The sequence below is a fragment of the Staurois parvus genome, unplaced genomic scaffold (assembly GCF_062004578.1).
Source record: "Staurois parvus isolate SC_StPar_1 unplaced genomic scaffold, SC_StPar_1.0 ptg000469l, whole genome shotgun sequence".
Lineage (NCBI taxonomy): Eukaryota > Metazoa > Chordata > Amphibia > Anura > Ranidae > Staurois > Staurois parvus.
In genome coordinates, this window is record NW_028318265.1 from 2735837 (window position 1) to 2857732 (window position 121896).

The window sequence follows — 121896 nt, forward strand, 5'->3', positions numbered from 1 at the left end:
CTAGTCCTGTGTATGTCTTCCGAATACTGCTGCCTCCACCGCCACCCTGCGCCATGTGCCACTTTCAGGTCTCCTTACACTGTTGGTGGGTTCCATTTTGTGATAGGGTGCTGTATGGCCTTCCATTGCTGCTGCCTCCACCGCCACCCTGCGCCATGTGCCTCTGTCGTCTGCTCACGCTGCTGACGGCTTCCGCTTTTTAACCGAGGCCTGTGTTTGGCTTCCGAATACTGCTGCATCCACCGCCACCCTGCGCCATGTGTCTCTGTCGTCTGCTCACGCTGCTGACGGCTTCCGCTTTTTAACCGAGGCCTGTGTTTGGCCTCCGAATACTGCTGCATCCACCGCCACCCTGCGCCATGTGTCTCTGTCGTCTGCTCACGCTGCTGACGGCTTCCGCTTTTTAACCTAGACCTGTGTATGGCTTCCGAATACTGCTGCCTCCACCGCCACCCTGCGCCATGTGCCTCTGTCGTCTGCTCACGCTGCTGACGGCTTCCGCTTTTTAAACTAGTCCTGTGTATGTCTTCCGAATACTGCTGCCTCCACCGCCACCCTGCGCCATGTGCCACTTTCAGGTCTCCTTACACTGTTGGTGGGTTCCATTTTGTGATAGGGTGCTGTATGGCCTTCCATTGCTGCTGCCTCCACCGCCACCCTGCGCCATGTGCCTCTGTCGTCTGCTCACGCTGCTGACGGCTTCCGCTTTTTAACCGAGGCCTGTGTTTGGCTTCCGAATACTGCTGCATCCACCGCCACCCTGCGCCATGTGTCTCTGTCGTCTGCTCACGCTGCTGACGGCTTTCGCTTTTTAACCTAGGCCTGTGTATGGCCTTCAATTGAAGCTGCTTCTGCTCCGCCACTCTGCCATTGGACTCTTGATAGTCGTCTCCCCACGCTGCTGCTGGGGGGACTTTTTAACATAGGCCTCTGTATGGCCTTCAATTTTAGCTGCTTACACTCCGCCACTCTGCCATGGGCCCCTGTACCGCCTCCTCATGCTGCTGCCAGGCCCGTAATCTGCCATGGGCCCCCGTACCGACTCCTCATGCTGCTGCCAGGCCCGTAATCTGTCATGGGCCCCTGTACCGCCTCCTCATGCTGCTGCCAGGTCCAGAGTGTGTCATGGGTCCCTGTACGGCCTCCCATTGCTGCTGTCTCCATCGCCACACTCTGCCATGTGCCACTTTCAGGTCTCCTCACACTGCTGGTGGGTTCCATTTTGTCATAGGGTGCTGTATGGCCTCCCATTGCTGCTGCCTCCACCGCCACACTGTGGCTCCACACTCTGGTTTTGGCCCCGTGACTGCCCAAATGAGTGAAGTGTGCGGTGATTCTAAGATCGACGGCACACTGACTGACAGTATTATTTCTCTTCCCCAGCAGACTCCAAGGGCATTTAAATTAAAGGTACAGTGTTCTGCACTAATATAAAGGCTCTCTGAAGCCTAGAAACACCCTTTTTATAAGTTAAATTCGCAGCGAATATATTCGGCACGAAGCGAATTTAATCGGCGAATTCGGCGAATCAGCCGAACCAAATTTTTGAATAATTCGCTCATCTCTAGTCAGTATGTCTAAATCAGAGATTCTCAATGTTTCCTTACCACAATTTCAAGTTCAATACCTCTGAGATAACTTTCCTTTTAAAATCTGTACCTCGGCCATCAAATCTTTGGGAATTCATATCCTGTGAGAGATTCTGTATATAGCCCTACAGAACAGACAGTGCACAGTCCAGATGTGTTTATCTACTGCTTCTCTGCAAACAGGAACTTATTCCGAAAAAAGACATAGTGTAGTCATAGATGTAATTACAAACGTAACTGGTTGAAGAATATATCTCTACTGAATACTGTTGGTGTAGTTGGCATACAAATATGTATGAACATTGAATTTCAACATATTTCCACTGACCTAACCAAACTGTATACATTAAATTATACCCCACTTTTGCAGCAGACCCTTACTGACCTTAAGTCATATGATCGTACTATTTATTCCTGGATGGAAGAATCAACATCTTAAAAATGGATGTCGGTCCATGTTTCTTCATTATTGCAGTCTCACGTCTATTATTTAACCACTTCCCGTCTGGCCCATGTATATAAACGGCCGGGCAGGAGCATTGCAGGTGGCCGCTTATAAACATCCTCCCCACTTCCCTGGGAGCGCACGGCACCGCGATCCTCCGGACACAGCGGAACACCGATCGCTGTACGGGACCTCTGTGTGAGGTTCCGATCATGTGATCACTGATTGGCCAATATCATATGAATAGCAGTAAGCAAGATGTCACTTCTGACATCATTGCTTACTACTTGTGAAATGTGTGAATGACCACAGAGGTCACATGGTACAAGGCTATTCACAACAGCCTTGTACCATTTGACAAGCTGTGACCAATCACAGCTCTCACAGTATTTCTCAATGGCTGCAAGAATGCAGTCAGAGAGAAGGAGAAATGATTGCATATGCCTTTCAGTGTAAAAAAAAAAAAAAAATCCTTATCACCCCCCACAAGTAGTACAGTGTCACTATGGTGACACTGTGCTGCTAGGGTGACAGCATGTTAAAAAAAAACACATAAATAATAATATAAAAAAAGTTTTTGAAAAGTTATAATTTTTCGTTATAAACTAATTTGGGTAATTTTTTTTTTTTTTACTAAAAAGATAGATGAATACATTTTGGCCAAGATTTATGAAGAAAGATTATTTATTTGCAACATTTTATAAGAAAAACACTTTTTTTTCAAAATGTTTGAACTTTTTCATTTATATAGCAAAAAAATAAAAATCCCAGCAGCAAATAAATACCACCAAAATAAAGTTTTATCTGTCTCAAAAAAATGCTAAAAAATTCATATGGGTACAGTGTTGCATGACCACGCAATTGTCATTCAAAGTGTGATAGTACTGAAAGATGAAAATTGGCCTGGACAGGAAGAGGGTAAAAGTGTCCGACTGGAAGTTGTTAAGTCTCTACAGATAGCATTTACCAACTTTATTTGGGGGCATTGGCAATTCTACCTCTTCCAAAATCTAAGCACTGGGAGTCCCAGACCTTTCTCCATGTGGCTGCAGTTTTTACTAGAGTGGTCAACTGGTTCCACAGTGGCTCTGCTACGCAGTGGATCTCCATAGAGCAGGCGATCACTCCATGTGATCTCCAAGCACTTCCTTAAAGGGCACTTCCAAGCCTGTCTTAAAGGGGGTTTCTTCCTCATTTTTCCTTCTTACACGCCAACTCCTCCACCTGTAGGATAGATACATGTACAGGTTCTCTTTATCATCTCTTTATCATCTTTTGTGGGACCTATTACCCCCTGCTTGGGACCCTAAAGTTTCCACCGGCTTTGTCCTGTACATCATTTTTGATGTGGCATAAGTTCAAGCCCTGCTAGTTGGTTCAGATATTATGGGATGGGGTGGTACCCCCTTTTTGCAGTCATAACTGTCTTTGTCTAGTGTTCATTTGTTTGAATATAGACAGCTGTTGTTATATTTTCACTCTTTGAGGCTGGTTGCCAGCTCGGGGAGCAGAATGATAGGTGGGGTGCTGAGAGAGGGTGCCAAATTGGAGGTAGGGAGTAAAAGGGGTTTGCGGGGAGTGAAGTGGGCTCAGATAAAGGGTGGGAAGGGGTAGAACTAGTTGGCACAGGTGGGAGCTCCCGCAGGGCCAAGGGTGCTGAGGGAAGATTGGGGGGGGGGTGCAGGGGAAGAAAGGATCCAGAAGGGGGGTTTGGGGAGAGGGGGGTGGAGCCAGTTGTCAGCCATGGAGGCAGAGGGGGGTGCATGGCAACATGGAGGAGCCTCATCAGCTATTACACAAAATTGCATATGACTCAGAGGGTTATCTCTGGGAACAAAAAGTTGAATGAATGTGCTATTTGTCAGTAAATGGGAGGGAGTATTCTACAGAGTATTAATACATAGCTGTTCAATGGCAGTCATGCATATCTGTAAAAAGGTAACTAGGATCAAGTGATATAGTCAATGTTACATGTATATACAGTGTATATACAGTACATGTATATACATGTATATACAGTACATTCTTCTTATATTTTCTTTTGCTCCAGTGTAGGAGACTGTTTTTTTCTTGTGTGCATTTTCCATATGCCATGTCCTAAATGTACTGTCCAGAACACGTATTTATCATGTGATGTTGAGAACCAAAATGGTGTACTGTTCCTTTAAAAATCAATAAATCAAATATGGACAGAGAATGCTAATCTCAAAAATAACATAACATTAATGCACAAATTGTGATAATCATACATCATGTGAAAAATATAAGTCCATTCTATGCAATATATTGTGATCTGTGATGCCACTTGCAAGTGTCCATACAATGTGATTGGTCCTCTAAACACAAAAAAACGTGCTTGTATAAGTGCTCCAAATCCCAGTGCTGCAAATATCCACCTCGAAGTGCAGTGCCTGCTCACCTTTATATTAGACCTAAAAGAAATAGGCCATACAGGGCTTACGTGAGTATCCTTCTGCGGATCAGTCTCCGGCTGTTTGCAGCCACTTCCATATGTGGTCCCTTTAAGAGACCTCACCTTGCTGGTTCTATTGTGAATCAAGCTCGAAAAAAGGGAATAGCAATCATAGCACACCCTGTGTGATGAATAAAAAAAGCTATTCCGCTACATATACGTATTCATAATGGTATAATAAAATACAGCATTGTATCCAACTGAAGCATGGAGCCTTCCCACCAAATGTCCGAATAGCACATTCAGGAAATCATATCACTGGCTCCACCCCAGTTGTTTAAATCAGTGTTTCTCAATCTTTTCTCAGTCAAAGTACCCTTTAAAATTATGGACAGTCTTGAGGCACCCCATTCTATAATGTGAAAAACTATTCTAATAGGTTTATATAATGCAGCAACATCCACACATGTAGGACACCCAACATTAGAGATGATTTATTCTTCTACAGCAAATACACTTTTGCACACTGGTACTGTCTAGTATTCCAATGTTTCTCTTCTCCCTCAGTTTTTCTCCATCGCTGAGCTAATATGACCCCAGCACTGATGGAGAGGGGCGGTGGAGGGTCAAACTATACTGCTGTGCAGGCAACTGACATCCTCCTTATTAACTGAGGACGTCATTGGTTGTCAGAAAGCCGGTGACTAGAAGGTCGTAATGGTTCACAATGAAAACCTATGGCTTTGTGTAACTAAAAGGCTGGCTTGTTCCACCCGCTGGCTTGTATACAAGTTTTGGGCAATTTTTAGACATTTTGCAAGGCACCCCTGAAGAAACCTTAAGGCACCCCAGGGTGCCTGGGCACCCTGGTTGAGAAAGGCTGGTTTAAATGAATGAGTACACTGATTTGATGGTAGCTGCACTTCCACATACATGTCACAGCAGACTATTGTATATTTTGTTTTGTTTTTTGTTGGATATCACTATTTTCAGTAGTTATGTTACTTTTCTAGGGGATTTTAGACACATAGTAGTGCATACATTTTTTCTTTTAACCCATATCTATCGACATCCATTAGCACTGTAGTTACATCGGTTACCCACACACTGACAGATTTGCGGCTCTGGGTATTCAACAGGGAAACCACTAATGCTGTCCAGAAAACATGAAGTCAGCAGCTATGGCCTCCTATTAAAAAATAAGTGCTGTGGCATTTAATTATAGGTTTATCTGCACTTAGATTTCTTTTAATCCCCCTGCAAAGTCCCACAAATACCTGTTGATCCTGCCAGTGAAGTCCACCTATTGCAGCCTCCTGTGATGGTGTGACAACGATGCTGCACTGCTCCTGAAAGCAGGGCAGAGTTGTCACTCCCATGTAGGCTGTGTCTGATTATACTACAATGAGATGGGAATCTGTTTTAGGGGGCATGGGTATCAGCATTTTCACTTCTGATTCACAATCACAGACCTGTATCTTGTCAACCGGCCTAGTCTTGCCCACTGCTTTCTGAAATGGCAGCACTACCTCTGCTGCTGAAACCCTCCCATTGCTACCTGTCGGGGAGAGGGGAGAAGGTGAGATACAAATGAAGGAGGAGTTGGGAAAAGTAAAGAAAGTCTTTTGTGTTTACCTTTGAGGCTTGTTCATCAATTAATACAGTTGCAAAAAAAGTATGTGAACCCCTTTGGATTACGTGGAATTTTGCATGAATTGGGCATAAAATGTGCTCTGAACGTCATCTAAGTCACAACAATAGAAGAACACAGTCTGCTGAACATAATACTACACAAACATTAGATGTTGCCATGGTTTAATTGCACATAACATGTAAACATTCACAGTGCAGGGAGGAAAAAGTATGTGAGGCCCTAGCTTAATGACTTCTTGCAACTGTAACTGGATTAAGAACTTGTTAGACTGCATTATAGGAGTCTTTGGGTGTACATCAACCCTCATCTGTACAATCTCTTGCAGCCAAATTCAGCAGGATTTTCACAGTCTTCCAGCAACTGAATCTTCTTGGCACATGACTGTATTGTTCCACATGTATGTTTCAGTATATTTGGTAGGACTGCAGAAAGCTGAAAAAGATGAGCAGTGCTGGAACCAGCGAACAGACCAGCTGCCCTTTTACAGATTGAAATATAGAGCCCCTTGAAATAAAACGGTCTGTAGCTGGGTAAACACCTGTAGAATTTTCAACTAAAATGTTCATTTTCAGAGATTCCGATGTATATGGATGTCCGAATTGACATAGTAACGGAGGTAAACAAACGGAAAAAAAAAGATTATAACGAAATTAACAAATGCATTAATTTATTCAGATAACATCACATGATGCAATAGTAGTTCGGGCTCATGGACAAATAAATTCAATTTTCAAATGTGTTCAATAATTTATATTCAGATAACGAATGGATCTGAATTTCTTTCCATTTGTTAATTCTGATGCACATGTCACCAATCGATATTGTCCAATAGGCTCATGCCATTTCTCCTGGTGGTTTAGACTAACGTCCAAAAATATCAAATCCTTCTGATCCGATTCCATCTGATTTATAATATATCAAATATATAGCAATTTTCTGGAAAAACTGCAACATTTTTTGAATCCACCTGGACCAAGGAATATGCAAAACAAATCAGTTCAACAACAAATATGAAGAAACAAAATTCTTCAATGAAATAATGCATCTGAAAACTAAACGAAAATTTCCAGCAGGCACATGTCTAACTGATAGAAATTTGTACAATTGGGAAACATTTTCCATCTTGCTATTTTGAATTTTATCATCACTGTGGACAAAAGACATGTCGATTTGACCCCAGTAATGATTAGAAAAAAGAACGAACATTCTCATAATGAAAAATGTCGAACAAAGTTCTACTAGTGTTTTCCCAGCTTTAGAGGGGATATTCCTCTCTTAAAACTAGTTCATTTATCTTTATGACAATTACTTTTGTATCCTATTCCTCGTTATATCATCCTTGTGTTATAACTGTCTTCAGAGTCATTGGCACCAGTCCCACCATGATACAGGGAAGCACGGAACAGCGGTTTATAGATGTTACGGCTTGCCGATGCCAAATTTCTGTCTGCGAATCCTAAATCAAACATTTATAGCAGTCTGCCAAGGGTGGCCCGGAATGTACGTCATTTCCATATTGTGCAATGCAGTGACTAATGAGGATACGTACAAGCCATGTGACCATGCCGCACTCATCTCCATGTCAACAGCTAGTGCTACATAATATACACAGTGTAAGTATATATACAGTTAGGTCCATATATATTTGGACACAGGCACAATTTTAGTTTGTTTGAGGTATTTACCAAAACATATTCAATCTATAGTTATATAATGGATATGGGCTGAAAGTGCACACTCTCAGGTTAATTTGAGGGTATGTACATCCAAATTGGAGGAAGGGTTTAGGAATTACAGCTCTTAAGAGTAGCCATCATGGGACCAAAAGTAATTGCACAATTGAATATAATCATAAATGTTCATTTGTAATATTTTGTTGAGAATAAATTACTGGCAATGACTGCCTGAAGTCTGGAACCCACGTACATTACCAAAGACTGGGTTTCCTCCTTTCTGATGCTTTGCCAGGCTCTAACTACAGCTGTCTTCGGTTGTTCTTTGTTTGTGGGTCTTTCTGCCTTTAGTTTTGCCTTCAGCAAGGGAAATGCATGCTCAATTGGGTTGAGATCAGGTGATTGACAGAATATTCCACTTCTTTTCCTTCAAAAGCTCCTGGGTTGCTTTTGCAGTGTGTTTTGGATCATTGTCCATCTGTACTGTGAAGCACTCGACTTTGCTGCATTTGGCTGAATCTGGGCTGACAGTATATCTCTAAACACTGCAGAATTCATTTTGTAAAATATACAAAATATAAAAAAATAGATATCTTTAAATTAACCTTTACCCAATTTGCTCTTGCAATTCTTTTTCAGTTCTTTTTTTTCTTCCTCCCAGCAGTGGCGGTCTGGTACATACATATCCAGTCCAGTATCTCCATGGATTGATTGCTGTGGAGTTGTGTGTCACTTTTTATATGAATACTTAGCTGTATGTCTGGAAACAGATGGAAGATGTTTAAAAGGTAAGCCATCCAAAACCTCCCCTAATAGGGTCACTGAAGAACAAGTGTGGAGATCGCCTGGAAGGACCACTGACACAATCCGGAATTGATATCTGGGAGTTATCAGGGACTGATTAGAGAGTCATTGGTGATATTAGATTTTAGACCCATCAGGACAATCTAAGTCTTTTATGCCATGACATCATACTGAGAACAGGAAGAGGGGGAAGAGACGAAATAGTCTGCAGAATCCTGTGCAGGGACAGTACAGGGCAGGAAATGAAGTCAATATTACACATTCTTCTGTATTTAACATTTCATTTGTCCCTTCACAGAACAGTTGGTGACTAATCCTGGGAGTTTTCTAACCTTTTCCAGATGGAGATGCTGCCCAACCATTCCAGCCCTAAATCTCCAAATCTTCCTGTTAGCAACTCTAAAATTCTTTTTGCTGTTTCAATAGAACAAACTTGTATGAAGATGTTTAGATAAATTTTAATATGGGACATTAACCATACACACTGATCAGCCAAAACTGCAGCTGTTCAGTGACTATGCTGGCTGCACTGACTGATATACAACTAGGAGGAGCCCCCCCTTCAAACAAGCACCAATCAGCCATAACATTACACAGGTTAAAATGGCATCTGAAAGTCAGTGGGATATATTAGGCAGAGAGTGAACATGTTCTCCCTGAAGTAGATGTGTTTACAACAAAAAAATGGGCATCAAAGTTTGTTGCGTATGGGGTTGTGTACCCCCAGACTGGTCACAGTGCCCATGCTGACCTGTGTCTATAGCCAAAATTATCATGAGGTTGTTTGTGTGAGTGTACATCACTTCCCTGGGGAAGAGATGGTACCACCCACGTGGAAGAAAAATATATTTTAAATATATTTTTAAAATATTCTTCCCAAATATGTTGACATTTATTTAAAATACTACAATTTTGGCTGTATTTAATGCATATATATATATATATATATATATACTGTATGTTGAAATTTTTTTTTATATATTAACAAATAAATGAAAAATATTTGTCTTTGAAAGTACATTTAATCTGCATTTTTGGACTGCATTTACAAATATATGTAAAAATATATGTGAAAATTACTTTTTTATATGTTAAAAGAAATCTGAAGAATATATTTAAAAAAATATATATTTTTACATATATACCTTTAGAAAATATATTTAAATTCGAATTTTTTAGAATATATGTTAAAATATATTAGCGTAGGCCAATATATTGTAAATATATGTCACATATATAATTTTTTTTCTAAATATATTGGAAATATATTTATTTTCCATTTGGGCAGGATGTAGTATAGGAAGAAGGCAAGCTGGCAGAGGCAATATGATGCTTTGGGCAATGGTCTGCAGGGAAACCTTGGTTCCTGCTATTCATGTGGATGTTACTTGACACGTACCGCCTACCTAAACATTGTTGCTGACCAAGTACACCCCTTGATGGAAATGGTATTTTCTGATGGCAGGGGCCTCTTTCAGCAGGATAATGCATCCTGCCAGACTCCAAAAATAGTTCAAGAATACTTTAAGGAACACAATGAGTTTGAGGAGTTGACTTGGTCTCCAAATTCTCCAGATCTCAGTCTAATAGAGCAATTGTGGGATATGCTGGAAAACTAGTCTGATCCATGGGGGCCCCACCTTGCAACCCACAGGACTTAAATGCCTGATGCGCACTGGATATTATAAAAATGCCAGCTGCGTTAGCTGTAGAATGCCGCATTAAAAATGCAAGTTTTGCCGTGTTTTTTATTGTTTTTGTTTTAGCGTTTTTCAGCGTTTGTGTTTTTGACTGTTTTTTTTAGCTAAACTATACTCCCACAAAAGCTTGAAGCTCAAACACGCCGGATAGCCGCATTCTGCATTGTTCAAATGCATTAGTTCTGGGGTTTTTCTCCAGCCGGAAAACACCCCTGCCAAAAAACACTGATAAAAGCCTTTTGTGTGCATGACATAACATGCTGGGGAGTTTGCTGGCTGTAGAAAAAAATGCCTGACACCCAAAACAGCAGCTGTAAAAACGCCAGTGTGCATGCGGCCAAAAGATCGGCTTGGTGCCAGACACCACAGCATACCTTCAGAGGTCTAGCGGCATCCAAGCCTCAACAGGTCAGGGCTGTTTTGGGGGGCATAAAGGGGACCTACTCAAAATTAGGTGGGTGGTCATAATGTTATGGCTGATCGGTGTATATAATATACTAACATCTTTAATGAAATTCCTATACGGAAGGCTTCCTATAGTAGGCTATAAGGCCATGCTATTTAAAAACCTTTATAAAGAAAGAAAAAGCAGAAATTTTTATGTACAGTAGCCCTTTGTGTCCATCCTCTGCAAAGCACCTAAAATAGTTCAAAATTCTCTTTTATGCTTGGATCACAAAACGTCCAAATGTGTATTGTATTGTAGTTCTGTCCCCAAAGGCCAGAAAAACCATCGTGTAGGGAGGTGTCAATTCCATAATATGAATGGAAGGAATGAACAGTGCAACAATTAAAAAAGAACTATAGAACTTTACCTTAGTTCCAGGGCTAGATATATTAGGCATATATCTTGTATCATATATCATAAGTCAGTCTCCAAATATTAGCCATGTGCTTTAATTACAAGATATTATGATAATAGTCACATTATTATTATTATATAGTGTTTATATAGCCAATAGGTTTGCTCAGCGCTGTACAATAAAGTGGGGGGACAGTACATGAGACAATACAGTAACAATACAATACACAAGGGGTTCGAGGGCCCTGCTCTTTCAAGCTTACAATCTAGGAGATCACATGTTGGAAGCCGAGTATATGATCAAACCCAGTGGAGTATTTAGGGTTTGTGCTGCCCTAGGCAACACAGAGATCGTCTGCCCCCACAGACATGAACAAACACCCCACCCCCTCCCATGGAGAGAGTCTGACATTGACCAACAACACCCCTGCCCCCCACCTGAGAGAGCCTTCCACTACTTCCCCCCCCCCAGCGATAGAGAGAAAGACACTCATCTTCACATCCCCGGGAACGAGAGTCAGGCTCTACATACACCATCAAGCAGCCCGCAGCCTCTTTCAGATCCCAACTGGTTCCCATGGCACGTGTGTCCCTTCTTCCATCCCTACTTCTGGGGGGAGGTGCTGTTTCCCTGAAAAATGCCGCCCTAGGCAAGTGCCTTGTTTGTCTTGTAAATACGCCCCTGATCAAACCACTCATTGAAGTATGAATTCAAAATTTTTTGCAGTGCATCAATAAAGCGCTACAAACCTTAAAACAGAACTCCAGGCAAATCCTGTATTATAATAATAATAACACCTAACTAAACTTAAAAATGCTCCCTCGCCCCTCCTCACACCTATGCTTAATAACCCGTGTAAGAAGGATGTATATATTTACTTATTTTCAGCCAGTTACACGATCGCCCCTGTGACAGCCTGTGGCAGCTGCAGTGGAGATGAACAACAGCTGACATCACCCATAAGCTCCTATGGCCCTTCCGTTGTCAGCGCTTCCTCCTCTCCCCTGCAGCTGCAGCTGGATGACACTGGGAAGATCATGTAAGTGGACTGGAGCAGTTTGAGAATAGGTATGTACATCTTTCCTACAGAGGTTAGTCAGCATAGATGTACTGTGGGCAGTCGGCAAGTGGTTAAAAAAGAGTTGGTGTCACTTTGGGCCCCATTCACACTAGTGTGATTTCTCCTAAATTTGGCTTCATGCTGCAATGCACAACAACGGAAAGCTACATTATTCTCTATGGTTCCTGTTCACATCAATGCAACATGATGCTGTGTGGGTTTTAAAAAAGTGCAGCTGCTTCTTCTGGTACAATATAGTGTGTTTTTGGCCTCATAGACTTAAATGGGAGTGCATGAAAAACACAAGTACATGCATTTGTTGTGATTTTGTGGCAGGGTTTTGTGTTTAACAACCAGTCCCATCCTCCTACAAAAACACATGAAAATGCATAAAAAAATTGTTAAAACATGCTACAAAAATGCAATGAAAAATGCATGATTATACTGCAGCACCAGTGTAAACCTAGGCTTAAAGTGTTCACCTTTTTTGAAAAACACCACACACCCTCCCTATCCCCACAGCCCTCACTGTACTTACCCCCTGTACCACTGTGAATGCTAAGCTCTCAGTGCCCAAGCAGCCCGTGTAGAGGTCTGAGGATTTGAAATCCCTGCTTCTTCTCTGTGTAGCATTTTTAAGATGGATCAGAGCGGTGTTTACCAATCAGAATCAATCTGAATCTGTTCCAGAAGCACTGACAAAGAAAAGCTGGGATTTCAATTCCCTAGACTGTTTCACCAGCTGGGTGGGCACTGAGAGCTCAGCATCCATTGAGCCCAGAGGTCTCCAAACTTTTTAAACAAAGGGCCAGTTTACTGTCCTTCAGGATTTAGGGGGGCTGGACTGTGGCCAGTGTGAGTAGAAAATGTCTCGGCATCTTTTAAGAGTAAATACTGCCCCATCATTGGGATTAACAGGAGGAATAATGCCCCATTGTTGGTTTTAGCAGGAGGAATAGTGCCCCATGGTTGATATCAATGGGAGGAATAGTGCCTCATCGACGATGTCAGTGAGAAGAGTAGTGCCCCATCATTGGTCTTAGCAGGAGGAATAGTGGACCATTGATGGCGTTAGTGGGAGGAATAGTGTCCCATTAATGGTGTCAGTAGGAGGAATGGTGCCTCATCACTGGTGTCAGTTGGAGGAAGAGTGTCCTAAGGGCTGGATAGACCACTGATCTAGCCCATTGAAATGTTATTACTTGCAGTACATTAAAATGGGCATTAGATGGCGGTGGTCTGCCATGCAGGGTTACTCACATGGACAGAACAGCTCTCCGGAACTTGTATGCTGACAGTAGGACTCAGTTAGTGAGCAGGGCATTTCCCAAGAGAGGTAGCATGTGGGTGGGGGGCATATAAATATCAAAGCCCCGGGAGATTGGGAGAGTAGGTGTGCTGACGGCTAAAGTGCTGAACAAGTTTACGTTGGACAGAGAGGAAGAGTTAAAAGAGCCTACTGACTACTTGGTCTGCCATGCTGTCCAGCAGGCCAATCTGACAGCAGAAGACCAGACAGGACACTCTGAGCCCGAGAGTCTGACCCCATTTGCAGAAAGAGACAGACTGCTACAATCTGCCAGGCTACTCAATTGGGTGAGAGAAACCCATGCATCCACTAACCAAGTGAAAACTGACAGTTGCCACCTCAGCTATCTACCTACACATAGTTGTGAACATACAGTTGCTTCAGTTTGTGGCCTAGTTCTCACAGCCGCCATCGTTGAGATACACCTATATATCAGTTTCCTGTGAAAGCTGATGGCACGACATACAGGCCAGGATACAGCAGTACCAACTGAAACAACAAGTTTCCCTTGCTCAACGAAGCAGGATTCCCATTACTGTTAACGTTTGCCTTTGATATACAAAGGGAGCTATATTTGCCTATAGACATTTATGCCAATTGTTGCTATTTACTACTTCAAGGCCAATCTGCCCATGTTTAGTGATTTAAAGGGGACCCTGCCTTAATTCACTACCATCAAGAGGAAAAGTGTTAATTCTCCCCTTGTTCCTTCACTATTTTTGTGTCACCATCCCAAGGAACACACCTCAACTCAACTTCATACCAACTGGGCCCCAACGAGCACACAGAAGACACTGTAGTGTAATTAAAAGGAGAGTGCTCAATTTCCATTGAGAATTCTCTTTTCTTAACATCTAATCCTTGTCATCTAGTTTTGAGGAGCCACAGTGAGCTTGTTTCTTGATAGCTGTTTTCTGCTCACTTGGGATTCAGCAGTTCCGTCATATTGGAGGCAGTGGATTATTTCTGAAGGCAGACCTGCTAACAGTTGTTGCTGTTTTATGGTGAATGTCGTTACTGTGTGACACCCTGGAGAGGTCCTGGAGGCAGCCATGGGAGGAGACCAGGGAACTAGAGAGAAGGAGGTCTTGTGTGGAGCGGAGTGTGCGTGCTGGGCGGTACTTGGATATTAGGTCAGTGATGTAGTATGGGGCAGTATGGTGGACAGCTTTGTACGTCATTGTTAGGATTTTGAATTTGCATGAAACTTTGTCTTTACACAGGCGTTGTCCAGAAAAAGTAACTGTTAGTGTACTGAACCAAACCACTGAACACTCGCAGGGGTGCTTGCAATGATCAACATTTATTCTTTTATGTAAAAGAGAATCCTATAACTGCTTATGAAGTGTTAGCTGGAGTTTAGCTTTAACTCAGGTCCATCTAAATCTGCTAGTCTAACACTACCCTCCTCCCAGAATGACAATGCTGCTGTCCAAAGGTATCTGCCTTACTACTTATCCAGAATAAAGACACCTTAAAGTTGGAAGTGTGTTACAGGGGAGATCATAGGTGATAAAAAGGAAAGAAAAAGAAAATGAATGCAGACACCACATCTAAGAATTAGCAGTAGCTTTTGTAGAAGAGTGCGGTCTGAATTTCTGCTCATAGGGTGTCTTAGACTTAGTGCCAGTTTACACGTGAATCAGCCAGGATCACGGTCCTACTGGGAGAGGGAGTTCAGTTGCTTGTAAGGTGAGCAGGATGAGCAGAGCTGCTGAGAAACTACTGGTAAGGCCAAGGAACACACCAGACAGGTCAGGGATAAAATTGTGGAGATGTTTAAAGCAGGGTAAGGTTATAAAAAAATATCCCAAGCTTTGAACATCTCACAGAGCACTGTTCAATCCATCATCTGAAAATGGAAAGAGTATGGCACAACTGCAAACCTACCAAGACATGGCCGTCCACCTAAACTGACAGGCTGGGCAAGGAGAGCATTCATCAGAGAAGCAGCCAAGAGGCCCATGGTAACTCTGGAGGAGCTACAGAGATCCACAGCTCAGCCCTATTAGTATGCTTATACCAAGATATTATAGGTATACAGACCAAAAATATACTCAAGTGCAAAAATGCTAAAGTGCAAAAAATACTAAGGTGCAAAACAAACAAAGTGCTGTATGCAAACGAATCCTATAAGAGTGTTATATATGTCAAAACAATATCAACATATTCTAATAAATATAACAAATCACCCCCCCCCCCCATCTTAAAACATATAACATTGATGTGCCAATTTGTGCAAAAGCATATATATATATATATATATATATGTATATATATATATATATATATATATATATATATAAATTACAATATTGTGCAAAAATATATGTGCAAAAACATATATTTATCTTAATAGTCCATAAGAAATCATGATAAAAGGAAAAGAAGTCCTTCAATTCATATATTTTGGTATTTTTTGTTTTTCCTAAAGAATCACCACCACGCCATGCTTATCCACCACCAAACAAATTGAATAAACTCACCAGAGCTCCAGGCTGCTCAAATTATAAACCAGCTACAGCGCATTGGCTCTGAGAGCCATGATCTGCTGAGATGTCAATGACTCCTATAACCTTTTAGCTGGACATTCCTGATTCATATACATGGAACCATATGGAAGGAAAGAAAGAGGGAACTCCATAGCGTAAAACTATTTAAAACCCTTTATTCCATTTTAAAAACTCCACATCACACTCACATTTTTCAGTGTCATCACCGACACTAGTGTAATCGACATATATCAAAAAACAGGTAGACTCTGTTCACTTAAATCACCAAAATCTCACCCGTAACACATGGTGACATCATCTCCGAAAGCCCCACCATACTCGTTTTGTCATCCGAAGTCCTCCAGCCAATGCGCTGTAGCTGGTTTATAATTTGGAGCAGCCTGGAGCTCTGGTGAGTTTATGCAATTTGTTTGGTGGTGAATAAGCACGGTGTGGTGGTGATTCTTTAGGAAAAACAAGAATAAAAAATACAAAAATATATGAATTGAAGGACTTCTTTTCCTTTTATGACAATTTGTTATGGACTATTAAGATAAAAATATATTGTTTTTGCACATATATTTTTGCACAATATTGTTATTTATATATATATATATATATACTTTTGCACAAATTGGCACATTAGTGTTATATGTTTTATGATGGGGGTGTTTTATGATTTGTTATATTTATTAGAATATGTTGATATTGTATTGACATATATAACACTCTTATAGGGGTCGTTTGCAGACAGCACTGTTTTGCATCTTAGTATTTTTTGCACTTTTCACCTATTTATTTGTAAACAATTTTGAAAACCATTTATAATTTTCCTTCCACTTCACAAATATGCGCCACTTTGTGTTGGTCTATCACAGGGGTCTCCGTACTTTCTAAGCAAAGGGCCAGTTTACTGTCCTTCAGACATTAGGGGGTCCAGACTGTAGCCGGTGGGAGTAGAAAAGGCCTGGCATCAGTGCCCTATCATCAGTTTTAATAGGAGGAATAGTGCCCCATTGTTGATATCAATGAGAAGTATAATGTCCCATTGATGGTGTCAGTAGAAGGAATGGTGCTCCATCACTGGTGACAGTTGGTAGAATAGTGCCCCAAAGGCCAGATAAAGGCAAGCAAAGGGCCACATCCGGCCCCCGAGCTGCAGTTTGGAGACCACTGGTCTATCACATAAAATCCCAATAAAATACATTTAGGTTTTCGGTTGTAAGATGACAAAATGTGGAAAATGTCAAGGAGTATGAATACTTTTTCAAGGCACTGTACATAGGTGGGCACTCTGTGGTAACTACAGATTGCCCTACAGGCCCGACTGCTGTCTGTGTGCAGAATTCTTGAGGCCGGTAGGCTTGTCATTGAGGAATATCACACAGTACAGAAGTTCTGCCATGGCTTACGTTCTCCGCACTCAGACTGCGAGCAAGTGAGGCACCGAGCAGCATCTTTGTCCTCCGTCGTATTGTACATCAGCAGCTGTGTGTGTGGGAGGCCTGCCTGTTAGATACATCTACTACCAAGCTGTTTTCATGGGCTCTAATAGGGCACCGATAATGGCATCCTGAGTTGGCGGGTGCTGCGTCTCGTCTCAGACTGCCTGAGGGACTATGCACGGCATGCACATTAATGTCAGTAACGTCACCCATTTTAAATACAGTGGTGTCATGAAAGGTTTGTGTCTCTGCTCTCTGGCAGGAAACGTCCGCGTGTGCCGGACAGGCAGGTGGGTGGAAGATTGCCGACACGCCATTGCCAGTTCTCAGGACGAGAATTGATGTCAGTGTATCTTTACGGTGGCAGTGTGCTCACGGACCATCTGTGCTCCCTCCTCTAATTAGATCTTTGCTGGGCAGAGAATTTCAACCTATTCTACATAAAAAAGGGGCCGCCATAGAGACAGTTATATGGCTGCAGTAAATAATCGCAGAGATGGCGGATAAATTATAGGTGAGTTTGGGAGCCGCATACAGTCCGCACTGCCCTCCCCGCTTTGTGCCACCGTCAGAGCTATAACTATTCTCTTGGAGAGGCTGTTATGCGAATGTGTTTTCATTTTGCCTGATTTTTTCCAGTACATTGTATACTGTTACATTGCCAATTGCTGCATTGTTGTGTAATTAGAGTGGATCTGTCATTGGATATAATGTTCATATTAACCGCATATAATGCGTCAGTGTAAGACTTCCAATTATTTATTACCTCCCACAGAGATCACACCTCCTGACAATGTCTTCATCTGCTTTTCTCCCCAGAAGGATGGCGTCATTGCTGTTCATCCATCATCCAGGGTCACCATCTGCTTCCTGTATTGAGATGCCAGCTCAGAGATGATACAGTCATGAAAGTCCTGGTGCCTGTGCAGTTCTTGGCTGTGTTCACAAATGTCTGACACAGATCAGCTTTTGCTGCAGCCTCTCACCTTGTGACTTGCCATAAAATTACAATATAAAGTTTGATCACTGAAGGAGAGGAGATTGAGGAAATGCTTCCTCCTGTCTGCAGCACACTGATGACATCTCAGCCTAGGCACAGTCACTGACTGGATGACTTGTAATTATAAAAGGTGGCGCTTTCTGAAAAATTATCCTGTTGCTATATACAGTAAGTCTTCAACTTTGTTCCGTTTCGGGAGAACATTCATAAGTCAGATTCGTTCGTAAGTCTGATAAAGTGAGTCTTATATACCTTTGAGACAAATATACAATGTAAAGCATAAAAACACCAAACACACACAAAGATACTGTAAATAAACAATTTTTACTTTTACAGTTAGCTAAAATGGTGGTACAGTACAGTACAACAACTGGCATACAGGGGATTGCATGGACTGAACTGACAAGAAGAGAGTTACTAACTGAAGGAGGGAGGGTAGATGGGAGATGGTGGAGCTGAAGGATCATCAGCAATAGGAGATGGAGGGCAAGATGTTGATGACACAGGTTTTCTTAAGGATCCAATTCTGTCTACCCTCTTGAAAAAATGATCCAGTGATGTCTGAGTAGTAGCTCTTTTTTTCTCATTATAGATGACTCTGGATGGCATTCTGCATGGCTGCTGCAACCTCTGTGTATCGTTCTATGTTGGGGTCCTGTGCCTCAAACACTAACAGTGACTCTTCAAGTAAAGAAAATCCCCTTGCCATTTCCTGTGTTGTGAATCTCTTTGGTTCTTCAGTTACATCTTCCTCTTGGCTCTCTTTTTTTTTTTGGGCCTCTAATTCCTCATTTGTAAGCTCCTCATGTTGCACAGCAAGGAGTTCAATGAAGTTGTCCTCTTACAGATCCAGCTCCAGCTTCTTGCTAAGGGCCACTAAGTTGTTGAAGACCTCTTTGGACTCCTTACCAATCTTCTCAAGTCCATGAACTTCATGAACAAACTGCGGGCAAAGGTTCTCCCAAACCCCATTCATGGTGACAGCCGAAACCTCACGGCACGCAAAGTTAATATTTTTTATGTCCTTGTAGATGTTATAGTCCTTCCAAAATTGTCTCAATGTTGTTCCTGTTTCATTAATTGCCTTCATTGCCTGACTAAAAGTGTGACGAAAATAATATTTCTTGAAAGTCGCAATAACTCCTTGGTCCATAGGTTGGATGAGCACCGTATTCGGTGGCAGATGCACTACTTTGACGTTGGGATGAAAGTAATCCATGAATGGGGGGTGACCTGGCGCATTGTCAAGCAGCAAAAGAATGTTGAATGCGATATCTTTCTCTATCTCTGCGATAAAGTGGTGGAAAAAACAGTCCTGGAAAATGACCTGTGTCACCCAGGCTTTGGAGTTACTCTTCCACACAACAGGTAGAGAGCCCTAGGCTATGTTTTTGAGGGCTCTTGGGTTCTCTGAATGGCAAACTAAGACAGGCTTTAGTTTCATATCGCCGGAAGCATTGCCACCAAACAGAGTAAGTCTGTCCTTTGCTGCTTTGAAGCCTAGCATCACTTTTTCCTCTTCACTGATGTAACTTCGTTCTAGCATCCTCTTCCAATACAATCCTGTTTCATCAACGTTAAAAACCTGTTTGGGTAAATTAGCACCTTCATTAATAATTTCTCTAAGTGTTGCTGGAAATTCTTGGAGAGCTATGGTATCTGCACTCGCAGCCTCACCACTTAATTTTACGTTGTGAAGGTTGGCTCTAGCTTTGAATCTGGTGAACCATCCATAGCTGGCAGTAAAAGATGCACACTGTTTACCCCGTTTTTTCTTCAAGTCTTCAAACAGGCTTTTAGCTTTTTCTTGAAACATTAAGCTGAGTGGGACTCGACGCTGATGCTGATCCTGCATCCACACACTGAGAAGTTTCTCCATCTCCTCTATCACTTTACCAAGCTTTTTGGATATTTTTGTTGACTTAATGGGCACAGCAGACTTCACATATTCCATCATCTTGTCCTTGTTCTTTAGAATTGTGCCAATGGTTGAATGATTCATGTTATAAGGAGGAGCGTTGTCTACCATCTTTTCGCCTCAATCCAATCTCTTAATTATTTTCACTATTGTTTCCATGGATATTGCTTTGCGCTTCCTAGCAGTCCACTAGACATCACCACTTCTTTTCCTCTTGCTTCCGGACATCCTGGGCTCTGAGCACTGTACTACTGTACACTATCACACTGTATAGTAAGCACAGAGCAGCACAACTGTGACAGTGTCTGGCAGACATGTGAGCTACGTCCGCGATTTGTTTGCATCTACGAATTTTTGTAATGCGAGGTCCGTTCATATCTGTGAAAGTTCGCAACTCGAATATTCGTAAGTCAGGGACTTACTGTTCTGTGACATGCCCTCTATCATTATAGGAGGAGACCCAAGTGGAGAGCAAAGACCTGCAAACCATAAAAGAATGATTAGCAAATCTCTGCCCACTGAACCATAATGAGAAACAAGCCCATTGTTATATTGGATATGTAGCACTACCCCTGTAGGGGCCGCTGGTTATTCCTAGTTAGTACAGATGTTGCCCGTCCCCCCACAAACCCAAGTCCATGCACACTGACTCCAGTAACTTAGTCTAGGGGATCTCTTTTTAAGATTTATTGCTTAAAGAACTTTAAACAGGAGAGGGGTAATGGCATGGGATACTCAGGAACACTTGCACAATAACAGGAGGACACATTTCTCTAAGCTCCCATAAGCAGATTCTGCTGAGGACATGGGAATGGCCAGTACTCTGAGACCCCTAGGATAGCCATCCCAAGCCATAGCTACCACTGGTGCTTACATCCCAACAGCACATAGTTACCTGGGATGACTGTTCAGGGTCAGTATTCACAAGTCTTAGGACAGCTGCACACCGTCCAGCTTCCAGTGAGGAAGACAATTCTTCTCCAGACCAAATCCCACAGGGTGAAGTCCCACAGCCAGGTCTTTACTCACAATGCCCCAGGAGCTTCCTGCCACCCAGCATCCAGAGGTAGATGCTCAGTTAGAGAGATAAAAGATCCTTTCTCCAGACCAGGACTTCAGCAGAGTGCCCTCAGCCAGCCCCAGACTGTAATCCTTAACTCCCTTCAGCTGTCCCTAGGGGCAGCAGCCCCCTGAGACTTAGAACCCTCCTGGGTAGAAATTAACTATCTTCTCAGGCCACCTGCACATTTATAACCCCCTCATCCACCTTTTGGACACACCTAGCTAGAGACTGGCTGGTGCCTGATAAATATTCAACTCTAAGGCATAACTAGAACCTGCAGGGCCCTGGTGCAAGAAACCATGTAAGAGCCCCTGTCTGATCCTTTATTCTCATTGTGGGACCCTTTATTACGATCCCACATTGGGAAACTTTCACATGTTCTGTAGCAACCCCCTCCTGACATCTTGGGGCATCCTATCAGTAGCAGAATGCCAGGGCCCCATTGCAAGTGTGACCTTTGTGACCCTGGTAGTTCCACCACTGGTGTCAATGGGACTGTGAGTGATGTCAGTTACTAGATGGTGTCAGTATGGCAGTAGACTTTGTCAGTAATTCAGTGGACGTGGTCAGTAGGGCAGTAGACGGTGTCAGTAATGCAATGAACAGGGCCAGTAGGGCATTGGGTCAGTAGAACAATAGACAGGGTCAGTAGGTTTTTTTTTCGTTATTTTATTTTTTTTATTATTTTTTAAAAATTTTTAGGGGCCCAATTGAGGGGCTTTGGTGAGATATCAGGGGTCTAAACAGATCTGTGATGTTCCACCTTTGGGACAAAAAAAGTAGATTGAGGATGGACAGGAATAGCTCTGTACAGAGCTTCCTGTTCATTTACAAACTGAAGCAGTAAACACAGTTTACTAAAATTCAGTTATGAATGAACAGAGTGATCTGTACCAATCACTGACTCAGTTAATTCAGACAAGGAAGGAGCCGGTAAATGACACATTTACAGGCCCCTTCCCTGCTCTTCATCCTGACACATCCCCTGCAGCAGCCAGTGGGAGAGGGGAGAACCCAGCACTGCTGTGGGAGAAGGGGCGTGAAGAGAATCACACAGGGCCCGGGGGAGCAGGACCTGGTTGAAGCAGCATGTAGAGGAACTGGTCCCCTGCAAAATGGAGGACATTTATACCTCTATATGCAGCCCCTCCTATACAGGTGTACAGAGGAGCCACATGGGCTCCCTGGAGCATGGGGCAGGGTTGCAATTATGGCCCCTGTAGGTATGCCCCTGATTCATTTTGGTCATCTGAATTTCCCTCCCTGTGCTCAGGAAAATTCTTCCAGGGGCAGGGGGAAGCAACTAAACTCTCATCTTAAGAAACCCTGCTCAGACCAAAACAATCACTGCTCCACTCACTATGGTGGAATCAAAAACTTATGCAGGCCATATACGGGCCCGTTTATCGGCCGAATTTTCGGCCGATAAACGGAAAATTGGTCGGCCCCGTTGCCGATGCTGCTATTCATGTCTGCGAAAAACGGGCGTTTCGTCCAGCATGATCGATAAAAATAAAATGAGGAGATCCGCAAAAAATGGGCAACGGGCTGGCCCCACTAACGGCGTGATTATCGGCCGTTTTTTTGTGTGGACGATAATCGACCCGTCTATGGTCTGCATAAATTTACCTAGCAGCCTAGCTAGGAGGGTGGTACAGATATGTAGTGGAAACTGGTGGAAACAGAGGTATCTCACCACCCAAATGCCAAATTATAAGGGCTCGCTCACACTGTGGCATTATAGTAATGTGCGCATTACCGCATGATTTACCGCATGATGACACATGTAGTGCGATAAGTTGCCATTCATTATTACCTTCTAACAGATGCTTGTTGCAATGTTGTGGAGCAGTATAGTGCTTACATAATTTTTTGGCATTGCACCTCACCACAATGCACATTGTGTATAGTTAAGGTGTGTTGTGTTCGGGTGCCATTCATTTGGCGCCACACCAACGCACATAACATTGCTGCATCAAAATAGTGGAGGAAAAAAGAGGTTTCAGCAACCTTTCAAACACTGGAATATTAATTTGTGGGTAAAGTCAGCTCTGTCTAAAGGTAACAAGCTTGTTTTGGTGTCTAAGGTGGCAAACCTCTTTTTTTTCTCTCTGCTGTAATATAGAAAATGATCCTAATGCTGCCTAACCTCATTCCCTGAGTATATATAGAATTCCTGCAACAATATATCTGCCTAGAGCTGACAGTAAGCCAGAGACAAAACGAGGTCAGAATCCCGCTGAACGCAGCGCTGCTGAGCCACTTCTGCTGCGAATGTGCAAATTCTAATGAGATTTTCTTCTTAGCATATTGGAGAATTCAGAGCCTGGAAATGTAGCTCAGTCAGGAAGGGAAAACTCTAGCCAGGAAAATAACAAAACATTACATTTTGGTTACACTTATGTCATAATCGCGGATATTGAGAATAATAAAAAAGTCTAAAATGTTTGATGCCTAACTGTACAATCTTACCCACCTTCCACTTGTGTCTGAAAGATGAGACTGATAGAACTTCCCAGAAAATAACACTTAAAAAGTGTTACTAAACCCAGGACCCTGCATTCACTATATGTGGTCTCCCTGGGCCCTGCATTCACTATATCTGGTCTCCCACAGTACACAGAACATGGAAAATCAATTATTTTAGTAAATATAAACTGCTAATACATTTTCTCATCAGCAGTTAGAGCAGTCTTGTGACTTCTATCAGTGTTTAGCAGAGCACTGGTTAAAGCTCGTGGGATGAGTTTTCTTTCTGCTCTAGGAGGATGCAGAACCCCTGACCTATGTCTGGACAGTGCTGATTAGCCCTGTGCTGATCACATGCACTCTCCCACAAAAAAAAACCTCTCTAGCAATACATACCAAACTGAGCATGTGCAGAGTGTCTCCACATGCTATGTCTTATCAGGAGATAAGGGGGGGGGGGCACTGGAAGAAGGGGAGGATCAGAGAAGTCAGGATCAAACAGCATTTTTACACCATGCAGAGGATTAACCCCTTAGGTTCCACAGTGAGTGTAACAAGCATGCTTTACTACATATACAGACTGATTTTACTGTTGTAGGTTTAGTAACACTTTAAGTCATTCTATTAGAATGTTTAGTATTCATTGGTGCTTTTTACCTTCTCCCTTAATACAGCAGCCACTGTAAGTGATCTACTGAAATCCTGATATTAAATTGCAGAATAAATAAGAGTTTAAGGAAATTCATCACATACAATGAAAGTTTGCAGGGATAGGAATAGTGCATGAGTAATCAGCAGAGGAAATCACTGGTTTTGGCTCGTTTTATTTAAATCTAGCGCTTATTTTAGCTGATAATTACTCAAATTGGCGGCACCTGGAAATTAGTATCACAATATAATGTTTATATGGACACTATGGGGAGATTTAAAAGTGGAGGTCTCAAAATCTGGTGCATCTGTGCATGGTAACCAAACAGATTCTAAATTCAGCTTCTTCAATTAAGCTTTGACAATAAAACCTGGAAGCTGATTGGTTTCTATGCAGAGATGCACCAGATTTCGCACACTCCACGTTCAGTAAATAACCCCCTTTCAGGCTTAATGGAAACATATTAAAAGAGTTAAGATGTAAACACCCCCAAAAAATATGTTTTAACATGTTAATGTCATTTCAAATGTAATTTTGATTTTTTAGTAAATCTGCAGCTTTCATTAAAATAATCCCTGATGCAGGTATAATCTCTCTAATATATTCTTCTATCTCCTCTAAGAAGCCTCCATTACGTTCTTTTCAACAACATTGGGAACGGGAACTGTCAGTGACCCTTACACCTGAGGACTGGCAGATGATGATTCAAACAGCCTCCAGAAATATTTCTACACTGGAAAAGGTTATGTATCGCTGGTACTACACACCAGCTTGGTTGGTCAAAATCCTTCCACAATATCCACCTGCTTTAGGGGATGCCCTCAGCTGGGGACGATGGCCCATATATGGTGGTCTTGCCCTAAGGCAATGAGACTATGGATCTCGGTTTACGCACTCTTACATACTATATTTAACTCAAACATAAAATGGAATCCTTGTGAGGTCCTCCTTTTTAGACCCATCGAATCAATTTCTGGGCAGAACTCCAGTTAGCGACGCATCTTTTTAATGCTGCGAAGCTTACAATAGCGAAAGCTTGGAAAACTCCTGGTCTCTGTTTCGAAGCGGTAAAACATAGCATGAACGATATCATGGTCAACAAGAAATTGACGTCTATTCTTTCCGATTCTCACGACCTGTTCCTGCGTGTTTGGCAACCTTGGATCCAATACGTATATCCTTCACGTTTTGATCATACATTATTAACGTTGTGATTTCTTGAACACGTTACCCCCTGAGACCATTCTTCTTCTTTCTTCTTACTTTCTTTCTTTCTTCTTCCTTCTTTCTTTCTTCTTGTTTCTTCTCCTTTTTTCTTCTTTTCCTCTCCCTTTCGGCTCGTTCACACTTGGCTGTTTTACCAACGCTTGCCAAACACCCCTATAGCGTTTGGCAAGCGTTGGTCCAGCGTTTGCAGAGTGTTTTTTAATGCTCGGCAAACGCCGCATGCGCGGTTTAGCAGCAGTTACTAGGCATTTGCCGAGCGTTAATAACGCCCCACAAACGCCTATAATGCAGTTTGAGTGGTGTTACCGCTCCGCAAACGCCCCGCAACCACGCCGCAACTGCACCGCAAACGCCGGCCGGGCGTTTGCGGAGCGGCACCATAGACTAGAATAGGAGGCTTCAACGCCTCCTGACTCGACCAGAGACGTCCGTTTTGCCGCGAAGAGCACCATGTGCTGTAATGTGCAGAATTGGCAGAGGCGTTTGGGAAGCGGAAAAAACGCTTCCCAAACACCTCTCTGCTGCCTGCACACAACACTAGTGTGAATGTAGCCTTTCTCTTGATGATTGTTCCTGGGGTCGTCGTGTTTCTCCTGTTTATGAACTCTACCTACCCTAGCACCATTTATGTGATGCAGCTGGGAAATAATTGCAACTGTCAGCCAGGGTGTGGATGACCCTTCTTCTTTTATATTATTCTCTCTTTACTTTTCTTCTCTTTTCTGGTTCTTTTCTAATTTTTTTTTGCTAACTCTTCTTTACTACAATGTATTTCATTGTCTAGGCTTCTTACTGTTATATTGGCTTTAGGGTCAAATAAGCACAGTAACTTGGTGAGATGTTACTCTTTTCTTGTATGGTAGGGCTTGTTGCCCTTAGGTTCTACTTCAATTATCTTAAGCTGTTACAGGTTTTATGCTTGAATTAGAAAAAAAAATGTCAGAAAACCATTTTCACACTCAGTTTCCGTCCTTTGCAACTGCCACTTGTATAATGTTGATTCTAATATTTTGTCATGACTTGCTGCCCGGGGCGGACTGACAACTCATGGGGCCCCCGGGCAATAGTGGATTATGGGGCCCCTGTGTCCTTGCCCAAACTCAAAAAAGCCTATGAAAAAAGGTACCAAGGGCATCTCATGGGGCCCCCTACTGACCCCGGGCCCTCGGGCAGTGCCCGAGTTTCCAAATGGTCAGTCCGCCCCTGCTTGCTGCTGTACTTCATACTACAATGTATACATTTCTGATGTTTTCGTTATTTGGCTCTGTATCTCTGTGTGCAATTTGTCAATAAACACTTTTGTTAAAGAAAATAATCCCTGGTGATCCTGCCATGAAGATTCTTGTTCAGGAGCTTCCTGTTATAGGGTGATGGCGCTCTGTCCCCATCTCCCTGTTGTGTTTTGTTGTTGTCAATCTGGCACAATGGCAACTACTAAGGGTTTATTTTTTAAAAATTTGCCATGCTAATGTCTCAAGCATTCACACCCCTGTCAAAAATAATCCCCGTAATTTGCCTAAAATCTTTATTTTCTAGAATAGTGAGCTCCATCTAGTGGATATATCGCAGTATTTTCTGAAATATCTCAATCAGGAATATACCTCACTATGGCCACTAGATGGAACTGCTGATCATAGGAAAGATGCAAATTAGGAAAATTATGGATATTATTTGTGATGGCCATGTGAATGCTTGAGGCAAATTTTTATAAACAGACCTCCAAGTGTCCATTTCAGCACACATTACACAGGCATGACAAGGACTTGTTTATAAACATGGCAATTGTGTATAATACATAGTGCATAGAGGAAACTAAATGTCACTGTGTTCAGGTTTATTCTGTCTCTGCTTTAGGCCCCTTTCAAACGGGTGGTTAGATTTCAGCTTTTAGCTGCGATTAGAGGAACTTATTTACCTCAGCTAAATGCAGACAATGCATCTCTATGGCTCCATTCACACACTGCGTTTAGCAACGTTTTCATAAAATACAATTTTATGCGTTTAGGAAAAATAAAGTTGACAACGTCCAAGAGCGATGTACCGCAGACATCTCTACATAAACGCAGTTAATCGCAGTGCAAAGAGAACAGCTGTTATAGAAAATGCAAGAATTTACTACCGCAGCTAAACGCAGCTGAATGTAAAAGCATGTAAACGCAGATAAACGCAATGTATAAATGCAATGTATAAACGCAAGTGATCTCTGTGCCAGGAGTGTTGGAATTAAAAAAAAAAAAGCATGCATTTACAAGTGGCAGAACAACCACCCATGTGAAAGTGGCCTTAGGGTAACCAGTGAACTGCTACATCTCCAAGATTTCTTTTCCCAGACAAACTTCTTACATACGGCAAAATGAAGTCCTCATGCACACTTGACGTTGTTACAGCGGCTGTTTTTGGCTTTTGATGCTTTTTTCCACAGCCAATAAACCCCCCAGCATGTTATCCTATGTGTCCATGCACACATAGACTGTAATCAGCATTTTTTGGTTGGGGCATTTTTTGGCCGGGAAAAAACCCCAGGACTAGTGGGTTTCTAGAGGAGTTTTTAGCTGTAAAAACTCTCTAACGCTGGAAAACACAAACGCGGAAGAACGCCGCTAAACGCGGCAAAATCGCTAAAAAACCCGCTAAAAGTTTTTTTTAGCTGTTAGCCCTCATGCACACTGGACATTTTTACAGCGGCTGTTTTTGGCTTTTGGTGTTTTTTTCTACAGCCAGTAACCCCCCCAGCATGTTATCCTATGTGTCCATGCACACATAGACTGTAATAAACATTTTTTGTCTGAGACGTTTTTTGGCTGGAAAAAAAACCAGGACTAGTGGGTTTCTAGAGGAGTTTTTTTAGCTGTAAAAACGCTCTAATGTGGTAAAACATGGTAAAACACAGTAAAACGTCGCACACCCCTCAAAATTTTTTTCTGGTAGAAAAAAGCTAAAAAACTAAAAAATGCAAGCTCGAGAAACTGCCGCTAATTGTGCCAAAACGCTGTTAAACGATAATGCAACGATAATGCAAAAAATGCTAAAAAAGCTAAAACATTTGTGTTTTTAACATGACTACAAAGCTAACATTACCAACGTCATCAAAACGCCCAGTGTGCATGAGGACTTAGCGTTTTTCAGCTTTTAGTTGCATTTTTTTTATCAGCGTTAGAGCATATTTAGAGCTAATAAACTCCTCTAGAAACCCACTAATTCTGGGGGGTTTTTTTTCAGCCAGAAAACGCTCCAGCCAAAAAACGCTGATTAAAGCATGGACACATAGGATAACATGCTGGGGGAGTTTACTGGCTGTAAACAAAAATGTCAGAAGCCAAAAACAACAGCTGTAAAAACATCCAGTGTGCATAAGGACTTAAAACGCAAACTTGAAAAAACGCGGCAAAACGCCACTAAACACTAATGCAAACTTGCTAAAAAACGCTGAAAAACTGATATTTTTAACATGACTTTACACAGCTAATGTTACAAGCGTTATTAAAACGCCCCGTGTGCATGGAGCCTTAGATTTAAATATATTGGGGTTAGACGGAGGTCTTTGATTTCCTCCCTTCCCCATCTCACTTCATTCTTGTAATTCTGCCAAGAGCAGTGAAAGACACAAAGTTACTGAGTGCGGCACATTCTGCTCGGATCCTATTTCAGTCAGTTCCTGTTTGATTTTTGGGCCAGGCTCTCAGTGCTGGCTCCGTGAAACTCTGTATTGTCTGCTGAGGATTCTGTGACCTCCACCACTCTCCCTCCATTGTCCTCCACTCTCTGCATACACCTAGCTGGGTGAGAGTGACCCGTCTTCTCCGCACCAAGCTGGGGGCTCATTATAGCTCCTTTGTCAGTCACATAAATTTTATTTTTGATCAATTTAATTTCTGATCAGTTTCATTTCCGCTTGATTTCTTCACATAGGAATAATTATCTATAGCCCACAATCCATTCAGTTTATGTGCATTGGATGGTTAAAGTACGATCGTAACTTACAATCAAGTTATTAATCAAATTTTTTTTTCCACCATGAAACCTCATAATGGTATCAATCAAAATATAATCAGATTCATCAACAAATTACCTAAAGTCTAGTACACATGATGAGAAGATTGGACGAAAAATACCGCTTTCAGATCGTCCAATAATCTGCTTGTTAGCACACAGCTTTCGAGAGTCAATCACGACAGTACGTGTGAAATTATCTTAACCACTTCAAGTCCGGACACTTTTACCCCCTTCCTGTCCAGGCCAATTTTCAGCTTTCAGTGCTGTCACACTTTGAATGACAATTGCGTGGTCATGCAACACTGTACCCATATGAATTTTTTAGCATTTTTTCGAGACAGATAGTTCTTTATTTTGGTGGTATTTATTCACCACTGGGATTTTTTATTTTTTTTGCTATATAAATGAAAAGTCCCAAAATTTTGAAAAAAAGTGTTTTTCTTATAAAATGTTGCAAATAAATCTTTCTTCATAAATCTTGACCAAAATGTATTCAGCTATCTTTTTAGTAAAAAAAATAACCCAAATTAGTTTCTAACAAAAAAATGTTTTCACATTTTTATTTTTTTTTTATATTATTATTTATGAGTTTTTTTTAACATACTATCACCCTAGCAGTACAGTGTCACCATAGTGACACTGTACTACTTGTGGTGGGTGATGAAATTTTTTTTTGTACACTGCTTGCTTTTACACCCATAAAGGCTGTAAAAGCAATCATTTCTCCTTTTCCCTGGCTGCATTGTTGCAGCCATTGAGAAATACTGTGAGAGCTGTGACTGGTCACAGCTTGTCACATGGTACAAGCCTGTTGTGAATAGCCTTATACCATGTGACCTCTGTGATCATTTACAGATTCACATGTAGTAAACAATGATGTCAGAAGTGACATCTTGCTTACTACTATTCATGTGATCACTGATTGAACAATCAGTGATCACATGAGCGGGACCTCACACAGAGGTCCCATACAGCAATCGGTGTTCCAGGGAGCGTGCACAGGCTGAAATTGCAGGCGCCGTTTATGAACTGCAACTCGCTGCTGCACTGCTCCCGTCCAGTCATTTATGTACATGGGCCGGACGGGAAGTGGATAAGGAACAAGCATGAACATTTTTCTTGTACGATAACAGAACAAATGATTTTTGTTTAATCGGTAAAGTATTCATCCAAAAAGAATTGAGTGACCAAGATAGCGCGTGCTCGGAAACGAAAGAATATATTACAATACAATATACGACATCACTTCTGAAGTTGTATTTTGTCTAAAGATAATTTTCATAAGTTTAGTAACCTATTTGTTTCCGATATGAGACTAGCATGCAATTATTATTATTATTCTGCTGTATTAGCAACAGAAAAATTTATTTTCGCTTCCGTTGTGGTTACCAGGTCAAGAAGTGAGATACATAAAGCAAATATGGCGGCTGATTTTTATTGTGTAGGAAAGGGGTTGGAATTTCTGTGTCCCCTCTAATAGAGAGATTCCACTTCCTGTGTGGGTAATTGAAACAAAAAATAAAAGGGAAATGAGCAGTAAAGACTCAGGCATCAATAATCCCTCCCCACGACATCCAATATTAAAGTGGAATTCAGCTAACGGCTCCCACCCTTCTTACACCTGTAGAAGTAAGATGCTTATCGTTACCTATTCTCAAGCCACTCTGGTCCAGACATATGATCAGCTCCCAGTGGCCGGCTTCAAGGGAGAGGAGGGACAGCCAACAACGGATGCCCTATAGTAAGCCTCCAAGGCATTCCATCCATTATTATAATTATTATAGAGCAGGGGTGTCCAAACTATGGCCATCAAGCTGTTGAGTTACTACAAGTCTCATCATGCCTCTGCCTTTGGGTGTCTTGCCTGTGGATGTTAGAGTCTTGCAAGGCCTCATGGGGCTTGCAGTTCCTCAACACCTGGAGGGCCACAGTTTGGACACCCCTATAAAGGATTTATATAGCGCCAACAGTTTGCACAGCAAATACAATATAAGGGAGACAGTACAAATACAATACATTTCAGTACAGAAGGAATAGGAGGGCCCTGCTCGCGGAGCTTACAATCTAAAGGAAGGGGGAGGTGGTACAAAAGGTGAAGGCATTGTTCTGATGGAGGTGGCTCAAGTACAGTTCTTAGATGGAGGTGAGGTAGGCTTCCCTGAATAAGTGAGTTTTCAAAGATCGTCTAAAGGCAAACATGGTGGGGGCTGACCGGGCATACTGCGGTAGGGAGTTCCAGGGGATGGGAGAGGCTTTGGAGAAGCCCTGAAGGCGAGCATAAGAGGAGGTAACGAGGGAGCTAGAGAGCAAGATGTCTTGGGAGGAGCATAGCGGGCGATTTGGGCGATATCTGTGGATGAGGTTAGCGATGTAGCTAGAGGCAGTGTTGTGGATGGCTTTGTATGCTGTGGTTAGTATTTTGAATTTTAAAAGTTGGGTTAGTGGAAGCCAATGAAGGGATTGGCAGAGAGGGGCAGCAGTCGCTGATCGGTTGGTAAGGTGAATGAGTCTAGCAGCAGAATTCATAACAGACTGAAGGGGGATAGCCTGTGTAACGGTAGACCAGTGAGGAGGGAGTTGCAGTAATCAAGGCAGGATAAGACCAAGGCATGGATAAGTTTTTATGTGGTGTCATTGGTCACAAAGGAGTGGATTTTGGAAATGTTCCGGAGGTCCAGGTGGCAGGATTTAGCCAGTGAGTGGATGTGAGGCCCAAAGGAGAGGTCAGAGTCTAGGATTACGCCTAGCACCCTGGCATGAGGGGAAGGACCAATGGTCATGCTGTTTATCTTAATGGTAAAGTCATGAGTGGGGGATCGGGGAGGAGGAAATATTACAAGCTTGGTTTTAGAAAGATTGAGTTTAAGGTAGAGGTGTGACATCCATGCTGATATGTCGTTTAGTAGATTTGTGATACATGAGGAGATTGAAGGGGTGAGCTGGGGAATGGATAGATCTGGGTGTCATCAGCATAGAGGTGGTATTGGAAGCCATAAGAGGTTATCAATTGACCCAGGTAGGAGGTGTAGAGAGAGAAAAGCAGGGGCCGAAGGACAGAGCCATGGGGTACCCCAACGGAAAGAGGGAGAGGAGTGGAGAAGGAGGAGTTGTATGTGACGCGGAAAGTGCACTGAGAAAGGTAAGAGGAGAACCAGGAGAGAGCAGAGTCACGGAGGCCAATGGAGTGGAGTTTACTGAGGGGGAGCGGGTGTTCAACAGAATCGAAGGCAGCAGAAAGGTCAGGGAGTATGAGTATGAAGTAATGGCCATTGGTTTTAGCAGTTGGTAGGTCGTTTGTGAGCTTTAGTAGGTCAGTTTCAGTGGATTGTTGTGGGCGGAAGCCAGACTGTAGGGGATCAAGAAGGTTGAGTTAGCAGTTCAAACAGGTGTGAACAAGGCGCTCGAGAAGCTTGGATTGTTGGCATTCTCTCCTCTCCACTGTGGAGATCACATGACTGGACTGGAGAGCTCTGAGAATAGTGAGTATAAGCATCTTCCTTTTACTGGGTAGTTAGTATAGGAGTTAGAAGGGGGGTGGAAGCAGTTTTAAACTTGTTTAGTTCTAGAACTGAGTTCCATTTTAAAGAAAGATTTGGCCTGGAGAAGGGTTTAATTGTTTTTCAAGTAAATTTGGGTTTAGCCTCTAAACGTCTTATTCCATGGATGACAGGCCCTCTTTAACCTCCCTAGCAGTCTAATTATGTCAGTATTTCTGTGCTCAAAGCAGTAAATTTTTTTGCATGGAAATATATCGTTTTTTTATTGTAGGCCTGTAATTCTTAGGAATAACTCACTGAAATCTGTCTGAACAAGAGTCTAGTAAACATCCCGGGTATGATAAAATTTGAAACACGAAATCATAAATTATAATATACTAAATAATCATAAAAAATAATAACATAATAATAAATTTAATTCAATAATGTCATCAAACCAAAAACACAATTTTGAAATATAGCGCCAAGTTCGCACATCACTGAGCTTAGTCGCAAAATCATTTTCAGTGTCTGATGACGAATTTCCCCACGAATCATTATCACTCAATTCTGCAAGTAGTTCTAATTTACTATCGCTGTTCTCTAGCTGGTCTAAAACCACTTTTGACCTAAAGGGACGCTTTTTGGATGCCATGGACATTTCTCAGTTTCCAGGCAGAAAGAACAGTAAAAATGCAGGCAGGGCACAGGACAAAGCACTCGGGACAAAATGTATGTGAAATGGTTTGATACAGTAATGTAATACTATCAGATTTTAGTGTATTGAGTGAATGTCACTTTTAAAATTTTTGAATTTCCCGCCGGTTCCGTTTCCCATGCATCCGTACATCTTGACGCTAGCAGGGAACGGAACCCGGAAGACGGATGCCGGCATCGGCTGGAGGAGATGGCCGGGGACGCTGCAGGGGGGACATTGCGAGAGCAAAGGACAAGGTAAGTGATCGACGGATCCCGGAGCAACGCTGCAGGGTAATCCCGAGTGTAGCTCGGGGTTACTGCTTTTGGTACTGAAACTTTACTCCGAGCTACACTCGGTAATACCGCCAGGGGGGTTAAGCCAACATATTCCTCTATGCATTACATTTCATGCACACTGCTGTTCCTAAACTGAGTTTATTTAGGGCTTTCGGTATTTCTTTGGTAACTCCCTGAACGCACCTCAATAAAAGCCTATGGGGTTGGCTTACTAAAACTGGAAAGTGCAAGGTCTGGTGCAGTTCTGCATAGAAACCTATCAGCTTCCAGGTTTTATAGGCAAAGCTTAAGGTTCCATTCACACCTATGCAGTTTGCTATTTGTCCGTTTTACAGTGCTATATGCAGTTCGTTTTGCATTTTTCTACACGCGTTTTTGCTACGATTTTGCCACGAATTGCATTTTGTTCAGCTTTATTTTTATTAAATGGAATTTTCTTTCTTGCTAGGAAGAATAAAAACGCGTCAAAAACGCACTACTGTGCATTTCAGCAGATTCTCAATTTAACTCTATTGTAGCAAAAACGCTTTTTTGCTTTTAAAGAAGTCCTCGACACTTTCCAAAAACACAGCAGCTCAAAAAAGCATACAGTCAGGTCCATAAATATTTTTGGCTCTATACACCACCACAATGGATTTGAAATTAAACGAACAAGATGTTCTTTAACTGCAGACTGTCAGCTTTAATTTGAGGGTATTTACATCCAAATCAGGTGAACGGTGTAGGAATTACAATAGTTTGCATATGTGCCTCTCACTTGTTAAGGGACCAAAAGTAATGGGACAATTGGCTTCTCAGCTGTTCCATGGCCAGGTGTGTGTTATTCCCTCATTATCCCAATTACAATGAGCAGATAAAAGGTCCAGAGTTCATTTCAAGTGTGCTATTTGCATTTGGAATCTGTTGCTGTCAACTCTCAAGATGAGATCCAAAGAGCTGTCACTATCAGTGAAGCAAGCCATCATTAGGCTGAAAAAACAAAACAAACCCATCAGAGAGATAGCAAAAAACATTAGGCATGGCCAAAACAACTGTTTGGAACATTCTTAAAAAGAAGGAACGCACCGGTGAGCTCAGCAACACCAAAAGACCTGGAAGACTACGGAAAACAACTGTGGTGGATGACTGAATAATTCTTTCCCTGGTGAAGAAAACACCCTACACAACAGTTGGCCAGATCAAGAACACTCTCCAGGAGGTAGGTGTATGTGTGTCAAAGTCAACAATCAAGAGAAGACTTTACCAGAGTGAATACAGAGGGTTCACCACAAGATGTAAACCATTGGTGAGCCTCAAAAACAGGAAGGCCAGATTAGAGTTTGCCAAACGACATCTAAAAAAGCCTTCACAGTTCTGGAACAACATCCTATGGACAGATGAGACCAAGATCAACTTGTACCAGAGTGATGGGAAGAGAAGAGTATGGAGAAGGAAAGGAACTGCTCATGATCCTAAGCATACCACCTCATCAGTGAAGCATGGTGGTGGTAGTGTCATGGCGTGGGCATGTATGGCTGCCAATGGAACTGGTTCTCTTGTATTTATTGATGATGTGACTGCTGACAAAAGCAGCAGTATGAATTCTGAAGTGTTTCGGGCAGTATTATCTGGTCATATTAAGCCAAATGCTTCAGAACTCATTGGACGCTTCACAGTGCAGATGGACAATGACCCAAAGCATACTGCAAAAGCAACCAAAGAGTTTTTTAAGGGAAAGAAGTGGAATGTTATGCAATGGCCAAGTCAATCACCTGACCTGAATTCGATTGAGCATGCATTTCACTTGCTGAAGACAAAACTGAAGGGAAAATGCCCCAAGAACAAGCAGGAACTAAAGACAGTTGTAGTAGAGGCCTGGCAGAGCATCACCAGGGATGAAACCCAGCGTCTGGTGATGTCTATGCATTCCAGACTTCAGTCTGTAATTGACTGCAAAGGATTTGCAACCAAGTATTAAAAAGTGAAAGTTTGATTTATGATTATTATTCTGTCCCATTAATTTTGGTCCCTTAACAAGTGGGAGGCACATATGCAAACTGTTGTAATTCCTACACCGTTCACCTGATTTGGATGTAAATACCCTCAAATTAAAGCTGACAGTCTGCAGTTAAAGCACATATTGTTTGTTTCCTTTCAAATCCATTGTGGTGGTGTATAGAGCCAAAAATGTTAGAATTGTGTCGATGTCCCAATATTTATGGACCTGACTGTAGATGTGAACACTGAACATGTTCCATAGAAAACCATGTTAAATGGAACGTAGTGCGTTTCTGCAAAAGGCACCAAAAAATGGATTGGTGTGAACAGAGCCTTATTGAACAAGCTGAAGGTAGAAGATGATTGTCTACCATGCACAGCTGCACCAGATTTTGCTCTCCCCAGTTTTAGTAAATCAACCCCATAAGCTTTTAGCGGAGTTTAGGAAGAGCAGCATTTAGAGGCAGTCAAAGCTTCTCTCCTGAACACAGAAGAATTGTATTCACAAGAGGAGCTGTTGGGCATAAAAAATAAATGAATGCAGATAAATGCACCTAAGCGCTAGGTGTGTTTAGTGCTTGAGCATTTATTCCTTTCAAAGTCCAGAATAAATTAAAATACTGGCCAATGAAATAAATAAAATGCCTGAACACACCTGAACGCATCTAAACGTGTTTGAAAAAATGCAGCTTAGGTGATTTTCACCTGTCAGAAGAAACAGCGTTTACAATAAATCAGTGTGCATGAGGCCTTAATTTATTCCTCCTACAAGTCCTCATGCACACGGGACATTTTTACAGCTGCTGTTTTTGGGTTTTGGCGTTTTGTTCTACCGCTAGTAATCCCCCCAGCATGTTATCCTATGTGTCCATGCACACATAGGCTTTAATCAGCTTTTTTTGGCAAGAGCATTTTTGGCTGGAGAAAACCCCAGAATTAGTGGGTTTCTAGAGGAGTTTTTTAGCAGTAAAAACTCTCTAACGCTGGTAAATGCGGGAAAGAGCGGTAAAACGCAGCAAACCAGCATTTTTGGGTGTTTTTTTAGCAAATCTTATTTGTGTAAAAAATGCGAAAAAAACGCAAATGTGGGAAAACGTGGCTAAATGTTAATGCAGAAACTGCTAAAAAAATGCGAAAAACACGCATTTTTAATGTGACTTTATACAGCTAGCGCTAACCGCATTTTTAAAACGCCTCTTGTGCATGAGGACTAAATGTAAACCTGAACCCTAGGCAGATTTAAAGAACTGAAGAAGTGAAGCTCTGCATTTACTAATATGTTATTAAATGTATTTTAATACAAGCAGTGCAAGTACCTTAACCTGACCAAGCACTAGGCTATAAAACTCTCGTATATAGCAGAGCTCATAATGAGACAAGAAGAAAGAGCACCAGGAGCCAATCGGTTCTGCTGCAGTGGTCATGTGCTAACTAGGGATATCCTGATATGAGGAGAGAGTGAAAGAGAGATGAGCTGCATAGTCTTCTGCTTACCTAACTGCAGCAGGGGGAAATATAGTCTCCTTACCTGCCATATCAAGCTGTGTGGCAGAGCTGTGTACATCTAAGGACTGGATGGACAGATATACATCTTAGAGTGTAAGCTCCAAGGAGTAGGGCCCTCCAAACCCTCTTGTATTGAACTGTATTGTTGCTGTATTGTCTCCCTTTATATTGTAAAGCGCTGAGCAAACTGTTGACGCTATATAAATCCTGTATAATAATATTCTTTGGCAGGTGAATTAGCTCTCTTATACGTATTACATTGGTGTATTTAACTGTTTGCCTGGAGTCCGGCTTTAATTTTGGCTATTCCTGATTTTAAGCGCCTGACTTGGTGCATCCTCTGCAAGGCACAGACCCGTTCAGCTTGTTCTTGTATCATGTTACAGAACTGCATATTTAGCTGAGTCGGAAAGTTGAAATAAATTGTTGTCTGTTAGGAAAAAACTGCGGTGAATAATTTATAAATCGGGTCAGTGATCAGGGGAAAATATTCCAGAACTGTTCAGCAACTGAGTCACAGCATCCTACCATATATATGTATATATATATATATATATATATATATATATGAAACATGGCTTGCTGCAGTTTCCGGCAGTGTTTTTCAGCCAGGTCTCTCCAACCTCCGTCAGAATGTGTTTCCATGTTTCCATTGTCCAGGGATAGGGCAAAAAGCTGTTTTCTGGGTACAATGTAATGCAATCCTGAGAGTCCTCCTGAGTTGTTTCCACCACCAACAGGGAGAACGCCACATGTACTCATGCTGGAGATAATAGTATATAGAAAACACATGGCTAAACTGGCTCACAGATAGACTATGGATGCTGTTGGGGGGGAGCAGAAATAAACACAGGACAATTCTTACTGAAGGTTCCATTATGTCTAGAGCTGGCTTTTCATTCACTGCACCAGAATTCTTGGCAAACGAGTTTTATCTGTTTATTAACTGTTACTATACATTGCAAGATTGACGGATAATTCACATTTTAGGTTACATAATTCCAAAAAAAAAGATTTTGTTATCCCAAAATCCAGCTCAGAAAATACTGTGTGTTACTTTTTGTGTTGGTTGTGCTTTATCGCCTTTTGGTGATAAAGCCATAGTTTACTGTCATGCTGTTTTGGATTTTTATGAATCATATGCAGCTGTGCCGGCACAGATCCAAAGAGTTATACGCCGTCTTTCTATTAGTGGGGTGCTGATCCAGAAAGACAGAGCTCACTTCCCAGTGACATGGGAACATCACCCCATGGCCAGATAAATAGTTTTATTGCATCAGTGAATTTCTAAGACATAAAAGCAGACATCATAAAATCGCTGTCGTGCAACATCGAACAAGGAATACAACCACCGCTGACTCGTAGTGCAAACAGACGGCGGCACACTCACACCAAACACAATCAAGACCATGCACAACATTCCCTGGGACCCCCCACACGCTACGCTAGACATGAGTAAACTTTTGGATTGTTGCCTTTCTACCAATCCATTGGGTGCTTGTGTTCACTGTGGCCCATTCATCTTGGCTGTTGGTACAAGATGGCACGAAGGACTTCAGCAGAACACATATTTAAGTAAGTGGGTTTTTCACATTTGACTCACCTCTATTCACCACTTTTGTGGTTATTTCAGTGTATTGTTGGCATTTATGTCCAAAATTAACTTATTACATCTCTTGAAGACTCCCATGGTGAAGTTCCTGCAGCACAGTTCACAGCCCTCCAACCCAACCATGGCCTATATGAGATGGTCTCACTGTTAGAATATGCAACAAGAATAAAGTCCCCCCTAAACATTTGATTTCATTGAAGTGTGCAAACAAAGAAGTGAGACCCCATGGCAGGGGTAGCCAGAGGAAAACAAATCTCACAACTGGAGTCTTATGAGATTCAATTCAGAGGGTGATCCAGTCCACAATACTCCAGCTATAACTAAAATATCAGTATTGAATTTGGGTGGACTGACCTATTTTGGGGTGGGGTGTTAAAAAAACCTGTTTAGTAGGTAGATGGGACCTTTAAAACAAGACAGACTTTCCAACTGCATTTTTAACATAATTTCGGAATCTATATTATAACATATGCAGAATGTGGGCAATCCTTTACGCAACTTTTTACAACATGTACACACCTTACACTGGTTTGTGTTGAACATTTTTGTGGGGGAACAAGAATGGTAAAACGATAATGTTTTTTTTTTTTCTTAATTTTTTTGCTACGAAAAATATTGGGGCACTTATAGTCGTCTTACCTTGATTTGGTGGACTCTGGCTAAGGACTGGCATATGTAGGGGCAGAATCACAGCTGAGACTTCTAACAATCCCTTGATCTAAAGATCATTCTTTAAATTGTAACAACCATTGCCCATAAAAAAAAAAACGTGAAACAGTGCCAAATGATGACCTAACAATGCTTCTAGGTACAGGAAATGTGCATGTGTATCGCTTTATAATTGCGATTGTTATTTGATATGTGAAAAGATGGTACTACCACAAGCCAATGGCTGACGTTTTACATTGTACATGTACATGTGGCTCCATGTAGGCAAGTGATGCACCCAACTGACTCAAATGCAGTGATCAGACAAGGATCGGACTGTGTAGGGGCTCCACATGGGGTGATGGCAAGCACATTAGGAAGAAGTGCTATACACATAGATGATTAGCGCAATCGTTACCTCCCCTTTTCTGTGGAGACAATGGAAAGAGTGTGCACCTCTATGGTCTAGTTTGTTAGATCGCAAAAGATGTGCTTAGTCAAAAGTTTTGAGGAAGTACAAATGTTTACCATTGGAGATGAGCAAATTTTAAAAAAATACAGCCAAGATCTGCTGATTTTTATTTTATGGTCCTCTAACCAGGCAACTTCTGTATCACCCAATGTACATGCTCAATAGGAACCTATTAGAATTCCTTACGTAGGAAACTCATTACTTTATTCAGCACATTAAGCTCTTCATGCCGCCTCCAGGAGGCCCTTTAAGTGGGCTGTGGCACAGTTTCTCTATCATGTGACCACTGTGACTCTCTCACAGAGGTCACTTAATAGGGAGCCCATCCCGCTGGCTCCTGCTCAGAAGCCATGACCCAGAGCTATTGGTGACAGCTCAGTCAGTGCGTTGGGAACACACAGGCCACCGTGGATTCATACAGTTGTGTTCAAAATAATAGCAGTGTGTTGAAAAAAGTGAATAAAGCTCAAAATCCTTCTAATAGCTTTTATTTCCATTCACACAAATGCATTGGGAACACTAGACATTCTATTCCAAATCAAAGCATGAAGAAAAATATATCAAATTTGTGTTGTTCCTCTAAATAAATTGAAGAAAAGTGAATATTAGACTGTTCAAAAAATAGCAGTGTTTGTATTCTTCTTTCCAAACTCAAACATTCACTATATAAACTGAAAAATGTTTGAAGATTTTGCTTTCCTTTGAATCACTTAATTAATATTTAGTTGTATAAGCACTGTTTCTGAGAACTGCTGTACATCTGTGTTGCATGGAGTCAACCAACTTCTGGCACCTGTGAACAGGTATTCCAGCCCAGGATGATTGGAATACATTCCACAGTTCTTCTCTATTTCTTGGTTTTGCCTCAGAAACTGCATTTTTGATGTCACCCCACAAGTTTTCTATTGGAATAAGATCCAGGGATTGGGCTGGCCACTCCATAACGTCAATCTTGTTGGTCTGGAACCAAGATGTTGCACGTTTACTGGTGTGAAACAACAAGAAGCGCACCAACCTTGTGCATTACCTCAATAACCAAAATTTATTAAATGAAGGAAAGGTACTCACAAACAGGGAATAAAAACAGGCATGTAAGTCCACCCCTTGTAGCTCTGAGGAAGAAGGCATGACCTTCGAAACGCGTCAGCTGGACTGAGTACCTACACCCATGATGGGATTCACGCTGGCCTCTTACCTTTGAAGTCCCTGGGTGGACTTACATGCCTGTTTTTATTCCCTGTTTGTGAGTACCTTTCCTTCATTTAATAAATTTTGGTTATTGAGGTAATGCACAAGGTTGGTGCGCTTCTTGTTGTTTCACTTCGCAGTTTGTTCGGGCTTCCCCAGTCTTGGTTTGGAGCTGCACGACCTTGGATACTCCGGTGGTTGCTTCTCCTGAGTTTTTAATCCTAATTCTACCTAATTCCACCTACTCACCACCGGCCTGGGTCCCAGAGCGCAGGAGTAATCGTTTTTGCTCACGTTTACTGGTGTGTTTGGGGTCATTGTCTTGTTGGAACATCCATTTCAAGGGCATTTCCTCTTCAGCATAAGGCAGCATGACCTCTTCAAGTATTCTGATGTATTCAAACTGATCCATGATCCCCGGTATGCGATAAATAGGCCCAACACCGTAGTATGAGAAACATCCCCATATCATGATGCTTGTGCAACCATGCTTCACTGTCTTCACAGTCTACTGTGGCTTGAATTCAGTGTTTGGGGGTCATCTGACAAACTGTCTCCGGCCACTAGACCCAAAAAGAACAATCTTACTTTCATCAGTCCACAAAATGTTGCACCATTTCTCTTTAGGCCAGTCAATGTGCTCTTTGGCAAATTGTAACCTCTTCAGCACGTCTTTTTTTCAACAGTGGGACTTTGCGGGGGCTTCTTGGCTTCACATAGGCGTCTTCTAATTGTAACAGTACTCACAGGTAACTTTAGACCTTCTTTGATCTTCCTGGAGCTGATTGTTGGCTGAGTCCTTGCCATTTTGGCTATTCTTCTATCTATTCGAATGGTAGTTTTTCACTTTCTTCCATGTCTTTCAGGTTTTGGTTGCCATTTTAAAGCATTTGCGATCATTTTAGCTGAGCAGCCTATCATTTTCTGCACTTCTTTATATGTTTTCCCCCCTCCAATCAACTTTTTAATCAAGGTACGCTGTTCTTTTGAACAATGTCTGGAACGACCCATTTTCCTCCGAATTTCAGAGAGAAATGCACTGTAGCCAGCATGTACAACATTTGCTGCCTTCCTTCCTTAAATAAGGGCAATAATTACCACCTGTTTTTCAAAGAATGAATGACCTCACTAATAGAACTCCACACTGCTTTTATTTTGAACATGCCCCTTTCAATTAGTAATTCAATTACACAGAGTCAGCAGCATGCATGTCATGACTGTTGGGTCTGTTGGATTTTTATTACTCTACTACACCTGCTAGTAAATTATTTGCCATGTAGAAATATAATTTCTACCAAAAGCAGTGATTGATCAGGTTAGTGATGTCTGACTGCTATTATTTTGAACACAACTGTATGTGCAGTGGCTGAACATTTAACCCCATTTTCCTCTGATGCTACTCAGTCAGCAATAGATAATCATTAGAAAAGAATCTTCACTGGTTCCACCACCGACTCACCAGCCTAGACATCAGGCACCTAGGTAAGAAATAACCCAATATGATGTCTAAGGGACCCCCATTCACTTAAAGAGAACAGATCAATCACCCAGTGAATTAAACAAGACTCATGGATAACTAGCTAACCACAAATCTGCTTGAGCTGGGTCAGATCAATGTTCCAATTTACTAATCTTTATGCACATTGAGACATCTGTCTGTCCGGCAAGCCAGGCTAATGCACCATGACCTGTGAACAGTCAAGCTGCAATACCATTTTTTACCACTATGAGGAATGCAGATGAAATATAAGCATGTGAGTCTTACAAACTGGAAAAGAAGCCTGTAGGACTAGGGCAATGTTGGTCAAATTAGGAGGAACAGGGGGCCTCAACAATGGCTTCTGACATTACCAAGGGGTCACGCATAACTTTCAGTATATACCATGCTGCAGAAGACTGTTACAGACAGCAGACATGTTAACAGAGATAGTTAAGAGACTGCAGGCATGCTATAGGACTGATTGGAGGCTGAAGGCAAGTTATAGGAAACAGTCAGAGACTGTGGACAAGTGATATGAGACTACTGGAGATCACTGCAGTTATAGGTTCTTTACAGATCAATGTTCCCCTGTCCCCTCCTGACTTTGGGACCCAGAATGGAAACCAGAAGACTAAGGGGACCATTCCTTGTTGTGTCATTCATGTCCAATATTGGTTCCCTTTCACTGAAAAGAGACAGGTCCTCACAAAGTGCTGTACTAATCAAATCTGCAGGAAATATATTGAAATGGTGCAGATTATCCAAATTTAACCCTCCAACAAGAGAAGAAAGAAAAATATTGTCTTCATTCACTACTGGCATATGCAAAGCAAATTATCACATACATGCTTTGGACACAGATGCAATCCTGCATTCCTTATAAATAAACATCCAAGGCACAAAACTGACACTGAACAAAAAACATAAAAACAAAAAAATTATATATATACTTAAAAAAAAAGTTGCCCCATGCAAGGCATTTGTCCATTCCCTTATAACCTCAGCTGGTTTTTGTCCGCGGCTTGTTGGAGGTGCCGCAGATTAAACGTTCTGAAGAGTCTGTAAAAAAACGTCTGTAAAAAGCTGGTATTTTTGGACATGGTATTTTTGCATTAAAAATACTACATTCATTTTCTAAAGAATCTAGTCGGCAGCCAAAAAATATTTTAAAAAAAGTTCACTAAAATTCTGTACATCAGCAAGTTCCAAAGAAAATCCAGGGACGGAAAGACAGAATTTTGGCACTTTCGTAAAATGCGGTTCTAAATTTAGCAGGCTCATTTCACAGTCGCCCTTCAGTATCCAGTATCGGCACAGTACAAAAAGCAAGTCTGCAAAGAAAAAAGGAATGTTCGCTGTATGAATGTCAAAGAATAAAAAGATTCCCCACCCGCCAATATTTGCAGTTTTTAGATTGCGTGGATCTCAGTGAGGTTTCTGATTGGAAGATGCTGTGTCACATTGTTCTAACTGAACTCGTAAAACTCCTGTCTTGTGAAGTAACCAGAGCTGGAGGAACTCTTCGGGCATAGAGTGGAACCCCGTCATAGGAGGCACGTCATCGTAGTAATGGTGGCTGATGGTTTTCCCTTTCAGGTCGATTTGAAAGGGCCAGAATCCATAAACGGTCACTTCCTCGCACAGGCTTAAGGCAGCGCTGACCATGAAGAGGCCCGTAGACAAACGCTTGGAGTGAACACCCTTGGATTTCCAGAACTTTCCGATATTACGCAGGAAGTTGGGGTTGGCGAAGAGAACAGTCTGGTTGGTGCTGAAGTCTGCCAAGGTGTAGTACACGCGAAGCGAGGGCTCCGTTCCATGTTTCATGGAGAAGGCTGGCATGTAGACGTAGCTGGACTTGTATACCTTAACACTTTCCACAAATGATTTCCTCGACCACAACAAGTTCTGGAATCTGAAAAAAGACAAATAATAAATACACCTTCATTTTACTGATCACTGACTCTCTCATTAGATAGATAGAATACATAATAGATACACAGAGATACTGTAGATAAGAAGGGTCTTCAAAAGGTTTCCGCACTTTTTTTAAACTCTATTTATTAAGAATTTAAAAAACAATGTGACAACTCTTATACTTAACTGCAAGGTCAACTGGCCAGATAGACTAGTCACATGACACTCTCAGACATGCCCACATTACTACTCCTCCTGCCCTCACCGTGTCCAACGAAAATATACAAGTGTGGAAACTTTTTGAAGACCCCTCGTAGATAGATAGACATCTGTCTGTCTGTCTGGCAGGCTAATGCACCATGATCAGCAAAGTCAAGCTGCAGTACCATGTTTCACCACTATAGCCATGCAGATAAAATCTTAGCCTCTGAAATTTTAGCGAAAATATAGTTTTGATATTTTCGGAGGGGAGGAGCCCTGTCAGGTAGGCTGTAAAGGGCCCTGTGATTTACAACAGCAGTCCTGGATAAACAGATAGATATATAGATAATCTTTTTCTGTATTCTCACTCTGTGTTACACTGTGTTACCTCTCAGCACTGCTTGGTGTCAGTTGCTCATGATAAACGCATGCAATGTTTATCTGTTCTGAATTTGCTATGACCCGTCTATTTAAACCTGAAGATCTGGAAAGAATTGTGTGAAGATCCTCCAGCATTTTGTTTGACTCCTGCTTATCTAAACATTAGTGAATACTTTTCCTGTATGTGCTTCCACCCACTTCCTGAATGAAATGTGTGCATTCCTCACCACTTCCCAAGAAACATCCTTGTGTACCTCCAGCCATCCTGCTCCTCTTCTTTTCTTCATTCTGCCTAGGTAAAGTGACTCTGTGACTGTTTCTACAGGCCACCACTAGGGAGCGCTCTGCTCCCCCTCCATCGGTCACCCGATTTCAGAATTTGCTTGTGGTTGATCTTAAACTAATGGTGATGGGCAAGGAAGGACTACACAATGTCTGCATGGGTTACTCCTCACCCTTCCCCCTTCCCGACCTCGTCTCCTCTCAGTAATGATTTAATCGGCTTTCAGATCACTTTGCATGTTGCACAAAGCTGTCACTGGCCAGTAATATTGTTGCACTCAGGAGTCCTAGCTTCAGGAAGAACAGCAGGAAGAACAGCTTCAGAGTATTAAAAGAATAACCAGGCAGTCAGAATGGATACATAAACAATACAGAATGTGCCATGGCCAATGACAATTGTACTGATGAGAGACAGAGGAGGCTAAAGAATAGCACATACATTCCTTGTCTGTATCTGGCCATCAGTAGATCAAACAGAAGAACCTTCCAATCATATGAGCAATGAGCAGGAACACACCCGCACTTTGTGATCCGCTGCTGGCTCATACAACTTGCGCTATGAACACATGAAATCAGTATGTGGATAATGGCTTCCTATACACTATTCCATTTAGATTTGGGACATTTTGGCTCTATTGCACTATAATGAGCACTTCCAACAGCAGAAATCCTCTAATCTCCTTCTTCCAGACAGGGCCTGTCTGGCTTTAAACAAATAGCATCTTTGCAGTCTCTAATCATTTGAAACATCCACAATGCACCTGGTAGTCAGAGACCATGTGATCTAGGCTGCTTAAGCCTGGTACCCATATGCAGTTTTACTTTTTTGTTCAATCCATCGGGCGGAACGAAAAATAAAAAAAACAGAGGCGCTCACTGTACTAACTACATGATATTAGTACAGCGATCTTCCCACTCAGCTATTATGTTTTAATAGGGGGAGAGCCAGAATACACCTGTCAGCACTCGCAGCCATTGGCTGCAAGTGCTGATTAAAAGCGGATTTGTTGCATGGTTCTCCAGCATGCCCATTCAACAGAATCCAGATGTTAGGCTGGTTTTTGTTGGGCAGACTGCTGTACACACTGGCCAAATGTCGGCCATTTTCTGACAAATCAGCGGATATTCGGTCTGTGTGTATCAGCTTTTAGGCTATAGGTCATATAATGGAATAACAGAAAGAGGTAGGAGTGCTACTTCACATAAAAATGTGATTTGGTGATGCTGACATATGACCCTATTGATTTATGTATAAAGTGAATTTTAATAGCAGGTCCACTTTACTTTTAAAAAATTTTTTTGCTTGATTTTTTGACATAGTAAGAAAAACAGAGCAACAAAAGATTAAATCAATTCACAAACACAGAATAACTTATAACCAAAGATCGGCTGGATCGGCATACATTGTCGACAAGACATCTTAATATATCATCATTAATGATATGTTGACTTTGTAAACTAAGCCATACCCAATGGGTGGATGGAAGGCATGTAACATCACACTGACATATCTGGAAATTATATCCTCCAGGTGTATTAGGAGCTTGCTATTATCAAATAAGAACTGAAAAATCATATACAAAAATAAAAGTGTTAGATTTCAAAAAAACAAATTTTGCTGAAATGGGTGAATTTCTTAAAAATTAGTTGAAAGGTTGAAGTAAAATGACAGTAATCAATGGGCTTTGTTAAAGTCTACCATCCTGGAGGCAACTAGATCAAGTGTCAGGCAAGTTAGTAAGAATAAACGGAAGAAAAAACCAACGTGGTTCACTAAAGAGATAAGTAGGATAGTAAAGGCAAAAAATCAGCATATAGGAGATTCAAGGAAACAGGAGGCGTGGCTGACAGAGATGAGTTTAAGAATAGACAAACACTTTGTCAGTGCTGCCAAACCACAGAAAGAGGAAATTGCTAAATCTAATAAGAAAGGAGATAAAACCTTTTTTAGGTACATTAGTGATCGAAAGAAAAAATACAATGTGATCACTAAAATGAAAACTGAGCACGGCACCTATGTCAAAGCATAGCTCCACCCAAAAGGGGAAGTTCCACTTTAAGCCTTTGTCCCTACGTCCGCTGCGATCGCCTTAGGCGATCGGAAGCGAAAGTTGTCTCCCCTCCCTCCCCATAGTCTTCTGGGACACATGACAGGTCCCAGAAGACTACGGGACCATTCACAAAGCACAGAACTACTCGCATTCGCAATGGGCACCCAGCTGTGAAGCCGCAAGCCAGGTGACCACACTGAAGATGCAGGCCCTGGAAAGAGAAGACAGCCGGTGAAACCAACCGAGGTGAGGACACCGCTTGACCGAGGGACAGGTAAGTGTCTGTAAAAGTCAGCAGTATACAGTTTTTGTAGCTGCTGACTTTTATTTTTTATTCAACTGGAACTCTGCTTTGAGGAGACCTGGATATAGCAAACCACTTAAACAAACAATTACTTTTCTTCAGTCTTCTCAAAAATAAATTATACCAACAATAATAAGTTAGGAAATCATATTGGTTCTAATAATGATGGTTAATTTTTAGGATTTCCAGAGAGAGGTAGCAGAGGAACTGGCTTGGTTAAAGATTAATAAAGCAATGGGCCCTGAATCCTGATGGTATTCATCCCAAAGTTGTAAGAGAACTTAGAGGTATAGTTGTTGGACCATTAACTGACCTTTTTAATCAATCTTTTCTAACAGGAGAATTTCCCCTTGACTGGAGGACAGCTAATATTGTACCTATCCACAAGAAGGGCAGCAAGGTAAAAGCTGGCAATTACAGGCCAGTGAGTTCAACATCGGTTTTAGTCAAGTTAATGGAATCACTCCTGAAAAGAAGGATCATTGATCACTTAAAAACAAACAACCTGCTAGATCCAAAGCAGCATGGCTTTACCATCATGTTAGACTAATCTAATTGTTCTTTTTATTATTATAAAGTATTTATATAGCGGCAAAAAGTTTGCTCAGCGCTGTACATATAGTATAGTGGGAGACAGTACATGAGACAATACAGTAACAATACAATACACGAGGGGTTCGAGGGCCCTGCTCCTTGGAGTTTACAATCTAGGAGGGAGGGGATAGTGGTACAGGAGGAAATGGCTGTTGGGGGATGGAGTGGTAGGAGGAGTGGAGGAGATCGGCTGTTAGGTGAGGGCAGGGTAGGCTTCCCTGAAGAGATGGGTTTTCAAGGTGCGCCTAAAGGTGAGGAGGGTAGGTGACAGTCTGATGGATTGGGGTAGTAAGTTCCAGAGGATGGGGGAAGACCTGGAGAAGTTCTGGAGTCGGGCATGGGAGGAGGAGACCAGGGAGCTAGAGAGTAGGAGGTCTTGTGAGTAGCAAAGAGTACGTGTTGGGTGGTATTTGGATATCAGGTCGGTGAGGTAGTTTGGGGCAGTATTATGAATAGCTTTGTACGTCAATGTTAGTAGTTTGCATTTTATGCGTTGGGCAATCGGAAGCCAGTGGAGGGAATGACAGAGGGGGGTGGCGGATACGGAGCGGTTGGTAAGGTAAATGAGTCTGGCCGCTGAGTTCAGGACAGACTGAAGCGGGGATAGTCTGTGGTGAGGTAAGCTGGTGAGGAGGGAGTTACAGTAGTCGAGTCGTGAGATTATAAGGGAGTGAATGAGTTGTTTAGTAGTGTCTGGGGTTAGGAACGAACGTATTTTGGAGATGTTGCGGAGGTGGAGCCTGCATGAATTTGCCAGCGATTGGACATGGGGCTGGAAGGACAGATTGGAGTCTAGAGTGATGCCTAGAACTTTGGCTTGCTGGGTGGGACTGATGGTGGCGTTATTGGTCGTGATGGAGAGGATGGGGGGGGGGGCGCGGGCTGGGGGGAAAACTAGGAGCTCGGTTTTGGAGAGGTTTAATTTGAGGAAGTGGAGTGACATCCAGTCTGATATGTCGTTCAGTAGGCAGGTGATTCGGGCGGAGACTGAAGGGGTGAGGCAAGGGGTAGAGAGGTAGATTTGCGTGTCATCGACATAGAGGTGGTAGTTGAAACTGTGGGAGTGTATCAGTTGGCCAAGGGAGGAGGTGTAGATGGAGAAGAGAAGGGGCCCGAGGACAGAGCCTTGGGGGACCCCAACAGAGAGGGGGAGGTGGCAGCGTTATAGGTAACACTGAAGGAGCGCTGGGATAGATAGGAGGAGAGCCAGGAGAGAGCGGAGTCTCTGATGCCAAGGAAGTATAGTTCTTTAAGGAGGAGGGGGTGGTCAACTGTGTCGAAGACCGCGGAGAGGTCAAGGAGTAGGAGGACTGAGTAGTGGCCATTAGCTTTGGCGGTTAGCAGGTCATTGGTGAGTTTGAGTAGGGCGGTTTCGGTGGAGTGTAGGGGACAGAAGCCAGACTGTAGGGGATCAAGGAGGTTGTTGTCGTTGAGATGGGAGCTTAGGCGATTATAGACTAAGCGCTCGAGGAGTTTGGATGTAAATGGCAGCAAGGAGATGGGTCTAAGGTTGTTCAGGTAGGTGGGGTCCAGGGAGGGTTTTTTGAGTATGGGAGTGATGTGCGTGTGCTTTAGGGGGGAGGGAAATGCGCCAGTAGAGAGGGAGAGATTGAAGATGTTTTGGACGAGGGTGATGTTGTGTACATAGCATATCTTGATTTCAGCAAGGCATTTGATACAGTTCCACATAATGATCTAATACAAATGTTGTACAAGCTAGGTCGTTACGCTCACGTGGTTCAGTGGATATGCAGCTGGTAACAGGATAAAAACCAGAGTGTGGTTGTAAATGGGGTTCACTTGGAACAGAGACCAGTTACTAGTGGTGTATCACAAGGCTCTGTACTAGGTCCTGTTCTATTTAATCTATTTGTAAGTGATAAAACTCAAGGTTTGTTGGGTAAGGTATGTCTTTTTGCTGATGACACAAAGGTGTGCAATAGGGTTGATATCCCTGGAGGTGTCTGTAACATGGAACATGATTTGGCATTGCTGAAAGATTGGTCAAAAAAGTGGAAATTGCAGTTCAATGTTTCTAAATGTAAAATAATGCACCTAGGGAAAAAGAATCCCTTCAGTACAACATTGTGGGTACAGTGTTGGCCAGCACTTCAGAGGAAAAGGACTTGGGGGGTACTTATTTCAGATGACTGCAAAATGTGCAAACAGTGTGGCCAGGCAGTTGGGAAAGCGAATAGAATTCTAGGATGCATCACTAGAGGGGTCACCAGCAGGAGGAAGGATGTTCTGATTCCCCTATATAGATATTTAATTAGATCTCATTTAGAATACTGTGTCCAGTTTTGGAGACCTCATTTAAAAAAAGATATTGATAAGATAGAACAAGTCCAGAGACGGGTAACAAAAATGGCGAAAAGTTTGGGGAATAAAACATATCAAGATCGACTTCAGGAACTTAACATGTACAGTCTGGAGGAAAGACGGGAACGGGGAGACGTGATTGAAACCTTTAAATACATCAAGGGGGTGAATGAGGTTCAGGAGAGCAGAATTTTTAACACAAAACCAAAATCAAGAACACGGGGACATGACCTGAAACTAACTGGAGGAAAGTTCAAAACTAATCTCAGAAAGTATTATTTTACTGAAAGAGTAGTTGATGCTTGGAATAAATTTCCAGCAGAGGTAGTGAGCCAGTCAACAGTAAATAACTTCCAACATGCTTGGGACAAGCATAGATCTATACTCAGACAAAAAGTTAACAAATAATAAATAATTTAAAAAAAAAAACAACACAAAAAAAAAACAACCCCCCCCTCCCAAAAAAAACCCACAGACACACACACACAAACCCCCCCCCCCCCAAAAAAAATGGGGACTCAATGGACCACCTTTTTCTGCCGTCACTTTTCTATGTTCCTATTATGAAGTCCTCTACCGTCCCTGCCATTGTTCCAACCACTGCTCCTTATAATGTGTGGTAATAGAGATAAATATCTACGCCTTCTGCCGACAGGTCCACTTTAATGTGGATTACAAAACAGTATATGAACGTAATATTCTTGTTACCTTTTATCTATTATTGAGGGGTTCACCGTCACCAGTTGGGTCTTTGTTCCCACATCTGGGATAAAATCACTGCTCAGCGGAGGCAGATTACACCTGCAGAAAGACAAGGTGCCATATTAGAGATATAATACTGAAGGCGATTATTCGATAATGCAATGACAGACAGTTCTCATATTTCAGTTTACTGTAGTAACTCAAGATGTTAAATCTGACTGGCTGGGTTACTGAACTTTGTGCACATTTACTGCCTTACTTTACCAAGCCTACTGTGGGTAAAGCAAAAGTCTATGTAAAAAACAAAAAAATCTCAAATTGGTGGCCTTCTTCTTCACAATGCGAAGCCATTAGTAAACAGGTGAAAGCAGCCTCAGCCAATTTCATCCATAGTCACACCCCCAACATATTTTACCAGCCTACGGGGCTTAATCGGGGGGTTCATGATGACCTCCATGATTAAGCACTGTGGGCGGGGTGACATGTGTTGGGGGCATGGCTATGGATGAAGTTGGCTGAGGCTGCTTTCACCTGTTTACTAATGGCATTGTTAGGTTTGCGGTGTTTGGGACATTTCTCTATGCATATCCACCGTATGTGAGGAGTGTAGATGGACTCCTTCCCAGCCAGCACCCATTGCAGGAATCACTGGATGGACCTACTGGAGCTTAATTGGAGCCTTAAGTTTTATGAGGTTGCAGTAAGCCCTTCTTCATAGTGTTACAGTGATCATGCGTTTTAACATTTCCAGTGCTTACAGTGGGGAAAATTATTATTTGATCCCCTGCAGGTTTTGTAAATTTGCTCACTTACAAAGAAATGAGGGGTCTATCATTTTTATCATAGGTGTATTTTAAATGATAGAGACAGAATATCAACCAAAAATCCAGAAAGACCACATGATACAAATGTTATAAATTGAGTTGTAGTTCAGAGAGTAAAATATGTATTTGATCCCCAAGCAAAACATGACTTGTACTTGCTGGAGAAACCCTTGCTGGCAAGCACAGAGGTAAGACGTTTCTTGTAGTTGGTTACAATGTTTGCACACATCTCAGAAGGGATTTTGGTCCACTCTTCTTTACATATCTTCTCTAAACCCTTAAGGTTTCTTGGCTGTTGCTTGGCAACTCAAAGTTTCAGCTCCCTACATAAATTTTATGTAGGATTAGGGTCTGGATTCTGGCTATGCCATTCCATGACCTTAATGTGCTTCTTCTTGAGCCACTCCTTTGTTGCCTTGGTGGTATGTTTTGGCTCATTGTCGTGCTGGAAGACATATCCACGACCCATCTTCAGTGTTCTGGCTGAGGGAAGAAGGTTCTCATCCAAGATTTTACAATACATTTCCCCGTTTATTGGCGCCTCAAGGTGGCAAAGTCAGCCTGTACCATTAGCAGAGAAACAGCACCAAAGCATAATGTTTCCACCTCTGTGCTGCTTGACTGTAGGGATGGTGTTCTTAGGGTCATAGTCAGCATTTTTCTTCCTCCAAACATGGCGAGTTGAGTCAATGCCATCATTATAATGTAATCATCTGATTACAGAACTTTCTCCCAATCCTTCTCTTAATCATTTAGATGTTCATTGGCAAACTTTAGACAGGCCTGTACATGTGTCTTCTTGAGGAGGGGAACCTTGGGGACGTTGCAGGATTTCAATCCATGGCAGCGTATTGTGTCACCCACGTTTGCTTGGTGACTGTGGTCCCAACTGCCTTGAGATCATTCACAAGCTCCTTCTGTGTAGTTCTGGGCTGATCCCTCACTTTTCTCATGATGATTCTTACCCCATGAGGCGAGATCTTGCATGGAGCTCCAGACCGAGGACGATCAATGGTTATTTTGTATTTCTTCCATTTTTTTTAATAATTGCTCCAACAGTTGTCTCCTTCTCACCAAGCTTCTTGCTGATGGTCTTGTAGCCCATTCCAGCCTTGTGTAGGTCTACAATCTTGTCCCTGATGTCCTTTGACAGCTCTTTAGTAGTTTCCCATGGTGGTAAGGTTTGAATGGAAGAAAGATATTCTGTGGACAGGTGTCTTTTATACACATAACGGGTTGTCGTTAGGAGCACCTTCTTAAATTGACAGGACTAATCTGTGTACCACATAAGCACATAGCCAGTCTGTGGGAGCCAGAATTATTGTTGGTTGGAAGGGGATCAAATACTTATTTTACTCACTTAACTGCAACTCGATTTATAACATTTGTATCATGTTTTTTCTGGATTTGTGGTTGATATTCTGTTTGTACCATTTAAAACACACATATAATAAAAATTATAGATCCTTCATTTCTTTGTAAGTGGGCAAACTTACAAAATCTGCAGGGGATCAAATAATTATTTCCGCCACTGTACTAAGTTACAATAATACAGCATGTTACTGAAGATCACAGGCTTGTTCTGTATCGTTTGCAGAGTAAAAGTGAGCGCTGGCAGCTACCAACGCAGATCAATATACATAAACCTTTAAAATGATATACCTGTATAGTATAGGGTGCAACGTTGCACCTTATACAAGTACTCTGATCATAACTGTAGCAAAGCTCTACAATGAAAAAAAAAAACTCTTTAAAATAATTTTCTAATTCAGTTCATAAATGACTCCTGGGTACCCTTTGATTAGTTCCTAATTAAAATATATCTCAGGCTAAAACGTATGTTTTTCTAATTTTGGATAGAGTATGGAATGGTTAAAACCCCTGTCTAATTATTATTATTATTATTTTGCCACTCAAGAGACTTCCCTTTAATTCCTGTCCCATAGACACAGCAGAAAGTCAAGTCAAACCTCCCCAAAGTGAGAAAAAAACCTGCCAGATGTCTTCAGAACAGGTGTCCATTTTGGATGATTTCTCCTCCATTTTTGCTTTGGTGACAACGTAAAGTAGAACTATAGACATAACTTTTTTTTTCATATTGCATACAGTAAGGTAGGGTTATAACCCATGTCATTTTTTTTTTTTTCGCCATCTGTGTCCCATTAGAGAGACTAGTACTTTTCTGGGGACAACCCAAATTTGGGATTTTCTTTTACTTTCACTTTCAATGCTAATGGTAAACATGGCAAATAGAGAGGGTGAATGGGGTTTCAAAGGTATATCTTGTACATGACCTGAATAGAGCAGGGCCACCAGTTGTAACTAAAACATGTGTGCCTTGATGCCTTTCACCACAACAAGGGCATGTCTTATGTTCCTATACTTCCAATACTCTTCTTGAAGTGGAACTTTAGTCAACAAAAATTAAGTCGATAGATTACTTCATACTGGCCTTTTTGCAGGTATAACTTTGTAAAACATTAAAACTGTTTAAAATCCAGTAATACACTGTTTCACCAAGCTCCGCACATGCTCAGTTGCTCTTTATTCTTGGCATTGTGCCAATAATCAGAACCACTAAAGGCCGCTCTGCTGACAGGCTAAAGATTTACTGCTGCTCAGAGGCTCTGGGCTTCAGCAAATTGGTGGCCTCCGGCAAGAAGAAACAGAGGCAATTTACAACACACACTATTTTGGTAGCTTAATTATTAATGTTTCTTGCTAAAGAACATTATTTTTTATCAAGTTGTTATAGATAAAATTCCACTTTAAGAAAAAAAAAGGTACTTTAAAAAAAAAATGATGGCAGCAACACGTTTCAAAAATTCAGGATAGGGCAACAAAAAGCTGGCAAAGTAAGTGGAAATAACAAGGACACCACATGCACCCCTAACATATGGGCAACCATCAAGGAGAATGTGAGGCATGTCATCTACATCAGCTGACTTTCACTAAATATCTTATATGTACTGTATATAGCTTGAGGGGGTTAGAAAACAAACAAAAACAGCAGTATTTTTTAAAGTTCACAAGTAAAATGATTCTATTATTTAAAAAACACACAAAATCTATAGCATCCTTTGAACTCATGAACGTAATGGTTTACAGATGATACATCTAGTATTTTTTCTTTTGTAGCAAGTTCATCTCAAAGTCACCCCCTTTATTATTTACATGTACAGTACTTGACCTAAAGCCCAAAATCTTACATCTGTTTTATTATCATGATGACGTTGCAATGATGTCTAGCAATGGGATATCTCAAATTACCTATTTATAATGGTAATGTGACCTGAAATGTCTACATTTTTAGGGGGCATATTTATTGATCTTCTTAATTGATCCATCCCTTTTTTATTTTGCCCTTTGATATATTACTCTTAGATTTCTATGTTTATAACATTTTCCCAAAAAATAAATGTAATCTTAGCTCCATGGCTAGAGATGTGCACAACAGGAAATTCGTTCAGTTTTTGATGCATTTGTTAAGTTAATAATTTTGTTTTGTCATATTCGTTATGTTACAATGATTCTTTTTTGGAATTCATTTAGTATATTTGGATTTGTTTCGTATATTCGTTATTTCCAAATGGATTTAAAAGTCAAAGTCGAAATTCTAAATTTCAAACATTCTAATTTTGGAAGATGGCTATACAGTATTCATTCCATTTCATTTCATTATGTTCTATTCTGTTTGATTCTATTCTTTTATTTCCTATTTTATTCTTTTATTTTCTATTCTATTCTGTTCGATTCTATTCTATTCCTTTATTTTCTATTCTACTTTATTCTATTCTGTTTTATTCTTTTCTATTCTGTTCTAATCTATTCCTTTATTTTCTATTCCATTCTATTCTATTCTTTTATTTACTATTCTAGAAAACTTATTAGAAAATTACTGTATTTATTGCAATATGTTTTTATTAATTTTCAAATTTAAATTTGGATAATATATTTTGTTATAATTATTTTGGATTCCTTGAAATTCCTTACTATTGTGATTCGGACATTCAGATACATATAAATCTCCAAAAAACATAAATTTTGTCAGAATTTCGATTCATAATGTAATGATTTGTACATGTCAAGTTCAAAATCTTAAAAATTATCATCCTTCAGACATTTAATTAAATTACTTGGATATTGGCTCGCAGGGATTCCCCTGATCAAACTCTTGGGATGGCAACAACTAGCATGTGGAAACATATTGCCTGCTATTGGTTTTTGAAACAAGGATGTAAAAGTATTGCCTTTTTATCCACCATAATCTTGACATCTAAAAATTGTCAGTGATTTTCTATTATATTTCAAGATAAGATCATGGTTAAAATCACATCTAATGTTCAAATGCCTTTAAATCTTTTTCTGATCCCATCCAAAAGAACCAGATGTCATCCATCAGTGTATCTGTGTCACATCACTGTGGGCAAAGGTATATTGCAAATTTGCCAAAAACATGACACTCCCACTCTCAAGGTATAGGCTGGTGTATGAAGAATCATAGGTTATGCCCACACTGTCTCCTTAATTGGGAGGTAGTGAGAACTACTAAACATAAACACATTTACAAAAATTCAAGTAGCTCACCCAGGAACATATTGTGGCCTTATTTAAAGATATCCTTCTTATTAAGGAACATTCTCAACATTTCCAAACCATATTTATGGGGTAAGCTGCTATAAACTGACCAACCATCCAGAGAAACCAAAATGGTATCCCTGGATATCTCCAAATCCTTAAAGTAGAAATAAAGGCAAAATGTTTTTTTGGGGGGAGGGGGATAGAGTAAAAGAGGGTTATAACTCCATTTGTTTTTTTCCCAGGGGGGATTCCCTTTCACTTTCTTTCCCATACCCAAAACAAAGAATGAAAGGAAATCCCTCAAAAGCGAGGAAAGCCCTGGTTGTCACCAGGGCCACCATAATTAGTGTCCACAGTGGAAGATTTTCCATTAACTCCTGTTCTGGCAAATACCCACAATGTAGGATTTTCTTTCATTTTTACTCTTGGTGATAACAGCAAATAGAACAAATGATTTTTGTACATACAGTAAGGCTGCTTTCACACTGGTTTGCCTCAAAAATGCTGGAAAAATGACTAGCATTCTTGGAGAGTTTTTGAGGCGTTTTTCAAGGGGAGCATCCTGGACATGTGACTTACTTTTGTAGCTCAAATTGGGCAGATTTGCACGTTTGAATTCACTAAAAAACTCTACTAAAACACCACATGAGTTATTTTATCAAGTCATGCGGTATTTTAGTAGTGAAAAACATGCATTAATGTTTCAGCTGCCATCCGGGTTCCCCACTGACAGCTGAATGTAAAAGAAAGAATTACCGGCAATTACAAATAATTAAAAAACGGCATAGGGACCTCCCCGCCATCCGTATCAAGCCCTTCGGGTCTGGTATGGATTTTGAGGGGAACCCACACGGCAAAAAAAATAAAATGGCGTGGGGTCCCCCCAAAATCCATACCAAACCCTTATCTGAGCATGCAGCTTGGCAGGTCGAGAAAGGGGGGGGACGAGCGCCCCCTCCTGAACCATACCAGGCCACATGCCCTCAACATGGGGGGAGTGCTTTGGGGCAGAAGGCCCCCACCCAAAAGCACCTTGTCCCATGTTGATGGGGACAAGGGTCTCTTCCCCACAACCCTGGGCTGTGGTTGTATGCTGCCCCCCCCCCATGTGAATGAGTATGGGGTACATGGTACCGCTACCCATTCACAAACAAAAAAATTTAGTGTTATTAAAAGAAGGAAAATAAAAGAATGTCCTCCGAAGTAGAACCAATGTCAATCACGATGCCCGCTGCCAACCGGAAAAAAAAAAAAAAAGGAAGTCTCCGCTCCCCACACAGGCTCCCGACCGTCTGACTGCTCCACTGGCTTGACAGTTCTTAAATATAGTTCCCCCCCCCTCCTTTTGCTGACCTGCCGGGCTGCATGCTTGGATAAGGGTCTAGTATGGATTTTGGGGGGGACCCCATGCCGTTTTTTATTATTTTGTAATTGCCGGCAATTCTTTCTTTTACATTCAGCTGCCAGTGGGAATCCCTGCTGATAGCTGAAACAGCCAGACCTTCCCACATGTTGTGCATTTTTGGAGTGGTTTTAATTGTTTTTGGTGCATTTTTTTTTAACACCCCAAATATGCCTCAAAGATGCCTGCAGCAGGAGTTTTTATACCGTACTGCAAGCGCAACGCCTTAGATATACATTCACATACACAGGGAAGCAGTTTTCTTGAGCTTTTCAGGCAGTTTTTTTTTTCTCTTCAAAAACTCCTCAGTGTGAAAGCAGCCTAACAAGAGTGAAGCACTCCACTAAATCATCAATAGCAAAAATAAATATATATATATTTATATATATATATATATATACAGTTCTGATCAAAAGTTTGCATACCTTGGCAGAAATTGTGAAATTTTGGCATTGATATTGAAAACATGGCTGATCATGCCAAAAACATTTATTTAAGGATAGTGTAATATGAAGCCATTTATTATCACATAGTTGTTTGGCTCCTTTTTAAATCATAATGACAACTGAAATTTCCCAAATGGTCATGATCAAAAGTTTACATACCCTGGAATGTTTGGCCTTGGTACAGAAACACAAGATGACACACACAGGTTAAAATGCCAATTAAAGGTTAATTTCCCACATCTGTTGCTTTAGAGTCTGTGTATAAATAGTCAATGAGTTTGTTAGCTCTCACATGGATGCACTGAGCCATGGGGAGCAGAATAGAACAGTCAAAAGACCTGTGTAACAAGGTAATAGAACTTTATAAAGATGGAAAAGGATATAAAAAGATATTCAAACTTTCGAATACGCCAGTCAATACTGTTCAATCACTTATTAAGAAGTGGAAAGTTCAGGGATCTCTTTATACCAAGCCAAGGTCAGGTAGACTAAGAAAGATTGCAACCAGAACTGCCAGAAGAATTGTTCGGAATACAAAGGAAAACCCACAGGTAACCTCAGGAGAAATACAGGTTGCTCTGGAAAAAAGGCGGTGTGATTGTTTTAAGGGGCACAACACCATGATACTTGAACAAAAATGAGCTGCATGGCCAAGTAGCCAAAAAGAAGCCTTTACTGCACCACAAAAAAAAGCCCAGACAAACTTACTTATATACAAAAATCAATTATACAATGAATAGTGATCCCCATGCTATTACAGATCTCAAAAAATGTCAGAAATAATAGGAAAAAACAAATAGAAACAAACCCCCCAAAAAGTAAGAATATGTGAAAATAAAAAAGCAATTTGCAAATGCAGAGCCACCTAAACAGTGCAATCACCACATATGTGATAAAGATATTCAGTGACAAGAGTGAAGCGCTATCACTGCAAGCGGGGATCACTATTCATTGTATAATTGATATATATAATTTTTGTACTGTATATATGTAAATTTGTCATTTGAAACAAGTCTCTTTTTTATTTATTTTGACTAAATGTGAACAAAACTAGTCTTTAGATACACTTTAAAGGCTTAGTATTTTTTCAGATAAAATTGTAAAAGGTAAAGAAAAGCGAGAAAAAACTTTTTTTATTTAGTATCACTGCTGCTACTCATGAAGAGACAATGAAAACTTATTTAGCCGATCCCTAGAAGATTTGGTTGGTTTCTTATACATATAATTTCTTAAAATATTCTTTTTATATAATATATAAAATTAAAGCTCAGCACTCACTGAGCGTCCCACTAAGTGGCAATTCTTTTTGCTTGTATGTACTGTCCAACTACGAGAATGCAGAACGTTAAACTGCGTTCTTCAGGGTGCAGACCCATCATCTGTTCTTCCTCATTGGAAAGTGATGATGCTACATGGGATCTACAAAACTATCTGAATGTAAGAAAGGATTAAAAGCTACTGAAAATTTTAAAAACTAATAATAATAAATGTTGGAAAAGCTATTATCAAACAGAAGCTAGGATCTGCGGAAGTGGTATTTAAAAAACCAGGGAAGATGGGTGAGGAAATGGAAAGAAAAATGACAGAAAGGAGTTCAATATTGACAAATTATCCACTGAAAAATAATGTTTCTTTGTGAAAAAGTGATTGCGTCAGCTCGCTGGGGAATTGACATGTATATATAGCTCAGTATAGCAATTTCTGTGTATATTTCACTTGAGACTCCCACGCTAAATGTCACTTCATAATCTGGAGTGAAATTTACTCTGCTAATAATGTTTACTTGTTTTCTAATTAAAATTGTTGTTGCAAATCAATATAATGTATACAAACAAATTTGTGTAATGATGTAAAAAGGCACTACGTTGTCAATCGCAACAGCCAATGACAGATCGGCTTTTAAAAGGAAAACTTCAACTACAAATGATATGAGCCAATTTGTAATTAATGTTTCAAAAACATTCCCTTTGAGTCTGAAGCCACATAGGATTATGTAAAACGTCTTCATCCTGCTGCACCTGTGATTGGCCTGCTGCTTCTTCTAGATGTCTACACAGTACTTAAAAGTCAAATTTTTTTGCATTCCTAGTAATGACCACAGATTTTATGCTCCAAGGGATATAGGTGTAATGCACGATACCAGGGGTACATTGTGTAGAGACATAAGGGGGCAATGCCTATTTATTGGATGCAACATCTGGAGGGATATAAGGGTGCAATGTTTTTACAGAAAAAAGGGGTGCAATACTCATTGTTACTTAAAGTGATCATGAGATTATATTAAAGCAGATTCTCACCTTGATTTAGAAAGTTTAAACTTTAGAAAGCTCTGATACAGATCTAAGCAAAACTGGAATTTCACTTTGTTTATACCAACCTGTCCTCAGAAGAATGAACAGGCAGTCTTTCACTGATCAGATATAACTACTGTATATGTGTACACTTGGAACTGAACCAGGAGCCGAAACTTGAATCGAAAACTAAAACAGTGGCTCAGCACCTCGGTTCCAGCACAAATAAGATGACGCTGGAGCTGCAGATTTAATTATGAGCCTCTCCTCAGATGACTAAGCCTCATTAGAAGGCAACCTATAACAATACCCCCTGGCTCTGCTAATACTCATCTAAAGAGAATCTAAAGATAAATCTCTTCTACACAAATTTCGTTGTATACTTTGAGAGTAAATTGCAACAGCTTCTCGGAAATTATCACCTAAACACCTGATTCACTGGAAAACTGAATGGATGGTGCTCCAATGGTTTTTGATGGACAAGAAATGAAGATATGAAACATAAATAAACAGCGCAAAAATAGATCTCTAAATCCAATCAAAAAAATTATTATATAAAGTGCAAAATAAATATATCATAAACCATGAATTAATAGTGAATATCCCCAGTAGTATTAATATTAAACACCAAAAGTCTGTGCATAATAAAAATCAAAGGTTCCAAAAATTCTTCAAATACAAGGACAACTTCCACCTTCCACCCGTGCAAACCAACATCAAATGCACTCACCAGAACTTAGTGAGTGAGAAGCCATTAGGGATTTTAAAGGGATCCTAAACCCTCTTTAGCATCCACTCCATAGAATTCTTCACCGTCCTAATAGGCTCCACCGTTCAACCAGGAGAAAAAATCTCAAATAGTGTAATATTGCCAAACAATGATAGAATTTAAAAGATTAAGGCCACTCACATGTCAGCTACTTTTAAAAGGCACATTTATTGAGTACAATAGCTTCCAGATGGAACCCGAGCATTTTACAGCCTCCTCTTTCAGGAATCTCACATCAGCCACAGGATAAAGCAGAGAATCCACAAAACAGACCAACACTGCTCCCAAAGATGGCTTCTCACTCACTAAGTTCTGGTGAGTGCATTTGATGTTAGTTTGCACGGGTGGAAGGTGGAAGTTGTCCTTGTATTTGAAGAATTTTGGGAACCTTTGATTTTTATTATGCACAGACTTTTGGTGTTTAATATTAATACTACTGGGGATATTCACTATTAATTCATGGTTTATGATATATTTATTTTGCACTTTATATAAGAATTTTTTTGATTGGATTTAGAGATCTATTTTTGCGCTGTTTATTTATGTTTCATATTGTTTGTGTTTTTCACATTTGCACAGCAGCAGTTTAGATTTTGTAGTTTTTTGGCGCAGGAATAATTTTTATATAAAATTTTTTTTAAGAAATGAAGATAGAAGACTTGCAAAATGAACTTACACTCCTTAAAATAAAGACACTGAGAACAGAGCCCACAGAGGTAATCTTAGAGCCCAGGGCAGGGGTGTATCTCTCGTGAGGCAAACAAGGTGTTTGCCTATGGCGGCAATTTTTAGGGGGGCGGCACCGCCCCCGGAAGAAGGGACCTTGACAGCAGCGGCGGACAGAGCCATGCAGGGCCGCCAGCAGGGGGGTACCTTCGGTACTCTTGCAGTGGCCTGGAGGACAGCAGGAGAATCGATGCGGGGGAGGGCAATTCCAGAGCGATGCTCCTGTATCTCTCCCTCCAGCAGCTGACGAGCCGGGACCAGGAGACAGCCTGGAGCAGGGAGAGGAGAGGATCTGAAGGGGGTGAGCTGTGCTGTGGTCTGTGGGATCTCCCTGTCTCCCTCCCTGCACTGACAGATCGTATTGGAACTGCACACACCTCCCCCCCCCCTTCCTGCTGCACGGAGATCAGCAGCCCTTGGAGGAGGTGTGTGTGTGCAGCCCCATACGATGTGAGAAACGGAGGGGGAAGAGAGGGGGGGGAGAGAAGGGAAAGAGAGAGAATAAAGAGATAGAGGGGGAAAGAGAAAAGGGAGGAGAAGAGAGAGGGAAGAGAGAGAGAGAGAATGAAAGAGAGGGGGGAGAGAGAAATGGGGAGAAGAGAGAGGGAAGAGGGGGGGAGAAGAGAGAGGGAAGAGAGAGAGAGGGGGGAGATAGAAAGGGGGAGAAAAGAGAGGGAAGAGAGAGAGGGGGGGATAGAGAGAGAGAGAGAGAAGGGGGAAGATAAAAGAGAGAGAAGGGGGAAGATAAAAGAGAGAGAGGGAAGAGAGAGATGGTGAAGAGAGAGGGAATGAAGAGAGAGAGAGGGAATGAAGAGAGAGGGAATGAAGAGAGAGGGAATGAAGAGAGAGAGAAAGAGGATGAAGAGAGAGAGGGAATGAAGAGAGAGGGAATGAAGAAAGAGAAAAAGAGGGAGGAGAGAGAGAGGGATGAGAGGGAAGAGAGGGGGGGAAGAGCGAGAGGGGGGGAGAGAGAGAGGGAAGAGGGGGGGGCAGAGAGGAGAGAGAGAGGGAGAGAAGGAGGAGAGAGAGGGAAGAGAGAGAGAGAAGGAAGAGAGAGGGGGGAGAGAGAGGGTGGGAAGAGAGAGGGTGGGAAGAGACAGAGAGAGAGGGAAGAGAGGGGGGCAAGGAGGAGAGAGAGAGAGAGGGAAGAGCGAGAGAGAGGGAAGAGAGAGAGAGGGAAGAGAGAGGGAGGAAGAGACAGAGAGGAGAGAGAGAGGGAGAGAATGAGGAGAGAGAGGGGGAGAGAGAGAGGGGGGAGAGAGAGAGGGAAGAGAGAGAAGAGAGAGAGAGAGAGGGAAGAGAGAGAGAAAATAGAGAGAGGGGGAAGAGAGAGAGATAAAACAGAGGGGGGGGGTGGGGCGAGAGGGAGAGAGAAGGAGGAGAGAGAGAGGGTTGAAGAGAGGTAGGGGGAGTGAGAGAGAGGGCGAGAATGAGGGGAGAGAGAAGGGGGAAGAGAGAGAGAGAAGGAAGAGAGGGGGGAGAGGGAGGGGGGCGAGAGAGGGAAGAGAGAGGGAGAAAGAGAGAGAATCATATATATATATATACATACACACTTATTGACTCTCTCGCTCTCTCATTGGGGGGGGGGGCGCAAAATTTTTGTGTTGCCTAGGGCAGCATAAAGTCTAAATACATCACTGGCGGATTCGATTACTGACTTACATGGCACTGTTACAGCATTCTTCCAAAATCCCACGCCTGATATACTGTTCAAACAATAAGAGTGTGACCATATACACCAGCTTTGACCCATCGTGTGCCTGCTGGGCCTCCAGGGATGTAATCATTAAATTCCACTTCTATTGTATGAAGAAATGTTTACTTCAAGCAGCACATAAAAAACCGGAGTTAGGATTCCAAACACATATTCTGCAACTTTTTGCGGATATTGCCCAGTTCGCATAATACAAATGCAGTTAGGGTTTCCCTTTAAGCTTTTCTTTACTCACCAGGATCATTAGTTCCAAGCTTCCACATCCTCTGACCTATGGAAATGCTTCCAAAAACTTGGCTTTGAGATTCCTTAAGCCCAATCATTGTCTCAAGCACTGGACTCCACAGATCTGCCTGCTTCCTCCTCTGCTCAGCCTATCTTGCCACAATCACAGATTCAATCAGCTGATATCTGTGGCTTTCAGGGTCTCCATTGACTACATTCCCTGTGCTTTCAGAAAACTTCAAATGCATTAGTACTCAACCCCAGTTATTTGATGTCTACTTTATGACTGTCTAGTTTCTTAATATTTAGGTTATATGGCATCTGTGCCCTTTATACCATAATTGACTATGTTTGTCTGCTAATATGTTATTTACTGAAGATTTAAAATTTTACACTCTATTTACATTTCCGTACTATAATGTCATGCCCTACTATATACCATCCTATGCCATATACTGTAACACTCTATAGTGTTAAATAGAATATATAAGCCCTGTGGCAGATTCATCCTCCCTTGAGAACGGCCTTCAGCCTTGGGTACACTACCTAACTCAGTTTATACTTACATGTAATTTATGAATTTTGCACGTGTTTTACAGCTGGCGGGCCTTTGGTCACCCAGTCTTGCCCTATCCATGTCCTGGGCTTGAATAACAGCCCCTAGTGACATATTTTTTAATTAGTTACATATCTCTTTATTGCATTCCAATGCTAGGTCATAATGCTATATAAATTCTTTATAGACTTTTTCCATAGATGAGAGTGTGCATTGCAATGTATATTTACATTGTAAGTTGCTCCCCGGGGTTAGTGTCCTTTATTTGGTCTAACAATGTTCTTCATATACTGTAAACATGTAATTCAATTACAACCCTCTTATGCTACCATTTATATGTTTTAGCTCAGGTGGGTCCTTGCTCCTCCTACATGACTGACACAAGCAGTTATTTGGTTCTTTGGTGTGCTCTCTTGACACACGTTATTATGCTGCAATCATACATTCTTTCTTTATTCTTCTTTCCTTTCCCTTCCCTCTCTCTTTTCCTCCCATCTTTCCTTCACTACACTTTACATACACCTCCCTTCAGACCCAAGAGGCCATTCCTTATATGATTACCTTCCTCTGTTTTCACCATGGTCTTAAATTAGTTTTCTTTGAACATCTAAGATTTAAATTCCCCTCATAAGCAAGTGAAAGTTTTATGATACCTACAAAATCACCTGTCTTTCACTTCAAAAGTGATTTTGATCCTCAGTACCCCCACATATTCCAAGCTAACGCGTCAACAAAATAATGGGGAGTATTAAGTGCATTTCACAAAAACAAACAACTTATCCTGGAGGCAGGCACTTGATTCTAAAGTGCACTTTAAAGGATATGGACCCTACCATTCTCATTTATTATGATATTATTAGGCTTGTATGCAAATCCATCCAACTCTAAGGCTATGTTTGTTACCTTATTGCCCTCTACATTTGGTATCATATAAACTGCATTACTCTTTCCAATGGACCACCTCACTGTGTTAGTTGGGCATCACTTTAACCTCTTACTATGAATCACTTTATTAAACCACTTTTCCACCACTGTTTTCGCAGTTGAATTGGATCTTGATACTTGGATCTTGGAAACATTTCCCATATCCTGGTTCAGTAGAATTTATGTCACTAAAATGAAATATCTTCCCAAATTGCTTTATGCTTTTAGGGTTCTCCCAGTTTTCATCCCAACTCATATACTAAGGACACAACAAAATAAGATCTTCCAATTTATATGGGGTTCTTCTAGACTCAGGATCAGCAAACAAATTCTGTTTGCTCCAAAAATAGTTGGTGGTTTAGCAGTTCTCAATATACATCAGTATGTTTTAGCAGCAAACACAGACCCCATACCTCATCTTCACATGACTCAAGGTCTTCAACTCACTTGATATTGTAGATTGCCACTCAATTCCCTTGGCCTCTCCTCCATTACTTCCACCTTTATATCAGGAGAAAACTTTTAACCCTATCCTTCTTCATACATTACGTCTCTGGGACTCAGAATTTTTGGCAGGCTTCATTACTCAACACCTTCTATTACTGTTCCGCTGTCCTAGGTTTCCCCCAGATAAAAAAAGATTACCTACAATTCTGGTGGTGAAAAGACAAAGGGTTTAATAACATCTATCCCTTACTTTGTCAGAAGGGAGTCTTATCATTCCAGGAACTCTACTCTTCCCATGACATCCCACTATAGAAACACTATTACCGCTTTTAAGTAACCTGTTTTATACATAAGCTTGCTTTCTCCCACTCCTCCCAATTTCTCCTCTCCACGTTTGAAAGAAAATGCCGATCTGATTTACAAGTTACTCGAGTCAGCTAAGCGCACGCCTATGAGAACCTAACAAACGCTCTAGGAAACAGAACTCAACATTCCTTTGGAGTCAGCAGTCTTGCAACCTATTTGGCAGTTCATCTTATAGAATTCTTATAAAATACCGTATAGATGGTATTACAGCCCTATCCTTCAACCTGTTTCTGGGTGTCCATGAGGGCACTATGACCCACATTTGGTGGATGTGCTCAATAGCAGTTAGACTTTCAATATGAGTATACAATCTCATTCGTACACTGCTCCATAGCAACCTTCAAAAAAATATCTGTGAAGATTTATTGAACAAACCTATCCCAGAACTCTTATGCACTAAGCAAGCCTTAGTTGCCCATATCTTTATAGCCACCAACAAGAGCATGGAAAGTCCATCTCTTAACTTTGAGGCCTTGCAAAATAGGTTGATTGATATTATGAAAAATGAGAAACTGACAGCTATTTTAGTGGATACTCATTTCAAGTTTCTCACTATTTGCAACCCTGGATTACTCATTCCCAACCTTCAAGATGTTAAGCCCTGTACACACAGGCCAAATATTGGCCAGTATCAGCCAGTCCAACATAAACCGTCTGAAATTCAGCCTGTGTGTATGGCAGCCTGTCATGCATGAAGTTGCACAGATGTACAATGTCAGAGCACACACAGGTAAAGCACACAAGCACAGATGAAGCATACACAGAACACACACAGACACACACACAGAGCATGCACCAAAAAAAACACACTGTCAGAGCACACACAGCATGTACAGTCAGAGCACATGAATACTTTGCAATATCAATTGTTTTGTGGTTTTGGTGGAATGGTACAGCATGGAGGAATTACTATGTTTAATGCACACACTTTGCTCCTTTTTTTTATTGACATAAAATATTTCAGTGACACCCCGTTTTTAAAGCATGTTGGACTCTAATAAGAAAGTTTGCTTTGAGTTTGCCACCTGCTTGTTGCAATTTTTAAACATTAAAGTGTTTCTAAAACCTAAAGATTTTTTACCTTAATGCTTTCTCTGCATTAAGGTAAAAAACCTTAAGCGAGTCTGCATGAGTGCCCCAACAGCAAGGGATTTGTTATGGGGGCACTCAGCAAGCAAGGAAGAGCCATGAGCACCAGTGGGGGACCCGAGAAGAGGAGGATCTGGGCTGCGCTGTGCAAAACCATTTCACAGAAAACATAAACCTGTTTGCTATTTTTTTTTTAATTATTCTTTATAATCACTTTAAAGAGGGATTAAACTACTGTGTGCTGGGTCGGCTTTTGCTATAATGTGCAAGTATGCACTGCACACATGCACATTATGGTGCACTTACTATACAATGTATGCTGAGCCCCCCGCTGCTGCTATCCTCTCTAGCTATTGGGCATCAACTGACGGTGTAACTCTTGTGCATGCACACAGTACCCAGTGTCCAAATGAGTCAGGAGTGTACATTGCACAATGCATGCACCATACAGTAAATACTAACAATAAAAAATTGCTAAGGGAAAGAGGAGGAAGTTTTTTTTTGGGCAGAAGAGACTTTGCATGTGAGTTTAGTTTAGCTGTAATCATTTATATGATATATATATATATATATATATATATATATTTGCGTTATTCATTGATGTGCTTTCTTTTCTCCCTCTCTATATGATATACAATATATATATAAATATTTCATGATATCTTTTCATGTGACAACACTGAAGAAATTACATTTGCTACAATGTAAAAGTAGTGAGTATACAGCTTTCATATCAGTGTAAATTTGCTGTCCCTTTAAAATAACTCAACACTCAGCCATTAACATCTAAAATGCTGGCAACAAAAGTGAGTACACCCCTAAGTGAAAATGTCCAATTTGGGCCCAATTAGCCATTTTCCCCGGTGTCATGTGACTCGTTAGTGTCACCAGGTCTCAGGTGTGAATGGGGAGCAGGTGTGTTAAATTTGGTGTTATCTCTCTCTTTCTCCCATACTGGTCACTGGAAGTTCAACATGGCACCTCATGGCAAAGAACTCTGTGAGGATCTGAAAAATAGAATTGTTGCTCTACATAAACATGGGCTAGGCTATAAGAATATTGCCAAGACCCTGAAACTGAGCTGCAGCACGTTGATCAAGACCATACAGCGGTTCAACAGGACAGGTTCCATTCAGAACAGGCTTCGCCATGGTCGACCAAAGAAGTTGAGTGCACAAGCTCAGCGTCATATCCAGAGGTTGTCTTTGGGAAATAGACATGAGTGCTTCCAGCATTGCTGCAGAGGTTGAAGGGGTGGGGGGTCAGCCCGTCAGTGCTCAGACGAAACGCTGCACACTGCATCAAATTGGTCTGCATGGCTGTCATCCCAAAAGGAAGCCTCTTCTAAAGATGATGCACAAGAAAGCCTGCAAACAGTTTGCTGAAGACAAGCAGACTAAGGACATGGATTACTGGAACCATGTCCTGTGGTCTGATGAGACCAAGAGAAACTTATTTGGTTCAGATGGTTTCAACCGTGTGTGGCGACAACTAGGTGAGGAGTACAAAGACAAGTGTGTCTTGCCTACAGTCAAGCATGGTGGTGGGAGTGTCATGGTCTGGAGCTGCATGAATGCTGCCGGCACTGGGGAGCTACAGTTTATTGAGGGAATCATGAATGCCAACATGTACACTGACATACTGAAGCAGAGCATGATCCCCTCCCTTCGGAGACTGGGCTGCAGGGCAGTATTCCAACATGATAATGACTCCAAACACACCTCCAAGACGACCACTGCCTTGCTAAAGAAACTGAGGGTAAAGGTGATGTACTGGCCAATCATGTCTCCAGACCTAAACCCGATTGAGCATCTGTGGGGCATCCTCAAATGGAAGGTGGAGGAGCGCAAGATCTCTAACATCCACCAGCTCCGTGATGTCGTCATGGAGGAGTGGAAGAGGACTCCAGTGGCAACCTGTGAAGCTCTGGTGAACTCCATGCCTAAGAGGGTTAAGGCTGGAAAATAATGGTGGCCATACAAAATATTGACACTTTGGGCCCAATTTGGACATTTTCCCTTAGGGGTGTACTCACTTTTGTTGCCAGCGGTTTAGACATTAATGGCTGCGTGTTGAGTTATTTTGAGGAGACAGTAAATTTACACTGTTATACAAGCTGTACACTCACTACGTCACATTGTAGCAAAGTGTAATTTCTTCAGTGTTGTCACATGAAAAGATATAATAAAATATTTACAAAAATGTGAGGGGTGTACTCACTTCCGTGAGATATTGTATATACACTGTATATAAAGACACACTTTTTTCCTTCTTTACAGTTGATTGTAAGGCACTATGACTGATAAAGAGTACAAGATATTATATATAACATTTGTGCTGACATTCAGTTAGCCAACACAATGTATCACCTCTGTTCTCAGTTTCCTGCTGTCTGTAGGTTGCACAGTGTGGTGGAGATAGTTACTCAATCACTCTGACTAAAGGACATAGCATGGGAGGGTCTGAAAAAAGTTCATCCAGAAGAACCAACAGTCACAAAATACCCCCTGGGGGAGCCACCTTACCGTATAACAAAGTCGGCTTCATCAATCTGCTTGCCACATCTGCTACCTTTCAGAATGCCGCCATTTCCCACCACCGAGCATTTCTTCAATGGAAGCTTAAAGGGGATCTCCTGGCAACAGAGACAAGAGAGAGTTTGCCATCAGACATCACCATTGTCACTGATACAATGTCACCACAGGGGAGAGGGCTTCAAACCTAGAGGAGACCTGCAGGACCCCTGCTGTGGTGGGGCCTGTTATAGCTTAGATTGTCCTCATTAGGGAGGATATTAGATGTGGCCATTTCATGGAAGACAGACATAAACCTATACAGAAAGTGCTGCAAACAAAACAACCCCTTGAAGGAATGAATTATATAAATGTAGATCTGCCATAATTAATATACACAGAAGCCAATATGGAAATTTGCAATGGCACTGCCGAAATCTGGAATATCCTATGGAATAACTGAGCCAATTATATCCACTTTAAAATGCACGTTTAGGGAAAACATTTTTTCTTGTTTTGGATAGAGTATTGAAAATTTGGAACACCTATGGCTGTCTGTAGCTCATTATTTTTCCTTTCCATGGCTGTGGCAACAGGAACAGGATGGCAATATTTATTAATTTTATAAGGGTCGGTTCACACTATTGCATACTGTAAGACCCGCGTTTGCTTGGGCATGGCAGCCCATTCATTTGAATGGCCTGCTGTGCTGAATTTCCCGTTGTGAGCTAAGATGTGTGTAGTTCCATTCAAAATGAATGGCAGCCACATGCGTCTCACAAGAGCAGTGCGATTTGGCTGTGGTGCTTGGGGGTGCAGGGAACAGGTGCGATTCCCCCACCAGCAACCAGCCTGCAAGTGTGAACCTAGCTTTAGGTCCTATTTACACAAATGTGTTGCAGTAACATGCATGTTAATGTGCCATACAGTCCCCAGTGCCTTGCAGTGCCATTCATTCCTAATGGCATCCCAACTCACCTGCACTGCTGTGCAAAAGCAATATGCAATGCAGTGCACCATTCAGAAAAAAAATGCAGAATGCACTACATCCGGGGTCTCCAAATTACAGCCCAGGGGCCAGATGCAGCCCTTTGCTTGCATTTATCTTTTGAGGCATTATTCTTGCCACTGATACCAACAATAGGACACTATTTCTCCCACTGACACCAACAATGGGACATCATTCCTTCCACTGTCACCAGCAATTGGGCACTATTCCTTCCTTGTTTCTTCCACTGGGCACTCTCTGGCCCCCCTAAAGTCTGAACAACAGTAAACTGACTCTTTGTTTAGAACGTTTGGAGACCCCTGCACTACATTGTTGTGCAGTAAACTGAGTTACAGCCCATTTATTCTGAATGATCCAAAGTAGTTTCAAGTGTTCAATGAGAATTCCAACCGTAACTGAAAAAGAACAGTCTGTTAGCGGGTCAAGAGTTGAGGGAAAATATACACAGTTCAGCATCACTTACCGATGTCCCTCCTCCAGCCTGTGATTGAACGGGCTGGTTGGACCACTTCAGCACAATTGATTGGCCCCTTGTGCTGCATTTCCCTCCCCCAGTCACAGCTTTGCTGTACAGGGACTGCAAGAGGCAGATATCAGGTCACATTCAGTAATTACACTGTATTCAAAGAAATGTCACACTACATGTGTCTTTTATTTTTGTCTGGAGCCCAGCTTTAAAATATACAAGCACCTGTTAGAGAATAAACAGGTGGCGCACACACCTAGTGCATTATCCAAGGTTTATTGAAAGGTATGAAAGGTAAAAACATACTCACAGACGAAGCATGTATCTAAAAAGCATTTGCATAATGACGATGGCCACAACGGCAAGCAAGGTGTTCCAACTGTCAGTGCGGTCAAATATCTGACGCGTTTCGGGGACAAATTCCTTTCCTCAGAGCTACTGACCAGCCTCTGGTGCAGATGTGTAGTGGATGGATGATGGGAGCCTTGCTGTGGCCATCGTCATTATGCAAATACTTTTTAGATGCATGCTTCGTCTGTGAGTATGTTTTCACCTTTCATACCTTTCAATAAACCTTGGATAATGCACTAGGTGTGTGCGCCACCTGTTTATTCTCTATCTAGTGGCTGATCTCCCCATCTGAGGAGGGCTGCACCCCTGAATCATTTCCTTTGGTTGTCGCTGTCCTGGTTCCCTTGGCTTCCCTTTTGGCTGTGCATTTCCAGAGGCGCTGGAGAGTACATACGATACAAGCACCTGTGTCTGCTATGGTCCACTATATAATGTCAGGACCGCTCATGCAGTAGAAAAGCAATGAACAATCCAATTGCATTTTGGCTCCTTATTGGGAACTGCACAATAGAACACATATAATGTTTTGCAGTGAGCCAATAGGAAGTCATAGCTGGCTTCCCAAACTCAAGATAGTGGCACTAGGGACCCAAAGACCAGCAAAGAACTGGCCCGGGTGATTGCAGTGCTGGAATTCTAGGCTGGTGAGTACCTGCTTAATAAAAGTCAGCAGGTAAAATATTTGAAGCTAACTTTTAATTTTTCTTTTAAGTTACAGAAGAATTGAAAAAGAATGAGGAAATAGAGTGATACTTTTAACCACTTCCTGTCCAGCCCATGTACATAAACGGCCGAAGTGGGTCACCGTTTATAAACGGCCTCCGCATTCATTGCCTGTGCGCGCTCCCTGGGAACACTGATCGCTGTATGGGATCTCTGCGCGAGGTCCCGATTCATGTGATCCCTAATTGGCCAATCAGTGATCACTTCTGACATCATTGCTTACTACGTGTGAAATCTTTGAATGATCACAGAGGTCACATGGTACAAGGCTATTCACAACAGCCTTGTACCATGTGACAAGCTGTGACCAATCACAGCTCACAGTATTTCTCAATGGCTGCAAGAATGCAGCCAGAGAGAAGGAGAAATGATTATGGCCTTTATGGGTGTAAAAGCAATCAGTGTAAAAAAAGAAAACAAAAAATCCTCATCACCCCCCACAAGTAGTACAGTGTCACTATGGTGACACTGTACTGCTAGGGTGATGGTATGTTAAAAAAAAAAAAAAAACATAAATAATAATATATATAAAACATTTTTTTAGAAAAATTATAATTTTTGATGAAAAACTAATTTGGGATTTTTTTTTTACTAAAAAGACAGCTGAATACATTTTGGCCAAGATTTATGAAGAAAGATTATTTATTTGCAACATTTTATAAGAAAAACACTTTTTTTTTCAAAATGTTTGGACTTTTTCATTTATATAGAGAAAAACAAATCCCAGTGGTGAATAAATACCACCAAAATAAAGTTTTATCTGTCTACAAAAAATGCTAAAAAATTAATATGGGTACAGTGTTGCATGATCATGAAATTGTCATTCAAAGTGTGATAGCGCTGAAAGCTGAAAATTGGCCTGGACAGGAAGGGGGTGAAAGTGTCCGTACTTGAAGTACAGTATTTTCTGGTGTATAAGACTACTTTTTATACTTAAAAATATACCCCAAAAATTGGGGGTCGTCTTATACGCGGGGTATAAAATGTGAACCTTGAGTTTGTTTGGGTCAAGCTGTCTGGATGTGCGGTATATACAGTATACTGCGCTGAGCCAAGCGGTTTCAAAACGTACCGGTACGTCTCTACTGTAATCAGCCCGCTGGATGCGTGTATGTACGGTAGCTGCAGCTACATACAGTATACACTGGGCCAATCACAGCGAGCGATGTATTCTACTAATGAATACAAAGCCTTCTCGGATTGGCTGAGTCAGAGAGGTGGGCTGATGATGTCACAACCTCAGCCAATCCGAGCAGGCTTTGTATTCTTTAGTAGATTACATCGCTCGCCGTGATCGGCCCAGTGTATACTGTATGTAGCCTCAGCTACCGTACATACACGCATCCAGCGGGCTGATTACAGTAGGGACGTACCGGTACGTTTTGAAACAGCTTGGCTATACTGTATATACCGCACATCCAGTAGGCTCACAGATTAATCTGTCATAGGGACATTTGTTTTGAGCCAGCTTGGCTCAGCGCGGTATACTGTATGTACATTACTGCACATCCAGTGGGCTGTATATATACTGTATACTGTATGTAGCCGAAGCTACCGTATTACCGCACAGCCAGCGGTAACCATCTGATTTGGAATTTGATCCATATGATGACTGTCTTACAAATGTATCACAAGATGTCATTCATGAACTTATGATGTCAGAGGATGAACATGAGGATTTTGAAGGATTTTAAGTACCGGTAAGTTATAACCATTTCAATTAAAAAATCTGATGTTTTTAAATGGTGTTGCCTCGGAAGGGGGGTAGTCTTATGCGGCGAGTATAGCCCAAAACCTATGTTTTAACTAGAAAATTAGAGGGTCGTCTTATACACCCAGTCGCCTTATACGCCGGAAATATGAACCAAAACCACAAAGATCAGAAAAAGCGATGCAAAATGAATCTACACAGCTGTACCACCCCACCCCCTTTCTTATTTCCTATCATGAATCTGGCACACAAGCTGCTTACATAAATTGCACAAGATACACACTGCCACCTCTGAAAAGCTGTTCTAGATGGCATCTATTTAATTTAAAGTTTAAAATGATGGAAACAAGTGAATCTTAGAATAATGTGGTCCCTCCGACCCCTGATTCCCAACTTGTGAACATTCCCCTCACTCTTTCCTCGCAGCCAGCACCAAAATCCTAAGTGTTGGCTGGGGTCAGATGCTAGGGAGAATGGTGAAGTCACTACATCCGCCATGTTACCGTGCTCCAGCTGCAATAGCCAAGCGCTGTTATATGGGAGGCGGCAGCAAAAGGAGTGTCAATGGGGCACTGATGAAGCGAGTATAAGCGGGAAGTGGCGCCTTTACATGGATACTGTCACTTGGCCTGAATGGGAGACATGATCTGGTCTTTTAAAGTTATAAGGTATTCTCTATATTGTTTATCTGAACTGGGAGATATACTGTACAAAAACTGAATTATGTATTTATTGAAACATTTAGATCTACAGTATTCTACATACTGTATAACCAGCAAAAATACTGAAAACGGTCTTTATATTAGCTTCCTCTAATCCCCGGAACAGTACTATCGGAAGAGTAGGGGGGAAGGAATCTCCTTCACGTATGGTAACTGACAGCAGAGTGGTGGACTCATCGGTGTAATGAGGTTCTGTTGTTCAGTCACAGGCTGGAGGGGGGTCCTAGACCAGATTGTACTGATTAAAGACTGTGAGTTCGCTTACATTGAGGTGCTCTGTCCTAGGGGTGCCTGGATCAAAAAACTGTTTAGGTTTATCAGTGCCTGGAGTTCTAATTTAAATGTTGATCCCATCCCCCCCCGACCCTTATTCTTATTCTCAATTTGATGTCGTCCTTATACTCTACTGATAAATATTAAAGCAATACTATAAAAAACACAGAATTTCAATTTGTTTGGATCTTGCAATGATGCCCATTGTAAGATATTATAGGGCATATGGAGCATATGCAAATTAATCTATTTACATATGCATGTTAACAAGCTTATTTGCATCGTATGCAAATCAAACAAGGGAATCCATATAGGAAACTATTGAAACAGCATAATGAATGGAGCTGTATCATCTTCCTCTGTTGCTGGGAGTTTGGTACAATGAAAGGATCCGCATAATGGGCAGGACTGCGCATATAAAACAGGAGGTTTAGTGAAAAACCATTTTTAAAGAGAACTTGTGATGATGGCTATTACCTGGCATACCTGGAGCTCTAATCCACAGCTGAAGCGGGTAAATACGTGATTCACACAGGCAGTGCTAGTTCTAGGGGGGGCACACAGCTGTGTGTAAGGCTGTAGGAGTAAGGTCCTCCTGCAGAGATGAGTTCCACTCTGGAACTAGCACCACCTACAGGGGTCAGCCAATGCTAATCTCCAGGGCTGGATGGTAGTCCCAGTTGTCATGAATTAAAACCATCCTAACAGATTCCCTTTAAATAAACAAAGAAGCAATAAGAATGTGCAGAACTCACAGAGACCAATAAGATTTCACTATTGTAGTATTATATTCGTTGGACAAATCCTGATTGGCTGACAATTGTTATTGCACGTCACAAATTACAATGTACGTTGCAGAATATGTATTCTTCTTTCCTAATGTTACATGGTCTAAGAACTGAAGATAATTTTCTCCACACACAGCCAATCCCGGACAAGCCCCCTCTAACCTCCAGCAGCATTACAGGCAGTGTGTCATGGCACCCACTACAGACAATATAGAAGCAGACAGAGCAACATGGGAATGATAGCACTGACAAAGGGTGTACTGGGTGGCCAATGGACAGATTACAGAGTTTGGGACTAATACTGGAGGCAACTCTGGCCAGCCAATGAAAAAAAATAGTATGACAGTGGAGTGACAACACTTCTGTTTTATGTTGTGTTATATTTATTTTTAAACATTAAGTCATATTATTAATGTTCAGAAATTAAATCCTTATTTTGTAATTTTTTAGAGGACATCTAAAATTGTAACTTCACTCAGCTGCTTGCGAGCTGAATCATCCAGCAGTATCTCATCCCTTTTAAATTCCAGTGGGAAGATATCCCTGACCCCAGAAAGGTTTCTAGTTTTGTCAGTCTGCCAGCACAATATTGGTATCACCCTCCCCCAGAGGATTTCTGAATGACAAAATAACTGTTGAGTCCAGCAGCAAGAGAGGGACACCATCATTGTTGCTTTGTGGAACAAACAATGCTTGCAAAGATTTTTGGTTCTATTTAGAGTGGACCTTTAACATAATGTAAAAACAAAACCTAAGTGTTTGAGACGTCCGGGAGAACCAGGAGTGTCCCAGAAAACTGGAGCCATCTGGAGGATTGTTTCACTCTGAGACATCCAATAGGATAGTATGTAACAATTCAGATTCCACTCTTGGGCAATGAATGAGGAAGGGAGGAGGTGGACTGACCTGTGGGAAGAGATTGTATGTGGAGTTATCTATGGTCAGAGAATATAGGAGCTCTCCATCAAACCAGAGATTCTCGCCCAGCGGGGTGTTCACCTTCGTCATGGAGAAGAGGTGGCTGGGGTCACAGCAGTCATTTAACAGCTTCCTGGAAGAGACAACAAATCCATTATAGAGACAATTCTATCCAAAGAAGAAGTAATAGAAAATGTCCTGAGAACACAGATTATTCAACTCCTGAAGATTAGCAGTTGATGGCAGAGCAGAATTCTATGAAAGGGCACAAAGGAGACAAAAAGGGGTATATTTACTAAAATGGGTGCGCTCAGCATCTGGTGCAGCTGTGCATGGTAGCCAATCAGCTTCTAATATCAGCTTGTTCAGTTAGGCTTTGGCAGTAAAACCGTGAAGCCGATTGGTTTCTATGCAGAGATGCACCAGATTTAGCACTCTCCAGTTTCAGTAAATAAACCCCTGTCAGGTTTAGTGGAAACACATTAAAATAGATGTAAACCCAATTCAAAAAATGTTTTACTACATTAATGTCATTGCACCAGATTTTGCACTCTCCAGTTTTAGTAAATAACCCCCAAAGTGCGGTCACATAAAGGACTGAAATTTAGGCTTCATTCACATAAGCACACAGATCTTGTGTAGAGGGTTGTGTTTATATGGCTGGGGAATATTAGGTGTCCTGTCCAGCCAGCCGGTCAAAATCAATGACAGGCTGAGAGATGCAGCGGCTGTATGGACCTTACACACGTAGATTATCTGCATCCAGAGCTGTTGTCCAAAGCTGCGTGTCCATCCCGGTACAGATGTGAACACTGGCATGTACAAGAAGATCTATACAGCCATTGCATCTCTCTGACTGTCATTGATTTATATAGGCTGGCTGCACAAGGATGCACGGAACTCCTGCCATTCCCTGGGTGCATAAACAAGACCCTCTACACCACGGGTGTCAAACTGGCGGCCCTCCAGCTGTTGCCAAACTACAAGTCCCATGAGGCATTGCAAGATTGACAGTTACAAGCATGACTCCTAAAGGCAGAGGCATGATGGGACTTGTAGTTGTGCAACAGCTTGATGGCCACCAGTTTGACACCCCTGCTATGTACCCCTATGTACCCCTTCTGTCAGTTATGGCTGCAATCTTTCTTGGTCTACTTGACCTTGGCTTGGTATCAAGAGATCCCCGAACCTTCCACTTCTTAATAGGTGATTTAACAGTACTGATTGGCATATTCAAGGTTTTGGACATCTTTTCATGTCCTTTTCCATCTTTATAAAGTTCCATTACCTTGTCATGCAGGACTTTTGACAGTTCTTTTCTGATCCCCATGGCTCAGTATCTAACCTAGTCAGTGCTTCCACGTAAGAGCTAACAAACACATTGACTATTTATACACCGACACTAATTGCAATTTAAAAAGCCACAGATGTGAGACATTAACCTCTAATTGGCATTTTAACCCGCGAGTGTCACCTTGTGTGCCTGTACCAAGGCCAAACATTCCAGGGTATGTAAACTTTTGTACTTGTCCATTTTCGTGATTTCTGTTATCATTGTGATTTAAAAACGAGGCAAACAACTATTTGATAATAAATGACTTCATATGATCATCATCCTTCAATAAAAGAGCATTTTTTGGCATGAGCAGTCATATTTTCAATATCAATGCCAAAATGTCACAATTTCTGCCAGTGTATGCAAACATTTCAGCACAACTGTATCTATCTATCTATCTATCTATCTATCTATCTATCTATCTATCTATCTATCTATCTATCTATCTATCTATCTATCTATCTCTCTGTCTATCTATCTAGTTGTAATTATCTGTCCATCAATGTCTGTATGTCTGTTTAAAGACTACTTCTGTTTTTTCTCTTGGAGAAGTTAGTAATTCTGGGAAGTGATGGTAGGGGATGAATGGGGCTCATTGTGCTCGGTCTCTGGGATGATTATGCTCTGCTGATCCTTAATGAAATAAAAGGCTCCCTGTTCATGGGAATGACGGTCCACAAATCTGGACATCTGGGTCAGGGTTGGTGAGTGGCCAAATCTGCAGCGCTGGGTCTGATGTCACGTAAAGTAGAATCTGTTTGATGGACATTGAATATTTTCCAGAGATGATATTTGGTTGCTAAAGGTTACTGCAGACCGCTGCCACTTTTGTTGTTAAATGTAGCCGTTCGGTGTGTACAATCAAACTTGCATCTCTTTGGGGCGGATTACTATTTTGTGTGTGAAGCTATGTGTGGTGTGTATCTGATCCAGAGCAGGCAAAATATCATTATAAAGTGTGCTTTAATGGGAAAAGAATCTCCATCCTGTGCAGTTAAAAATACAACCAGACCCTTTCTGTAAATGATCTACAGAGCTGCATAGAACTAGCTCTTGAGGAAATTGTTCTAGATTTTCACAGTTCTTGTCATAAAGAAACCTTTCCAAATGCTTGTGTGCATGTCTTATACAGCATTATATTATTGCAGGAGCATATTATTCACATGATGTAATTGCATTATTAACCTGCAATTATGCTTTTCCTTGTAAATCATACTTTATCATTGCTGTTTTGCACGCAAACATACAAATTATTGTTCATTTCTATTATCCTGAAAATGTACACCAGCACAATCAAACTGGAGCATCTGCTTACCTCGGTGCAATCGCAGCAACTTCTGCCTACCTCGGTGCAATCGCAGCATCTACTGCCTACCTCGGTACAATCGCAGCATCTACTGCCTACCTCGGTACAATCGCAGCATCTACTGCCTACCTCGGTGCAATCGCAGCATCTACTGCCTACCTCAGTGCAATCGCAGTATCTACTGCCTACCTTGGTACAATCGCAGCATCTACTGCCTACCTCGGTACAATCGCAGCAGCTATTACTTACCTCGATGCAATCTCAGCATCTACTGCCTACCTTGGTGCAATTGCAGCATCTACTGCCTACCTCGGTGCAATCGCAGCATCTACTGCCTACCTTGGTGCAATCGCAGCATCTACTGCCTATCTCGGTACAATAGGAGCATCTACTGCCTACCTCGGTGCAATCGCAGCATCTACTGCCTATCTTGGTACAATCACAGCATCTGCTGCCTACTTCAGTACAATCGCAGCATCTACTGCCTACCTCAGTACAATCACAGCATCTACTGCCTATCTTGGTACAATCACAGCATCTACTGCCTACCTCAGTACAATCACAGCATCTACTGCCTATCTTGGTACAATCACAGCATCTACTGCCTACCTCAGTACAATCACAGCATCTACTGCCTATCTTGGTACAATAGCAGCATCTACTGCCTATCTTGGTACAATCATAGCATCTACTGCCTACCTCAGTACAATCACAGCATCTACTGCCTATCTTGGTACAATCACAGCATCTGCTGCCTACTTCAGTACAATCGCAGCATCTACTGCCTACCTCAGTACAATCACAGCATCTACTGCCTATCTTGGTACAAGCACAGCATCTACTGCCTACCTCAGTACAATCACAGCATCTACTGTCTATCTTGGTACAATCACAGCATCTACTGCCTACCTCAGTACAATCACAGCATCTACTGCCTATCTTGGTACAATAGCAGCATCTACTGCCTATCTTGGTACAATCATAGCATCTATTGCCTACCTGAGTACAATCGCAGCATCTACTGCCTACCTCAGTAAAATCAAGCTGCAGCAACACCTTTATACTTAAGTTCACTCAAATTGCTGCATCTACTGTTTATTTAAGTGCAATAAAAGTACACTATGTACCACTACATCAGAGCAATTACACTGCATTACTGTCAACCTCAGTGCAATCACAGTGCACCATGTAGAGCCTACCTCGATAAAATCAAACTGCAACATCTCTTACCTACCTCAGTACCTTCAAATTGCAGCATCTAATGTCTACTGGAGTGCAATTAAACTGCAATCTGCATAGACTAGATTCAGGACTTTTAGTGCATTTTCAGAAGTGCAGGAACGCATGCCAATCAATTTATCATGGTTTTCTATGGGTCCCATTCACATCTATGCAGTTTCCTGCAGTGCATTTTTGAAAGAGGTGCAGGGAATTTTTTTCATACAGGGGGGTGCATTTTTGGGTCCATAAACTTAAATGGAAGCACATCAAAAACAAATGTATATGCGGATTTGGTAGTGTTTCGTGTTTAACAGAAGTCTCCTCTTGCTCCAAAAAAACGCATTAAACATGAAATAGTGCGGCAAAAACACATCATAAAAGAACCTAGCCTACCTCAGCGCAATCAAACTTCACCATATACTGCCTACCTCGGCACTTTGAGACTGAACCATGTACTGCCTACATCGGCACATTCAGACTGAACCATGTACTGCCTACATTGGCACATTCAGACTGAACCACATACTGCCTACATCGACACATTCAGACTGAACCATGTACTGCCTACATCGACACATTCAGACTGAACCATGTACTGCCTACATCGACACATTCAGACTGAACCACATACTGTCTACATTGGCACATTCAGACTGAACCATATACTGCCTACATCGACACATTCAGACTGAACCATGTACTGCCTACATCGACACATTCAGACTGAACCATGTACTGCCTACATCGACACATTCAGACTGAACCATGTACTGCCTACATTGGCACATTCAGAATGAACCACATACTGCCTACATCGACACATTCAGACTGAACCATGTACTGCCTACATAGGCACATTCAGACTGAACCAGGACTGCCTACATAGGCACATTCAGACTGAACCACCTACTGCCTACATCGACACATTCAGAATGAACCATGTACTGCCTACATCGGCATACTCAGACTGAACCATGTACTGCCTACATCGACACATTCAGACTGAACCATGTACTGCCTACATCGACACATTCAGACTGAACCATGTACTGCCTACATTGGCACATTCAGACTGAAGCATGTACTGCCTACATCGACACATTCAGACTGAAGCATGTACTGCCTACATCGGCACATTCAGACTGAACCATGCACTGCCTACATCGGCACATTCAGACTGAACCATGTACTGCCTACATCGACACATTCAGACTGAACCATGTACTGCCTACATAGGCACATTCAGACTGAACCACCTACTGCCTACATTGACACATTCAAACTGAACCAGGTGCTGCCTACATCGACACATTCAGAATGAACCATGTACTGCCTACATCGGCACATTCAGACTGAACCATGTACTGCCTACATCGACACATTCAGACGGAACCATGTACTGCCTACATCGACACATTCAGACGGAACCATGTACTGCCTACATCGGCACATTCAGACTGAAGCATGTACTGCCTACATCGACACATTCAGACTGAACCATGTACTGCCTACATTGGCACATTCAGACTGAACCATGCACTGCCTACATCGGCACATTCAGACTGAACCACATAATGCCTACATCGGCACATTCAGACTGAATCATGTGCTGCCTACATCGACACATTCAGACTGAACCACGTACTGCCTACATGGGCACATTCAGACTGAACCACATACTGCCTACATCGACACATTCAGACTGAACCATGTACTGCCTACATCGACACATTCAGACTGAACCATGTACTGCCTACATTGACACATTCAGACTGAACCATGTACTGCCTACATCGACACATTCAGACTGAACCATGTACTGCCTACATCGACACATTCAGACTGAACCATGTACTGCCTATATTGGCACATTCAAACTGAACCAAGCACTGCCTACCTCAGGACATTCAAACTGAACCATGCACTGCCTACCTCAGGACATTCAAACTGAACCATGTACTGCCTACCTCTGTGCAAACAAACTGAATAACATACTGCCTACCTTGGCACATTCAAACTGAACTAAGTACTGCCTACCTCTGCGCAATCAAACTGAACAATGTACTACCTACCTCTGCTCAATCAAACTGAATAACATACTGCCTACCTTATCACATTCAAACTGAACAATGTACTGCCTACCTCTGCGTAATAAAACTGAACCATGTACTGCCTACCTCAGCCCAATCAAACTGAACCATGTACTGCTTACCTCTGCGTAATCAAACTGAACAATATACTACCTACTTCTGCGTAATCAAACTGAACCATGTACTGCCTACCTCTGCGCAATCAAACTGCACATGTATTTCCTTGCTCAACAAAATCAGCTGCAACATGCATCAGATTTGACTTCCACCCTTTTTCACATGTCCTTCAGTCTATGTGCGGACAGGCCATGTGTGTAGCCACAGCAAACAGCAGACATGTGGCTTACCCATTCAGAGATGGCCCCTCTGATGACACTTCCCTTGTGCTCACACATCAGATACAAACTCTGTCTACCATGCAAAAGAGCCGAGTCACAAGAGTCCCCCCATTGCCGCCCACGCCGTGCTGCATTTAATACACCCATTATACAACATGGCTACAAGAGAGAATTGGGGGGGGGGGGGTAAGATTGCAATTGCCTGAAGCAAACTTGTGAGGGTCATAAGTTCAGACAGCAAAATACATTTTTTCTACACGCCCTGTCATGGTTAGAGGGTGTAGCACTTGTCAAGCATGACCCATTCAAGTGAATGAGGCTGCTCTGCAAGTGCCCTGCAACCTAGTGCAGTACAGCAAACAAGGGGTTAAAGCAGGAAGCGTTGTGTTGCTTTCTCACCACCTGTTTTAACCCCTTGGACCCCACAAATGCATGCAGTTGGACCCCACAGATGCATGCAGTTGCAGGGCGCTTGCAAAGTGGCCCCAGTTACTTGATTTATGTGATTGGCAAGCGGTAGTATCCACTAAAAGCAATAGGGGGTGTAATTCCTGCTGTGGCATGTGTACATCTTTGGGGGTAGGGATTGGGGGCGGTAAAACCACTACTCAGCCACCGGGTTTTACCACCCCCAACTTTATGTGTGAACCAGCCCTAGGGGTGCTGCTGCCAAATGCCACTAAGAGCTCATTCAAAAGTGCAGTAAACCCTACTGCTCCTCTGACAAGCGATCCGAGTGTGTCTGACAGGTGGTAAGAAGGCGATATATTGCCTCCTCACCATCTGATTTAAACCCATGATTGTCGTACAATGCATTCAATTGCAACACAGTAGCATGGCAATTAGAGGGCAGCACAGTGGCTAGGTGGTTAGCAGCGCTAGGGTTGTCGGTTCAAATCTCAACCATGCTGTTACTTGCCTGGAGCTTGCATGTTCTCCCTGTGCCTGCGTGGGTTTCCTCCCACACTCCAAAGACATGCTGGGTTAGTTGGCTCCTGTCTAAATAGCCCAAGTATGTGTATGTATGAATGTGAGTTATGGGCCTTAGACTGTAATCTCCTTGAGGGCAGGGGCTGATGTGAATGTACAATATACATTTAAAGTGCTGTGTAAATTGATGGCACTATATACTGTAAGTACCTATAGTAATGATAAATCAGGTATTAGGAGGTGACACTGTGCCCGGTGATCTTTGACTTCTCCCATGTTGTTCAGGCAGATCTCTACCTCTATAAGGTTGCTTACCCCTGCTATAGAAGGATATGCTTTGTCCATTTTACTTTTCAGAAATGTACAACTACTTTAGGAATTAGGTAAAGGGTTAAGGGGTTAGATTTTAGGGCAGTGGCGTCCCGAGGCAGGTGCGGGGGGTGCGGCCCGCACCGGGTGACACCTACCGCACGGGGTAACACCGGACCCACTCCATGAAAACATAAGTTGTAAAGCAAGCTGACGATCCCTGCAGGATGGATCTGATCCATCCTGCGGGGATTGTTGGCTTTCTTTACAACTTACCTTTTCGTTGAGCGGGTCCGGTGTCACCCCCGTATAGGTTGCATGCTGACGATCCCCACATCGGATCTGCGGATTGGGGAGCATAATGGATCTGATCCATCCTGCGGGGATCGTCGGCTTTCTTTACAACTTACCTTTTCGTGGAGCGGGTCCAGTGTCACCCCTGTATAGGTTGCATGCCGACGATCCCCACATCGGATCTGCGGATTGGGGAGCATAATGGATCTGATCCATCCTGCTGGGATCGTCGGCTTTCTTTACAACTTACCTTTCCGTGGAGCGGGTCCGGTGTCACCCCCGTATAGGTTGCATGCTGACGATCCCCACATCGGATCTGCGGATTGGGGAGCATAATGGATCTGATCCATCCTGCGGGGATTGTCGGCTTTCTTTACAACTTACCTTTTCGTGGAGCGGGTCCGGTGTCACCCCTGTATAGGTTGCATGCCGACGATCCCCACATCGGATCTGCGGATTGGGGAGCATAATGGATCTGATCCATCCTGCGGGGATCGTCGGCTTTCTTTACAACTTACCTTTTGGTGGAGAGGGTCCAGTGCCACCCCGTGTAGGTTGCATGCTGACGATCCCCACATCGGATCTGCGGATTGGGGAGCATAATGGATCTGATCCATCCTGCGGGGATTGTCGGCTTTCTTTACAACTTACCTTTTCGTGGAGCGGGTCCGGTGTCACCCCTGTATAGGTTGCATGCCGACGATCCCCACATCGGATCTGCGGATTGGGGAGCATAATGGATCTGATCCATCCTGCGGGGATCGTCGGCTTTCTTTACAACTTACCTTTTGGTGGAGAAGGTCCAGTGCCACCCCGTGTAGGTTGCATGCCGACGATCCCCACATCGGATCTGCAGATTGGGGAGCATAATGGATTGGACTCCGATCTATTATGCTCAATCCGCAGTTCCGATCTATTCTGCGGGGATCGTCGGAGGGGGTGTCACCAAGTGTTATTGTGCCGGGTGACACCAACCCTGACGCCCCTCTTTTAGGGCAAGGATTACTGTAAACCTAAACCTTTTTCGTTTGTTTTTTTCTGTGTCCTGCTGGAGATATTTCCCCTCATTTCTTCATGAACCACAGTGTTTGGCATTATGGCCCCACAGGACAGCACCCCTAACAGTTGGCAAATAATTAGATCAGGGTCCCTATTACATTTTTGAAGGCAGGCAGGGTTATATTCTGCTTTTCTTTGCTTTGTCCGCAGAACAAGGTGATGTTGCTGGACAGATGGTTTATTGGGGTACGCTAATGTTTACAAATGGGGTTGGAGTCATATGGCAGACCCGTTTAGGGTTTTAAAGATGAACTAGCTTCTCAAAATGTGTATTAGAAGCTGCAGCAAATCAGAGTCTGCCTCATTTCCTGGCTGGAGAACGTTCAGCATCATCTAGCACTTTTCTCCTCAGCATGACTGTCCCTCCCCTTTCAGCCACTGGATTTCAGTTCTTTTAATCATGGAGGCTCAGCATCACATGTGGGGATTACCTAGGGTGGTCTGCATGAAAGTGCAGCCAACCTAGAAACAACCTCTCCTCCAGAATAACATCCACCGCTCAAAGAATTTTATATTTGCATAACTCCTCCCCAGAGCCAGCCCACTGCTTGCATGAGGGCTGATGGCTCCTTGGAGAGGTACTGTGGTGTTTACAGAAAGCTATTTATGTACAGCACTTTGCTGGACCCTCCCACCTGCCTTAATATGCCTGCATTGCATAGAAAAACCCAGTGATGACATCATAGGGTCTACAATATTATTTATTTTATTACAGGTACTTATATAGCACTGTCAATTTTACACATATATATTTTACATTCACATCAGTTCCTAACCCTCAAGGGGTGTACAATCTAAGGTCCCTAACTTACATTCATACACATATATTAGGGCCAATTTATACAGGATCCAATTAACCTACCAGCATGTCTTTGGAGTGTGGGGAAACCCACGCAGGCACAGGGAGAACATGCAAACCCCAGGCAGGTGGTGCCGTGGCTGGGATTCGAACCAACGACCCTAGTACTGCCAGGTGGAAGTGCTAACCATTTAGCCACTGTGCTGCCCAGAGGGACAGATGGACAATTAAGGAAGGGGGGGGATTAAAGAAAGGAATTCATAGGCCAACATAAGCTGCAGCTTTAAAGAAGAAAGAAAGGCTATCTACTAATCAAGCAAATATTGCCTACCCATTGAATTTAGTAAAGACACTAAAAAAAAGATTAAAAAAAAAGAGATTTTTACACTTTTTTTTTTAATAAACATTATACAGTATCACTGAAGACAGTGGGCAGACAACATTTAAAGCACAGTTATTTAGATCTTCTTTAAGTCACCGTGGTCATTAAAGTTCATAAATATTATTATAAAGTATGATTTTATTTAACCCCAAAAAGGGGCTATGGGCAATTTTGGTGTATTTTATGTTTATTTGCTAGATATAAACAATTATTATTTAATTATTAATTAATTATTGTTAAATAAAATTAGAAAAATACATGAAAAAAATGATTGTGATAGTGGGAATGTGGGCTGTCAAGGCCTAGGGGCACAACAGGAAATGAGCAGAAACTTCTTTAAATTGAGGAAAATCCCTTCTAAGTTGTCAACACATTTTGTTAGAAGGTTTCCCTTTCTAATCTTTGATTTTTCCCTCCCTATCAGTCCCAGGGACAATGGTGACAACGAGGTGAATCTTCCTAGACTTCCTAGCAGAAGAAAAAAAACGGCTTTAGATACACCTTCATTTTTTCATGCTTATTCATTTCATTTGAACATATATATTTATTTCGGGAAGTCAGTAACTCATCTTATACTGCTGGTGCAAACATCATAGCCTTTCATGTAAGATGGTTTTTACTTGTGTAAAAAAGATCAAAAAATGGCGATCAAGAGTCGGAAATGTTGTGCCGGAAATATTACACTGTAAATGGATTTTCTGTGATTAGCAATCAAGTGAAATCCCAGCTCTCACATCTATGGGCTTGCCATCCTGCCTGGCATAGAGAGAGTGGTGGTGTAGTCAGGGATGGATCTCATATATGGAGAGCAGATGGAGAGGAGGGAAGCAGATGCTGCACTCACCGATCTGACCCAGAACCCCCCATGGGGATCAGCGGATGGCGCAGCTTCTGGTGGCGGCTGCTGGATCTCTGCCTCAGCCTAGACACCCCACAATCACAATTACAGGGCCGGCTGTTTGTTTTCCGGATGCGACACCAACCTACTATAACACAGCGCAATCTGGTTGTTTCCCACCTACGTGATGGCTTGATCAAAACCTTGTAAAATAAAATAATCATGCAATAAATACAGTAACGCCATTCCTCATCTGCTACTGGGAAGATTATTTCTTTAAAGCGGATCTACACTGCATCTGAGCACCACAAACCAAAAATGCTATTTAATTCATTTTTATTATTCAAAGCAAACTCATCTTTCCATCCATGTCTCAATGCTTTATTTTGTTGAGAACTCACTTAATAAATTCCCCCTTGCATTTCTGGCTGCAGCCATCTTGAAAAACGGCAGATGATTCATATAGCAGCTACTTCCTGGAATCCATCTGTCCTTAGCTCAGGAAGGAGGGTGTGCTTAGCAGAGAAAACCACTCCTCCGTCCTGAAGACTCCTGGGATGTATGACATCATTTGCCTAGGCCTGGTAACCAAGAAGTAACTGAAGAATTGTAGAACAAAAAAGCTTAAAACAAGCGAATAGAATATACCTTACTTTCTATTTACTAATGCTAGCAGCACAAGGATTAAAAATAGTCAATGTTGATTGGGAGAGTGAATTTCCGCTTTAAATAATAATTAGAAAATTAAAATCCTGCTTGTGTTGCATTTTTCAATTATAATAAAATTGTAGGAGACACTACAAACACAACCTGTTGGTAAAAAAGAGGCCTAACAAATGCACCAACAATACACAGAAAATATATTACGGGCTTAAAAATGCTCCTACAGAAAGGCAGAGTGTGTGGTGTGGGCTGTTAGCTCAGCACCTACAATCTCTATCTCCAACATGTTCTCCCATGTGTAACTATCAGCAACGTCAGTTACCAATCAGTCTAAAATAAAGTTAATTGGAAATGTAATCAATACTTGCCTGAAATTTTGCCATGTAGCTTGTAAAAATTGCAAGGCTTTGTTTTATATCAAATATATTGTAATCACATGACTTTGTTTATAAACAAAGAATTTGTATTAGGGTTAGCATGGAGGCTCCTCTGTTCTTCAGCTTTCAATGTCATGTCACCAGATAATGGGGAAGGGGTGTTTCTTTGAACAAGAAAAGATCCAGTATAGGTGAGAAGAGCTTCCATAACCCTAAGGAGACTAGGTTTATAAACAAAGGGTTTGTATCAGAGTTAGCATGGGGACTTTTGTGTTCCTCAGCATTGGAAGTTATGTGCCTAGAAAAAGGGGGTCATTTCTTTGAGCAAGAACAGGTCCAGTTTAGATGAAAGGAGCTTCCATAACCCTAAAGAGACTTTGTTTATGAACAAAGGGTTTGTATCTGGGTTAACATTGGGGCTTCTGTGTTCCTCAGCATCCAATGTCATTTGCCCAGCTAAAAGGAGTTCCATAACCCTCCGGAGGCACTTTAAGCCCATTGCATCCTTAAATATTACCAAATTATGATTATTTCACCATCCATAACGATTTCAATTACTGTATGTTGCCAAAAAATTCCAGCATCTCCTAATTTCGTCATCACATGTTCAAAACCTTAGCTCACATCTCTTCAGTGAAGAGGCCCAGTTGATCACTGAGCTTGTCTCTTCCCTTAGTGGTTTTGGCCATGCAATCCCTGTGGGTAGCTGGCGTTAGTATGAGGTTCCAGTTATGGGAACTCGTAAAAGAGGAAAGGACACAGCCAAGAAAAACAAAGTCTTGGCAGCCCAGAGGGACAGCGGACATTAATTACAGATCAATGTGTGGGCGATCTTCAGATTAAGCCGCGGCTGAAATTCTGTTTTTCTAATTAAATGTTCTGAGGTCTTCAGTTTAATCATGTCACTCTGATGCCTCGTTCTCAATCTGTTCATCATCCACAATCTATGCCATACTATGGGAACCGAGGATCAGGATTTATTCCAATCTGCTTACCAATGTCACATTTCTGCGAATACTGGGCATATGCTTAGGGCTGCTTTGACTTGTGACCTCCTTCACACTACAGGTTGCTTTATTTCTTTTTATGTACGTTAAAGGCAGCCCATTTATTTTGTTCAGGATGATAGACCACCTTCATTCTCAATAAAGCAGACACAACCTGTTTTTGTTTCAATGCAGTGCACCACAAGGCATGGAATGTGCATTGTGTTGTGCTGCAGTCCGGGTGCATTGCCTGCTATTGTAATATCTAATTAGACCCAGAGGGTCTATTTACATCTCCGCATTCTATCACACATTAATGGCACAATATTGTATGAACTGGGCCATTCACACTGAATGCATTATAGTAACACACAGTAGAACAGACATTACTGCAAAGTATGTGTGACAAAAAGGTGTTTGATGTGTTGTGGTGCCATTCATTTTAAATGCCACACCAACAAACACACAAAAGGGAATGTTCCATGCATAGAAATGCGTTGTATTAAAAATAAAATCTGCATGTCCAGTTTAAATGCATTGTGGAGGTCAAAATGAAAGGGCAGCCTAATGCAACGCACATGAAACACACATGCAATATATGAAATACTGCCTGTGGAGGAGAGGAGTTGCCTAACATTGATGCAGATCTAGTGGAAAGTCAATGGTTACTACCAGCAGCCACAGTTATAAGGGCGAAGGAATATCGGCCATCAGGACCGGATTACACACTGGGATAGTCCCAAAAAGCGAGTGTGACTTACCTAGAGATAGGTGGTCATGAAATGACGGTGAGTTTACATCTATGTGAGGCACCAGTGTGAACACAGTGAAGCACTTGTCATTTCAGTATGGAGTATCCCCGTTAAAGATACAGCACCGCTGCACCAATTATTCACATGTTGGGACTGAATATTAATATTGTATTTCCGCTTTAAATAATTAGAAAATTAAAATCCTGCTTGTGTTGCATTTTTTAATTATAATAAAATTGTAGGAGACACTACAAACACGACCTGTTGGTAAAAAAGAGGCCTAACAAATGCACCAACAATACACAGAAAATATATTACGGGCTTAAAAATGCTCCTATAGAAAGGCAGAGTGTGTGGTGTGGGCTGTTAGCTCACACCACACACTCTTTAAAGATACAGCACCGTTGCACCAATTATTCACATGTTGGGACTGAATATTAATATTGTATTTGTATCTTGCTCAGTGTTATCACTTTAAAGATTGCACAGATTATTTTGTCTATTTGTGACCTTAGCGCAGTCCATTTATGAAATATATACGATTTTGTGTTTAGGAATTCACATTTAGGACTGCTGCAATATAGGTATCTTATATATAGTTAAATTCTTTCACATATATGTTAATTAATTTCTTTCCTAAGCGCAACGCACCCCTTTTTTCTTCCAAACATATTTGCAAAGCTAAACGTTTAGCGAGTGGACTTCGACACCTATGATATCAAAAATGAGAGTAGACTTAAACCCTAAGGTCTTATTCACCCCAGTCAGATCTGTTGCGTTTTGAAGCTCGTTAGCGTGCCATGGTTTACAGCAGCCAATTCATCTGACCACAATAGACCAAAAATTGGATGCAAGGTAGTGCATTACCGCATGATGCAGTGCTCTGCAGTTCAGATGTAATTTAAAGCCAACGACATTGCAGCACACCAATGCACTTAACGTGTGTTACCTAACATTGCCATGCGTGTTGCTACTCGCCGTGGCCTGAATGGATGCTAGCTGAATTATATATTGTTTCCTCTATGCACTGTGTGTCAAAAACAACTACCATATTTTTTATTAAAATTCTTGATTTCTCCTTTTGATCTCCTTTGTTCCATCTCAGTGTTGGCGATTTCCTGCAGCGTCTTTGCATGCACTTCCTACCTACATGCGCTCCAGTGATGGCTACATGGCATTTCTCAGGACGGGTTTCCTGATGGTGACAACAGTAGCCCATACCTGTCTAATGTGTGTTGAAACAGCCACTTGCAGTCTCTATCGTAAGCCTTTGTGATAACATGACAATGGAGGACTACAATTGGGAGAAAGGGACAGGGAGTTGTCACTCTTTAACAGGAAGTGCCTGTGCAATGACCTTCATGGCAGGATCACCATTAAAGTGGAGCTCCACCCAAAAGGGAAAGTTCCGCTTTAAGGACTGCTCCCCCGCTCCCCATTAAGGATTGGCACCTTTGGGGGGCGAGGGCACTCGAATTTGACAGGTACCAGCTGTCACTTCCGGTCCGATCGCCCAGGCAATCAGAAATGGAAGGTGTCCTTCCTCCCTGTAGTCTTTTGGGACAAGTGACAGGTCCCAGAAGACTACAGGACCATTGGTGAAGCGGAGTGCAACTTGTGCATGCGCAGTGGGTACCCGGCTGTGAAGCTGCAAGTTGTCATAGCCGGGTGCCCACACTGAAGATGCCGGCCTCCTGGAATACAGGATGGCTGGTGATACGGGCTGCGGGGACACACCACGGGACCGAGGGACAGGTAAGTGGCTGTTTTTTAAAAGTCAGCAGCTACAGTTTTTAATTTACCAAAAGCTTCATATTTAAAAAAAAAACTGAAAATAAATTTTGAAAATACATTGATATCTTAAAGATTGTATGAGATTTTACTGAATGGGTTTCATAAACTTTAAGGAATTAAATAAATGTGCTAAAAAAACAAGGGGAGAAGCCGGCATGGCAACAAGTGGAAACAACAAACAAAAAACTAAGCAACAGGTCAGTAATGACCGATACTCCTTATTAAACAATAACTTAAAAGTCACACTTACAATACGTACATAAATCCCAACTTCACCGAACATTACGCAATAGAAATTATTACTAATTCAACTGCTCAGAGTTTATTTATACTGCCCAACGGCTGGAATTCCATCAACAATCACAAAGGAAGAATGATAGAGGGACAGTTCAACAAAGTTATAATTCAGCTGTAGGTGGAGCCTGATGGGCTGAGTTGCCCTTTGATGTTGTTTATATCTCGAGGGTTTCAGTAGTGCAATCTCCTTGCCATTATCGCCAGCCCTTGGGTTTCAAGTCCTGGGCTACTAGCCAGGCCTTAAGAGTTACTGGCCACCAGTTACTTTGGCAGCTCCCACCCTGCCCACCCCTGCTTCATCTAGTTCTTCGCCCACTTCCCCTGTATACCAGGCCCTGCTAAGAGAATGACAGGGGACAGAGACTGAGAGGAGAATTGGTTCCCGTTCAACCCACCTGCTGGCCGCATCCGACCCCCACGATGTGGCTCCACAATACTCATTCTCTGCTAAGAGAATGACAGAGGGCAGAGACTGGAAGAGGAATCAGCTCCTGTTCAACCCCACCTGCCAGCGGCACCCGCACCCCTAAGATGCAGCTCCACACTCGCCCTCAACTTATTTCCACTCACCTAATGCGAGCAGGCAAGTGGAAATTTCAAGGGCTGACATAAAATATAAATCAATCAGGGTGGCAGCCCATCTGGCTGAGGGTTCCTCTGTGATCACCATGTTCCAAGACTCACTGGGCTCATTCACACCATAAGACAAACGTCACTATCAGGTTTCAAATGTTCTGCCCTGCATTCTGAAAGGGTCCCATTTGGTTTAAACTGGACACCACCCAAAAATGCAGCACATTGGATTATTTTACTGGTTGCTGCAATCCTCATGTAAAGTATATGCATTAGTTTCTGCTTTATTCTGAATTGGTACAGCTTGGACCAATGTAAGTATGCCAGTGTCATCCCTGTGGGATCCCAAGGGAAGCTGGAAAGCACTGTAGAAGAAATCAGAATGATCACCACTGGCTTTCAGGTCTTGTGCCAAGAAGCTTGTGGGTGAGGTCTTTTCGCCCCGTATATGGGGACACCTTTTCTCCAGAATGCAGCATTTTGAGGGGACACTGCTGAGCCTATGTCTCACTCCACCAGCCTAGCTTTGATTGCCACCTTACTCTCAGTGACAATACGGAGGTCCCACCATGCATTAAGCACATACCTTTGTGCATGCACAAGTTAACTCTTAGACCGGGTGTCGGCAACCCGCGGCTCCGGAGCCGCATGCGGCTCTTTTTCACCTTTCCTGCGGCTCCGGAGCACACTGCCCACCAGGTGACAGGCAATAGGGTCGGCAAGCCGCGGCTCTTTTAATGTAGATCTTCTGTGTGCCGGGCGCCCGCTGGCAAACATTGGCTGTCAGGATGTAGGCGGGGCAGCCCGGATGTAGGCGGGGCAGCGTGACGAACTCCTCTCCTCTCACAGTCCGCCCTGAAGACCAGAACGGCGCGGGAACCCAGCGAGAGGAACGCGCGGAGCAAAGGTAAGTGAATTCACACAATATGGGGAATGAATTACTATGGGGGATGAATTACTATAGGGGGGATGAATTACTACGGGGGATGAATTACTACAGGGGGGATGAATTACTACAGGGGGGATGAATTACTATAGGGGGGATGAATTACTATAGGGGGGATGAATTACTATATGAGGGATGAATTACTATATGAGGGATGAATTACTATATGAGGGATGAATTACTATATGGGATGAATTACTATGGGGGATGAATTACTATAGGGGGGATGAATTACTATATGGGGGATGAATTACTATAGGGGGGATGAATTACTATAGGGGGGATGAATTACTATATGGGGGATGAATTACTATAGGGGGGATGAATTACTATGGGGGATGAATTACTACGGGGGATGAATTACTATATGGGGGATGAATTACTATAGGGGGGATGAATTACTATAGGGGGGATGAATTACTATGGGGGATGAATTACTATATGGGGGATGAATTACTATAGGGGGGATGAATTACTATAGGGGGGATGAATTACTATGGGGGATGAATTACTATATGAGGGATGAATTACTATATGGGGGATGAATTACTATGGGGGATGAATTACTATGGGGGATGAATTACTATATTTTTCAGTTTTAAAAATGTTTCTCTCAAAATAAATTTCAATCGTGGTTTTGGCGAGATTTGGCTCAGTCGAAAAAAAAGGTTGCCCACCACTGACCTAAGGCTATGATTGTGATTATGACGATACACTGTGGCCCTGATTAACCCTTTGCTTACTGGGCCCTTAAACCCCCTTCATGACCAGAGCGTTTTTTGCAATATATGCAGTGTCGGATTTGTTTTAAATGTTGCAATGGTTTTGTGGCTCCCAGTCTTTTTTTCCCTCTCGGAAATGGGTCCAAGTGGCTCTTTATGTCTTAAAGGTTGCAGACCCCTGTCTTAGACTCTCCAATACTTCTGGCTAGGTCCATAGGGCCTCTGTGCAACGGGTTTTGTCCTGAATGCACTAGGGGCACTGACTGCTGAGGAGGGAGTTAGAGCACTGGAGAACCTGTCACCCATGCCTGGTACCACTGTCCCACTGGCTGGCTGCAATAGCATTCCCACCAGTCCTGGTTACCTATATTAACTGCATTTTAAACATGACTTTCTGTCAACTCCTCTGTATGGTTAACCCCTCCTTGGTGGCTCTCTGGATTCTCCTCTTCATCCCCATGTGTGTATTACAGGCCTTGTTGTTTGGATACGCCATGTACCTTCATGCAGAAACTTCAGACCAGGCAGGAGACCATTAATTTGCACTTTACTGAAACTTCCACCAACACAGTCCATGATGTAAAGTTTGAGAAGAAACATAATCAGTCCTAAACTAACATAGGCTGCCCTGGTTCATACTTTTCCAAAGTAAAGTCCTTCAGTCAAGTCCATTGCTGGTGGTTTCCTGGTCCCAGGCAGATTCCCATTTACAGTAGGTGACCTAGTAGCATGGCCATGTGTTCCGGAGGGACTTACTGAGTCTCCAGTCCTATGAGGCTGCTCCGGCCCCATCCAAACTCGCCAACCAACAACCCCTCCCCTTTTATTTATGGGCCCATAGCAACAGGCAGAACCTTGAACACCCGAGAAAAGGAGAGAATCACTTTAACCCTTTCCCAGCTCTGGGCAGCCTGAAACTTGCTACACAGGGAGCAGTACAATTAATTCAGAAAATTCCCCCAGTTGTGGACAGGGCAAAAGAAAGCTTTCACAGGTACCCTGTAAGCACCCGATTACATTACCCTACTGCTGAGTAAATACAGGAGGTTACTCATTCACGTCACTTTGCATTCATTGAAAGTGTACTCTGCAGTGGCTTCCAACTACACAAAAATGTCAACACCTAAACTTCAACTTTAACTTCATAAAAAAATCTATAAGAACAGGCCAACACATTTCAGGTGATCTTCAGCAGGACTACAAAGACATGAGCAATATATACATATGATAGATAAGTAGTATTTAAAGTATATCTGAAGCCTAGGCTTTTTTTCAAGCTTGGAAAATGGATGTATATATCCCTTTGGTATCCCAATGTGAGTATATTGAAACGTGTAGGTCCCGGCCCTTGGATCTGCACCATTTGTGATTAGATTCAGCTTGTATTGAAGCTGGCAGATAGTACATGACCAAAGAGAAAGCCTGAGAGTGGATATGCTAATGAACTGTGGCTGCACTGACAGTGTATACACTCACCGGCCACTTTATTAGGTACCTATTCAAATGCTTGGTAACACAAATTGCTAATCAGCCAATCACATGGCAGTAACTCAATGCATTTAGACATCTAGATGTGGTGAAGACGACTTGCTGAAGTTCAAATCGAGCATCATAATCGGGAAGAAAGGGGATTTAAGTGACTTTCAATGTGGCATGGTTGTTGTTGACAGACAGGCTGGCCTGCATATTTTAAAAACTGCTGATCTACTGGGACTTTCACGCACATCCATCTCTAGGGAAATCTAGACTCATCAGGTCAGGCAACGTTTTTCCAATCTTCTATTTTCCAGTTTTGGTGAGCCTGTGTGAATTGTAGCCTCTGTTTCCTGTTCTAAGTTGACAGGAGTGGCACCCATTGTGGTCTTCTGTTGCGGTACCTCATCTGCTTCAGAGATGGTATTCTGCATACCTTGGTTGTAACGAGTGGTTATTTGAGTTACTGTTGCTTTTCTATCATCTCACACCAGTCTGTCCATTCTCTGACCTCAGACATCAACAAGGCATTTTCATCCACACAACTGCCGATCACTGGATATTTCTCTTTTTCGAACCATTCTCTGTAAACCCTAGAGATGGTTGTGCATTAAAATCCCAGTAGATCAGCAGTTTTTAAAATACTCAGACCGTCCTGTCTGGCACCAACAATCAAGCCAGGGTTAAAGTCACTTAAATGCTCTTTCTTCCCCATTCTAATGTTCGGTTTGAACTTCAGCAAGTTGTGTTCACCATGTCCCCAAGTGTACCTTATAAAGTGGCCAGTGAGTGTATATGCACCGATCTTAGATCTATTGTGCAAGTGTGTGGTAAGGACTCGTTCACCCCAGCCTGCACATGTTACCCTCCATATAACGCATGTGCACAGTTGGGCATTATGAAGGGCAAAAATTTACATATTTTTTTTACATTATAGAAATGCCACAAAATGATATTTCATTCAATTCTATGCACAATAGTGCCTCGTAGTGTGCTCCAGATGGCATGCGGTGAAGCTGCAGAGATATGCTACAATTTTTTATGCAATGCACTTATATGGGCATGGAGCTGCATTGAGCCTGCATTGATCAATGCAGATCAGAACACAGCTCAATGGACACAGTGTGAACCAGCTCTAAGAGAGTGGCTGATCAGATTTATAATCTAGCAGCAACATTTCACTTAATGTACTTGGCACAAGTTTGAATGCAGCCCTTTTAGGGCTTATGTACACTGCAGCTCCTAAACTGACGTTCGGTGTTTTTTTCAGCAGCCCCTGAACTCTCCCTAATATTTTCCTATGTGTCCATGTACACTATGTCATTTACAGTCGTTTACAGGCAGTTGAGTTTACAGACGTTTTTTTGAACGCACCAAATTTGCGTTCAGGAGTAGATTTTACCACGCCAAATGCTTGTAAACACGTGTAAATGCGGTTAACCGCATTTATAAGCGTTTGCATTTAGAAGCGTTTTTTAACTGTTCCATGTCCAGAGCATTTTTTCATCATCAGAAATGCAAGCAAAGTGTTTTCCATGTATTCAAATGGACCCGGTACACCAGCACAGTCAGTTCCAGGTTTCACGTGAAGAATAAAATGTTAGAACGTGCCGCATTATGCTCATGATGGGATCCATAGTGAATACAACCAGAAAAGACAGGTCATCTCAACAAATACTGCTCGCTCTGCTTCTGCTCTCTCTATTCCTCTCATAATGTCTGAAATAGTTAATATCTCCAAGATATGACCGTTCCTAACCCCGGAAACCACTAAGCAACTTATTCACTCCATTGTCATATCACGCCTCGACTATTGTAACTCCCTCCTCATTGGTCTACCTCATCGTAGGCTATCCCCACTCCAGTCCATCATGAATACTGCTGCCAGACTCATCCACCTCACTAACCATTCTGTATCCGCCACCCCTCTCTGCTAATCCCTCCACTGGCTCCCAAAATAAAATTCAAAACTCTAACAATGACATATAAAGCCATCCACAACACTGCCCCAATTTACATAACCGACCTTATCTCTAAATATCACCCAAACCACACACTCCGCTCCTCGCAAGACCTCTTACTCTCTAGCTCCCTTATCTCCTCCTCCCATGCTTGTCTCCAAGACTTCTCTAGGGTGTCACCCTTCCTCTGGAACTCCCTACCCCAATCTATCAGACTATCACCTACTCTACTTGCCTTTCGGCGATCACTGAAAACCTTTCTCTTCAGGGAAGCCTATCCCGCCCTCTGCTAATTCTGGAATCCTCTACTCTTCCAACCACTCCATCCCCCACAGTGACTACCTACTGTACCATTCACCCCTCCCTCCTAGATTGTAAGCTCCAAGGAGCAGGGCCCTCAAATCCCTCTTGTATTGAACTGTATTGTTACTGTACTGTCTCCCACTATAATGTAAAGCGCTGAGCAAACCGTTGGCGCTATATAAATCCTGTATAATAATAATAATAATATTTCTCTCAAAATGTCTGAAAGTTAATTTTTTACTGTTTTTCAGTGCATTCTGGGCATTTGGGAAGGTCTCCTTAGGTTATCTTTTAAAAACACTTCTAAAAACACGCATAAATGTGCATAAAAGCGGCATGCAAACCCAGCTAAACAGATTTTTTTTAACCTACGTTTTCCAGCAGTCAGTTTCCATAGTTCAGAAGAGTTTTCCAAACGCCCCGTGTACATGAGCCCTTAGAGAAGCAATAGCTTTTCAAAACACTCTTTGTATATGTAGAATTTTTACAACTTTTAATGGTGGTCACGTGACTGCTGATACCTTGAGTGTCCTCTTCCTCTCCAGGTGGTATCTTCTGATATAGAGACCAAGAGATGGGGAGAACATGTCTCCATTATCACCCTGGAGAAGAAGTCAGCTCTGTCTCGAAGCCAACAATGCCTTCACGGTGCAGGACGCCAGGTGTTGACGTCAACGCTGCAAGTAATGCAGAGACTCTACACAGAGGGCTGACAAGGCTTCCAGAATACACTGATCAACGGAAAATGTCCAACATGTTCTTTCAAAAAAAGTCAAACAATCAACTTCTATCGAGCTGAGGAGCCCACACACGTATCAACATTTCTCTGGTCCAGCAGAGGCTGGCCAAGTTTTAATCAGTATATGGCCAGCTCTAGTTACTGGTCTGTATTGCTCCAGAATCATATGCATCCAGTCTGAAGCACCCTCTGGAAACATCTTTGGGCCAGATTTATTCCACCCCAAAACAAGAATATTAACCCTTACTTCCAGCACCTCTGACCTACACTGGCAATAAACACCTGACAGAGGCTCATAAACATTCCTCACTCTGTTCAAAAAAATTTCAAATGTAGGAATAGCAAAATCTTGGTAGGACTGTGGAAGGGATGGAACACCAGTCAGGTTTATATTGCTGTCTGTGTCCCCGCTGGGGAGATTTAGCAGCTCTGTCTGTCCTGGTGTTACTGGACCTGAAAGTGTTGGGAAAATGCTACAGTTGTCACCAGAACAGGAATAGAGGGAAAATCTCTCAATAGAGGCATCTGTTCCAGTGACAGCTAAGAGGGGATTTCACCTTACATTGTAGAGATTTATTTTCTTTCCGTTCCTATTGCACCTTTGTAACAAGAAGTGAAAGGCAGTCAAACAGGATCCCTTCCCTACTCCATCCAACACTAGAAAAAACATTTAGATAACCTTTTTGGATGGAGTAGGGAAGGGATCCTGTTTGACTCCCTTTCACTTCTTGTTACAAAGGTGCAATAGGAAGGGAAAGAAAATCTCTACAATGTAAGGAGAAATCCCCTCTTAGTTGACAAATGTCAAGGCTAGAATTAGGCTTTAAAAGTGTGATGAACCTGAATGTGCAATTACAGTATCTGGAATTCTGGACAGCATGACCTGTCAATGGCACGCTGCGATTGCAGACCGGGTCCCAGTAAGTGCTGCACATGGGGATATATGGAAAGAAAACACACCATCCTCATAAACACATCCTGCTTTTTCTCCGCTGATAAATGAATGACACTGGGAGTTCCGGCTGGTCGGACACCGTCAGATTTAAATTTCTCGGCTCATCTGAGACAGAATTTGCGGCAGAACAAGAGCTCTTTGTTGGCGGCTGTTGACAGGATGATTCTGAGGTCAGGATGGAGATTCAGGATGGAGGTGAGGATTGTGATTCAGAGCTGGACGGGAAGTAGCATAAAACTGCCAGGAATTTAATAATTCGGATGACCTTCTGACTCTCCTGGAATCTCACGATTACTTTAGTAAAGAGTCCATCTGCACAAAACAAAAATTTCACTTCCCTGCTGCCGTCAATATAAAGGTTTGCTGCTCTTCCCACTGGATTTTTCATCTGTTATAATTTAAAGTGAACCTGTCATCAGATATATATGTCATGCAACATGCACAGTAACATATCAGTGCAACACTTTGGGGTATTTATAACCTCTCACAGAGGTCATAGTACTCCTCCTGACAATGGCTTCATCTGCTTTTCTCTCCAGAAGGACGGTGCCATCTTTGTTCAGCCATCATCCAGGGTCACCATCTACCTTTAGAATTAAGATAATGCCTCAGTGAAGACAAAATCATGAAGACCCAGTCAGCTGTGCTCAAAAATGTCTTAGGCTAGGTTCACACTATTGCAGCTCTGATTTGTATGGGCTGCTGTACCTGCATTTCAAGTAGAAAAAAAGGTTCCTGTAGAATTTTTAAAATGCAACAGCTGGGAAATCGCATGGTGCTTTTGCACCCTGCAATTTCCCTGTGGTTCCCGCACCCGAAAACATGCTGTTTTTAGATGTGTGGAAGTGCTATTTAAAATGAATGGCAGCCATGCATGTTTTTAACCACTTCCCGACTGCCCTATAGCAGAAATACTGCTGCAGGGCAGCATGGGTGCGCAAAATCACGTATATATATGTGATTTTGCATTTCCGGGTGGAGGGAGTCATACCTGCGCCGCCATTTGCGGCTGCGGCTGTCAATCACCAGGTCGATGGAGAGGAGAACTGTTTGTAAACAAAACAGTTCTCCTCCCTGTCAGCCCATGCACACTGCTTTGGATGGCTGTGAAGAGCACAGCCAGGCAAAGCAGTGTGCTTACAGTGAAGCACACAGACACAGCACTTAGTAAATCAGCACACAGTTAACCATTTGATCACCCCTCACGTTAACCCCTTCCTGCCCTGTGCCATTAGTACAGTGTCAGTGCTTTAGCGCTGTATTGGTGTCACTGGGGGTCAGTTCCCCCCAGTGTCAGAAGCCCGCCACAGTCAGGCAGTCCCACTATAAGTTGCTGATCGCCGCCATTACTAGTAAAAATAAAATAAGAAATTTAAAAAAATCCCAGTATATATACTGCCATACGCTATAACTTTCACATAAACCAATTAATTTGCATGGATTTTTTTTTAGCAAATACATGTAGCAGAGAACATTTTGACCTAAATTTATGATGAAATGTCATTTTTTTATTTTTTTACTGGACATGTTCAATAGCAAAAAGTCAAAAATACTGTTTTTTTTTCCTCAAAATTGTCGGTATTTTTTTTTTTATAGCGCAAAAAATAAACGCACAGGTGTTCAAATACCACCAGAAGAAAGCTCAATTCATGGGAAAAAGGGACATAAATTTCATTTGTGTGCAGAGTTGCATGACACCTCAATTGCCAGTTAAAGTAACGCAGCACCGTAACGCAAAAAATGGCCAGTTCAGGAAGGGGGGTAAATCCTCAGGAGGGCAAGTGGTTAAAGAGCAGCACATTTTAGCTGATTTTTGCTAGCCTTACACTAGTTGAAAAATTGTTCAAATGTGTTTTCGAAAAACGAACACAAATTATATTGGCCAATGGACATAAATGAATCAGTTTTTCATTTGTTTTATCACATATGTGCAGTTCAAACAGTTTGATTTTTAACAGGTGAGAAACACATTAACCTTCCAATTTATCATCTGTTCGGCAGCAGTTTTCCAAACTTTTCCTTCAATTTTTTGGCTCTAAAATGATTTTCTACTGGACGAGAAATGGACAAACGACAGATTTTCGAACGACTTTTCATTAAGTGTATGGACACCATTACACAGATCAGCCCCTGCTGTGGCCTATCAGTTTGTGACTTGTAGTCCTGACCTTGCAGTCCTGACCCTGAGACGATTCCAGCCCAGTCCTGACCCTGAGCTGATTCCAGCACTCCATTGCCCCCCCCAGATTCCAGCAATGCCCTGAACCCATCCAGTTACAATATTACAGTCTGATGACTGACATCATCTCAGTCTAGGCAAAGTCACTGACTGGATTTCAAGGATGGCTGATCCGTCAGGGATTCATTTATGCAGTAAGGTTACTGACAGGTCCATTTTAGGGAGAATCCAACAGGGGGAACTGAAACACTCCGAAACTCCTAAATGGACATTGGAATTATGGCCAGGGAATCTTGACAATGTAGTGCCCACAAAAAACTAGAGGCCAGCAGAAGACTTAGCCCACCAGAAGTTTGCGAGTGATTACACTGATTCATGGCAAGGCTGTGCATTGGATGACCATGAAAGATGTTTTTCAGTGTGGCATAAATTTTTTTATGACCATCTTCACCCTCAAATATGGACTGATGGCAAATCTTAATGGGGCTTTCTAATCTTGTATGCAGTTTCTATATTTTCAGTGGAGTTGAGCCACCGGCACTTCCCTCGCCTGCATACAATGCAGACTACCTATTAGGAGCTTCCATGCTAAAACGTCTAGTCAAATGCTGGGCTCCCAAGTAAGCTCAGAGTCTTGTTGAAGTTCACTGTTGGCAGATACAGCCAATGGGTGGCCTCTTCTATTAGCCTAATAGTTTCATACTTTTTTTCTGTGACAGGTGCTCTTTATTGTAGACACAACTATTGCTCTGACACTGACTAGATCCCAGAACTGCCCTAATCCTGACCAGATCCCAGCACTGCTCAGACCCTGACCAGATCCCAGCACTGGCCTAACCCTGACCAGATCCCAGCGCTGCTCTGATTCTAACCATATCCTAGCACTGCTCTGATTTTGACCAGATTACAGCACTGATCTGACCCAGGCCACATTACAGCACTGCCATGTCCCCGACCAGATCCCTACACCATACTGACCCTGACCAGGTCCCAGCACTGCTCTGACAGTTGAAAACAATCAAGACCCTGAGCAGATTCCAGCCCAGTCCCGACCCTGAGATGATACCAGCACTCCACTGCCCCCACCAGATTCCAGCACTGTCCTGAACTCATCCAGATTACAAAACTGCCAAGACCTTGACCAGTTTCCAGCACTTCCCGACCTTGACCATAATCCAGCGCTGCCACGACCCTGGACAGATTCCAGCACTACAATGACTTCACCAAATTCCAACACTACCCTTACCCTGGCCTGATTCCAGTACTAGCGTGACCCAAACCAGTTTCTAGCACTACCCTGACTCAGACCAGATTCCAGCATTGGCATGATCGCAACCTGATTTCAGTACTGCCCTGATCCCGACCATATTACAGCACTTCTGTGACCCTGACCAGTTTCCAGCACTACCCTGAAACTGGCCGGATTCCAGCACTTCTCTGACCCTGACCAGTTTCCAGCACTACCCTGAAACTGGCCGGATTCCAGCACTTCTCTGACCCTGACCAGTTTCCAGCACTACCCTGAAACTGGCCGGATTCCAGCACTTCCGTGACCCTAACCTGATTCCAGTACTGCATCGATCCTGACCATATTACAGCAGTGCCTGAGACCTCGGGTCACCTTGGGCACTGCCCCAAAGATAAGGATCAGGATTTGTAAGGCTTTCCACAAGGGCAACAATGAGTGCCGTGAAATGTCCAGCTATGGAGAACAGGTAACAAGCATCTCACTGTGTGTGCACCACATCCGGCCAAGACCAGCCAATGATAATGGGCAGAACCAGTTCCATGGCAATGCATTTGGCAACAAGCACATTGGAGTACAGTATGACAGTGCAGATTCTTTCACCTTCCATTACAATTCAGTTACATTGTTTTCTGATTGACCTCCAGCCATGCAGCATGCTTTGTAAGGAATTTATCAAATCTGGAGTAGCTGCGCATGGCAACCAATCAGCTTGTATCTTCAGCTTGTTCATAGTGCAGTGACTGACGTTTTCCTGTACTGGATAAATGGCAGTCATCACTAAGGCACATAAAAAACAATTGTTTTCTATGTGCCCAGTTCAAACAGCAACGCAACCTGCAGTTGCGGTGAAGTAAGCTAGGATAAAATGCAGACATGTAGCATTTTACTGCAGCACACAGATAGGCACCGCATATTAAAAAAATGTAAAATAACTGAGATAAAAAGAGCATACATTAAATGTCTTAGAATAGTGAATGTGATGCAAAGGTCAGTGATATGAGCTGCGTTCACAGATAAGGACATGAACAAAAGGACATTCCAGCTCATCTTCATCATTCAGAGGAATTCTACAATAGAGCAAATGGCATGATATACAGGTCATGTGACTTGGTGAGGCCACTCCCACAACCGCTTCCTATATTATTATATACTCCTAAATCACAATTCCACCTGATGTGGCGTCGCCAAAGCGGGAGGGAAAATATAAAAATCAGCTTATCTGGAATTCAATGCTTTCAGACTGGTAGGAAATCTGATGTGCAATGAAGAACAATCCCTGATCTGAACACATTTATTATACACTCCACGAGGAGCCCCAGGCCCACTTATCATGTGTGGGCTATGGATAAAGAAATGTAAACCAACACAAGATAAATATTACAACTTAACAGTCGCTACAAGCCATTGTAGGCAACAGCTGCTGGAACTGAAGGGCTCATTCTCACATGCAGCCAGGGGTGTATTTACCACAAGGCAAACAAGGCACTTGCCTAGGGTGGCATTTTTCAGGGGGGCAGCACCTCCCCCCAGAAGAAGGGAGCCAGGTGGGATCCGAGAGAGGCTGTGGGCTGCTTGATGGTGTATGTACATCCTGACTTACGTTACCGGGTATGTCCGGAGCTGTGAAGATGGGTGTATTTCTCTCTATCGCCGGAGTGGGGGGGTAGTGGAAGACTCTCCCAGATGGGGGGCATGGGTGTTGTTGGTCATTGTCAGGCTCTCTCCACGGGAGGGGGAAGGGGTGGTGGTGTTGGTCAGTGCCCGTGGGGGAGACAATTTTTGTGTTGCCTAGGGCAGCACAAAATCTAAATACACCACTGCATGCAGCAACCCCTGCCACTCCACTGAAAAGCAATCCGTGGTGGATCTTTCAACTTTTAATCCTTTTAAATCTCTTCCAATAATAGTGGGAGATGTGCGCATGGCTTCAGTGGGTTATTTGGGGCCGATTCACACCAAAGCCAAAGCGGTGTATTGGGTCCCATTGCCCATCACAACCATAATGCAACATCAAGGGAAATAAAATTGGCGTCAACTATTGTTGTTCACATTGATGCACTGCATTGCTTCCTGTTGTGCTAAAATGATGCCTGCACAGTGCATCCTCTGGATATAAAGAAAGCAAACAGAGGGCGCACCGGCCTAGTGCATTACCGTAAAAAAACATTTATTGAAAAAATAAAAATAGGTATTGTACTCACAAATGACAATAATGTCAAAGGCACATCGTAAAGAACAGCACTGTCCGATCCACACTACGTGACGTGGCTCTGAGGAAGAGGCAAGTCCTCGAAACGCGTTAGCCTGTTGGAAGTCCAGGGTTCCCATTGCAGATGGTCATGTAGTGTGGATTGGACAGTGCTGTTCTTTACGATGTGCCTTTGACATTATTGTCATTTGTGCGTACAATACCTATTTTTATTTCTTCAATCAATGTTTTTTTATGGTAATGCACTAGGCCTGTGCACCCTCTGTTTGTTTTCTTTATATCCAGTGCATTTGGACTACCCCGGTCTGTTGAGGGCCGCAAGGATTGCACATTCCAGGACATCCAAGATGTAGCCATAGCCTATGCTGAGTCCATCCCCAAGCAAAGGAGTACTTGGGTTTGCTGTTTACAGTGCATCCTCACCAGGGTCCTCACCAGGGTCCAGGTAACCTTAACCCTTTAAGGGTTTCAGAAGCCGGGAGGCGGGGCGGGGTTTTAGGGTCATGTGACTGCCGTACTTCGCCGACATGATCGGGAAAGGTCCCGATCGAAAGAGGAGATCAAGACCTTTCCGTGAGTACCGCAGGGTGCGCGCTCTCAGCACATATGTTTTTCTTAATTGTACGCAAATGTGCGGCCGCTCGGCGTCTAGGCCCAGCGTGAAGAGGTTAAAGCAGAACTATAGGTAAATCTTTTTTTTTTTCACTTTGGATGGAGCAAGGGAAGGTTATAACCTCTGTCAATTTTTTTTCACCATCTGTGTCCCATTGGAGAAATTTCCCTTCACTTCCTGTCCCATAGCCAAACAGGAAGTGAGAGGAAATCCTTGTAAATTAAGGGAATTCCTTGAGGATACCCAGGTCACCAGAACTAGTGTCCCCATTGGAGAATTTCCCCACCATTCCTGTTCTGGGACAAACCAAAAATTTTGGATTTTCTTTTACCTTCACTTCCAGTGGTAATGATAAACAGGACAAATAGAGAGGGTGAATCTCCCTAATGGGGGCACAGACAGCAATAAAAACTGATAAGTGTTCTAACCCATCTCCACTCTAGCTAAACCTAAAGAAACATTTTGCATTTAGTTCTATTTTGATAGTTTTCGCTCCGGGATGGTCAAACTCTTTACAAGTGTAGGGTGCTTAGCTGGAGAAGGAGACCCCACACTAGTTAGTTAGGTTGAAAGCAGGGGCGGACTGACCATTTGGAAACTTGGGCACTGCCCGAGGGAGCGGGGTCAGTAGGGGGCCCCATGAGATGCCCCTGGTACCTTTTTCATAGGCTTTTTTGAGTTTGGGCAAGGACCCAGGGGTCCCATGATCCCCTATTGCCCAGGGGCCCCATGAGTTGTCAGTCCACCCCTGGTTGAAAGACAAGTCCATTGAGTTCAACCAAAATGCTAGTGTTGGCTGGCTGTCATGCCGAACTTGTTGATCAAATCTACCCACTGCTTTCAATGTCCAGCAGATACAACAATAAATCCCTCCACAGAGAGTGGAAATGCCCTCTTAGCATGGTGAATCGCATGATGTGGTAAGTAAAATGTTTTCCTATGGAGGGCGTTCACATATATGGAGTCCACATGCTCTGTGTTTTTTAAAGAGTCGTGTGCATGTTTCCAGTATTGCGATCCGATTTTGAGCTTTATATAGTTGAATGGAATTACATGTGAAACAGTAATGTGTTTACACGCAATGTGATTCCAGATCGTTTTTTGCAAGTGTCTCCTGTGTTTCTGACCTGGTTTCCGAGAGAAAGAAAGGGGGAGGGAGAGAGAATCTCTAAATCAAAATCATACCTACATGTAAATGGCAAGACAAATGCATTGGGAATCACAGCCAAATTGCATCTCAACCGCGCTGCAGGTGCTCCTTGAATCACATTTAAAAACTGAATGAACTCGCACTGCTTTAGTGTGAACCTATCCCAACCATGGCACCACCTGCCTGGAGTTTGCATGTTCTCCCTGTGCCTGCGTGGGTTTCCTCTGGGTACTCCATTTTTCTTCCACACTCCAAAGACATGCTGGGAGGTTAATTGGCTCGTGTCTAAATTGGCCCTAGTATGTGTATGTATGAATGTGAGTTAGGGACCTTAGATTGTACGCCCCTTGAGGGTTAGGGACTGATGTGAATGTACAATATATATGTAAAGTGCTGCGTAAATTGACAGCGATATATAAGTACCTGAAATAAATAAACCTAGCCTTAGACAGTTGTCACCGGGACAGGTGTCTCCATTGGAAAAGTCCTCCTCAATTCCCGGTCTGATGACAACTTTAAAATTGCCCCTCGCTTTTTGTTCCTGTGACAGCGATCATCAGGACAAATATAAATGGTAAATTTTTTCAGCATGGAGACCAACAGCATAAAAAACTTAAAGTGGAATTAAAGTGTTACTAAACCCACAACAGTGAAAATCAATAAATTGATTTTGACAATTTTATCAGTTGGTCTGGAGCCCCTTCTATTAGGGCATAGATAGCACAAGCACCTTAATCCAACTATCAAGGATTGTGTTAACATGTTACTAAATCCACTTCAGTAAAATCAGTCTGTGTATGCAGTAAAGCATGCTTGTTATACTCACTGTGGAACATAAGGGGTTAATCCTCCGCATTGTAAAAGGCTGTTTGATCCTGCCTTCTCTGATCCTCCCCTTTTTTACTGTCACCAATCCATCTGCTGATTGTACAGAGCTCTATGAGTCACTCTGCACATGCTCAGTTTGGTATGTATTGCTAGAAAGTTTTTTTTTTTCTGAGAGAGTGCATGTGATCAGCACAGAGCCAATCTGCACTCTCCAGACAGAGGGTCAGGGGTCCAGCAGCCTCATGGGACAAAGCAGAAAAACTACTCCTACAGGATTAACCAGTGCTCAGCTGGACACTAATAGAAGTCACAAGACTGCTATATACTGCTGATGAGAAAAGGTATTTAGCAGTTTATAGTTACTAAAATAATTGCATTTCCATGTTCTGTGTACTGTGGGAGACCAGATATAGTGACTGCAGGGTCCTGGGTTTAGTAACACTTTAAACTCAAAAATAAAAACTTGTCCAAAAGGTGTAATTTTATGATATGGGAGGTTCTACTTGTCTCTTCTGCCAAAAATCTTTCTCCCTACCTTTCAGTATTTGTTTTTTCTAAATGTACACTGAGCTGCACATGCGCAGCTTTGTGCATATTTATATCACGGCTCTGTGCCGAGTCACTGTGCCTCCTGTGCACATGCACAGGAATGACATCACCCCGGCCCAACCAATCAAGCGGCCTAAGAGTCCACACTAAGACAGAAAAGTGCTGTCAGTGCAGCGCTGGAGGGGATTGCTTCCAAAGTAAGTCTGCCATAATGTGCTAATATACTGTGCACACTAACACATCATTTCTAAAAGCTCCTGATGGTTTTTTATTTTTTTTGGCAGACTTTTAATACTGCTTAAACAGCTGCCCCAAAACGTTCCCACTTCATCCAAAACTAAAGAAAAAAAGTTTTGGCTTCAGATACACTTTAAGAATAGAGGAAACGGAACACCGCCCTATATATCCCCCTTTTGGAGCAGACACTGGGGTTGATTTACTAAAGGAAAATAGGTTATGCACTGCAAAAGCACTCCAAGTACACTCGCAAGTGCACTGAAGGTGCAGTTGCTCTAGATCTGAGGGGAACATGCAAGGAAAATAAAAAAAAACAGCATTTTTGCTTGCACATGATTGGATGAAAGAAATCAGCAGAGTTTCGCCTCATTTCAGAGCTTCTCCTCGGATATAAAGCAACTGCATTTGCAGTGCACAGCCTATTTACCTTTAGTAAATCAACCCCACTGTGATACATATGGCATCAATAGGCTCAATGCACAAAGCTTTACACAACAGACATCATTTTCAAATCTCTTCAGACTCAGCTGAAAATAACTGTCATTTTTTAATATAAATTAGGACTCTTATCCCGGGGTGACAGCTTTGTGAACTGAGCCTAATGTGGGGAATGAGGCCGGCAGACAAGCCTATAAAAATCAGCATTTAATCACATCAGTCAGCTGGAAATTTCCAGCCCAGTTCATAAAATCTGCATGAGATGTCCAAGTCCAGAGTTCATCTAAAACCATCTTTATTACTATTGACAGGAAAGCCCTGACAACAAGAGCTTGCCATCATCTCCTACTCTACTGAAAATGAGACGTGAAGGATATTACCGGACACAAAAGGCACAAACCATAAAGCTTTAACACAAGGAGAAGTGTCTTCATTTTGGCCATGTTACAGATATTTTCAGATCTCACTGGACTCCACAGAAAATAACTGTCACGTTTTGAAAATATGTATCTTCATCCTGGTATGTTAGCTTTGTGAATTGAGCCTTAGTCTGCTCATGTATGCTGATCCAAGCCATGAATCAGTTTATAAATCCTTAAACAATGAATGAGACAAAGCATCTGCAGACAATATCACTGAATCCTCCCCACTAATCTTATTATATAATAATCTGGAAGCCTCTTAAAATATCACCAGGACTTCCTGAGAGGGAAAAGCCAATTAATTGCAATAAATCACAATTTTTGCTGTCATTGTTCCTACATGAGCCATGTGTCAGTGTGGCAGGGGTGACAGTCACACAATGTGATGGGCTGACATCGTGCGTGAGAACTGGATGACATGTAGAGATGATGAGTGTCAGATAACGGGGGAGAGGTACACCGCAGACAGAGGAAGGAGAGTCAGGGTCCCGGACGGGTGCCCCCCCCCCCTTCCGTCACCTCACTGTCCCCTTCTGTCCATCATAATAGGTACAATGTGATCCATCTGCACCCCATCATATATCACTCTGTAAATTGTCCTGTCTTATAGTATACAGAAAGCCTGGAGGGGGGGGGGGGAGGGGGTTGGGCTATGAATTACAGTGACAGGGAAGACAAGACAATGGGCTAGGGGTGAGGTTTATGGGGAGGGTCAGCCTGAGATAAGGATGATGCTTTGTGTTTGGGGTGGAAAGTGGGGGAGGATGCAGGAAGGATGCAGGCCGGGTACCACACACACACGCACATACATACACGCTTACTGTATGATGCAGTGCAACGTACAATGATGAGAAATGTGACCATTCACAGGGAACATATTAAGAAGAAATAATAATAATAACAATAATAACAATAATATTTTTCTAGAAGGCACACCCGACTTCTCCCCTTTAGAAAAGTTTTCAAGTTCCATAAATGGAACACAATGTAACAAACAGTAAAAAGAGAAATGTCAAAGAACAAAGTAGCAAGATGCAATAAAGAGGACAAAGAAAATAGAATACTTGTAAAAGATGTAACTTCCACCCGCAGCTTACTTCTAAGAATGGATTAAGGGCCTGTTCACACCTGAATTGCACAGGAACGTGACCTGACTCGGCGCAGGCAATCTTCAGCCCATTCATTTGAACAGGATGCATGGGATCGCACCAAAAGCAGTGCAATGTTTTTCAAAAATGTACTGCACCGGATTGCATGGTACTGCAGTTTCTCCTGCACCACATTCCAATGTATGAGTCCTAAGGCTTCGTTCAAACTTGCGGTACTGCTTACCGCCCTCTGAAAAGCAAATCGTGGTGGATTGCTTTTTAAAGGGCGATATACTACCAGCTGCCAGCCATTCAAGAAGTGCTACTGCCACCTCCTAATGCCTGTTTTTTTATTTTTTTAAACTTTTGTTTTTAACTTGGCGAACAGCAATTTTACACTGCAGGACCACACTGCAATTGTAAGTCAAGCATTTGGCTCAAGGTGGTGGCTTGCTTCTGTTGACCTCAGTGGGTGAGTTTGACAGGCGGTACTGCAACCCAAACCAAAGCATCGCAGACATGGCATGTGTAAAGCCCAGAAACATTTTCACCTCTGTTAAGATACGGTGTAGACATTTCCCAGGACAGCTTTAATAATAGGGAAAAATTGTTATAATAACAATGGCAAAATACATCTTGATAGCTGGAAGGCTTGACTTTGGTCCCTCGGGCTGCATTTATACTTGAGTGTTGCATAAACACACGCAGAAGCATTTTTCTCCAATTGCACTGCAATTCATTGTAATGGAACCCCAAATGAATGTTTTTGTGTTAAAAAAAAAACACGCAGCAAATGCAGCAGGGCAACAAGAGCGGCAAGTTAAAAAAAACACGTGATCTTGAAAAGGATGCCACACGTAGGGCAGCCCAATGAATTTTAAGGGTTGCCCTATGCATGTTGCTCCGCAACGCACAAAGACCCGAATTGTGCTTTTAGCACACGTTCACTAAACAAAGTGTGAATGCAGCCTGAGCTTTGTACTGTACATGGTCTGTGAACTTTCCTGAGAATCCAGAAATTCTATAAAAAAACAGTCAGTTGAGGGAGATGGGGGGTTCATAGCAAGGAATCAGTGATGGCAGAAGTCTAGGTAGCTGCAGGTAAGTATGCTTGTTATAGGATTTTTCGCTTTTTCATACCAATGCATAAATGGTCCATATAGCCGTTCAACACTGTTCACTTTCAGGTCATCATAAAAGTCAGTGGGGCACACCTTGTCCTTGCGAGAGGTTTAACCTCTGCATACAGAAAGCCTTCTTTGCAGTAAGAGCTGTAATAATGTAGAATAGGCTTTTCCATGAGCTAGTTTTAGCTAACTAAGAATATTCTTCAATAAAAATGCCAAATTTGTTTCTAAATGTACAAAATACAACTGATTAATATGTGCAACAAATAACTGATTGTTGAAGCGAGGATTAACTGATTACCTAACGCACACAAACGTAATGATCTGATCAAATTAATCAAATAATATGATCAGATCTATGAATTATTGAAAAGACACATATTGTGTCATTGATTGATTTTGAGTAAAACCAATCAAAGTAGTGAAAGTTATTCAGAAGGCTCTAGATGCAAAATCCAGCCTAGGAAAGGAGTTCATTCAATGTGACTATTAAGTGTATGGTGCATCAACTAATTGTTTTCGATATACTGATTGTATTTCTGATCAGACAGTAAATCTGTCAATAGATCATCAAGAATATGATCATAAGCATTACGGTTCCAAATGTGGCCAGCACTAGTGGATCTGGAAAAAATATTTCTGTTAGCACAACTTGGATCATTATTTAAAAGGGTTTTCAACCTTCCTCTGGACCAACTGCCGGTTGGGGGTTCTGAGGATCTCTCCAAAAGTGGACAATCTGAAATGGGTAATTGACAGGGAATGATGTGTCTGGGGAAGAGAGATTCAGTATTAAAAGGGTTAATACGGGCTAGTCCAAGGTTAGTATACTGTGCTGTATATATGGGACTAACCAGACCCCAGGGGCAGACTGACCATTCCAGCACTCGGGCACTGCCCGAGGGCCCGTGGTCAGTAGGGGGCCCCATGAAATGCAACTGGTACCTTTTATAGGCTTTTTGTGAGTGTGGACAAGGGCACAGGGGCCCCATGATCCCATATTGCCCGGGGGCCCCATGAGTTTTCAGTCCACCCCTGCCAGACCCATTAAAAGATGGATAGCTGAAGCCTTCTGGGGAATCAAACTTCCACTTTCATTGCCACCAGAGTATATTGTAAGGTGACCAATGAGATCTGAGTCCCTGGAACAGACAGAGTGGTATATAAAGTATCAGGGGCTGATTATTCTGAACAGTTAGAAGGCCACAAGTACCCCAATGGGGGGTGTTATACCCAGTTTTAACTTAAAAGGTGATATGACTCTTTAAACCCGTCTGCAGTACACCCCTGGGTGGAAACTGATCTGTAGACCACCCAGAAGGTATCTAGATGTAAAAACTCACCTATAGACCACCCAGGCAGTACCTGGATGTAAAATGGACACATCATACAGTGTCATCGGCATTTCAGAAACCGTACAAGCCTTTCCAAGACGGTGCTTCTCAACCTTTTTTCAGTCAAGGCACCCTTTAAAATTATGGACAGTCCCGTGGAACCCTTTAAAATTATGGACAATTTTGAGGCACCCCATTCCAAAATGGGGTGGCTAAAGACTGTCCATCATTTTAAAGGGCATCCCATTCTAAAATGTGAAAAACTATTCTAATAGTTTTATATAACGCAGGAACATCCACACATGTAGGACACCCAACATTAGAGGTGATTTATTCTTCCAAAGCAAACACACTTTTGCACACTGGTACTGAGTAGTATTCCCATGTTTCTCTTCTCCCTTTATCCATCACTGAGCTAATGTGACCCCAGCACTGATGGAGAGGGGCAGGGGAGGGTCAAACTAGGATGCTGTGCAGGCAGCTGACATCCTCCTTGTCAACTGATTATGTCATTAGTTGTCAGGATGTCGGTGGCTAGAAGGTCATAATGGTGAACAATGAAAACCTGTGGCTTTCTGTAACTAAAAGGCAAGTTTGTTCCACCCGCTGGCTTGTATACACATTTTGGGAAATTTTTAGACATTTTGTCAAGGCACCCCTGAAGAAACCTCAAGGCACCCAGGGTGCCAGGGCACCCTAGTTGAGAAAGGCTGTTCCAAGACACAACTACTTTTCCTATGTAGTTTCTATCTCTGGGCTTACGTGTACACAGTGACTAAATGGTTAGCACTTCCGCCTGGCAGTACTAGGGTCGCCGGTTCATAATCCCAACCACGGCACCACCTGCCTGGAGTTTGCATGTTCTCCCTGTGCCTGCGTGGGTTTCCTCTGGGTACTCCAGTTTCCTCCCACACTCCAAAGACATGCCGGTAGGTTAATTGGATCCTGTCTAAATTGGCCCTAGTATGTATGAATGTAAGTTAGGGACCTTAGATTGTACACCCCTTGAGGGTTAGGGACTGATGTGAATATACAATATATATATCTAAAGCGCTGCGTAAATTGACGGTGCTATATAAGTACCTGTAATAAATAAATAAAATAATATTTGCAGCAGATTGCATTTGTCTTCCAGTGTGTGGTCACCATAGCAAGCAGTGCTGTGGATCTTTCCACCATGGAAAAAAAGTTCACCGTAATGCAAACTTTTGGTGAGTAAGCTAGTGTATACTTTCATAAGAACACCAACATTTGTGATGGTGTCATGCACAGTATTTTTCCCTGGTCCTATGAAATGTGTTTGGAGAACGTTTTTTCTTATGTTGAAAAAGTGTCCTGCTTGTCCATCAGATGGGAGTATGGGGAGAGGGGAAGGTGGGGGCATCTGTGGTGGCACTGTGCCTCCTGCTCCAAGACCATGGTCAGGAGGAATTAATTGTGAAGTATTGGTATTAGTAAAGGGGTGATACATAATATGGTATTGGCAATGGTGGCATTGTAGGGGGCATTTTATGGGTACCTGGGTTAGCAGTGGTGGTGGCTGCTCCAGGAGAACATTGCAGGAGGCATGAGGAAACAAGGGATAACTATATCTAAGGAGGTACCTGAAATTGTTTTCTTGCTCTTGTCCCCTGACTATAGGTGGTCCAAGAGTTAGCTGGTGTGGAGGATATACAGTCAGGTCCATAAATATTGGGACATCGACACAATTCTAACATTTTTGGCTCTATACACCACCACAATGGATTTAAAATGAAACAAACAAGATGTGCTTTAACTGCAGACTGTCAGCTATAATTTGAGGGTATTTACATCCAAATCAGGTGAACAGTGTAGGAATTACAACAGTTTGCATATGTGCCTCCCACTTGTTAAGGGACCAAAACTAATGGGACAATTGGCTTCTCAGCTGTTCCATGGCCAGGTGTGTGTTATTCCCTCATTATCCCAATTACAATGAGCAGATAAAAGGTCCAGAGTTCATTTCAAGTGTGCTATTTGCATTTGGAATCTGTTGCTGTCAACTCTCAAGATGAGATCCAAAGAGCTGTCACTATCAGTGAAGCAAGCCATCATTAGGCTGAAAAACCAAAACAATCCCATCAGAGAGATAGCAAAAACATTAGGCGTGCCCAAAACAACTGTTTGGAACATTCGTAAAAAGAAGGTACGCATCGGTGAGCTCAGCAACACCAAAAGACCCGGAAGACCACGGAAAACAACTGTGGTGGATGACCGAAGAATTCTTTCCCTGGTGAAGAAAACACCCTTCACAACAGTTGGCCAGATCAAGAACACTCTCCAGGAGGAAGGTGTATGTGTGTCAAAGTCAACAATCAAGAGAAGACTTCACCAGAGTGAATACAGAGGGTTCACCACAAGATGTAAACCATTGGTGAGCCTCAAAAACAGGAAGGCCAGATTAGAGTTTGCCAAACGACATCTAAAAAAGCCTTCACAGTTCTGGAACAACATCCTATGGACAGATGAGACCGAGATCAACTTGTACCAGAGTGATGGGAAGAGAAGAGTATGGAGAAGGAAAGGAACTGCTCATGATCCTAAGCATACCACCTCATCAGTGAAGCATGGCGGTGGTAGTGTCATGGCATGGACATGTATGGCTGCCAATGGAACTGGTTCTCTTGTATTTATTGATGATGTGACTGCTGACAAAAGCAGCATGATGAATTCTGAAGTGTTTTGGGCAATATTATCTGCTCATATTCAGCCAAATGCTTCAGAACTCATTGGACGCCGCTTCGCAGTGCAGATGGACAATGACCCAAAGCATACTGCAAAAGCAACCAAAGAGTTTTTTAAGGGAAAGAAGTGGAATGTTCTGCAATGGCCAAGTCAATCACCTGACCTGAATCCGATTGAGCATGCATTTCACTTGCTGAAGACAAAACTGAAGGGAAAATGCCCCAAGAACAAGCAGGAACTGAAGACAGTTGCAGTAGAGGCCTGGCAGAGCATCACCAGGGATGAAACCCAGCGTCTGGTGATGTCTATGCGTTCCAGACTTCAGGCTGTAATTGACAGCAAAGGATTTGCAACCAAGTATTAAAAAGTGAAAGTTTGATTTATGATTATTATTCTGTCCCATTACTTTTGGTCCCTTAACAAGTGGGAGGCACATATGCAAACTGTTGTAATTCCTACACCGTTCACCTGATTTGGATGTAAATACCCTCAAATTAAAGCTGACAGTCTGCAGTTAAAGCACATCTTGTTCGTTTCATTTCAAATCCATTGTGGTGATGTATAGAGGCAAAAATGTTAGAATTGTGTCGATGTCCCAATATTTATGGACCTGACTGTAGTTGGGAGTATGATGAGAAATTATGGTAGATGGTGAGAGTAACAGGGGGGCATATAACAGAGAAAGGGGTCTATACATAGAAATACTTCTTTCATTAGAATTCTGGTGTGGAGGGTATAGTTGGGGGTATGATGAGGAAACATGGTAGATGGTGACAGTAACATGGGGACATATAACAGAGAAAGGGGTCTATACAGAGAAATTCTTCTTGCATTAGAATTCTGGTGTGGAGGGTATAGTTGGGGGTATGATGAGGAAATATGGTAGATGGTGACAGTAACATGGGGACATATAACAGAGAAAGGGGTCTATACAGAGAAATTCTTCTTGCATTAGAATTCTGGTGTGGAGGGTATAGTTGGGGGTATGATGAGGAAATATGGTAGATGGTGACAGTAACATGGGGACATATAACAGAGAAAAAGGTCTATACAGGGAGATTCTTCTTGCATTAGAATTCTGGTGTGGAGGGTATAGTTGGGGTATGATGAGGAAATATGGTAGATGGTGACAGTAACATGGGGACATATAACAGAGAAAGGGGTCTATACATAGAAATACTTCTTTCATTAGAATTCTGGTGTGGAGGGTATAGTTGGGGGTATGATGAGGAAATATGGTAGATGGTGACAGTAACATGGGGACATATAACAGAGAAAAAGGTCTATACAGGGAGATTCTTCTTGCATTAGAATTCTGGTGTGGAGGGTATAGTTGGGGTATGATGAGGAAATATGGTAGATAGTGACAGTAACAAGGGGACATATAACAGAGAAAGGGGTCTATACAAAGGAAGAAAACACTACACAAAGAGAGAGTAGTGATGGTATATTCAGTAGTGAGCTGGATATACAGAATAGAGAGGGTTATATAATACATATGGGGGCACTTGAGTCTGGAAATCTAACAGTTCATCATCCATTGCTGAGATTGCTCAGTGTGGTGGGGTAAAAGGAGGCTATTACAGTGCAAAATGGCTGGTGTTGGGATATGTAGAATAGAGGGGGCATATACAGTACAGGGGGTATATAATTCATACAGACTACAGCGCAGTGCCAAAATGGTTAACACTTCTGCCTGGCATAACTAGGGTCGTTGATTCAAATCCCAACCACGGCACCACCTGCCTGGAGTTTGCATGTTCTCCCTGTGCCTGTGTGGGTTTCCTCTGGGTACTCTGGTTTCCTCCCACACTCCAAAGACATGCTGGTAGGTTAATTGGCTCCTGTCTAAATTTGTGTATGTATGAATGTAAGTTAGGGACCTTAGATTGTATGCCCCTAAAGGATTAGGGACTGATGAGAATGTACAATATATATGTAAAGTACCTGAAATAATAATAATTAACATAAATTAGGGCTTATATATGGGGTATACAGGGTAAAATGGGTATATATTATATACAGAAGTACCTGAAACTGACTGACTTGATTTAGCTCCTCCTCTATACTGACAGCTGGCTCAGTATAACTGGTGGTATATATATTTGTGGGGTATGATTGTATGATTGGAGTATATACAGTTGAAGTCGAGTATGTAGAGGGCAGTATATAGAGTTGTAGTTGCATAGCACATACTACCAAAGTAGGTAATAATCACCCAGGCAATGTAAATGTACATTGCCTGGGTGATTATTACCTACTTTGGCAGTATGTGCTATGCAACTACTACTTTTTGTTTTCTGCATTATGCTAGGGTTACACCCACACCTTTATTATTAGGTGAGTCTTTGAGCTTAATATAAGATTACCCCAACTATCTTTGGTGGTATTCCCCCATTTTTTTCTGCAGTATATAGAGTATCAAAGGTATATAGGATATCAGGCCTCCCCTGGTTCTTCTTCTTTGACATGGGTTGGTTCAGCGTTGGGGGTATACACTGAGGTATATATGGTAGTGGGTGTAATGATGGGGTACATATTGTCAGGAAGTATACAGTATGAAAAGAAAGGGAATATTTACTACACGTGGTGTACCTGAGGCTGGCACCCTTGGTCCTATTGCTGTACCATACAGGACCAGGGATCTAGAAAAAAACTCATAAAAACCTGGTTTCGACTCTATACCCCACTGTTCATCTCCTAATGCCAACATATGAAACAAGGGAGAAAAAAAAACAAAGAGAATTAAGTAAAGAAAAAAACAAATGACAATCAATTCAATTGGTGTTTGTATTCTTTACTTCATTCTCTTTTTTGTTTACTCTCCCGTGTTTGATAGGTTGACATAGGAGATGATGAGTGGAGGACAGAGGAGAAACCAGGTTTTTATGAGTTTTATCAAGATCTATAAATGAGTACCAGTGACGTGTTTCGTGGCTGATGTAAAGTACACATGTATTGGGGGGTGTTGAGGTTTTGTACCTCAATGTGCAGGAGTATATATGGTATAAAGGGATATATATATAGATATATATAATGGAAGAGTATGCCTAGGGTATCAGAGGTGTACAGACAAGGTATATATGATGGGGATATATGTGGTGTAAGGGACAGTGAGGGGTCGTGGAGTATATATGATTGAGGTATATACAGTGTGGCCAGTGATGGGTATACATTTGGTAGAGAGGCCATGGGGGTATATAGGATGGAGGTAGCAGTGATGGGCATATATGGTACAGAGACAATGGGGTGTATATGAACTTCAGGGGTATATATGATGGAGATATATATTGGAGGTGAAAGTGATGGGTGTTTATGATATAATGTGGTATGGGGGTATATATGATATAAGGGGGATGGGGGATATATATGATATAAGGGGGATGGGGGATATAGATGACACAGGGTTTGGAGGTATACAAGAGGGGTATGTATTTTGGGGGTGGCAGTGATGGGGGGTATACATATATATATGTGATAAGAGGGGGGAGTACCTGAAGCTGGCGGTCTGGGTGCCGTTCCTCCGCCATCCCCGGGGTTCCCGCAGCACCTCCCGCAGGACGGTCTTGTGGTCGGGGCTCCGTTCGGTCGGGTAGATGAAGATCCAGCACAGGACGGACACGGTGAGGGCAGAGGCGCCCAGCGGGCAACGGCTCCGGGGGCATTTCCAGCACAGCATCGTCCTTCACATGGCCGGAGCCGGGGGCCCCCAGGGCCCTAACAGTGTGCTGTGTGCTGCCGGCTCTGCAGCCTCTCCATCCTCCTCCGAGAGTCCCCCTCCTCCCGCTGCAGCGCCGCCTCCCAGCTCGTCTGTCCGTCCGGCCGGCTGTCTGTCAGCTGCCTATTGTGCTGAGTGAGAGGGGGAGAGGAGGATCGCCGACAGATCACCCCAGGGGACCCTAATTATTACCGGCACTGATTGGACTGCCGCCCTCACCACCAACGTCCTCAGCACACAGCCCACCCATATATTACCTCCTCTCAGTGCCCCCCAGTATACAGAGCTCCCTCACTGCCCCCCAGTATACAGAGCTCCCTCCTCTCAGTGCCCCCAGTATACAGAGCTCCCTCCTCTCAGCGCCCCCCAGTATACAGAGCTCCCTCAGTGTCCCCCCATAAACAGAGCTTCTTCCTCTCAGTGCCCCCCAGTATACAGAGCTCCCTCCTCTCAGTGCCCCCCAGTATACAGAGCTCCCTCAGTGTCCCCCCATAAACAGAGCTCCCTCCTCTCAGTGTCCCCCAGTATACAGAGCTCTCTCAGTGCCCCCATATACCGAGCTTCTTCCTCTCAGTGCCCCCCAGTATACAGAGCTTCCTCAGTGCCCCCCAGTATACAGAGCTCTCTCAGTGCCCCCATATACCGAGCTTCTTCCTCTCAGTGCCCCCCAGTATACAGAGCTCCCTCAGTGCCCCCCAGTATACAGAGCTCTCTCAGTGCCCCCATATACCGAGCTTCTTCCTCTCTGCCCCCCAGTATACAGAGCTCTCTCCTCAGTGCCCCCCAGTATACAGAGCTCTCTCAGTGCCCCCCCCATATACCGAGCTTCTTCCTCTCAGTGCCCCCCAGTATACAGAGCTCCCTCAGTGCTCCCCCATATACCGAGCTTCTTCCTCTCAGTGCCCCCCAGTATACAGAGCTCCCTCCTCTCTGTGCCCCCCAGTGTACAGAGCTCCC

At 42.4% G+C, this 121896-nt stretch overlaps 1 protein-coding gene across 1 annotated transcript; it reads right to left on the reverse strand.

Annotated features, from left to right (window-relative positions):
* Positions 1 to 38575: 38575 nt before the first annotated feature.
* Positions 38576 to 121186, reverse strand: ST8SIA1 (ST8 alpha-N-acetyl-neuraminide alpha-2,8-sialyltransferase 1). Its single transcript, XM_089689139.1, has 5 exons — positions 120716 to 121186; positions 77638 to 77782; positions 70701 to 70810; positions 51822 to 51914; positions 38576 to 44976 (listed from the first exon to the last, which is right to left on the reverse strand). Exons 1-5 carry the CDS (start codon positions 120898 to 120900, stop codon positions 44487 to 44489), a joined length of 1023 nt encoding a protein of 340 aa, XP_089545265.1. The 5' UTR covers positions 120901 to 121186; the 3' UTR covers positions 38576 to 44486.
* Positions 121187 to 121896: the final 710 nt, after the last annotated feature.

Excerpts from the sequence above, each read along its gene's own strand:
- ST8SIA1 (XM_089689139.1), bottom strand. The coding sequence starts at position 120,900 with ATGCTGTGCTGGAAATGCCCCCGGAGCCGTTGCCCGCTGGGCGCCTCT. Across the intron at positions 70,811-77,637 it reads CATACAATCTCTTCCCACAG|GAGATCCCCTTTAAGCTTCC; the intron begins GTCAGTCCACCT and ends CTCTGTTGCCAG. Across the intron at positions 51,915-70,700 it reads GAAGCCGACTTTGTTATACG|GTGTAATCTGCCTCCGCTGA; the intron begins GTAAGGTGGCTC and ends GTCTTTCTGCAG.